Source organism: Corvus kubaryi, unplaced genomic scaffold (genome assembly GCF_017639235.1).
Source record: "Corvus kubaryi isolate FWS band 111438036 unplaced genomic scaffold, C.kubaryi_AGA036_p1.0 68, whole genome shotgun sequence".
In the NCBI taxonomy this organism is placed as follows: domain Eukaryota; kingdom Metazoa; phylum Chordata; class Aves; order Passeriformes; family Corvidae; genus Corvus; species Corvus kubaryi.
Genome location: NW_024582056.1, coordinates 8,286,085 through 8,430,263, shown reverse-complemented (window position 1 = coordinate 8,430,263; position 144,179 = coordinate 8,286,085). Strand labels below are relative to the sequence as shown.

General features: G+C 36.1%; 1 protein-coding gene across 2 annotated transcripts; it reads right to left on the bottom strand.

The window, feature by feature from the left end:
- Window positions 1-23,462: 23,462 nt before the first annotated feature.
- On the bottom strand, window positions 23,463-137,739 carry DNAH5 (dynein axonemal heavy chain 5). 2 transcript variants are annotated; one of them, XM_042048834.1, is made up of 79 exons: window positions 137,620-137,739; window positions 133,155-133,289; window positions 131,219-131,303; window positions 130,608-130,771; window positions 129,952-130,164; window positions 129,276-129,413; window positions 128,516-128,692; window positions 127,620-127,733; window positions 125,580-125,687; window positions 124,753-124,875; window positions 122,656-122,871; window positions 120,332-120,439; window positions 119,551-119,636; window positions 118,451-118,772; window positions 113,160-113,366; window positions 111,326-111,497; window positions 109,837-109,982; window positions 107,597-107,759; window positions 106,870-107,112; window positions 105,763-105,953; window positions 105,583-105,682; window positions 104,163-104,299; window positions 102,605-102,806; window positions 101,464-101,699; window positions 100,023-100,241; window positions 99,275-99,337; window positions 98,157-98,395; window positions 96,755-96,995; window positions 96,085-96,284; window positions 95,174-95,327; window positions 94,337-94,500; window positions 93,533-93,689; window positions 92,301-92,513; window positions 90,627-90,851; window positions 89,163-89,335; window positions 87,880-88,058; window positions 85,282-85,469; window positions 84,506-84,700; window positions 83,705-83,839; window positions 82,854-82,961; window positions 81,968-82,121; window positions 80,185-80,331; window positions 77,619-77,860; window positions 73,936-74,112; window positions 73,326-73,530; window positions 72,693-72,835; window positions 71,834-71,968; window positions 70,186-70,308; window positions 68,978-69,191; window positions 68,129-68,352; window positions 65,950-66,145; window positions 62,893-63,065; window positions 60,203-60,333; window positions 59,183-59,336; window positions 58,245-58,512; window positions 57,419-57,650; window positions 55,772-55,886; window positions 55,386-55,562; window positions 51,452-51,655; window positions 49,974-50,153; window positions 48,967-49,104; window positions 48,236-48,371; window positions 46,489-46,805; window positions 45,090-45,245; window positions 44,480-44,662; window positions 39,580-39,823; window positions 38,457-38,571; window positions 37,810-38,000; window positions 36,843-36,964; window positions 35,859-36,008; window positions 33,983-34,228; window positions 32,482-32,701; window positions 31,651-31,856; window positions 30,668-30,871; window positions 29,856-30,071; window positions 28,839-29,051; window positions 27,254-27,406; window positions 25,296-25,530; window positions 23,463-23,942 (listed from the first exon to the last, which is right to left on the bottom strand). In XM_042048834.1, the coding sequence occupies exons 1-79, from the start codon at window positions 137,695-137,697 to the stop codon at window positions 23,791-23,793; spliced, it is 13,908 nt and encodes a 4,635-aa protein (XP_041904768.1). In that variant the 5' UTR covers window positions 137,698-137,739; the 3' UTR covers window positions 23,463-23,790. The 2 variants fall into 2 exon arrangements, with proteins under 2 accessions (XP_041904768.1, XP_041904767.1); XM_042048833.1 differs by lacking the exons at window positions 28,839-29,051; window positions 137,620-137,739 and having other exon boundaries at window positions 133,155-133,286.
- Window positions 137,740-144,179: the final 6,440 nt, after the last annotated feature.

Below are 144,179 nucleotides of genomic sequence, written 5' to 3'. Positions count from 1 at the left end.
TTACTTTCCTCCTCCAAGCTTGCAGTTGTGAAACCTTTGGCTGGGTGAACTAAACCATTCTGCTATTATCACTCTATAAAGAACTGCTTTTGTTGTGCAACATGCAACCAAAATTAAATCATCACAACACACTCCAATTAAACCCCTTCTAGATATTATCAGCATCACAGTTCTGATTAAAACCTTGTGCTTTGAAACACTGTACTGTTTTTGCCAGTATTTATTTACTAAACCAGAAGGAGAAGCGCTCAAGTGAGATGAATTACTTATTTACAGATAGTCTAAACAATGCACCAGTAGGATCCAAAGTTGTTATTACCTAATCAATCTGAAACTAGTAGGTGATGAATTAATACAGCAACTTCATGTTTTTCAAGGACAAGTGGAAATGATGAAAAAGAATCAGCATCAGCCTGAAATTTATCAGTTTAGAGAACTTTTTGTCAAATTGCTTTCATATTCATCACATTTTAATCTTCTCTACTATTGTTGAAATATATCTCTTTCAAGCACAGTTATGTTTAGCATTTTTTTTTTATAATGGAAATATTTTCTAAATAAAAGGATAATAATTAATTCCCTTCCATAGAAAACATTGCTTGAACGGATTTATGAAGCATCGTATCTCTGTTAACTAAATGATAGGACATTTTTCTCCAGATAAGTAAGCAGTGAAAAAAGTCATATTAAGGAAGTAGTACACAAACTTTTCTAACTTTGAGCTTGACATTCTGGTGTATTCCTCTTGAGGATAATTCCTTCTGAATGACTACTTCTGCATCTTTGAATTTAGTTAAAAAGAAGTCAAAGGTTCTTAAGATAATATTTCTTAAAGTCTTTGCTTTATTTGCTCCTTTACTATGCCCTCTCAACAGTCCTTCACTGCAAGAGGAATCATTTGGGTGAGAAACAGCCCTAAATACTAAAATGTTTTACTTCACAGTCTCTGCAGGTTTTTTATTTGCATAGTACTCCAACTTGCTTTAAAACCTTCTATTTCCTCCACAAACAGTTTTCAATCATAATACAAGATATTTCTGCTAGACCATTTGATAAAACAGGGCTGTTACTGACATCCCAATAATTGGGATAAAACCTGTCATTTCTCACTATTTTCCCATCCAGAGCCTCAAATATATTTGATTTGAAATCCATCAGACTGCCTATGTTTCCCCTTGCCAACTCACAGTGGGCATTTTGTTGGTTAGATCATTCTGATTGATTAGAACTTGGACTTGATTTTTCCTGTAACACAACTATCTCCAGATATGCAGCAAAGAACACTTAGGGTTTGTATCCAAACCTTATCCCCTGTACTTCTATTGCTATAATTAATGTGTCAATGCATGTTAATAGGGTGCCTCTTCTCTACCTTTCATCCTGGCTTGAAAGAGCTCAAACAATGGAGAAAATTTTATATATGTGTAGTATATATACATATACATATATATGTATGTATAAAGACAGACAAGTACAAATATCTTTTTTTTTTTTTTTTTAAATAAGCAGCAGTACAAGACTTTACCTGGTAAAACTGTAGCCACCATGACTTTGCTCAATAGTCTAAGTGTATTGCATGGCAACTCAGATCTTGGGTCATACACCATCCTAATGATGCTTTTACTGCAGAGACATAGGTATGTGATCTTCAGTGTTCCTTTGTTTCTTCCTGTATTTCATATTAGTGCTTGTTGCTGCCTGTTCCGAGCTTCCCCTCCCCCCTCCCAAAGACATGTGCTCTGAGCTCCTTTGTTCCAAGCGCGGGCAAAGCCAAATGTAACTCAGACTCTTCAGCAGTGTCTGATTGGCCGCTCACCCCGGGTCCGCCCCCAGTCCTCCCCTTTCCCCTTCTCCGAATAAAGATGGTCGAGGGGAGGCAAACGCTCTCTCTCAGCTCAGCGACTTTCCTGTGAACATCTCTGGTTGTCTGTCTCATTTGAAAGCTTCTAACTGCAGGGAATTGAGCGAGCAGGGAGCTATATTTCTCCCTCTTTGCTTCTGCTGATGGTATTTGCTCTGCAGCTGATTCAGGTACCGATTCTAGAGCTACTAAAGTGCTAGATCGCCCGTGCTACCTCTCAAGGCTGCTCGAGGCTTTCTAAGGCATTGAAATACAAGCGCTAGCCGGTATAAAGCTGAAAAGATACCTTCCACAAGTGCTTTATTATTTCACATAGGTTTTGGAAGGATAAAGACAGTGACCAAGAAGACATTTGTGGTGCAGAAAGAAGCACCTTTAATGTGTAACATGCTTTTTATATATTCTGGTGCAGACCTAAGGAAGTAGTATCTACTTCCTAAAATACTGGCTCTTTTCCTGTTGCCAAATAATTTATGCATGCACGTGACATAACATTATCACAAACTTACAGGAGAGAGGAACTGTAACATCTAAGAAGGCTGACAGAGTGCTATTTCCAGGCTCTTGTCCTCACACATAATGCCACAACCTGATTATGTCATTTTATATTCTTTTGGCACAGGTTCTGTGCATCTGTCAGCAGAGGATTAGGGCTTGGAAGTCAACAGCACACTGTTTAGGAAGCTGAGAAAATGGGGTGACAGAGCGTTGCATTCTCCTGCTGCAGGCTAGGTTGAACACAAAAGACGTACAACTCCCTTTATCCAGAAAGTTACTCAGAAGATGGTCCCACATGTTTAACATCTGGTTATCAACAAAGGAATTTCCTGAAGCTGTTAAATACATAGTCCACTGAAGGAGAAGTAGAAGCTCTAGAAATTTAAATAGATTGAATAACTAGTGACACAATAAATTTTTATCTTTGCACCACTGTTAGACTTGGCTGCAGGCCATAAACAAAGCTTTTCAGTCTGATAACTAACCAGCATATCCCAATTTAAACTGAATTTGGACATCAGTTAACTTTTTAAGAGTGCAAATTTGCAAATACTACAAGATAACACTGTCAGTAGCCCTCACACAGAAGGACGACTTCACCAGACACTGGGACTTAATCCTCAACCTCCTTCCCCCCTGAAAATGCACAACGCTGCTTCTCTGTTCATGTCAGCCTAGACACTGCCATTTTGAACATTGCACTTTCCCAGACTAAGCATGAAATATCCACATACAAGTTTCTGACAGCCTGGCATATAGAAAGCGAAGGTACTCATCACTATATACATAAAATGAGGGTGCACTTCCCATATAATACTGGAAAACCCAACTCACCATCTAATATTAAAATGTCATAGTCTAAGAAATGTTTCCCTCAGTAAGTCATGAACCATCAAAGTCCAACCATAAAGAAGTGTATCTTCTAGCAAAGACTGTAGCGTGTAGAGAGATTAAATATTGCAGTTGTCCATAAAGCAAATCCCTGTGTACTGATTTTGTCCAAGAAAGCTTGATTTTAGACTTACAACATATCTGTATTTTGCTTTATACAGTCAGAGGCTACCTGAAAAACAACAAAAATTTACCTCATATATACTGATTGCTCTGCATGATTGCCCATGGCCAGATTGTTTATCTTTTAGAAAAAACCTAAAAGAAACCTGCCTAAAGAAATCTCAATCCTACAACACATATTTTAAGATACTTAGGAAAACTGTATTGCTAAGCATTAGTTTCATTATCTGTATAAAAGAAGTCTCTATTATTTTTGAATTGACCAGTAAGTTTACATAAATTTTTAATCCATACCTTCAGTAAAAATTTTGTCTCTCTTGGATTTGTTAGATAAAACACATCCAAGTAGAATAGAAGTTGGCCTTACTGTTTTTCCTTCCTCACCCTGCTTCATCCCATATGTTGTCCATAAATACTCATTGCATTGTTTTCCATCAATACAGAAACATCTAAAGAATGAGTGAATCTCTAAACTGTTGAAAACAAACCTACAGACTGATGAGCAATATGGTTGTTACGGTTTCACAGGATGTAAAGCACAGTTCAGGAAATTCCATAATACTTTCACCAGCCCCTTCACAAAATAAGGAAAAGTATTCTATACCTGTCAAAGCTGTTATCATATGTCATAGTACTGTAATTAGCATTTCTGGCTACCAATGATGAGTTAGGGTAACCGGAGGCAATACCATTTTCATGATAAAATCTGAATGGGGTTCCAAGTAACATAGATCCAGACATACTTGTTCTCTGTTAATGATGCAGGAAATTTCCTAACATTTCAAATCCTGCTACCATATTCAAGACAGTGGGACATCTTCTAAGAGAGGAACATATTTGTCTCCAGAGGTTTCAAATGGCTCCACAAATTGTTAGTAAAATAAAACACAAAAGAACATTACTCCCTCTCTGTAAGGAAATACACAGCAATGATACTCTGAAAGCCTTTGCACAGAACATCAACACTATAAACCTGTAGCCCCTCTGGCTATCATTGCAACCATCACAATTTCTCCATCTTCCAGATGTCTGGGGATGGCAAGAATGCTGGGGCAGGAGGTTTTTCTTAGCTGCAATGTAATATTACAGATAGGATAAGTGGATAGAGAACCAAGAGATGTTTTCTTTCATGTTCATTGTCGAAGTTTCAGAAAGTTAAAAATTCCCATATTATCCCTAGTCCTTGCTAAACAAGTCTACATTGCCTGTGAGGGAAAAGAAATGTTAATATTCCTTAAGTACTTTGAATGGGAAAAAAATTATACTAAAAATCATCTGGTCTGCTTTAAGAAAGAATTCATGCTTTTCTTCCCACTGATACATTTCCAAAAACTAGACACATCCATGGGGAAAAATCCACCAGCTGTATTTTTCAAATATCCCAAAAGAATTGAAGGGAGGTAGGGAGGAATGTTACACACTGACAGTTTCACTGCATAATGTTAAAGTGCAGCATTACAGCATTAGCGTTCCCTACACACTTCATTCCTTGTGACATTTTAAGGCATAAAGAATAAAATGTACTCATGATGTCTTCATCATCTTTATCTCTAAGAGTAACTGCATACCTCTTGCCTTCAAATTGCACAAGGGCTTCATAAAGAAAAGTTTTCAGGAACATCAAACAATGTGCTTCTGATTCCTCAGGCACAGCCTCTGTCTGGTAAGCCTTCCTATATGTAAATAGACAAAAATTTTATGTTACATGAGACTGTGTATTTTCAGAAGCAGATTCACACTATGTACCTTTTGCCTCTTGCTTTTTATTTCAGTGAGACAGGTTACAATAAAGAGAACACCCATAAATTTGCAGGATCAGTTGAAATTAAAACTTCACTTGCTTACAGCCTTACTGTAAGCTTTTGAAATGAAAACTTTACCTGCTTACATTCAGGTGTCTTTTTAGTTGTTAGGAATACATGCATCTTAGTTCCGATAAGAGGATGTACCAGTCACACATCTACCCAAAAGCTGAATTCATTGCACAGCTTCCTCCCTTGCTGTCATTTCTTAGTCATAACCCTACTTCTGTGGTAGCAGTCTTGTCAAAATATACCTTCAACTTGCTTCTGTTACAAAGATCTTCACAAGACAATTTATTTGTCTTGGTCTGACCCTGAACAGAGAGAAAAACTATCTGTTTATTTAAGTATTTTTAGGTTTAAATTTGTGCCAGCCTAATCTTCAGCTATTATAACTTTAACTCTGTAAAACCTAGGTAAGGGCAGACTCAAGTGATATTAATTATGAGAAATATTTGCTACCAAATGTTGTCCCTACCAACAGTCTGGGAGCTCTTTGTGTTTCTTAAGTTTAAAGATGGAGTTATCAAACGTATGACTATACTGAATCTTCAACTCACAGCAGGTCCTTTATTTCTCTGTCTCTCAACTCAAAGGTCAAAACTGCATCAATCCAAATGAACCATCTCATTACATAATTTTAATCTTGCTTTTTCCAGCAGCTTTCTATCATTCATCATCTTACCATGAAACATCACCAGTGATGTCTTTGATCCCTTTCACAACATAAGGATACATCAGCAAGAAGACTGTCTGTGAAACTGAAATTTGATGCTAATTTTCTTTCCCTTAAAAGCTGCATCTAATGATCACTCCATGCAAGTTTCTTTCCCCAATTAGTCCTTTAATGAAGACAAGACTTTTTACTCTGTGTGTTTACTAGGTCTATAAAACTATAGCACATTCTTAAACCTGCTGTTGGCAACACATTTTTTAACATGCATCATAACAGGCTTGTCCATATTACAGTTTCTTCCAATCTTAGAACTCATTTGAGAAAAACTATCAAAATATTGAATACATATATATTTGCTACAATATATATGTAGCAAATTATAGCTCTCAAAATTCTAAAGGTCACATTGTAGATTTTTAATGAGCTTCTAAGCCTAAAGCAAATGGCATCTAATAAACAGTGAATCTGGAGTATTCACAGTTTAATAAGGATCCTCAGATGTCCATGGTCTCAGTACTATGTGGCCACTGTATTGCCAGAAGTTCATTATACATTTGGCACAGGATGGCACACTGGCAAGGCTGGCAGTGAGCATTTGTTTCAACTCCTTTGCTGATACTCCTCAACCCTGTTATTCCTAGCTGATCATGCACAGTCATTTCTATTGTAAAACTTTGTGCAAAGAGTTGAGTTTTGCTCCTGATGTAAAACTAAAACAGTCCAGGCTGCAAGCACTTGGACATGCTTTCAGAGCTTTATTTCCTGCACTGAGGTACTACATTTTTATTTTATGTATTCCCTTCAGAGATGGTGATCTCCAGTAATTCAGAGGCAAATCTGTATATGCAGAAGCCTTCATTAAAATGAATGCTGGAAGTGTGAATTTTTTATGCTGACAGGAAATTCTTGGCATCCGTGAGGTTTCATTGGGCTGAAACTGTGCCTGTGCAGGGGTTAGAATTCAGCCACAGTGGCACTTGATGGTGCAAATCAGCTCCTCTCACCTCTGAGCTGCTTCATCTCTGTACTACATTCTGTCTTGGTTTCATTAGGAATTTTCTGGAGGCATTTTCTCCATCAACATGATATTTGAGATGACAAAATTCAGTTTCATGTTGAAGCACATTCAAAACTGCAAGGTTGTGGGATCTGACTGATTTGGAAATACTGCAGCCTGTGAATAAAAAACCAAGAGGCATGATTTTGTTATTTTCTTAGTTTATAAATTACATTCAACATTTCTCAGAAAAATAAAAGGCAATGCATGTGGCCAAAATTCAGTAGTTAAATATAACACAGAAAGTGGGACAAAAAGATACAACACGCTAGGTTTTGCTGGTGATGCATTCTTCATTTCGCTTTCTCTCACATCTTTGAAAAACAGCCCATTAACTGTTAAAATTTTCATTACTCAAAGCACTTCCCAAAAGCTTGCTGTCAGGCATCTGCATGCCTTTTAGGTGAAAGTGCATCCATCTGAGTGCACCCGTGAGAAAACAGACTGAAAGGAGGTTCTTTTCATCAAGTTTAGTGAGCTATGGCAGGTAGCTACTTAACCTGTCTGACTGTATAATATTGATTAAAATAATTAAAGGTTCACTGCTCCATTGCACTAGAGACTTTAGATTGATATGCATAAGTGCACACTTAGTTGCAGCAAAGTTCAGGATACTACAATATCAAATACCGTTTAGATTTACTTCCTTCCATTTTTTTATTGGCCTTTTTTTGCCTATATAAAGGTTGTTACCTGATCACAATTAACCATGGCTTGTTTAGCTAATTACTCATGATTATGCCATTGCTAGGGAAATTTAAATATTATAGGGATTTTTCTGTCTCAGAAATCTGTTTCTAAAATACCTCCTGTAATCAAGCAGCAATTATGTTACTCCCCACTAAAACCATGAATGTGTTGACCCATCTAGTCATGCTCTGGCAAACACAAAGAGAAAAAATACATAGCAACAGCGGCTGCTCCATAGAAACAACAGGGAAAAAAGGAAATCCACAGAAACATTTTAGATGCCAACATTTGGTCATTTCACTGCCATGGGTTTTATCGCTCAGCAAAAGAGATTCTAGGAAAAAAAAAAGCAGTTCAGTTTTGGCTGAAAGAATAAATACATTATTTGTATAAAAATGTTTAAAGCTACTTATTTTTTGTAGAAAACTTAACATCGTAAAGCTTAACATTGATAACAGATTGGGAAACTGGCCAGGGATAGGTTGTCTGAAAGAAACAAAGAGGCACAGAGCTCATTACTGGCTCCCAATTGAGACTACAGAACAGCAGCAAACACTTCAGGGTAATTAACTGCCCAGAAATCACCTTTAGGGAATTCCGCAGTAATGCCAACATATGGGGGAATACGCTTATAACTGCTAAGTTTCACTTCCTCTCTTCTTCCAATAAATTAGTATCAAGATGCAGGACTCATTGGTGGAAAGACAAGCCTTGCAAAAAACCCCCCTAGCTGTTGCAAAAGGCTCTTCTTGTTTCTAGGCTCCTCTGCTGAGGAGCTCCCCTCTCCCCCTGCTCCTCCTCTCCCCCTGCTTCATCTGTTAGTTATCTTCCTCCCTGTTTTCAAGTCTTAAACTTTTATGTTCCCCAATCAGCTCATATCTCTTCCTTCTTCCCCTACTCCCACCTGCTTTTAACCATATCCTGGGTTCTCCTTATGTTGTCCCCTACCTCTTCCATGTGCCAATCTTGTCTTTATTCCCCAGTCCTTTGTTCTTCTCTTCCTTGACATTCTCAGGCGTTCCCCTCTCAATTGATACCTTTGTCCTCCTGCACATGGCCAGGACAAGGAAGCAGGATGCCAAGGAAATTTTTCTCCACCTCAAGGAGTCACAAGAAACTATTGTGGATAAAGAGTCTCCAGTCAGCATACTGGAACAGAGGAAACCTGAAGACTAAATTATCTGCAAATGCTAATAATAGCCCTGACAACTCTGCACTACATATATAAAACACAGTTATACATCTCAACAGTAGTAATTTGGCCAAGATATCCTCAATTGCAAAAATAGTAAACTGCATGAAGTATCAAATAAATTTCACTGTCAGTTATGACTTACTTTCCAATTATAAGTGGGACCAGCTGGAAAGAAATGTGTTTAATTGCTACATTGCTTTCTCACGCAAGATAGTTCCAAGATCTTCTATCAAGCTAAATACATGCTGTATGGCCTGCATACACTCAAATAACCAGCTTCTACTCAAACATTCCCCATGTCTTGTGTGGTCAGCTGCACTCAATTTCTGTACTCCCTTACAATGTGTTATCATCTTATGCAGTGCTTCTTAAGGAACCCATACATCTTCTTTGAATAAAATACAAATTTCCTGCTGTTAATTGTAGTTTTCAGCACATAATATTCAACACGCTGTGGCTTAAATCATAGAGCTTCCAGCTCGTGTCCATTCCAGATATAATCATTTTAAGTAATGCCCTAACTGCTTTATATTTCTTAATGCTGCTTTTAATTTTCATTAAAAATAGTAAAAGAATAATTCTATCTTTCAGGTTTTCTAAAGTTAAGTTGCCAGTGTCCATAAAATTTCCTTTTAGCCAGTACAGTAGCACTATATGCCTCTCAAAGATAAGCTGAAGCTAAGCTGTAGTAGACTGAGTTAAAAACCATATATTTTTTATTTATTCAAGTACATGTTGCTTGATTGAAGACTATCAAAACAGAGGTTGGATGTGTTTTTATGTATCCCCAGAAAATACAAGATGCATGCTTCCATACAGGCTTACTGGAAAAATTATCCTTTTCAAACATATCAAAATTAACTACATTCATGTTTATAAACACTTCAGTATGTGCCTTTAAGCATGCATTCAAGAGAGGTTATATCAAGGGGGTTGTCCTTTTTCTTCTATTTTACATAGCAGCCTTAAAACATTCAGAATTTCTCTGTTTCTCTTACTATATTTCCTGTCACACTCTTGCATTCTTATCACTAAAGAAAGGAAAATGATAGAAACATGGAACTCTGAAACTTTGATTTAAAATTAAGATTTCATACACAAAGGAATACTAAGTTTGTCAATGATACTAAGCTCAGAGGTGTTACTGACCGCCTCAAAGGCAGAGAGGCCCCATAGAGAGACCTCAACAAATAAGAGCTGGGCAATCACCAACTATATGAAGTTCAACAAGGGAAAGCTGAAAGTGCCGGATTCTGCACCTGAAACAGGGCAACCCTGGATGTCTGTATATACTGGGGAATGAGAGGCTGGAGAGCAGAGCTGTGGAAAGGGCCCTGGGGGTCCTGGTCAACAGAAAGTTGAATCTGAGTCAGCAGTTCCCGGGCAGCCAGGAGGGCCAACCGTGTCCTGGGGGACATCAGGCACAGCATCGCCAGCCAGGTAAGGGAGGGGATTGTCCTGCTCTGCTCTGCACTGGGGCAGCCTCACCTCGAGTGCTGGGGGCAGTTTTGGGTGCCAAAATATAAGACATTAAACTATTAGAGAGAATCCAAAGCAGGGGTACAAAGGTGGTGAAGGGCATTGAGGGGAAGCTGTATGAGGAGCAGTTGAAGTCACTGGGTCTGTTCAGCCTGGAGGAGACTGAGGGGAGACCTCTCTGCAGTTACAACTTCCCCATGAGGGGAACGGGAGGGGCAGGCACTGATCTCTTCTCTGTGGTGACCAGGGACAGGACTCAAGGGAATGGCCTGAAGTGGTGTCAGGGAAGGTTTAGGTTGGATAATAGGAAAAGGTTCTTCACCCAGAAAGTGGTTGGGCACTGGAACAGGCTCCCCAGGGCAGTGGTCACAGCGCCAAGCCTGACAGAGTTCGAGAAGTGTTTGGACAAGTGGGGCTATTGGGGTGTTCCATGTAGGGCCAGGAGTTGGACTTCGATGATCCTTGTGGATCGCTTCCAACTCAGGATACTAAACAAACTATGTGCAAAATAACAATGTACCCAAAGGTTTTAAAAACCAGTAGTTTCAAAATGAAACCTTTTAGGCCAGTATCTTCAGTGCAAGAGAGTTTTGATCCTTTTTTTCTCCAGAACGTTCTGCTGTATTCAAAGGTATGCATGATTTTTCTGACCTCTTATTTTTGGTTTTCATTTTTGGCTCAGAAGAGTGTCTATAAAAATTATGTCAATATAACTTTTATTATGCCAAGGAAGCAATCTGCAACGTTAAGACACTTCTGCCCTAATTATCTAGCTTATTTTTTAAAAACTTTTTCACTTTTTTTTTCTCTGAACTCTTACAAACAATTCCAGAAAATAGAAGCAGAGGCCTGAGCCATGCTCTTAATTCACCTCAATAAATGCTTTTATGAGCAGAGGCATACTTGGAACACAAACCCCAAGATTTTATTCTACTATTGTAGTTCTCCATTATGACTCTTTAGCTATAGTAGCAAAATAAATTTTAAGAGCTCAGGAAGCCAGAACCTGCAGCACTTAAGACATATTTTGCATACAAAATTAAAATTGAAACAAAGAAATCAAGGTTATTTAAAACAAGTCAAAGCTTTATGATTCTTTATTGCAGTCAGTTTACCTTCTGCAAGATTTTTCCTTATTTTTTTAAAGCCTGCCTGCTACAAAGTTATACTCATGAAACCAAAATGGAGTACCTTTGGAAGCACAAAATCCCTGAGAGATGAGGGAAAGCTTCCCACCTCAAAAAAACCCACAACACATTTTGTATGGGATGTCCCTTTATTTGTCATATTCCTGAAACTAAAGATAGACTGCTTCACAGAATGCATGCATCAATGCACTGAACCTGTGGGTCTCCAGAAACTTCCCTAGCTTGGTATGCCTGATCTCAGTGACAGCTGTTCTCTTGCTTGGAACTCCTGCACCTTCTCTATAATAATGATATTAACTCTGACACCACAGTGTTTCTATGCATCAACAGCCAAATAGACATCACATAGCAATCATGTTACACCTGCAATCTGTTGGGGTTTTTTCCATTTGCCAGCAAAATCGATTTCAGACTTCTGCAATAAGCCCTAGAACATTTATTACAATATTAGAAATTTTTTTCATATGGTGTTCCATATGAACATACGGTGTTCCAAAGCTAACTATGGAAAGATAAAGCAATTGCACTGTCACTGCTATTATTCAGGGTACTTGCATCAAAGCCAGATTTAAAATAACTTCTTTGTTGTAAAATAACCAGTGCTAACATGACTTGAAATCCAAATCATACAGCCAAACCCTACTATAGGCCACAAGAAACACTGTGCTACATACAGCACTTGAGAGATTTACAGACGAGACTGTTAATGATCTTTATCCCTAGCACAACTCATTAAAATCTCATGGAGAACAATTTGAAGGATCCTGATAGTAGGTGCACTTGATTGACATGCTGTGCAGGATCCACTCCTCAGAATGCAACATGCTACATGGAGCTACTTGATCTTACTCATTAAGTTTAAAGCAAGGAGTGGCCATACACGAATGCCCAATCTGAGAAAAGAACTTTATGAAAAGCTAACATAACATGAAAACATACCTCTTCTTAGCACAAGCTTCTAAACAAGAAAGCAAGCATGCAGTCAGTTATGATGGCTTTCAGGATATTTAAATACTATTTTTGAAAAATATACGGGTGGACGATTATTATTATTGCTGTTATTATTATTATTAATATTATTACTGCTACTGCTGCTATTATTCCTGTATTGTTATGCACATTTAAAGCCATGAATTTATATGAATTGCTACAGTTCTTTCACATGCACTTATTCACAGTTTAAGACATGGAAGATTCCCTCTCTTGTACTATTGACAGTGATGTTCGCACCATTTTTTACATTCTGAAAATTACATTCACTAACTTTTCATACTATTTTGGTTATTTTTAGCATGGATTTTTTTTTTTAAATAAATAATAAGCTTTTTCCCTCGTATTAAAAAAAAGAGAGATGAAAAAAGTTTAAATCATTATAAACTTGTGTAAATGGAAAACACATACTGCTTCTTTATTGAATTACCATCAAAGTAATTTTTGGGTCTTGGGTTTCTTTTGTCTCTGGACAAATGTTCCAGATATGGCAAAGGCAAAAGATGCTTGTTTTCTTTGTGATCCATAGCTTTTAAATAGGGCAGTTCCCTCTAATGCAGAAGTTGAATGTTGCAGTAGTCTTGTTGAGCATTATCTTTAAAGCCATAAATGCCAGGAAATACATAAAGGTAAAAATGATTATATTCAGTGTTTTTCTTCTTTAGAGGATGCATCCTTGTGAATATTTTCAGTAGCTAAGTATTAACCAGCAGTTTCACACATTTTAATACTGCATAGCCTTAGATTCAGCCTACTCATTTTAATTGATACTCTTCCTTGAGCCTCAGAGGTCATTATTTCTTGCCTTATAGCATCACTCATCTCTAACTCAACAATTTCATCAGACACAAAGGATGAACTTTTCATCTTCCTCAATAAGCCAATACCTGTGCTTTCCTGCTTAGAGGCTGAATCAGTTCCAGGAATAAATACAGAAATAAGCTCCACTTTCCACAGGCAGTTCCCTAAGTCACTTAGCAATTGCTTCTATGTGGATACCAAGCACCCAGTGTGAAAAATAAAGAAAAAAGAGCTATTCAAGGAAGCATCATATATCAAGTATTTTAAAAACTTACAATGCCATACTTTTAATATCCACAGAAATGTGTATTTACTGAAATGTATACAATTATGCACCCTATATATGGATTGCATCAGTTACATTTTTATTGCATATCATGTAGTAGAAGCTGCTTGTTCTCCAGGAGCAAGCTATGGCTCGTGTTACAGAACTTCCAGGTGGAGCTAATTTTTGATTCTAAAAAGACTTTCTGAGCTGTTTGGTTCCACACTGTTTGAGAGGCAAGGCAAGCCTTTGCAAACCACTCTAAGAGTAATTGTTTAAAACACAGTGGGAAAGGAAGGCAAGGTTCTGAGGGAAGCTGATCTATCAGCTAGTGTTTGTCAAAGAATAAAATAAACTCCCACTGTTGAGCCCAGCATTAGCCAGAATGAAGTGTGCCAGGGGAAGATGACATCTGAATGGCTGGCAAGCATAACTCCCTTGAGTGTGAAGGCAGATGCTATCTTCTGTGTCAGACCTAGCTGAAAGCCAGAGAAAATATATAGATTTTTATCAATTAATAGAATGAAGAATAAAAGCAATAATTTTTAAAAGGCAGAATTTCTGCACGTCTTCAGAATAAACGACAGAACACACAGGAAATGCAAGAGAAAGTTATTCATGAGTCTGCATACCTCATGTCTGAGCAGATTGGGTATTTTGAAAAGTTCACCGAGTGATCATTTTTCTAGCTTACAGTCTTTCTCATTTACTGCCTGAAATGCAGCACGTAGTCACTATTCCCTAGACACACAATGAGACTTTGTACATATGAAAAGCAGTTTGACAATGAAATAAAAACAGAGCTGATGGCATGGGAAGCACAATAACACTGGTTTTCTAGGTTAGGTTAACATGAGCTAGAACAACCACCTAATATGCTTTAAAATTTCTGCTACATGCATGAACTTTTAACTGTTACCTGCTATTTCCTTTATTAATTCTCAGGAAAAAAAAAAAGCTTTTTTTCTGGACTACTCTGCTGACACCTAGCGATCCTTGGCTCCAACAGCTTCAGAAAAAGAGAGGTGCTATCAGAGCAGCTGTTCTTTTCATTCCACTCCCAGTAAAATGTTTTATATGGCCATGTCTGTGATTCAGCAGTGCTGAATCATATATCAACTCAGAGAACACTGTAATGCCAGTGAGAGGAAAATGTAGAAAGATGGCAAAGAGGAGAAAGGAAAAAGAAGCATAAAGAAAAGAAGTGATGGTCAAAGTCTTTCCCTCACAGAATAAACACCTTTAAAAAGGATGAATAAAATTTGCCACTAGTTGTGACTTACATCTTTTGCTTTCTGTGCTTCATGTTTAACTGGGATATCTCTGTAACTTCAAGTAAATGACTACTTTTTTGTTTGTTTTTAATGTAAAATATAAACAAGCAACTCATTAGTTTCTTAAAATTAATTGCAGTACAGTCCTACTTTTACAATAGTATATTCATGTCATTTAATCCTTGGATTTGTTTGGGAGAATGGCAATTTCACATGAGATTCTCAGCTTCAATGAAGTTGACTTACTATTTCCTGGGAAACAGGTATCAGTTAGGTGAGATGGCAAGGTTTTCTGATGTCAAGGAATTCTGCGACTTTCAATGGACACAAAAGCAATTTAAAAATAAAAATCAAACTTCCTCTTTTCAATAGAAATTGAACAAATGAACGCAAGTGCTGACCTCTGATAACAAAGATGAATAAGATCACATTTTACTTCCCTAAAAAATGGTTCCAAGAGGTCACAATCATTACTGCTGCATAAAAAATGTGAGAACACATACTGCCCCCAACTGTCATTAAGCTGGTCTCTTGACAGCTGCTGGTCAGGAATTTTTAGATTTCCCGAAGAGAATTTCATATCAGCCTTTCTGAAATGGTTTGTCTGTCTAAAATCTTACAAAATTCACAGGTGTTTGGATGCCTAAAAAAACACCTACACAGAGAGAGCTAGGCTTCTCCAAAATTGCAGTGTAAAAAATTTATGGTAACTGAACTTCAGCAATATAAAAGAAGCCACTAAAACAAACACTATGTAGTTCTTTGCATCATAAACACAACCAAGATACTAAAGATTGCTTAATCTGAAAATGACCACAACACATGAGAGAATACACAATTCTGTTAGTGAAAGAAATTAGCTAGTGCCTACTTGTGTGTGCTTTTCTTACAATGCTCATGACAGTGACTGGGCTTCTCCTCTCAGACACTGCTCAAGCTGTTCACTGTGGTACCAAAAGCCACTGCAACTTTCCTTCCTCTTCAGCCTGTTTTCTTGGCTTTGACACTTCAGTCAGTCAGAACTTAATCCTGCATTTAAATGGGAAGTTCATTCCCTCTTATTTCTTTCTCCATGGCACAATAATCAAAATTAGTATTTCCAGATAGACCAGAGGATATCTCACTTAAGAATGCTCTGGGATTATCATCTTAACTCTCACATTCTGGGTGCTGGATCTCTTGAGACTCAAAAGCTGATTATGTCCAAAATACTCATATGTCTATAATTTTTATTTTATGCATGTAAGATTACCAGTTATCAGGGAAGATAAAATTGTTCAGATGAAACATAAGGGATTTATATATTTTTGCCTTGCAACTATATTAGGAGTAGTGTAATTAAGCATTCAGACACAGACCTTAATCAAAGCCTCAGTGTTTAAGCAGCTTTCTGATAACTGCAATTAACTATCTATAAGTGTAAGAGACATTTTTTTATATAACTACATTGAAGTGTGATTCACTGAACTTTTTGATATATAGGTCAGAGACTGCCACTTGATACATTTTACCTCTATCTATGATAAATTTCAGGCTCAAACTATTACACAACTTAATAAAAAATTACTTTTAAGCTCCTAAGTGGGTTTTTTTCTGCTGCTAAAGTTCAAATAAATTCTCTATCATCAAAAGTAAATTAAAATTTTCATCTTGTAAGAAGAAAATTCTTATTACTAAACGAATGGTTTTGCCCTATACTCATTTAGTATCTTTCATAACTTATCTGTTTTGGCCTGAGATGCTAAATATTATTATTATTAGTTAATTAAAAAAAGTGAATCATTTACTATGTCTTTTACTAGACCTGTATTAATTGTACTTGATATATCCAAAATTATTACTTCTACACTTACCATTTGTAACAATAATTATGGAGTTTAAATAATAATCAAGGAAATATATTCCCACTGTAAAAAAAGAAAAAAGTGAGAAGAGAAACAAATCAGACAAGATCATTTTATCCAACAAGTTCAGGAGCAGAGCTGCTTTTATTTCAAAAGCTTTCACTCCTTAGCCTTAACCTTGTTTAGATGAATGGCAGAAACTTCTTTGTTCCCATTTCAGTTGTCTTGATCCCACCCCAGATCTCTCTTATCTCCACTTAATGCAGGGAACAATTTCTTCTTGAGAGAAAGCAGGAGCATGGTTTTTATTGCCTGTCTCATTGCCATAGCTTGGCTTGTGAACCCATCAAGTATAATATACAGTAGCTGCAACAAAGCCCTAAACTGCTAAAAATAAAGACATTTGTAGTGTTTTGATGCTTTTAAGTGTCAGAGCCTTTTGCAAATACCTACAATATAATCCTTGGAAAATACCTGATTTCCAGATATTCACTGCACCAATACAAGAAAACGGAAAAACCTTGTATGACTTTATTCTCTGACAACATCCAAATTCCAGACAGGTCCAATTCCTCAACACAAACTGTCAAATACTGCTGTTTTCAGTACAGTCACAGGTAATGCGAAACTACCACACAGTCAAGCTGTTAGGACAATTTGGAATGGTAACAGAATTCTCAAAGCTTTGGTACAATAATTGGAACCACAATGTATTCCTGAAATTTTCCTATCTAGTGTGAGAAAAGCACAAGTACATTATGCATGTCTAACTTCCAACACCTGCACAACATACTGGTGGTCTCTGTACCTGTGTTGCAGTTCAATACACAGGTGGCATTACAAACAAAGCAAGGTATTTTAGTTTTATATCAAAGGAAGACATTTTAAAAATTACCAGTTTTCATTACAATGCAGCCAATCAACAGCACATTAACCAGACTGAAGAGGCAGGCACACCACCTCTTTATGGAGAATACATTTTTTGATTCATTTTAATAAATGCTTCTAGTAAAAGTACAACAGTACAAAACGAGGAATAACAAAGGAGTTGCCCTATTGTACCTATAAAATACCTGCTCCTATAACATATGCATTGTTAGGAACCAGACATACGCCAACTCTTGTAAAAGAAATCTGCCATAAAATCTAGAGAGATACAGGAGATACTCCAGCTAAAGGCCACTAGTATAAAAAAGAGACTGGAGCATCTCTCCGGTAAGCCTGAAAGCAGGACCGTTCAGCCTGGAGAAGAGAAGGCTCAAGGGTAATCTTATTAACGTATGTAAATACATGAAGGGAAGGTGTAAAGGGCACAGATCCAAGTTCTTTTCAGTGGCACCCAGTGATAGGACAAGAAGTAAAGAGCACAAACTGAAACACAGGAGGTATTTCATGAAGTTACTGTGAGGGTAACTGAGCACTGGCAGAAGTTGTCCAGAGCAGCTGTGAAGTTTCCACCCTTTGGGGAAATGCGAAATCTACCTGGACATTGACCTAGGCAGCCAGGTCTAGGAGACCCTACTTGAGCAGGGGATTGGACGAGATGATCTCTAGAGCTCCCTGCCAACCTCAACAATTCTGTGATACCACAACATCCCTTACAAGTAATAAACCCAGAGAGTATTTTCCTTAAAACTATTTCAATAAGTAGACCATTCACTAAAATATTGAAGTGATTCTCATTCATCCCAGCTTGCATTCATGGCCCTCCCCTTTCTCTTTTGCCCCAGGTTTTTCCTTCTTTTCAAATGCAAGGACTCAACACAGTGCAAAAGAGTGTCCTATTCATGAAGTAGTATTCTGAGATCTCTGGCTGTATAAGACTTCATTCACCAAACACATGGGTTGGATATTTCCAGTGCCTGGCTTCTCATCTGAAGATTTTAGTAAAGCAAAGACCAGAAACTACTGCTCATCCAGTGAATACAGATAACTCCAGTAACATTATTATTGCCTTTTTGATTTTCAAAATGATAAAACAAGAAAAGACTCACTGAAATCTGCCTAAAAACAAAGCTCAACTCAGTATTAATTTTCTCACTTAGCATGTTAGGCTCAAGCAGAACTTTTATTGTGCTGACAGGACACAGTCTAACACTAATGCCAACTGACCAAACATTTGGAATTCAAAGATCACAGATCAGCACGTATCTTCATAAGGATTTCACTCCCATTGTGTCCTGACATACCTCCTCGTATTGTGAAATTTCTTCTGTTTTGCATAGATCATGCATTTCTTAATTAGCTTCTCATTTTATCCAAGTAACAGACTTATTGTTTGTCAAACATAACTCATCTGAAACAGCTTGCTTTGAAAGAATGTAGAACAGTTTTATTTGCCTTTGAGAAGTAAGGATTACTATGCAGAATTTGGAGACCAAAATGCAGAAAGGAAATCATACTACAAGCATTCTTGAGCTTTTCTACCCCAAAATGCAGTGTCAAGAAGAAATGAAAAACAATTTATTTAATGGGTAAAATGAAGTAAACATTTTATTGGGAAGGCACAGTCATTTGAGCTTTGGTTGCAATGACTATTATTTTGTCTCATCTGCACATTTTATATGAAGTATTTTAATTGAAAAAATACTGATTTATGCAAGTAATAAAATCATAGAATGGCTTGGGTTGGAAGGAACCTTCAAAGGTCATTTACAACTTCCCTGTAATCTTAAACTAGATGAGGCTGCTCAGAGCCCCATCCAACCTGGCCTTGAATGTTTCTGGGATGAGGCACCTACCACCTACCTGAGCAACCTGCTTTAGTATTTCACCACTTTTATTCTAAAAAAAAATCTTCCTATATCTAGTCTCTGTCTACTCTCTCTCCTAGTTTAAAACCATTATCCCTTGTCTTACCACAACAGCCCTACTAACATGTTCTTCTCCATCTTTCTTATAAGCCCATTTTAAGTACTGAAAATTAACACCAAAAAAATTGATTTGTGAAAATGATGGCCCACAGAAGGGGCTTGTGTTGAGCACATCTTACTTCACAAAGCATTTCTAGATATTCTTTTCATACACACTCTTGTCACAATCTTCTAGAGTGCTTATGAGCTTCATCATCGGTTAACATTTCCTTTCTAGGCATACATTAATCAGATTAGAAAAGACACTGAAAGATAAAATGAATCACTTACAATGCTCTTCCCAAACTAAGCTACTATTATTTTGCTGGAATTGCAGTTCACTCAGAGCAAGAGAGAGAACTAATTCAGCTTAAAGAGATGAAAGCATAATGTGACATTTAATATAGTAAATTAAATAGGTCAGTTAACGAGAGATTCCAGGTTAAATTTTTCTGCAAAAATTACACCTTTTGTACTCAAGAAATGGAAGGTGGTGGGGGAGTCACTTTGCAGAAGCTATATATATTGGCTGCTATTCTTGTGACAGTTTAACAGGGAAACTGAGAACTTTGTTATTTGCAGGCAACTCATGTAAAAACAGTGTCTTAACAAGTTACTTTCCCTTCTGTTCAATCATGTTAACCTCTTTTCACAGACGGTTCACAGAGTTTCCTAACTCTTCTTTTTCTGTATGTAGATTTTCTTGTTCTAAGATAACACCTTTGGAAAAAAAAGCATGTTTTTACATCAGCAAACATCTGTTGTTTTTCTTACCAAAATAGGATAGCTCATACCCTCTGACAGCAAAAACTAAAATAACTCCTTCAGCTCTCCAAGAGATTGCAATATAAATAATAACCCTACTAAAAAGTTAAAGGCTAGCATCCATTTTAAATAACAGCTCCAAGTGAAAAATATTTTAACCATGCTCTTCTTCCCTCTTTTTCTTCTGCCAGATTTTCCAGTGTTGGTTCAATAGTTCTTTGTTTTGGATATTTGTTTAAAAGATTGAATGTGCAAGTAAATACCAAGACATCTCTAATTTTGTGTGTAGGCTTCACAGGCAAAGTGACATTGGTAACATATATTTGCTTCTCAATTTTAAAAGCTCAGATTTTAATTACATTTTTCTATATTAATGTACAGACTCATACTTACACTGGATGTTTTAATTTTATTATAAGAACAAAAGTTATAGAGTAGTATAGTCCTTGGAAAAGCTGCATAGTGCAAATTAAAAGCCAGAAGCTCCAGTAAATGGTACATCTTGGGATACACAGACATGTCAAGAACTTTTTATTTCATCTGTTTAATAGACCTTTAGTCCTACACAACTGATTAGCAACTTGGCTCACATGCAACCACCTTGCAGCATTTTTTTTTAAAGTGTTGTATGTGTTCCAAAAGCCTTCAGATATTTGTATACACCTATAATGCTTGTGCAACGTGAATGTGAAAGCTAAAAATTAAAATGTGGTCGTTTGAACATTAGTCAAGCTTTATTTCAAGATTTGTTAGGAAGCCACTTAGTACATCCAGCTCTGGGTAATTAAAATAGGATAACTGTCCAAGCAAGGAATGAAAAAAAGAACCCCACATAATAAAGGAAAAGTGAATTTTCTTCAATATTGATTTAATTATGAAAATAATTTAATGAAGGATATTTCAGAATAAGAAGTAATTTCTTATTAATCAAATTTTTGCACATATACCATAGCAATCTATTTTTGATTAAAAAAAAAACCCTTTTCAATGATGACAACCACACTTACTTCGGAATCGCATTGCCTACTGTGGTATAAACTTGAATTTTTCTTTTTCCTTATAATCTCTAGAGTGCAACAAATCACAGCTGATTTGAATCATTCACAGTGAGAAAAGTGACCTAGGAACTAAGAGGTATGAGTGTAGGCACAGAACTCAAAGGAAAAAGCTTTTCTGAAGAGAAGCTCATATAGTAGTAATATACCCTACACAGCATAGCATATATTTGAAAGATTAGGTTGCTTATTTTAAATGCTCTAAGATTTATGAGGCATTTCAAAGCACTATGATGAAACTCTAATATCTGCACCTTGTTCAGAACATTATTTTGCTATTAACTTCCAAGATAAATTTGTATAACGTTTGTTTTTAAATATTCTCCAAAATACATGTATTTATCATGCCAAATATGAGAAATTCATATAGTGAATACCTTCTGTAATCATGAACTCTTCCAGACCCTCGAATTTATAGTGCTGCATGCTTAAGAGCAGCATAACTGAAGTCTGTGAACGGTGTTTCTTGACTAATCAGTACCAATAGCAGAGCCAAACAGTTCTAGACATACAGTTCTACAATACATCAGGTTTGGTTGTTTTATTGATATTCCTTTCCATTGAAGGATTTTATTACCCATTTCTGCTATGAAGATTAACAAGAAACAGTTCATTTTTCCTCTGTTTTAAGGCATATGTCAGGCAACAGCAAAGCCAGGCTGCTTGGAAAGGACAGTGGAGCTGGAAGCCAAGACCCACAGCAGGGTGGTCAGGGCAAAGCTGTCTCTGACAAGGACACAGTCCCATGGCACCTGAACAAAAAAGCAGAGCAGGTCCATGACAGCAACCAGGACCAGCTAACATATCAATGACTGCCAGATGAGGTTGTAATAACAGGGCAGATCTGAGGTCAAGCCAGAAAGATGGGTCAGCAAGGCAGGGCCTGAAGAGCTGAAGAGGTTAACCAGACACTGCCCCACAGATCAAGGCAAGGCTGTAGTAAATGAGGCAGGTCCAAGTCAAGCTGCACCAACTGTTCTCCCAGCCCAGGCAGCAAAACCTCTGGGAGAGCAGGGTTATGCACTCTGGCCCCTGACATAATACTGCATTTCAAAAGTGCTTTTCATTGAACTTTCCCATGCCTCGTTTTTCCATCCCTGGTGGTGGTTCTGCAGACACCTAAAGAGCAGATGCCAAACCTCTTACAAAAAGAGAGCTAAAACAACAGAAATAGCAGTGATGGCCAGCATCAGTTGTTTCATTGACCTAACATTGTGGCTTTGGAATAACTGGGATCACCTGTGTGGGGAACTATCCTTTTCCCTACTATTCTCATAGAAAATAACACTGAAAAAAATGTGCACAGTCCCCTCACTGAGAATTACTATTGAGTTTGATGTGTTCACTGTATCCACAGCAATGATGGTAAAACAAATACCTTGTTGGAAAGGTGGTATTTGAAGTGCATGTGGCTTGTAAATTCTCAGTATGAATGATTTGCACAAGAATGAAATATGTGCATCTCCTTCAGAGAGGAAGGTCTTGGTGAAAGACACAACAACTTAGAACTCCAGTGAGTATCCGGACATCTCCTCGAAGTTGGAACATGGTGTTTCAAGGTTCAATAAAGAACAGTTCAACCCTTCTAACTTTATTTATTTATTGCCATGTCTAAATTAAAAGTATTTCCTAAAAAAGATTTTCACACACTTAATTTGTTTCACTGTGAGTTATTTAAAATAAAAAAAAATAATAGTTATTCCAAGGTGGAAAGACCTCTATAACCAGAATATGTTTGACAGAATCAATGTTCCACCTAAGTTTTATAACTGGTTTGACTGTAGAAATGAATGCTGAAGTTTCCCTGTGTTGATTTGACATAAAATTGAAAACAGTGTCTCTATTGCAGCATTTTTGAATGACAGATGCACCAGGAATACTGATTATCTTGGCTTCCTCTTCTGAAGTAACCATTTTTGGGAATGACTAGTGGACCACTAAGGTACATGACCTACTGAACTCAGAAACAGAAAAACACTGACTTTTTGATGATTAAATAAGTGTGCTTGATGCGTGAGGCCAAGAGTGTCCAACTAAATAGAGCTGCTAACATTTCTCTTTTAAGATGAATTCCTACATGAAAAGTTTTCTATCTCTCTGAGACACCAAAAAGATACACGCACACAAAAAATCAGCTTTGCATTTGGCTTCTTGAAGGTAAGTCCTGATAAAAGAATATTTACTAACAAAATTAACAACGTTCAAATCAATTAATCTTTATTCAAGGTTAAATTAAACACACAGGAGGAATGCTTATGCACACCTAAGAGATAGGAGCACTTAATATTTGTCATGGGTTTTCAAAGACACCAAACTTAATGCCACTCTAAATTGTAGAATTTATAAGCCTATTGTAGAAGCTTATTGACAACTATTTTATAAAAATATCATAATGGAATCTATGATTTAGAAATAATATTTTTAGGAGTGTTCCACCATGTATCTAGCTACATATTAATGTTTACATTTAAAATCAGAAAAGAACTCCTGGAAAACTTTTTTTTTTTTTTTTTTTTTTTTAAAATTACTTGACATCACACAGAAGTGCTACTCCACGGAGTACCCAGTGCTCTGGAGGCTGACGGGTTTTAAGATCCATAGCAGCAATGTAATTCAGATCTGTTCGACTGCTCTTCTTGTAGACCGGACAGGAATACAGACGTGGATCTTTTGCAGCTGAAAAGACAGAAGAGACATAAAGAGCAATTAAACTAAGTTGAAAAAATGGGGCCCTAAGGGACTGGTCATAAGGCAAAAGGAAAACTGAATCAAAGTTCAGTAGTACACTGCTCTTTATTTGCTACTGCCAGCTGAAGGCCATATACACCTTGAAATATCTGTAGGTTTAAGACTTAATATGAGCACCTAGGAACTGATGCAAAGCAAGATATGTAAATGGACACTCTAGAGGAAATAGTGTTCTTATTTGTTCAATCTGCCCATTGAACATTACTTCTTATCAATGTATTATGTCAAAATAAAATTATCCCACTTTGAATAACCTGGTTTGAAATGCAGTTAGTATTTAAGAGTATCAGTAATCAACTACTTCACTGCAGAATTAGAACAGTAGTCTAGTCATGCTCAATACTTCAGTGTTCATTATCTAGTATCTTGGCTGCTGATCACGCCTTTTATAAAATATTAGCTATGCAAAATAGCATGTTAGCAAGTTTGCTTTTAGAGGTGGAATGCTTGTCAACAGATTTTTCCAATTTTATGTTCTGCAGTGGATTGTTCTATTCTGTTTTACATCCCTATTCAACAGCACGTCCTATTCTGTATGCAAAAAACCAGCACATTAACACAAATTACACATTTTCACAGCACTGTCCTTCAGCCCCATAAGTTTCCTTTCCATTCCTACATTCCCTTTCTGCCTCAAAGACAAAACATCTTCCACCCCCTCACTCCACCTCTTGCTTGCTTCCATAAGCTCAAAACCAGACTTGTCCAGGAAAAAAAATACATTTTTATAAATCTACACATTATATACACATATATATAACATGTTATCTATAAACATGATGTATACAAAATTATGTATATGCATATGTGTGTGTATATATATAATCCATGTATATCTTGTACGTTGTGCATACATATATGTTCTATATATACATATATAAATTACATTCATTTTTTGCATATGTGAAAGAGATTATTTAGGTTTAGGTTACAAAGATCACAGAGTTTATATATAAGAAAGCTGGTGGTTTTAATCCAGGATACTTATTGTCAATATGTACAGCTTATCTGTAAATAGGTTAAAAAGTTCTTAACACCATTAAGACCATGTGTAGAGACCTATCTAAATATTAGGAAAAGTGCCTATTATCAATTATGAAGCAAGTTTGAAAGTACATTTGCAATGGAAGACTGGGAAGTCTCCCCCGTTGAAGGGGATTTGGTATGTATACAATGATTAGCAACAGCCTCATGAAATCCCTACAGCCCAAAAGATTTCCATGCAGTTAAAGTTACATTGAATTCTATGGACATGACATCCTTTACAATACCATTACTTACTGTTGTTGTTCTCTGCATATATCCTTATAACCGGCATCATCTCGAAGAGCACCTTGGGCTTGGATTCCGTCAGTCTCATGTTTCTTCTGTCCCAACCGGCTCCTTCCAAATACAGCCCATACACGTAGACACCTTCTGAAGGAGGGCTTGTGATATCATCTTTCATCCATTTAGTGACTTCATTGCATAGCACTACACTGTCAAGAGCCCATCCTTTGTTAGCTCTAGTTATTTCCTGCCCAAACCAGACAAAAGTTAGGAGGTTACAATTTCACATGAGCACAGAACCCTTTTTCCCAGCAGTTATTAGAAATAAATCTGTATGGTTGTAACATATCCTCTCCAGTACAAAAAAAAACCCCTCTAATTCTCTATGATATCCATATTTACAGCATTTGGCTTCTCTCTAAGGGAGTGATGGCATGGAACTGCAAGAAAGCTTTCAGTACTTTATCCACTATATTCGATGTTCAATCTTTCTATTATATACAATATCTAAAGACCATACCAAGTAACACATCCACTGAATGCCAATGGCAGCCCGCTCTTGTGAACACGAAAATTTCACAGATTTGATGAGATGAGAAAACATTACCTGCATGTGGTAAGTGAAACATATATTTTGGGTTTACCTTCCTTTTTCTGCACCTCTACTCTTCAGTAACTGTATTCTTAATGAGTAAGAACTCACTCAGCTCTAAAGCTATGTAAAGAGACTGCAAAAAAACCTGTTAGTTAATGCATTGGACAACACTCAGTTCTCAGTTGCCCAGTTCCTTACTATCCCATACAACTGATTTATGGCAAACCAAAGTTTTATCCTGGTCTTGCAATGGCTTTCAAAGATCTTTGGTTGAAGTAATTGGAATTAATGCTTGCCCCATACTGCATTTACTGAGATGATCCAACAGAACACAAGGTTTATAGTTCAGTGATCATTCTGGCTCTTCCTCTTTCTTGTTTCTATTTGTTTTACCACATAGCAAGAAAATCACTTTGGTATTTACTTGGGATACTAGGTTGTTATGTATCCACAGCTCCTTTTTACAGAACCAGAAAGTACTGTAGTTTCCAACTGTTTCAGATCCTGCTAGTAAACCTTTTCCACAAGCTTGCATGCAAAATATAGTCCCAATTTAAGACTGTTCACTCAAAAGAAATATTTTGTTACATAATTCCAAGGCTATATGCCTGACATTTTAGATTACATTGCCCAGACCTCAGAGTAAGAGGGGACATTTTTTCTACACCACAAATCTTCATTGTCTTCTCCAAAAGTTCAGGCTTTTTTTCCTGAGGTCCCATTGTATTTTTACCCAACTATTCTTTTCAAATTTTACACATTCCAGACACTTACTGTCTCCAGTATGTCCCTTTAAGCTGACCAACACAGGCATTTATTGCTTCCTTTTAAAGTAAAAATGTTGCTGAGCAACCAACATAATCACCAAGTCAACACACACACACGTTAACAAATACATCAAATATCATACTTATATGCATTAATAAAGGAAAGTCTTTCCCACTTCATGAAGAAAGAGTTAATCAGAAGTGACATATAGGACTAATTCTGGAGAGGTTTTCTGCCCAGTCTCCAGTCAGGTGAATACTGAACACAGAACAAAAGAGAGGGGAAAAAAGACAAATAAATTCACGGACTTAATGACCATTCTTAGAGATATCACAATGGAAAAACGAGACTATATTTTTTCTAGTCTACCTTAGTTGTGAGGCAGCCTCTACTTATTTGGGCCTTGGTCAACACAGGAAATATATTTTAACATATTAGTGGTTGATATGCTGAAAAAGAATATGCGAAGGAAGAGCAGTTCACTCAGGCAATATTAGACAGTCACAGATCTTCCCATGTGTATAAACTCATCCTTCATCAGACAATATATTTTATTTTTAAAAGCTTGTCAAAAAATAAGCAGAATAAGACTTCAAACACAATTTACCTGCCTCACCGCAGTTAAAAATCCTTGAGGATTAAAAAACCCTGTCATCCAGAAACAGTTTGGTCGACTTTCAAAAATCCACTTGTAAAACTGGTGGTTTCTTTCTAGAAGCTCAGTAAACCAGAAACCAAGTGTACTGGAAGGCCAAGATGCCTAAAAACAGTAAACATGTTTTAAAATAGCATACTGCTGTCAAGAAAAGCTAACTCCTCCCATGGTAATAAACAACATAATATTAGCAAAGCATATTTGAAGATTATCTATCATATCTTAACTTTAATTTCATGCTTGAACTTTGCATTCCACTGAAATCTGAAGCCAATTCTTTCTCTGTTCAAATTCACGTCTACTATTCCATTTACACATGCTTAATGCTGTCTGTGGTAATTGTCCATTTTATGACATTTTTGTAAGGTTAGATAACTGTATAAACTAAGAAGAAAAATTGCATACGTGTCTTTCTAATTCTAATTAGAATATATCAAGATAACAAGATATCAATATATCAATACATCAAGATAACGTGATTTCTGTAAAACTGTTATGCATTTTTTTTTTCTTCTGAATAAAAGGTAAGGCAAACTGAACTTGGATTATGTGGAGATATAGTTGTGTTGTGAAGTATCTGTTTAGATCTAGGTTTTGTACCATGAAAACACTTTGTCAGTAGAAACAAAATAAGCAAACAACAAAAAAAAATCCCTATTTTTCGTTCCATCAGTTGCTGTTAACAGCTCTAATTGTCCTTGAAAACAGTTTCTATGGGGAGAGGCTGAGAGCTGGGATTGTTTAGCCTGGAGAAGAGAGGGCTCAAAGAAGATATTATGTTTATACCTTGTGTAGAGAACAGAAGATGGACCCTGATCCTTGTCAGCAATAGGAGAGAAAACAATGGGAACAAGACAAAATACCAGAAATTCAGTTTCAGCTTAAGGGGCTTTTTGTTTTGTTGGCTGGTGGTTGCTGATTAGTTGAGTTTTACTGTGAAGGTGATCAAACAGTGGAATGGGTTGCACCTCTCTGATTCTGGAGCCTCCTGAGAAACCTGCTTTAATGTACCCTGCTTTCAGAAGTGTGATTAAACTAGACTGCCTCCATAGGTTCTTTCCAGCATTTACTGTTCTGTAATTATGTGGCTGTAAGTCAAACTCAAAGAACACCAATTTTGACCAAGGTGGACAGGCCACCTCTACTTAACCCAGAAAAGGAACATATGTCAATTATATATGTTCAATAAATAGCACCACTGTAGTCCACTAATGTGGGTGCTATTTTTTAAAATCCATCATCACATTTTAAATTACTCTCCTGTCTCAAGCTTTTTTATCCTGCCAATATGCAACAGGCTGTTAAAATGGGAAATATCTGCATCCCCCACGTTCATTTCAATTTCAATAAATGAAAGAAGGCTTGATTTGACTATGTTTATTTTAGCATAAAATCTATTCCAGAAGTTGGACAGCTCTGGTTAACACTTCTGAAACAAAGTTTGAAAAACTGTGTTTGCTATAAGTCTAGCAGTTTAATCTAGTCTCTTCAGAAATAGGTTTTTTATTTCTCTCCATAACAAGTTATGTACACCTACTTTTTTCCAGCTAGCAGGAATCCTTCCATCATACATGCAGTCTAAAGCATCCCTCAGATTTTCACTCATAACTATTGTCCCATCAATGGCAAGTTTTAGATCAGTCAGAGTTCTTCTCACTAAAGAAATTACTCTCTGCATTTGTTCAATCTCCTGTCGCAAAAATATATGCATAGGTTCAAAAGGTCCCATGTTTTTTAGTTTTTCATTTACCTGTAGGTAGAAAACCAATGATCCTTCAAGAGAAGTGAAAAAACAAAGTTGCCTTTATGTCAAAGTTAAGCCACAATATGATCTTTAATACATAACATAATTCATTTATTAACTTAAATGGTGAGTTTGGCACCTCCCTTGAAGGGAGACAGAAACACGGGATTTGCTCCATGAGAAATCTATGATGCTAAGAACTGGCTATGTTTTTAGTCTGCCATGATTTAGTCTGTATATCATTCTATGAGCTAATGCCATTTAAAGGGATTTGTAAGCTGGTTACCCTAGATCAAGGAATTCAGCTTTAATTCTAGCAAGCAATTTCATGGTTCTCTTTGCACAAACCAATCAAGAGTAATTGCCCCAGCTACTTTACTTCAACATAGTAGCAATGCCTGGAACTATCACAATACCAGGCAGCCTTGTATTCTAACCAAACTTACAGGTACAATTTTAATCAAAAGTGTAAAATTGACAAGTAAACAACTGCATGAACATAACTAGAAATTTTATAGTATCAACAACCTCAGTTAAAAGTTGATGATCCTACCTCCCCCACAGTGCAAATGACAGCTTAAGCATTAATGGATTTAATATTTTTTTTTAAGTCCTCACAAAAGCCCTTCAGCACACATTTCATGATTTCATTATAAACTTTAATTGTTTGGTCACATTTCTTCAAAATGGGAAGTATTGCCTGTATGAATGAATTCAAATATGGTTTTAGAAAAGTTGTTGGGTTGGTTTTTTTTAATCCATAAAAGGCAAGATGGAGCAAACGTTTTTGCCAGAATTTCGTTAACTCACTTCAAATGGAACATAATCAGCAGGAAGTTTTTCCAGCATATCATCAGCCAGTCTGGCTACAACTGCCTCTCGAGTTTCCCCTCCTCCACCAGAGCTATCTTTAGGCTGAATACTGAGGATGGTGTCCAATACATCTTTGGAAACTTTACTTTGGTAGGTGATATCCGCATTGGGGTGCAAACCAAACACCTCTGGCATATCATAAGCAGGAAGGCTCTACATAGTAAAATATGAAAAGAGTATAACTGGAGATTTAGAAGCAAATCATTAAGAAAAAAACCACCAAAAAATATCCCCAAATAAACATAAAACCCAACACAAAACCAAATAAAAAATAGAAAAAAACCGTCTCAATTACTGTAAAGTAAGAAGCTAGATTTCTTCAAATAGTCTTAGGCCAAATAACTTGCTGTGGCCTATTAGTCATGTCACAGCCCAAATCACACCAAAAAATAGAGTTATAATATCTATGTGCGATTTTAATAGTAAACTTGTACTCTCATATATCTAAACCTTTTATTTCCAAGAGGTTGTACCCAATGTCTGGACTCCATTCTTTGCCCTCTTTAATAACTTTGTGCCTTTAGGTACATCCAGCAAGAAAACCACATGAAAAAGAAAACATACATTGCTGTCATGAAGATGATAACATTGATAACAATAAGTAGTTGTCACTAATAGATATGCAGACTACTAGAAATCAGTAAAAAAATCTGTGATTAAAAGACAAAATACAGGTACTCAGAAAAAAAGAAAAATTATAAGGAATTAGGAACTTATGAGAAACAAGCGATTAGTTCTCATTTACCAACCTGTATGTACTGAAGGTATTGATCCACCATAGTACATTTGGGTATGCTGTAACCTTTGTAGAAGCTGAATTCAGGACTGAATATATTTTCACTGAACCAAACCTTTACAAAGGTGTTCATGAGTCTTTTGTCAAAGTCATCTGTCACACGACCACCATACTGGATCTCACCTATCATGTAACAAACAGTACTCCAGGAGATCCCCTAAAACCAAGCAGAAAGCAGTGACTTTAGCCAATCCTTTTCTCATTTTCTCTAGATCTGCCTTAGAAAAAACAGCTGATGTACCGTGTCTGTCCCATTTGGAAGAAAATTATTTTCCTATTACTGTTTTTTTTATTATAGTCTTGCATTTCCAGAACACCTGCAAGGATTTCTCAAAATATAATTCATTGACAATGAATTCAACAGCATCTTGAAGGCAGCAAGAAAGTTACAGGTATATTTGAATCCTCCTTTCTCTTAAAATGCCAACTGCAAATTCCCCTGCCACAGACTTCTCTGTATGACAATAGACCATACAGAAGTAAGAAACATAGGATAAATTCTCGCAGAGTTATTGAGAACCACTTTCGATTTCTTCATGCTGCAAAGATAGGTTGGAGGGACCAAATCTTATTAGTTGTACTCAAAATAGATTTAAACAAAAGAGTATTTTAAATACAGTCATCCATTTTTAAATAATTGACTTAATTAGAATTGAAAAAAGGGTCTGTACTTCTAAGGTTTATATTTTTGAGATGGCTGGGAAGGCTTTTTTTTTTTTTAATGTACAGGTTAATACAGAAATTAAACATGCACCAGATTAGAAGTCTAAGTCTGCTCCTGTAGAGAGAGGTATACTTGAAATATTGAATGTTTGTGGAAAAAACAATAAGTTAAAATCATTCTTGTAGTTCAGTTATTAGGAAGCCTTTACATACATTCCACTACTAGAAAGATCCACCACCTTAATCCACCTTCCCCACAAAATCATTAATTACCTTCTTGGTATCCATGCGATTCAAGTGATTTTGAATGAACTGCACAGTAGCATTGAAATCAGCTTGATTAAACTCATAGGGTATATTCCAACCCAAAGATCCAAACTTGCGTCTTTCTTGAACAGTGGAGTGTAGAAAGGCTACAGCATACAAGAGTGGTTTCCATTGCACCATTTTACTGGCATCTAATAAATCCTGGCTGACACCTATTGATTGCAAACGGGCTTAATGAGAATCACAGTAATCGTCTTTTTCAAAACTACTTAAAATCAGTGCTAAAATATCACTCTAGAAATATTCACTTGGCTCTTTGCATCTCCCAAGGGCAAATTATTGTCCCACAAAGTGTTCTGTGCTGGAGACATTTTATAGCATGTTATTAAGTTGCTCAAATTAAAAGAGTAAACTTCAGGGGAAAAAACTCACAATTTACTAATAGCTGAATTCACATCAAGTTGCTTCCTGCACAGAATCTTTGTCCTTTATTTTATGTAGTGTAAAGAGCACTTGATCACCAACAAAGATTAACATGTCATTTTTCTCCCAAAAGACAGAAGATTAAAAATTCAAACACTTTGAACTGAGATATTAGAAGCCAGCATGTGAGAAAAGAAAAGGCATTTCCTTTTTTGCTGTCCAATTACTTCTGGCAACAGAACTTCAGCATATCTTCTCTTCCTTTTAATTTTCAAAACAAAAACCAAGATGTGTCCTGGCATCATTGTGATCAGTTCCTCAGACTATCTTACACCTACTACCAGTTTAACATGACCACACAATAGCATCACAGTCCAAGCATTAATTTTAAATTATTACCATTCTAGCACTCACCACTGTATGTTCTCTTTAGTCCAGCTCTGAGGCCTTGTGGTGGTTCATTGGTAAACTTAATTGACATTTGAAGAAGGGTGATGGGGAACTCTTTGTGAATGTCAGTTGTCATCCACAGACGAAAACTTTCATGAACAGTCTCTGTCTCTATTATAGTGTCCATCAACTCATCCAGAAAGTCAAGTCCAAGGTGGCAGTTTTGCAGAAGTGCCCAACCTCCCTAGTTTAAAACAATAGAATATAAAAAGTTACCAACATTGTTCACAAACTGAAGTCACTCCTTGAGGAGAGCTAAGCTGTGTGCTGTTCCTTCTGAAGGTGGTGTTAGCTTATTTGGTTTTTTTCACCTGAACAAGTGGTCCTCACTTGTCTCATCTGGTCTTTATAAGTAGTGTCTACCTTTTCCATTTCAATACATTTAAAACATCCATCGTCATGACTACAGTGCTGATAGAAACGGATAAATTTTGACTTACATAAGGGAGCTCAGGAGTAGCTCCATAGAGCAAGCTGCTAAACCTTGTTCCTTCCAAGGGTTCCAGGCTTGGAAAATAACCAAATAAACATACTCAATTAATCTATTGCTATCAATCAATAGATGTCAAACTTTCCTATATGAATTACCATATTTCATTACAAACATCTCATATACCTCATCACTAAGAGAGCTTGTGAGACAGTGAGGGAAAGTAACTGCATTTCCCTTAACTAAACAAAAGGTGCTCCTCTCCCCTATTTTTGAATGAGTTTCTTCTGATTTGATCTGCTAATTAGTTCCTTATATAAAGTTATCAAACAAGAATCTGAAGCAAAAGTCAGACTGAAACAGCTTATAAAAAGAAGCTCATAACACAGGAGAGTAAGAAGCTCAATCTTTTCACTTCAGCAGGCATAACAATAGTATCACATGATGTGCAAAGCATGCCAAATTGGAACATCTCACCTTTCTCATACAGATAGCTTTGTTCTTTTAATTCGTCTTCCTGTAAAATGCCTGTGCTACCAGATTGTCCCTCCCAAGTCCAAATTCAGACTACAGCAATACAAACTATTTTGCTATACAACCTTGTTTTTCTCAAGTTTATGTAACTATCAATATCATATTTGGAATTCATTTTCTTCATTTAACAAAATACAGCCATATTACTAAAAATAAAAAACTGAAAAAACAATCTGAAATGCTTACAGAAGAATATATACTGGTGATGTAACCAAAAAAAAAAATCAATTCAGCTATGTTCATCAGTCAGCAATCTACTATAAAAACTCCATTTCACATGAAAACCACTCCATTTTCAATTAAAAACATCTGCACAGCATCAAAATGCTTGTTTATGGCAAATTGAAGGACTGTGAAAAGACAGTTCTCTTGCTTAGGACACTTATATAAATAAATAAAGTGGTTTGCATCAGCATTGACTACCCACCAAAAAACATTATCTCATGAGAGGATTTTTATTTCTAAGTGTTTAATTCAAGCGCTCAGATTTTTGTCACTTACATGAGCCATTGTCCGCTGTAGAAGTTTACGAGCGTGGATTCCTTGCCCCTGGCCCATGGAAACACAACACGTTTCTGTCTTCAGTCTTTTTCCCAAAGCAATAATTGAGTCCGTAGGATCAGAACCCATGGAAAGAAAGCATATGAGAGGAGTACGTGGATCTGACTCTTCCCATGTTTTCTCCAAGTCCAAGATGACTCCCTCTGCATATTTCTCCCCCATAGTGTCAGTGATATATTTTCTTGCCTATATTAAAAAGGGTAAATTTAACTCATGACCTAACCATTTAATACTGTTTTCTTCTGAGGGTGAATACAACCAATAAGTCAACTGAAGACCAAAGGCTGCAAAAAATTTGTATCAGAAATATAAATATGCAACAGGTTTATTTTTACATGTCAACACATCATACTGTCTTTGAAGGTATTATTTCTTATAGCCTTATAAGATCAGTTAAAATTTTTAAAATAACTATTATATGTCATATATCTGTATGTATTGCTATATATAATACCTATAATTAGAGTATAATAAAAATAATAACCACTCTAAAACTTTAGAAAAGTTTTCATGATTTAAAGATGGTATCTCCATCAGATAGTGTTACTCCTATCTTTAAGATCTAGAAAAAGAGGAGGAAAGGATTAAAGACAGGCTTCAAAGCTCTTAGGCCTTTCCCACTTTAACAGTTAGACAAGCAATGAATTAACAGTAGTAATTATTAAAATAACTATCACTAAGTAGAAGATCTAGAGGAACAGGTGACAACCATCTCTTTTATCCCTTCTTTATTTATCTTTAAAAATTCTAGATTATTGTTCTTTTTCACAAAGAAATAGAAAATGCTCTTTCAAACAGTCAGAGATGACCTTTCTTGTACTCTTTCCCACCACAAAAAGATAAATCTTCTCCTTCATACCTCTGGGTTACTTCTCAGAGACAAAAGACATTCAGTGTTAAACATTTGATAAACTATCAGTTTTCATAAAACCATTGAAAGATGAAAGTTTACGTTGCCCCATTAACAGTAGATGAACTAATTTTGCATTATGTGTTTCAGACACATAGCACATATCATAGAGATACTCTTTATACAGTACTGCTTAACCTATTGACTGCAGTTTTTCCAATAACTGCTGAGCTTGTCTCTGAATCCAAACACAATGTCTAAAGATGTGTGTCAATAAAATTAATACCCCACTTTTAGTGATGTATTCCAGTTTCAGCAAATTGTCCTTAATTTCTCTGAATTGTCATCAATTTTACAATTTTTTGTTCTTTTGCACTGGAGAAGAACATAAAGATTAAAAATAGGCTCCTAGAAGCTGATTTTTCTTTAAAAAAGGTCTATTTAATAAACTTCAATTTTATACTTTTCCTAATAAATGGCTGTAAATTGAGAGCTTTGAACAGACTTTAATATAGATTTTTCTAAAGTGGGTCTAATTTTTCCATGCAAGAAATAGTTTCTCAATTAAAGTGTTTTCAATTTTCTTTTCTTTCAGCCAACCGAGTTCATTAAAATATTTTACTTCAGCCTAACATGGGGACACTTCTAAAATTCCAGTGAGTAGGTAAGGAGAGCTAAAAGTACCCTTCTGAACTGATAAAGCAGATCTGGATAAACACATATGATTTGAGTAGAAATCACCACAGCGAAATCATTGGAGAATATTTCTTCAATATATTGCAATAATTTTGCTATCACTGTACTTGTAACAAATACATAAATGGTCTGAAAAGAATTTCAGAAAATACAATATAAAGGTCCATTGCAAAAAGGTGTTTAGCATTACATAAAATAGTACTAAACTGCAATCTGGAAACTATTATTCTAGTGATACCTAAGTAGACCATGTAAGATATATAAATATACCTGAGCTATGGTCCTGTCAGGACACCAAGACCTGATAAGAAGAAGATGTCTGAAGCAGTCCAGAGATTGACCATAGCCACCAGGAACCAATTCTTCTTCAGGATTTTTACTATCAAACCACATTTTCCACTGTTTCTCTTCTCTGGAAATCTGCAATTATACCATCAAAGAAGCAAACATCACGAAACAGACAGGTTATATTTTCACTGCCACCAGGTCGCAAAATTTAATAAGAGTCAGAGACATGTAATCCACACTAGCAATATTAGTCCACAGATTTGATAAGGCTATTAAAAATTATAGGATAGATTTTCAGATTTTAAGTATGGAATTGTAGAATGCAACAACAACCTTGAGTGTTCATATTCTGAAAACAGGAGCTACTAATCAGTATTTTCTATTATAGTTATGTCAGAACATGGATAGCTAGGCATGGACATAGCTTTGAGAACAGCAAGTACATAACTGCTCCCCACACGAACATACAGAAAGTTTTCTTCACCTATACCAAATGCTATTTACCATTAGCTACAATACACTTAGTGTCTGATAAGACTATTCATACAAGTATTGAATTTACCGAACACCCTTTCCCTAACTTTTACTCCATGTAACCACAGAAATATTGCAACAAGCATCATAAAACCTAGTGTAAGAAAGCACAACAGGGATGCAAGAAAATCTAACAACCAGAACAAGATTAAAGTTGCAATATGTGAATTGAATAATGGCAAGTGTAATCACAATCTGAAAATATTATAACTATATAAAGTGTGAAAAATCTACGCTCTTCTTATTTTCCTGGGGGGGATTGAGTCTTTATATCAACATAGGTTGCTAAGAAGTCAGGGCCACAACTGTGGCTATATGCTGTCAGTTTTGTTTCTTCTCTATAAAATAAACCAGTTTCCCACCACATGGCTTGATCTCTACCAGACAATCACTTGTTAAACAAGAGATCAATTTTAAAAAGCTCTTACGTACTTGATCAAGAATATCTGAAAACTGCTTAAGCTTACTGAGCTCCACCAAGTTCAACCAAGTCATATCCAGAATCCATTTAGCTGGCTTAGAAGGACAAGCTTTAAGGTCTAGGGAAGCGCCACCTGCAAGAAATTGAAATTAGTTATAATTAGTTGGAGAGACAATGAAAAATAAACAAAATAAAAGGGAAAAAACTAATACAAGAATCCAGGTTTTTAATCATGATGTTCCAGGAGTTTTCTACATTAAAAAAACATGCCATATTTGATTAAGCTGAGTTTGCAATTTTGTTAGTTTAATTTTTTTTTCTATTATGTACCTTAAACAGAAGCCTTAACCAATTTATATTTTGAGGTTTTACTGGTGTTTTTGTGCAATGTGCTTGGAAATAAATCCTTTTTGGGTAAAGATATTCTGAAGATTCAGCATGGAAAAATTCACAGATATAATCCATAAATAAATGTTGCTTGGTAAATCAAGTCTCTCGGAAAAGTAATACAAAATGGATCCAAACTTTCAAGTGAATTCAGTGGTGTGTGCAATTAAGACCAAAGCCTTGAACTTGTCACATTCAGCTAAGACTCTAATATTCTTTTAAACTTAGTATCATTTTCTGTTCCTATTTGCTGCACTTACTAAAGAAACTATAACATGTTTAGTACAATAATAACTTTTCTAAGTTAAACACATACCTGATGGTATTTGAGCAGCAGATATAAAGGACACTTAACAATATTCCTTTTAAATTCTCACGATTCCAAAGGCATATTCATCAATATTCAGTGTGCTGCTATAAATTAGAACTACCATACAGTGCTGTCTGTCACCAGATAAGAATGATAAGCATGTATTCTTACAATTGCCCGGTTTCTCATGTGCAAAAGGAGCATGCTAGTTAGGAGATACAAATACATAAATTTTCTGCAATAATAACATGCTCTCCTTAAAATTTATTCATTGTTCCAACCTTTAATAAGTGTCAGAAATTCTTCGTGCTTCACTCTGTTTCTTTGTATATCAATCTTCAAAGTAAGCAGTAATGTGAAAAGAAATTTGTGCTCCTCATAGAGCCCTCGGGCAGTATATTTGAATACTTCATATGTCATATGTTCAATAATATTAGTAACCCTCTTGCTGGTTATAGGGCTCTTGGTAGACCTGTTGGAAGAAAAGTCTAGCAGTTGAATGTTGATTTGCTTAGGCTTTATAAGAGGGAATACTATGCAAAAGGAAAAAAGCCAAAGTTCAGTATTTTGAAAACATGAAAAACAATGGATCACAAACACAGAATATCAAACAGCAAGCTAGCAACAACTTTCAGATTGAAGGAGCAACAACAACAAAAAAAACCTTTCTAATCAAGCCTTTTTGCCCAGCTGTATAATGTTTTTTAATTACCTAATGGCAAATTTTGAAGGACTGTAAGTACATTAGAGGGATCTTTGCCTTGCCAACTGACAAAATTTTATAGGTATTTAAGCTGACAAGTCCTGGTCAAGACTGTAAGAAGCAACAGCCTTTTTTCTGATATTAGTTTACAATAAATCTTTACTATTCTACAGGCACCTCCAGGACTGGGTAAATAAAAATGATACTTATTGTTCACTAAAATACCTGGCTAGGGAGCAGTCAAAAAGTCCCAGAAACTGCCGAAGGGATGTCTGGTACATGACATTGACCATGCTCATCTCAGTGATAAGGAAGTACAAGATGCTACCTCGAGTTGCAACTGAAGAAGAAACAAAAATATATTCAAAGTAGAAATGCAGAACAGAAAACATTAACTTTTTAAAACATGTACCGTGAGCTTAAAACTAAAGATACATGAAGATCCTTGGGTTTCTCTATTTTTACTGCCAGAAGAAGAATAAGATCATTCATTTAATCCTCATTTATACATCAGAAAAAAAAAGATATTTGCTGTTATTAATGTATACTATGTAAAGCCCAGTTTTCAAATATGAGCATATCTGGAGAGCAGCTCAATAGTATACTGCAATATTGAGATCATCAGCAGAACATGTAAAAATTATGGCTGTTTGAAATACTGTTTAAGAATCCAAACAAATTTCTCTTTACAGATTTTTACAAGAGTCATATAAAAGTCAAATGAACTACATTGATTTAGCTTACCCAATACTGATTAACTTCTTTGCAGTAGTTGTTCAGTTTTAAATACAAAGGTTTTACAATATCTGCAATGCTTTCTGGTACACTAACTGTACCATTTTACACATTTCCTAGAATGTAGGCAATTACAGAGAGCTATTTTTTCCCCTGTTTTTTTCACATTTTTACCTGCCAGTTAAAAGTCAAAAGACTCATGAAATGTGCTGACTATAATAACCCATGGATAAATGGTGAAGCTTTTATCAGAACAGATATAGAGTATTTAATGTTATATAGGCCCTGTAAAAGAATGTCAACATGTTGAACTCGAACACATACTTACCTAAACACCCTAATGACTGATACGCTTGTTTATAGATCAATGGGAAGTCTACAAAGAGAACAGTTCACTCAATTTTATAAATTCCACATGAGGCATAACACTGACTATTTTCTCCATTATAGCTCAATATGACATCTCCTAGACACAGTTTACTTACAGGAAAACACAGATCTCCCCCAACAATTTTGGTCTTCCTGATCTCATCATACTATTTCTCCTACTCTAAGTATTGACAATTTAAATATGTGGTCTAGCCATTTGTCTTCCATCACTACCTTCACTCACCAGGTCTGTACTCTTCGCGGGCTGAATTGATCTGTACTTCAGTTTCAGCAGAAGTTTGCAGTTTCTGTGTTACTTCTTCAGCAGTCTTCTTAGTGTTACTCAATACAATTAGTAGACTCTCATCATCTGCCAGAGAACTCTTAGTGCTTGTAAGTCGAAACAAAAGGTTGTCTTCTAGGTCCTTAATCCTCCTTTTGTTCATAGTCACATCTTCAATAAGCTCAGTTCTTTCTTTCTCTAATTCCTATTGGATTACATGGTAATATTTGGGAAATAGAAGAGCAATCAAAACCAAAAATAATACATTTAGCTTAAAAAATACTGATCCTACTAAAACAGTGTTGGCCAAGACTAGATGCATGAATCTGGGGAAAGAATTTCATTGGTATTTCTGACACAAGATCTATTGCCAGGTTCTGGACCTGCTGTGTAAGTAGGCATTAACAAATCATTTCTACAAATGTTATGGAAGATGCCCATATCATGCCATAAAAGAAGTTCAGAACAGTAATTCTTTTTCTTCTCTTTTTGTTTCAGAAAAGAAATGCAAACACAATTTCAGGCATAGGGTTTTATTTCCCTCCATGTAATCTCATCCTCATTTATGCCTTGTTTTACAATCACCATATTGAAAATCTGGTCTCAATGGCCACCCTTAGTCATCAAATCAAGCACCAAGTATTTCAAAAAGTTCCAATACTCCTCCATCAAACAGGGATAATTTCAGCCTCGCACTAAAATGCTTCATTGATTAAGAAAGTATGTAGAACTTGAGTTACTTCACTATACATATTTATTTTATACTTTTAGTAATACAGTCTGGGTGGTTTATGTACCTAGTTTCTTTTCCAGTGTCCAAATATAGAAGATGGGTAACTCTTAATCAATAGTTTTACATTTAAAAAACAGCTATTTGAAATCTCTGGAAAAATATTTTTCAGAGATAATAGTCCTTTCAGTTAATTCTTAAAATTAACCTTTAAAAACTTTATACATATTCGTGCCTCAGAGATAAAAATCCTCTACTGAAATATCATAAAATGTTTCAATATGTTGAAGTAAAAAGAAAGAAATGGGAGAGGATGGGTTAAGAGTTTTTCGTAAGATAAGGTTAATATGAATCTAATGAATGAACCGTTAGTGAGCCAGTTGATAGGAATATTTGCTGTGTCTAGAGAAGTACTTCACAAAGTTTACAAAGGTTTGGTGAATAATTTTAGCAATGTCTCTCCAAACTTGGAAGTTCCATGTTCACGCCATCATTGCCAAGTCCATTTCCACTTTGCCTACTGGCTGCTAATATTCCAAAGAAACAGGGACAACTCTAAGAAATACACAACCTTTCATATAGCACTAGAGATATAAAGGACCTGAGCCCTTAGCAAGGCTTAAGGAAAGGTTTTACCCTCCCATTTGAGGAGTCTTCATTTCTACAGCTTCGAAAAACTGTTACAGCTTTTGAAATCGCTTTTTTTGTTTTTCCACATTCTAAACTTCTGGTCTTCTCACCCTACATTCTCCTCCTACATTTCCAATTTAAGCATTTATTTCTTTTAAAGAATGCCCTTTTACCTTAGGAAGGAAATTAAGAAAAATCATATTATTATTATAAGATTTAGAGTTTTTTCTTGGTGTATTGAAACATCATCATCATCATCAGGTAGAAAATATTTAGTGGGGTACTCATTATAGAATAATGCAAGTGCAACATAACTTAGAAGATGTGCTTACTTACTCAAAAGATACTGACAAAAACTGATGAAAATAGACACGAAAACTACAGTTATCTGCATTTCAATCAACTGATGCTTCATGGAACTAAAGAAAAGTAGGTAACAGTTTCATGAAGCATTTTTTTCATGCAAGTTTGATGAAATAGAAACATTATTTTAAAAGAATAGTATTAAAATAAAGTAAGCATTCAATTAAATATAATAATTAACATACTGAGCCAAATTAAACTTCATGTTTTGCTGAGTTAATTTTGAAAAGTTAAACATAGAGTTCAATGCATTATAAAAACAGAAAGAGAAACAAGTTGGAAACAGTTACCAAACTAAAGTGAAGTAACCCTAGATAAAAACCTTAGTGAAAAAAGTCCATCTATTAAGCTCTTAAAATGCTTTTTGCAGATCAGAAAATGTACACAGTTGAAAGCTTTCTTCGTATCTTCAAAATTTTCCAGTCATAACACCAAGAATGCAGAAAAAATGAGCCAAGCTACCATGTACATAAATTCAAGGAACTTGCACCGAAGAGGCTATTTCAAATCCAGTTTTATGGAATTCCTTTCACAGGCAGATGACATTTTACATACTGTACCAAAGAATGCTATTTCTTGTTAATATTCATAAAATATGAAAGCTGCTACATAGCTTCTATCATTCTGTCACAAAATGATTCACAAGTACAAGAATTTGCATCAACTGTTCCTTAAAAAACTTGAGCCTTTTTCCAGCAAAAATCTTGATATATGAATGTGAAAATTCAAAAGGCCATAAAGAGTTGTTGCATACTATAACTCCACCAATAATCTGACTTATCTATGACACTAAATAAACAAGTTTTTTGTCAAATTACTTAACAGTCAATGTATCAAAATAATGATATCATTAAAATATCGTAAGTTATACTACATTCAGATATATATCAAATCTCTCAAATCCTATTATTACAAGAAATATAGTAGAATTAAATTTATACAGCTATACCAGCTGCCTGTTGACCACCTTATGCTTCGCTTGTATCTTGCGATTGGTTTAACATTCTGCTGGAAAATAAGAAATCAGTACCAGCATTCTTATCAGGAAACAATTAATTCTGTGAGATGTATGTGACAAAGATTCTACTAATGGGCATACCAGACAACAGAGAGTCAGACTTTGCAGAAACTTTAAATGACATGCTGTAAATGCTCCTTCTGCTTGTGGCAGGTCTAAACCTCATTCATTCTAAGACCGGAACCATATAAGAGATGGTGAAATGGGAAGAAGGATAGAAATGTGAATAAAAATCTTGAAGAACACTGATTTCAAATAAATAATCTCTTCTCTTTTTGGGACAGAAGTTCCGCACGTTCATTGTAACACTGGATATCACCAAGCAGTCATACTGCTCAAATCACTTGACAAACTACCTCACAGTAAAATAATTCCACCACCTTCCTACCAAAGGCTACAAAAGGTAGTAAGAATCCAGACACTTCAGAGGGAAATCCCCAAATTCCCAAAGATGCATAATTAGACATCATAAAAATGTATTTGGATGGTGGGATATGTTCCAATTGACCCCTCAGGAAACCTTGAACCACAAGGTGTATAAACAGAGGCCAAGAAAGCTGTAAAGGGGTAAGTATACTCCGTGGAAGTCCCCCTGCCTGTCAAGTGATCCAGTTGTCATTTATCTAGAGGAAATATCCCCAGGTGGTTTCAAACAAAACAGTAGTGAGTATAACACTCTGAGAAGCTGGTACAGAGTGTACCATATATCCACTTACTAGACATTCCCCCTCAGTGACAAAGAGGCCATTGAATAGTAGAATAATTTTAAGTTGGAAGGCACCTACAGAAATTAACTAGTTCAACCCCTGTTTAGATCAAAATAGCTCAGTTGCTCAGGGCAATGTCCAGGTGAATCTTGAACCCTTCCAAGAACTGAAAATCCACAAAATCCCTGGGTAATCTGTTCCTGGGTTTGACCACCTTCTATGTAATTATTTTTTTCCTAATATCTAATCAGAATTCCCCATGGTCCAACTTGAGTCTGTTACTTCTCCATCTATTTTTTGGCTTCCCTGAGAAAAGTTAGGCTCCTTTTCTGTGTCCTCCAAGCACACAGCAGTGGCATTGACTGCAGGAAATTGATAAACTGACTGTCTCCTGGAGGAAAGTACTGTATTTCAAGGCCCAAGAAATACAGTTAGGAGCAAGGCTTTGTGAATATACACATCACAGTGTGTTTTAGATAGACAGTGATAATTTCATTACATAGTGGGTTGTCAGTGGTTGAAGAGAAGCTGATGGTGCAATGAAGCTGTCTGACAAAAGACAGACTTTAACAGATTGAACGTGATTTCTCTCATGAGATCCATGCACTGTTTGGAAATGAAATGCAACTACTCGACGTGAATAAGATGACTGAGGCTATTAACGAGAAAAATCTTACATTGGCGGGGCAGCGGCAGGTGTTGGAAGGACAGGAGAAACTCAACAGATGCCACAGTAAAGAAATAAAGACATTCCTGTCATTTGTCCCTAGGGAAGGTAAACTGGAACTGTTGCCAAAATCTTAGTAGCTACACACTCATAGCTGCATAGTGTCTCATGACACCAACATTGCCTGACCTTATAGTTACAGGGATTAGCTGTTCTGCAGTTTAAAAGATCAGCCTCCCTCCAGAGCTGCTGGTGGCATGTTGATTGGGACTGGCATCCCGAACCTGGACTTCCTCAACTAATACGTCTGCAATGTCAAAATAAGTAGGTAGCCCATTTTCCCTTGGAGCAAGGAAGAAACTATGTCTGAATTTTTGCACTAGGTTATGTTGCCATGAGCTCCAGAGTGTGTAGACAGAAGAACATCAGTTTTGATTTCAGGCCCTTTTGCTTTTCACAGGCCATTCTCATGAGGTTATAACTCATTGAGGCACGAAAAATAAGGTGAATATGTTAGAGTTGCAACAATAAAGAGACAGAGAAACTTCCACATTAATGAGTCAATTGCTTCTGTGTCAGTTTTTAAACCATTGCAAATAGATTATATTAAGAATAATCATAATAGAGAGAGCCAGAAAGTTACCTTGATATGAGAATAGAGAGTAATAAATTAAAATAAAATAAAATGTTCTACAGGTAAATATAAGAAGTACAGCCAGGAAAATAGATATAATCAATTCTTTTACCTGTTTCTCTGTGAGAATGACTCTGCCTAAGAGTTGATTTTCAAGACCTTTCATGGTTACAGTAAAGTCAATGATGGAGGTTCGAGCACTAATTTCAGGAGAGTAGCATGGATTTGACAGTTTTGTAGTAATGTAAAGCCTGAAGCCATTCATAACATCTATTTCCTTATCACCAACTTTCACCTTAAGAAAAATATTAAAAAGAAGTCTTGAAATATCAAGAACCAATACATGCTTTTTCAGATACTACATATAGGAAAAAGGGTTACATTTTTCTACTTAAAGACATAAAAATCCAGTTTTAAATCATACATCTGATGCAAACAATTTGTTGAGAATAGACAAGGACCACTTTAAATGGCCCATTCACAGATTATTTAAACGTTTAAAAATTGTCATAAGCAAAGGAATAAGGAACTCTGCATTAAATATATTAAGCATTTGTGAACTTAAACCCTACCTTTTTTCTTCTTGTATTAGCATTAATCAAGTTTAAATGAGTTTAATTTTTTATCGTCCTAAATTTATCCGGAGTTATTTTGCTAAGTAGAAGGACATGGGGAGGGAAAGGGAAGAAAGGGGAAATTCCACGTTTGCTCTTTTGTTTTACCTTGTTGGCTGAACCTGTTTTAATGATGTTTCTTTCCAAAACATTATCAAGTGCTGGGTCAAGCTCTTCTCCAACATCTTCTACTAAAAGAGGTCTTCCCAAAGAAAGGCTGTCTTCTAAGTGGTTTCTAAAATACTTGTGATTCAAAGAAGTGATCTAAAAACACAGATGCAGTATCTTATGCCCATTTACCAAGCTTCTTGTTAGTTTTATATTTATAAATTATTTCATTTTCTTTGAATTACTGCCAAAAACAATGATCCTGGGAGTAGACTAGTATTAAGGCAAAGATTGGGACCACAAGAAAAGGTAACATCAGCATACCCTATTGCCAGATCTCAAGGAATGCAAAGTTCTATTTTTTAACTGCAAAAGTAGAAGCAAAGCAGCACTGAGCACTTTCAGTTTTGATGTCCTATGAGTGCAACTACCCAAGAATTTCACAGGAAAATTCACAGGAACCTTTTAGCACCTTCAATTTTATCTAGGATAACATCTCCAAGTAAAACTTCAGCAAGGTCAATGCCAAGATAGTGTTCTTCTGGGGTTTTTTCACCCTTGAAAATTAGAGCTTTACATAGAACAGGACCTCAAATAATCTTTGATTTACAAAGTAGTCCCCAGTATAACTGTGATTTTCAACATTTTCTAAGCACATTCAGCTTAGACTTTAATAAAACTATAAACAAAATAATAGTTTTTAACATAACTAAGCAACCATTAAAGGTTTCCACACCTAGATAACAATCAACGTGAAAGTGGTAGTAATATTCTCAGAGCCACTCAGACTACTTTTTATGGCTTTCAGGGATTTTTCTTTTCAAAGATGGTTTATTGCTGTAATCATACTTGTAGCCAGTAAGGACTTCCTTTCTCTTTATTTTGTTGTTTGCATTGAATTTGTGTATCTTGCCTCTGTACATTCTTGCAATACATCTTCCCTGTATATTTGCAGAGAACTTAGCTCCTGACATCCATACTAAAACAACAGAAATTAACAATAATTTCTGATTAAAAGATGAACAAAATCATGCTGTGAATCTTAATTTATAAACACTTACATGAAATTGTATTAATCAACTAGTTGTTTTTTTCCTACCACTTATATTATTCTGAAAACATGGTTATTACCAGGCATTGCCCATCCAGCCTGTTTTCCAACAGTTTATGTTTCATTAATATAAATTCGTTAAACAAATGAAGTCACCGGTGCTAAAGGATACACCTCCACATCTAGCCAAATCTCAAATCTACTAAAATATATCAGAGATATTCTTTATATTCAAACCAGACTTTTCATACAAATGGCATTTCCTAATCATTATGTGAATCACTGAATTGTCATGCTTTGTAAGCTAAGAGTTTTTAGGGATTATGAAAACACAAGCACTTCTATTACCTGAAGGTCATTTCTGCCTTCCTTATTTTTAATCCAAATTTTACCCTGTGCCTGTGGATCAATTAATAAAGGATAACGAGATGCTTTAGTGACAATGATTCCATTCTGTAAGGATAAGTCGTCATTTGGCAATCCTTGCAGGTTCCATTCACTGATAGTTGGAGCATCAGTCAACATTTCTATGAGGTTCAAGTTGTCACAAAAAGGAATTTTTCGGCTTTTCATTTCCTTTTGCCAGTCATTTAACAGCAGACTGCGGAACTCTTGGTTAAAAGGACCAGAATAGGACAGAAAAGCTGTAGCCAAAAGTACATCACCTCAAAGAGAAAAAGGAGGAAAAAAAAAACCTAAACAAACCAAAGCATTGCAACTTTGCCAATTCTATTAATAAACAAGGTGTTTCCTTCAACAGTTGCTATGCATTTTGGCTGGTAACTGAAGAACACACTTTGACCCATAAAGAAGGCAAACCAGTCTTTTTCCCAAGGCTCATTGCATGGCATGACAATGCTACATATCAGTAGAGACCACATTTACTTTGTCCCTACAGTGTAATTGTAGGAATCAAGAGATCAGCATCTGGCAGCTCACCAAGGTCAACTCAGCACATATGTAATGCTATTCCAAACACCAGATCCTGCACAAGCATGACATGGAGGAATGAACTTACTCATAAACTTTCAATTCCATCATTTCCTTGTGCAATCATGAGAACATGCTTAAACAGTATTTGGGGGATGGGGGAGAAAAACCCCTTATAAGTATTAATTCAATTAAATTTTTGTAAATCAATTAGGAGTACTAGTAATAAAAACTGTCACAGACATCATTATGGAGATATTAACTGTGACAACTTTTAGTCTTCTGTTCAGATTCAAAATTTTCCCTCTAAATTTCATGACACCATAGTTTGAGGGGGTTTCGTACCTCTGAAATAAGAATGCAAAATTTAAACTGGAGAAGATATACGTTTATACTCAGCCCTAAAACTTTTTGGACACTTTCAAGTTATCTATAAAAGAAATAGGATAAATTCTTGGGGAAGGTATCCCACATTTTTAATAAGTTAATACACATATATGTATTTTACCAGCAAATAAAATACAATCTATTTACTATAATACAACCTACACAGCGATACCTGCTTTTTGCAGCCTTTCAAGGTAAAAGTCAGAGAAGAAACTTCAGCCCATAGTAAATGATGAGATAAATTTCATTTATTGATTGGTTCATTTAATGAAGAAATTATTTATTACAAAGTACTTTAGTTTACAAGTGCAAATTTTAAAAATTTTAATGATCTTCTAAGAAGCAAGTTTTTATGAACATTAGTAACTGCAGTTAAAAATATTGATTTCTACATATAAATGTCAGTGCCTGAGTATCAGTCTTCCTCTCTTCTATATATATTCTCAGTTATACACATTTTATTCGCACTTGCTAACATATCCCTCTCTTTGGACTGTTGCTTACAAACATCAGTCAAGTTAAACCATTTGTGTCCCAAATATGTCCCACCACATTCGCAATGTCCATTATCTTTTCTTTTTAAATATGAACTTTAGCCTTACATTTATTTTTCACCTAAAAGTGCTTTAGAAAAGGAATTAAAACAATTACCCTCATTTTTGAGACAGGGATCTAAGATACAAAGGAAAAGTATGACATTTCAAATGTTCTCAGTTTCACTACCCATTACAACTCAAGCAGCTTGCCTCCAAGTTTAAAGATGTGGATAAAAACTTACCAACTAGCCTCTTGGTTTGCATGGCAAATTCTTTACTCTGTTCTGTCCACCTCTCTTTTTCACCTGCTAAACCACTTATAAGACTTGAGGCAGTTTGCATTTTATGTCGGCAACGCTCAGCATCTTCCAGCAAAGTCTAGAGAAAACCATACACAAGGGAAATTGTTTACAGTCATATATCTGATAGGCCAGAAAAATCTCTACAACTCATTAAACCAGTAGATAAACAAGAGCTTAAAAATGTATTCTCAAACATCTCTATCACCATGCAGAGCAGGGACAGTGAGATGAAAAAATTATATCGGGACAAACTATCAACATCTGTCAGAAACTTGATTCAGTATTTCTTTTTAATATTTCTGTTCTTAACTTTCATTTTGGTGTAGTTGTTGAATAGCATGCAAAATTCCTGATACTTATTAATTCTGGGGAATTCTACCCAGAATTTGAAATACATTATACATATAGCATACATGAAACTTGAAGTTACAGTAGTAGGCACTAAATAAAGAATACAAATAAAATAGTTTTTGGTGGGGTGGGAGGGAAGAAGGGAGAGGGTCAGAGGCAAAGGAGAGGTAGAAACCAAAGAGGCAGCATACAAATCCTATCTGTCTCTTATCCACTGTCCATCAACATCTTTTTCAAGGAATAATAGTGAAATTGAAAGAACACGTTAAGTGTTCCTTAAAGTAAGGGTAAAAACTTCTTTTCTGTGAAGAGCCGTTCACCTGTTTTTCTCTCATTGCATTTTCATACTCTGCCTGCACAATTTCTAATTCTTCTTGCTTGGCTCCCAGTTCTTCTTGAGCTTTCTGCAGATCCAGCATAGCACTGGTTAGGCGTTTCTCCTGAATTGCTAAATTAGCCTGCAGAGCATAAAAACATAAAAGTGTATTCATACACAGAGAATTCCAAAGAATTTGCTATAATATATTTCAGAAAGTTTTCCTGTACCACATTTCCAAATCAAATTGTTCAGTAGAGATTTCACCACTCAGTAAAACTTTTATTTGAATTTTACAACAAACTAAATTCTTATTTCAGATAACTGCACTTAAGCAGTTGGTTTAATGTCAATTAGAAAAAAATAATTTAAAACACTTCCAGGAATGCCAGTCATTCTTCATCTGACACAGAAGTTAGTCTTACATGGCTTGCAGAAGAGAATGATGCCTCTAGAAGCCTACTTGATTTGTCCAACCAATATGCTATGTCTAAATACAAAACTTGCTTCCCTCTCAGACATTCCTATTATAAATACAAGCTATTCTCTGTTAAACCTGCTTGACCATCTTCTTCCTGACATTCATTCTAACCACTTAGGCCTGTTTTTTTCTCTACATAACACTGAAAAAGAGTCTCTGTATAATCTTCTTATGAACTGAGATTTGGAATATTAACCAAATCTCGAGGCATTTTTCTACTTAATTCTAAATTAAGGTAGAGCAATTGCAGTAGTGTATTTAACTAGACGACAGATGCTTTAACCCCATTCAGTAGGAGTCTAGAGGCATAAAACTGCACCATCTCTTTCATAATTTTGACAACTTACAAGTGGAAGTACATTTGAAATATATTTTATTGTAGAATTGGAGTGTTCAAGATAACAAATTTTTGGAGAGGGAAGCACCAGTTCAAATAAGGCGGATGAAGTTTCCCATAGATTAAATCCTCATGTACAAACAGGTGAGGATGAGAAGGAGCGAAGGGTGTTTGTGACTTGTAACAGATGTACCTTTAAAGGTAATACTTCTTTGTTGATGGAAAAAAATACAGCCATAGCTTTGGTCCACGAACAAAGGCCAGCAACATTCCCACACACTCTCCTAGCTGTCTCAATGTTGTAGTCCGCCATTTCAAAATAAGGGCTCAAAAGTTCTACCACTTCTTCATTAATTGTGTCCTTCTGAAATTGCTGGGAAAAAAAATTTAAAAGTGCAATATCTATAAGGTATGTAATAAGTGTAAATTATACCAAAATTATTTCTGTCATGCATCTTTGAGACCTTTAAAAAGTTATTCCACTCTTATATGTTCTTACACAACAGAAAAAAGTTTGTCTTCATTTATGATCTTTGCTATCTTACTGTTACACAGCTAATTGTTGATTCAAATTGATCCTGCTTGAAATTTCATTTTGTTTAAGAGAGTATAAGTGTTTAACAATCTTCAAAAAGAAAAGGAACAGCTTAGTTCTGGTTCATACACATACATTTTACAAGACAGTCCTTTGAAAGGGAAAGCCAGCTATCTTATCCTTAGATTACCTTATCTAATTATTGGAATGTATTTCATTTTTAAAGAATTTATTTTTACCCTCTCTTTTCCCCAAAAAGCATATTTTTCATTTTTCCACCCGAGAAGCTCTCAGTTTTCTCCCTCAAATTTATTTACAAAGTATAATGAAAGTCTATCACTGAAGAACTTGAAATGTAGCTATTCCCTGAAGCATGAATAGGTTTAATTATGCACAAGGAAAATGAAATGCTGAAGTCCTTTAGTAAATTAAAAACTCTTACAAGTAGATGCAATATGAATACTACATAAATAACATCCATGCCACTACCAAGCATACAAAGCTGGTCAAGCCTCCTACTAGACCAGTGACAAATTAAGTAAACTCAAAATGCAGAAATCAGGGATGATAAAACTCACTGGAGCAGGACAACATACCATTTATTCCAACTAGATAAATCATAATATTATTAGTTTAAGTTATGAAAAGGAATTTGCTCACCAGTTAGTTACTCTTTCAATTTCCCTAGACAAATGCTATGAACCAAAAATCCCAAATTTTAAAAAGTTCTGATTGTGTTCATCCTAATAATCATCTATGCTTTTGCAAGCCAGTGCACAAGTTGTGATGTTGAAAATTAATGAAAAGTTAAATACCAGAAAAAAATATGTTTGTTATCAGCTTTAATGAAACAGATAAGTAATGGCTATCCAAACCAAATGCTTAAAGCTTTGAGTCATTTGTCACTGAAAACAATTTCATTGCCTTACTTAGGAAAAATTATAATTTATTTATGACATGACTTTGCAAGAAGGAGTCAAGCTTATTTCATTCTGACATACTTATTCTTAAGCCCTTAACATTTCAAATCAGTTGTGTGATTCCACTTGCACATCTGTTCTCCTCTGAACACCAGAGAAAACGTTGTCCCTTATTTTCTTGCGTTACAAAAAAAAAAAAAAAGGTTGCACAAGCACCTGTAGACTCTGCAAGAAGTTCCCTGTTGTCATCAGTTTCAAAGATTCTTGCCATGATGGGATGGTACAGCACCTCTCCTGATCAATTTTCACATGGTTGACTTTACGCTGGAAGAGCAGCAACACACAGTCCATGATACACATGATGAGGTGAGGAGGTCGACCCAGTGTGCGGACAGTGGCAATATCTGCAGGTTTTATTGTCTAGGAATTTAAAACAAAGGGGAAATCAAATACTGTTATTGTCTATTTAATGAAACATGAAGCATAAGCTCACCAACAGTATTAAAGGGAGAAAAAAAAATTATGTTATTTTTACCTCTGAAAAGCATGAAGCTAGAAGGACCCCCCCAAGTCAGATTTTCACTACTAACTCCTATCAACTACTAGGAAACCTCAGCACAGCACCTCCACAGCAGCACCTTAAAACTTAAAACTACCATGAACTGTTTTGACAAAAAAAAGAGCAAACCAGAAATATCTCGGAATTTTACTTGTTTTTTTAAATGCGAATATATTGACCAGCAACTGAGTCTGGAAAGGAAATACTTTCTGTTGACATCTGGCAAATGAAGGTAAATTAAGGAAACCAGTGAGCAAGCTTGTTAAGTGTTTGCACCTTCTAATACATCTTACCAGTTTGCATCTTCTAATACATCTACACCACTTACCTTTCTGATGTAGAAGCAGGCCTATGAGAAAAATAAATTATAGTAATGTATGAAAACCTAGGCCCTATTAAGAATGGCAGAGTAAGCCTAGGGTGCCAAGTCTAACACTGTAACTCATAACTCTACATCATGAATCAGAAAGGACTATCAGAAAAGTCTGCTGAAGATATCTCCTTAGAGAAGAATTGATTTGAGCAGCTGCTGCACCACATACAGAGCAAAACCAGCACTGAACAATGGGAACTGCTGATGGGCAGACCCGCTCCTATAACACACACAACTCTGAGCAGAAGCTTGGCTTATTCAAAGGCAGTTTAATCAGTCTGAGCACATGACAGCCCAAACAGTAAGCAACAGATTACTGTGAGTGTTACGTCACCTTGCTTCTAGCCTAGCACGTGCCTCACTGGGAATTCATGAAGTCAGATTTTAATTATTTGTGTCTGTACTTCAATAAAGGGACTGCAAAGTGCTGCAGACTGTCCAGATCGCCTTCTCTCTGCCAGGCCTTTGTTTCCCTTCAATATTTTGCTGCTATTTGGGTCCAATGTGCACTAAATAATTCACCACAGTTTTTCCACTTATCTGTGTGAAAACTTTAACCAGTGTTTCTTAGTGACTGTTAGGAAATTCAGCTCAGACTTTTTCCCCTAACATACAAATTGTAGCAAAATTGTTACATTTAATTTTTATTTATTTATTTACTCTGTTATAGTTGTGCATTTAATGAGCTACTTTTATTACAGGGCAAAGTGCAACAAAGTTTTACTGAACCTTGACAATTCTTACTCAAACTTTTAAAAACTAATCTCACTATATGTTTAGAAATGCTTATAAGATGTTTTATACCTATATTTCTCTTAATGCGGCATTTATCATTCCTAAAATATGTAAAAAAACTGAGTGAAAGAGCTAATCACTTTTTTTTTTTCATCTGGGTAATGACCTTTCTATTTATTAAATATTTTAATAGGCATTTATCTACTATTCAAGCAAAATTCTACTGTAAGAATCCCAGCTAGAATTTGCAAACCTGTAATGGATTCATTTTTTGAAAGATGCAGACCCATACAGAGAAAATTCTTGCTTAAGGGAGTGAGTGAATGAATGAATGAATTCTGAGAATAAATATACTCATGCTCACAGGCCTGTTTTTATTCTAGTTTGCCTTTCCCCTTTGGCATACACAAAGCAAATTATTATAGAAAATGTGGCAATGCAGTTGGCTCGAAGCACTCTGTCTCCTGAGGAGGACTCGGACAACCGTGGGGGTCAGCAACTCGAGTTTAGCACGCAACTTTCGGTCATGGTGAGAACCCATGAGTCCCTTGTTTTGTCTTTTGCATGTTTTCCCGATCGGTTAATATTTTGTCCGTCCTGTTTTATGTATGAAGTTATGTATATTTATTTCTCTTCTTTAATATGTATTAGTTCTAGAAAGTTCCTTGTTCCTCGACGCCCCATTGGATCCTTCCCTGAGTCCCTCCTATATGTTGTTCCCATTGGTTCCCTTCCTGTCAACCCTGCCTACTTGTCTCTATCCCATTGGCTGAGATCCCTTTCCCCACCTATTCTGTACCCAGTATAAGGTCCTTGGACCCTCTCACCGATTTGCCTCTTGGTCTCTGTCATTTCACGGGAATGAACCTGCGTGGAACACACATGGAGAGTCCCCTCTCTTTGCTTCTTTGCCTTCGCCTGCGTGCCTGCTTAACAGCGACAGAAGGATACAGCCCCTTTTGGGTGAGGGGCTCTACCCCTTTTTGTTGTGTGATGGGCACTGAGTGCCGCCTTCCAGAGGGGTTTCAGCGTTGACCTCCGGGCTTCTTTGTGTCGGCACGCGAGGGGTAAAACCCCCTTCTGCCAGCTCCCAGTGGCTGAAAACCCCTCCAAGAAAATTCAAGAATTTCAAGATTGAGCCAAACTACTTTTTCCCATTGTGAAGTCTTACAATAATGCTAGCATTGCTTTTTCTTGAAATCAGTGTTTCATTTATTATCACCCTACATTTCAAGAAGAGCAGTATTGTTTTGGTTCAGCCATTTTAGTCAAAAGCAGAAAGTAAGCTTTAATAAGAGACAGGTCCAGACACATAGCACTGGTGCTCTCTTTGTACTGGAGATGCTGACCAGTTAACATTGCTTATTTTCTCACTTGTCAGAATGCTTGCCGACTACTGGGTTAGTTGTTGTTGCTAGTTCTTTAACCTTTTTCCTGTGGCTATATATCAGAGTATATCAGGGTATTATAATACAGATCTTCTCCCTTATTCCACTCTCCCCAGCTGTCAGGTCATCAACCTTCATTTAGACTTTTTCACACTGTGCTTTAAGAATCATGGCAGTTGGAGACCGTTAGATGTCTCTCACTCGAAGTGAAGTCTTACATTCAGAAGATCCATGAAAATTTTCCTATGCTAGATTTAAAAGAAAATCATGGCATTCCTTCAAATCAGTCTTTAACCATCACAACTGCTGGCAGCCTCTCAAATGGAAAGGCTAACTTTCCAGTAAATCTACATAAAAACTCTTTGAGTTTGTCTACCCTTCAGGTGTTTTCTTCATAATTTATTGTTTCTTGGGATGTGAGCTCCCTGCTAGCATTTAACAAGTCTATTGCAGATTCCTCTATTACTGCTCACAGCAAAATGTCTTGAGGTACATCCTCCTATAAAGTCAACTGAACAGACATAAAGATAAATATTATGCAAGATCAACTAATATTGATTTTTTTAATCTTAAATATATGGACAAAGGGTTCTATTCTATTCTATTAAAAAAGCTTTACAAGAAAAGTATGGTGAAGGAAATGAAGTCTTGGTAATGCCACAACTCCTAAGAAAAAAAAATTTTTTAAGAAGACACAAAATAGTGGACCAGAAAACTCATTGAAAATGCAATTTCTTTGTGAAAACATAAAATAGGAGGTTTGGATTTGGATGGAATTACAACTGATTTTACATGGGAAGCACTTCACTCATTGCAAAAAACCTGTTTAGTAACAGTATCAGTATTCAGTTACTGGTCTGTCATCAACCTGCAGCACATGATATATCAATTACAGTTTCAAAGAAAGTTAAAACTTGCCCTTTTCTGAAAGCTGACTATTTGAGGTTTGGTACTCACGTGAAAAAAGAAGAACAAAACAGAACCTAAAAAGCCTCAAAATATGTATATTTATTTTCTGCCAAGTGAAGAGGTATGCAGTGCACCTGCAATTTTGTATTTCTTAGTGCTAATGTTATATATGGTCCAAATACTAACCTGTAAGGCTGTTTCTGCCTCTTCCAAAGCAGGCTTGGCAGCTTCCAACTTCTCTTCAGCAATGGCTTTGTCTGCCGTGATACTGTCTACAATAGCTTGGGCTTTGTCTTTCACTTTCTGAACATCACCCTTCACATTCTCAGCAGCCTGTGCTTTTACAGTAACTTCTTTCAATACCTAGAATGGGAGAAAACCCACATGCCATAGTTAAAAGAATTTTGTTGTAAAATCATATGTTTCCAATTCCAGAAAACTCAAATAAGATCATTTTCTCCAAGATCCTTTCTTTCCAACACTTCATTTTAATTGATCAATCTTTTCAAAATAGAAGGAATAAAAAGAAAAAAAAATATCAAACAGCAGTAAACTTTGAAGGCTGTACATACCATGTCAGCTTTTTCATTGGCAATTTGAAGTTCCTTTTCTTTTACCTCCAGTTCTCTGCTTAGAGCAGCCACTGACTCAGAGGCCTCTTTCAATTTTTCCAGACCAGTATTTATTCTGAAGTTAAAAAGCAAAATAAAAAGCATCTCATCCACTTTGTAATTTACACTCTACTTTCCATCTGTAGATTCATCTGTAGAATGAATCACATCAATCAGAATGAACAATTGCAGATGATGTTTTACACCAAAAATAAAACTTGGACAAGAACTTTCACCCAAGTCTGAATCAATAAAGTGGACAATAAAATACGTGAACAAAGTTTGTGGCTTGAAATTTTACCCACTTCTAATCTAACAGTATGTCTGTATCTTTGCATAAAAATCCTATATGTTGGCTCCATATTTGTCACTGTCCCTCTTGAGCCAATACTCAAAGAACTGAGTTCTATACAGCAGAAAGCATTTTTGGATTACTAAAATTCTGAGAATTATAACCAATCAATATTTCTTACTTGAAGTGGACACTGAAAAAAAATCAAGACCAAGCAAAAGAGGGTAACAGAAAACAAATATTGAGGTAAGAATTCTCTGATTTAGCACTAAAATGCCCCTTCAACAGTGCTTTTTTTCTTTCAAAAAGTCTTCACTTGGGACTTTTCATACAAGTTTAAGTGGCGTCTACCAAGGCTGCTGTTGCAAAGGCTACAGAGTACTTGGACGGCTGAACAAATGTAGGAGAACAGACGAAGTGAAACACCCGCCAGAGCAATTCAGACAATTCAACTAAGATACTAGGGTGAAGTAAAACGATTTGGAATGCATGAACTAACCTGCTAAATCTGAAGGTAGATAACAGGACCAGACGCTTCTGTTTTACAAGCCTTCACCCATAATGTAACTACAGATTTCAAACTCAATTTGACTTTGAAGACAAAGAATGTTTCAAAGCGAAATAAACTAGTTTAAGTCTTTCTTAAATGTTTCCAGCTCTTTTTGACAGTTTTTCAAAACTGAGAAGGCAGTTTTTCTTAAGGGTGTTACCAAATGATACACCAACTGCTAATTCTCCATTATATTTGAGTGTTCCTGACATGAAGATATATCTGCAAATAGATCTCATTAATTTAATAAAGCATCTGAAAATAGGAAAAAGTATATCAAAACCATTTTAATAATCTACAAGTAAAAAGCTCAGCACTCTAGGTGAGGCTCTGTGTTCACAAAACCACCAAGCATATTTCTTACATGTTCCTAACAGGAGGATACAAGTGTTCATCAAGAAAACAAAAGTTGCTGCCTGGCAAACTAAATGCTACTATGAATATATTATGAAATTACATGTAGGTGTTTTCTTTCACTCTTTAAAAACACACAGGTATCATTTATATTCACCTTGTATTTCCCTCTAGCTCTATTTTTCATGCATGACTACTCTTTTTTCCCCTCCAAATATATATAGTCTTTAGCTTATATGACAAGAGCAACTACAGTATTTGAATAAGTCACACCTTTACACAATTCCAGGAATTAAAAATAACTTTTTTTGCTGTGCAAGGAGACAATCCATGCACTGAAATGAAGCATATCAGAATATACCTACCTGTGGAAGAAAACTACAGAAAAACAGAAGTTACCTGAGTAGTTTACCTGTTTGATAATGTTTGTACTTCAGCATGCTTTTCTTTGTATGTGGTTTTATATCCCTGAATAAAGGTCAGGTAGGATTTGGGAGTCACATGTGTAGAACGTCTGTATCTTTGAAAGTAATCAGAACACTTTTCTGCCACTCCATCCTGGAATGAGCCCATACACTGCACAATTTCCCTCTTTGTATCAGCAGTGCAGTCCATATCAAATGAGGACAGGAAGTGTTCAGATACTTAGGAAAGAAAGAAAGCCTAAATGTAAGTAAATATTTAAGAAAATATCTTAGCTTATAACTAAGTCACTATAAAACAGGCCAGCATGTATTTGTTATCTTGGCTTTCACCCAGCTTCTGAAACCCCAGACTTCTTTACTCTTCACCATCAGGTTCTGAGCATTATTCTCAGTATTATTATTCTCAGTAAAAAATACAGGCAAGGATCCAGCATTCTTTCATCTTCAAAGTGTGTAACTGCTTTTTCACTCTGAACCTGCTACCTACCAGGGACTGGGTAATCACTGCATTCCTCTGTATGCCCTATCACACACACAGTAACAAATAATCTCTTTCTTTAGTAGCATCTTTGCCTTCTTTACTAATGCTTTAAGACATCTTCACAGGGTATTTTTCTTCAAACTGTGTTCAAAACCTTTCCTCTGTTAGAAATATTTCAACAGCTTAATACAGGCAAGCTTTAAAGAAGAAAATAGCTACATCAAATTTTAGAATCAAGTAAGTTTCTTCTGGCAAAATTCAACACAATTAAAACAGCTACATGATCACTGATCAGAAAATTGTATCTCTGCAAAAATAAAACCTACATGTACCTGCCACCAGAGCATCCTTAGGCCACCGGCTGAACCAATCTATAGTGCATCCAGAAATGAGAGCAGGGAACTTCAGGGCCCTATTTCGGAATTTTGCACCTACTGGTGAAAAGCAAAGAACTATGTGAAGGTTCTGCCGGACTCTGGTCATGAAGTAGTCATACAGAGCCTCACTGGTTGGAGGTCTTCGTGGATGTTCCTTTTTGAAGGAGGGAATGAGGTCACTAATGATCTCATCTACTTCATCACGGGCAAATAAGTTTGACACCTTTGGGAAAAAGGAAGATTTTTCATGCTTTTTGAGGTGATCCAAAATAGAGTATATAGCACAGGGTTCTCTTAATACACAGCATTGCAGGAAGGAACATACATCTTGGACACTGGAGTTATTAGGACCCACCAACTCCTTTAAACAAGAACTTTTACTAAAGTGATTCTATTAAACAGACTGAAATCTAACTTGCTCTAAAAATTTAAACCCCACTCTCCAATGGCTTTGATTCCTTCTCTTTATATTCCAATAACTAGTAGCAATTACTCTGAAACATAACCCTAAAATAATACATAAGTAAATAAAATGAATAAAATCCATCCCATCCATTCTGGACATAAATTTACCATTCAAAAACTAACCATACACTAATAGTTAATTTAGCAGAGAGCTTTTTAAAACATCTGTGATATTTCCCAAGTCTCAATTTTATTTTTTTAAAGCTATTCTCATGTCCCTTGAGATAGTTTGTCTCACTCTAACCTAGGATTTTGTAGATTTTGTAGACTGCCTCCATTTTTAATAATACTCTAATGATAAGGAGCACTTGAATTTTAGTTCTTGAAAGTGTACTCCTTGACTTACAATAGAATATTCAAATAATTTCTGTTATTTTACTTCAGAATTATAAATTTTATTAAGCGTCGATCATGAGGGGGCATCTTACCTCTCCTGATGACAAAACATTGTTCAAGTATTCCAAGAAAGACTCATCTTTGATCTCATTGTCTGTAAAAAGAAAACAGGTGCCTTTGCCTTGCAATCCTGCTGTTCTGTATAAGAGTTTCAGATCTTCCATCAAGTTTAAACTGTTGTATGATCTTAAAAAAAAAAAAAAGGGTTAGTTGAACAAATATTCATTCTGTTTTTAAAAATGTCTTTTTCCCAAAAGAGTAAAAAACCCAAGCAAATTTAAGTTAGAAACAATGTCTTGGAACTTAAGGCAAAAAAGGTGCTTATTCCAGATAGATCCTGTGATGAGACCCTCACCAAGGGACATTCCCACATGTGAATCTACAATTTCTTCTGCAGCCAACACACATCCAAAAGATTTAAAATAATTTTACTTTTCTAAAATTATATCTTTTTTGAGTGCCAAAACTGACCTGTCCTACAGACAGTTTGGGAGGCATTCATTCTAAGGCATTCAGAGAAGGATTTATAATTTTTTTTTTTTATCTTTTGTGAGTCATTTCAAAAGAAACCACGTTGGGCTGAACAATATGAAATAAGGCAAAATATCCTTGGAAAAGATTGTCAAAATACTTGACATACACATAAGACCTACCAAATTAATGGGCAAGGATAAGGATTCAACCTCCTCATATGACAGCATTTCAAATATTACAAGATAAACTCATGAAGGCATTTTGGCTATATAACCACCTAAAAGTATTTTCAGTACAATTTAGTGCACTGTGTAAAGACTCAAAGATAACTTGACACTACCAGTATTCCTTCTCATTCTGTGAAACACACAAAATAATTTACTACTCCAAAGATGGTAAAAATTCACAATTATTGTAGAAAATCAAGAAAATCTAGTAAGTCTCAAAGGATTTTCATGTCTTTCCACTCTATATGATGATGATCAGACTATGTTAAGCGGAGAATGTAAGCCTGTTTTATTTATAGGAAGAGTTAAAACACAAGTTATTTATTTAGTTAAATTTCAGCTTATGCTCACCTTGTCAACATTATCTGGAATGTGTCATAGCCAGCTATGAAGGATGCCAGTCTTGTCAAGCTCTGCTTTCCTGAGCCACCAACTCCAACTAAGAGAGCATTTCCACGAGGAGTGCGAATCACACGAGAAATCTGTGTAATATACCAGTCATTTATTGCTACAATGTGTAAAAGTTACACATCCAAAAATTCTATGCTACTGTAATAATAAAGTTATATTAGAAATGAAGAACAAATGAAAATTTCAAGGTTTAATTAAGGCATTCTATATTACTATTAATATATTCTGTGGACATTTGTACTTTGCAGTATTTTCTGTTAACCTGTCAAATAGTATAGCAACCATTTGATTCCATCACTGTGTATGTTCAGTTATCAGTAAAATTACACCTCTCGCTTCCACAAAGTACAAGTAAATCTCAGCTGTGATTTATTAGTGATGTGCTATCACAGCATGACAGATTATCAAAATTGGGAAGGAAATAATAATTTCCCCAATGCCATGACCTCTGGATAACTTTAGTAAGACACATGTCACCAGGTCCTTTCACTGGAACCAGAGAGACAGGATGTCCCGGGCATGTAAAATTCAGGACAAAGACTCTTCAGTATTCTCTGCAGCAGGTAATAATACTGCCTTTGTAATGAAACTTGTTAAGCTTCTCATTTACTTGACTGTAAAAATGCACAGTATCTGTATGAATATTTGATCACAGTGAAACATCTCCCAATTAGATCTATGTTTCTTTCCCACTTCATTATTTATCTTTTAAATCAAAAGGCAGCAGCTTACTACTGCTCCACATTTCCCTTCAATTCAGGACCGTGCAACAAATAGACCCTTTAGAATTCAGAGAAAAAAAAATTTCAGCATTAACTGTGACCTTCATACTTGTTCCACTGCCCACAGCCAAAAAACAATGCCATGAAACATTGGATGCAGGTAGAAGACATTACCTGATGCTGAGAAAACATGTCTTTAAGTACAGGAGACAAACTTGCTCCGCAGCCTATCCAGTTGCGAGTGGACAGACCCTCACAGTACTCAGAAGAGCCGACATTAATACCCAGAGCAGCACAGAGCCAATTCCCTCTCAAAGACATGATAATACCAGCCAGGTGGCTAGCAGCTGGTCTCCTCTGTATGAGCAATGATGCACGGTATTGGCTTCTGTTCTCTTTATTATCTTGAACATTTCTTTGATGACCCTGGAATTCCATCATGTCAAGAAGCAATCTGGAATACCTGTTTATTTGCCTTTCCTCTAAATTACTTCTTTCCAAGCTATTAAAATAGTCATGCTAATTTCCTCTAATTTTAAACCTCTTTATTTTACACATTGAGTGCAATGTACTTTTTATTTTCCATAGGCTAATGTTTCATGAGAAAGATAAAATCTAGTATTTAACCAGAGAAAAAAATTTAATTTGCACGCCCTCCCTGGAATATCACTGATCACTTCAATAATGGCTATTAGATCTTTTCCAGGCAGAGGCACACAAGCCATTAATTGGAAACTTCGTTCTCTGTTTAACATATCCCTCAGCTTTAACTCGTTCAAGTCATATTATGTCAGCTCAGATTAGGCATTACCTCGACTGTGCCTATCTCACTTTCTCTTACAAGCTGTCTCAGGTCTACAGAGTTGTTGGTGTTTTCAGGAGTTTAGAATCCTAGAAGCGCTACATACCCATTTCATCCAAGCAAAGACTAATAAAATATTTTAGGTATTTACCATCTAGATACCCAAAGAAGATATTCCTGATGACAAGTGGCTGTTCAGTGAAAAAAAATTTTCTTTTACTAGATCCTGAATTTCTATAGTTTTTTTATTAGGAATAAATGAGAAACTTGTTATTAAGTATGATGACGATTTACAATTGTCCTAAAGAAATCCATAGCAGACCATCATCCATTTTGCAGAGAGAACCTTAGAAAGGGACTAATTTTGTGAAATTACAAGAATTCCCCCCAAAATTTTGAAAACTGCAGATGCAATGTGTTCGTCAACTACAATTAAATTTAAATGGTTTTGATATTTAATATATTATTTTGGGAGATAGTGCAATTCTATATTTAGTTCTTAATAACTTACTTTAAGAAAGACTGAAAACCTCAGAATTCAACTGAGACAACAGGGGTTCTAGTGTAAAAAAAAAGGCTCTCCTTTGTATGAGGCCTATTCTGTGTGAACAATCATATCAAGCTGTGCTGTGCTGAAAGTTATGGTCAGTTCCAATCCATATTCAAAAGAACTTTAAAAGTAGTGAGCATAGTGTGGATCTACAAAAGAATTTTGGACTACATTAATTCCTGCTCTGCTGCCCATACTCCTTCAGAAGCAACCAATTATGTCTTAACCGGAATTTCATTTGACTCATTACAAAGACAGGAAGAGCTCCCAGAAGAATTAAGAAGAAGGAAGGTTGAAATACAGTTAGAATAGCTAGCACCATGATCCCACCGAACATAAAAGATAGGTATAAAAGAATAGTTCCATCTGGTGCATTTTCTGAAAATTTTTTAATAGGTTTTAATACCTAGTCACAGAGTGACAGATCAAATATTTGCTAGCAATAAATTAGTTGCCTTCAGTTTTAGAATTAATTTACCTTGATTCATGCATACCTCTCCTCAAAAGAGGTGAGGGCAAGTGAACAGCAACAAATGGCAATCCAGCAAGACTGTACCTTGACTAAATGAACCATAGCATCCTCAAAGAAAACCATGTCCATTCCAGTACCACGAACATTCTCATTGTATGTTTGTAAAAACTTATCTAAACGATTCCGTAGCTGATGAAATGAGGAGATTGGTTCATAGATTTTGGGAATATCTAAATTAACTTCCTCAGGTTTTTCATCTAGAACAAAAAGCAAGTAAGAAAACCTTAGCAGTTTGAGTAATTGACAAAGGTTCAATGAGGGGATAAGTGAAGATAACTAGAAGTTTCATCACCCAGAAACAGGTTTATTATACATAATATTATATATTAGATGTACATATGAGAGTGCTGAGTACACCCTACCTGCAAGAAATGGTAATTTCAGCTACTTAAGTTTTAAAACAAAATGAAAAAAAACCTAAATAGCCGCCTTTCTCTATATCTGAAACTTGAATGATGAAAAGTGATACTTATTTAGGTCCCAGAAAAAAAATAGCACCAGAGAATGAAGGTAAATAAATACTGCAGTTAAAAATTGCAAATAATCTTTTCTGTAACACAGTCTAAATTGATTAAATAATTGCACTAGAAAAAAAAATACTCTTGAAATGAATAACTGCCACAACAAGAAAATATATACACTGTGAATTAGCATACATTTGTTTCATTAGGTGATCTGAAAGCCACAAGTCAACCACCAAAAAAGGAGGTAACAGTGCTGCTGCCTCATCTTTCCATTCATAAGCTTAACCATGCTTAAAGGTGGCATGCCTTCATTCATAAAAATTCTTACAACAAACAAAATCATGGAAAGGTTGACATCAGCAGGGATCTCTGAAGGTCATCTGATCCAACCCTCTGCTCAAGATGGGCGCCCTAGAGCTGGCTCCCCAAGACCATGCTCAGGTGGCTTATGAATGTCTCTGAAGGCACAGACTCCACAATATCTCTGGACAATTGTACGAGCACTGTCACAGTAAAAAAAAGCATTTCCTGATGTTCTTCATTAGATTTTATCCAGTATATCAAGTCTTTCTCATTTTGGGGAGCCCAGACCTGGGCACAGCACTCCAGGTGTGTCCTTACCACGGCTGAAAAAAGGGAAAGGACCACCTATCTTGACCTGCTGGCTACATTTCTTCTAATGTAGCCCAGGATGTCACTCATTTTTTTTTCCTGCAAGGGCACACTGCTGGTTCATGCTCAGGTTGGTGTCAACCAGAACCTTGAGGTCCATTCCTGCAAAGTTGACTTGCAGATGGGTGACCACCAGTATATACTGGTGCATGGTACTTTTCCTCCCCAGGTCCAGTACTTTTCACTTCCTTTTGTTGAACCTTTTGTTCCTGTTAAGGTCCATCTGGGTGGCAGCACAACCTCTGCCATATCAACCACTCCTCCTAGATTTGTGTCATCTGAGAACTGTCTTGAGGGTGCACTCTGCCCCATCACCCAGACCAGTAAAGACAATGTTGAGGATGACTGGACCCTGTATTGACTCCTGGGATACACCACTAGTTAATGGTCTCCAATTAGACTTTGAGCCACTAATCCCCGCTGTCTGGGCTTGACCATTCAGCCGATTTCAATCCATCTCACTTCTCATCCAGCCCATATTTCATCAATAAACAACTGACAAATTTCATTGGAACAGTGCCAGCAGGCAGACATAATAGGGTTTTTGGTTGGTGGTTTGGATTTTCTCAAAAATAATACTAGTACAATACCAGTACAATTTTGCTCTTATTTACATACGTTTAGCTCATTTAGTTACAGGATTTCATGATCTATATATGCTACAGGAGGTATTTTTCCAGTTATCCTAGATCAATCAGTTTTGCTAAACCTCTTCTAACTTACTGAAGAAATATATAATTCAGAACATTATCTCTAATTGGTAGAATTAAAATCAATTAAGTAAGTTATTCCAGTAAAATAAGTATTCCCTAATGCTTAGTAAAGTACTAGAAGCCAGTGTGAAGGGAAGGGACAGAAAGGTGGGGGGAAAACCCCAACCACAGTGTACTGTATTTAGAATAGTGTCTAACATTTTTCTTGTTTCAAATTTTTTCTGCATTTCCTTTCTGTTGCACCATTCCAAAACTCAAGCAGTTTCCAAGGAAAAAAACAACAACAGAAAAACATAACAAAACTAAAACACAAAAATACCTCTGTAAAAGCATAGCTTAAGAAAATCACATTTTACCACAGAATCTAATCTCTCAAAATACAGGGATTATTAATTCTCTTTCAGCTGTCCTTTATATAGCATTTCCTGTATGCCTGAAGTCACTTAATTTCAGAATTTTTAGCTCTGTATTGCTTCTTCGTATGAACACTCCTCTAGATTAAGACCTAATTAAATCAATTGACTTCTTATCTTAACATGTAAAAGCACTAGTTAAACAAAATGAATTTTCCAGGTGGAAATAAATTTCTTGCAATCTGAATAAGACATTTAAACAACTTAGAAGTTGATAAGGAGCTAATAAGAAATACTTCAAGGAGTTAAACTGCAGTGATATTTTTACAGTTTCGAACCATTGAAAAGAATTACATCATCTTAATTCTGTTCCTACAGTTTTATTATTAAAGTCCAAGGATAGTATAATTAAGTACAAAACCTAAGAAAGGGCAGACTTTTCCATTATTTAGAGAGACAGCTAGCAAAATGTATTATTTTAAAGTCTTGTTTAGTCTCAAAATTCACAATCACAAGTACTGAATAGCAATGTCAAAACCAGCTGATTAAAAACACCTTTGAATAGGTTGAGGGTCTTGAGATCACTAGCATCACTAACAATTCCTTTGAAGCTAAGATCTAAAAGTTGATGTTTGAGCTATTTCATCTCAAGTCATCATTTATTTCTCTCAGGGACAAACATATTGTGATTTTGCAACCCAGAGACAAAAAGAGTACATCATACTAGTAAGCATATTACTAATCTGAGCATAGGACTCTTTGAAATAGATGTCATGTTTTATATATTTAAAAACTCAGAAATCCACGTCCTGCTGTTAAAATTCCACCATAATGGGAAACACTAAATGCCTTTATATGGACAAATAAAACAAAATTTACCAGTTCTTGCAGGTGCATCCCTTAAGAAGTCAACAAAGAATGCATCTGTTTCATGATTCAGCAAAACTTTTGTATCTTCAAATTCCTCCTCAATGAGTTTTGCCACAGCTGTGTGAAACCAATTAACATCTTCTGAGGTTGTGAAACGATCAGCAATAACACATTTACATTCATGCTTCCACAGCTTTATCAGCACCTACATACAAAAAAAAAAAAGTGCTTTTCACAGAATCACAGGAGAATGGGTCAGGTTGGAAGGGACCATAGTCACAAGGTTGTCTGGTCCAACCTCCCTGCTTGAGCAGAATCATCCTAGAGCACATTGCACAGAATTGCACCCAGATGGTTCTTGAATATCTCCAGTGAGGGAGACCCCACAACTTCTCTGGACAATCTGTTCCAGTGCTCCATCACCAGCCCAGTAAAGAAGTTCTTCCTCATGTTCAGGTGGAATTTCCTGTGAATCAGTTCCTGCCTCTTGTCCCATTGCTTGCCACCACCAAGCAGACCCTGGCTCTCTCCTTCTGACATTCTCCCTTCAGATACTTACAGACATTGGTGAGGTCTCCTTTCAGTCTTCTCATCTTGAGACTGAACAGGCCCAGCTCCCTCAGCCTCCGCTCTTAAAAGAGGTGCTCCAGACCCTTAGCCACCTTTGTAGCTTTCTGACAGACAGGCTCCAGGAGCTGTGTGTCTTTCTTGTACTGAGAAACTCATTTGGCTTGCGAAGAAACTATACCAACTTAAAAGCTTTGCCTTTGTTTCTTTATTTTGAAATCCCATAAACATTAGAAAAAAAATAATATTTGGGAGTTCTTCAGAAAAGATACTTTGAGCTTCTTATTCTGCCCAATAGCAATTTAAGATTATATTCAATTAACTATGGAAGAAGCCTTAGATTAATCTAGCATTCCAAGCTGAAGTGTACAAAGATTTCATTTCCCCAACCATAAAACCATATCCATACGAGTTAACACGTTTATGCATTGATAAACCAGTTTTCTAACTGGTCATTAAGTAGAAAATGGTGGAAATATAAGCATCATGGCACAAATAATGTCATGTCAAACACAGATGTCACTCCCAATTCTACTGCCAAAGTAGTTAGAATAACAATAAGGAAAAATGTTCAAGTGTTTATATTATTCCTTCTCCAAATTCAATATACCTTTAAAGTCCCTTTAAAGTTTGGTCATAGGATGAAAAAAGAAAACCTGTCAGGCTGTTAATACTAACAGCACTGGTTTTAATCTTATACTACTGCTGTACAGTAATAGAAAAAAATTCCATGTACTCCTTGAGAATCTTTTGTTTCAGCCTACAGCACTTTGTACACATACTATGTCAAGTCTCAGAACTAATATGTAAATTTATATAATAGTATTTTGACCAGTTAGTTTTTACACTTCAAAAGACATTAATTGAGTGTGTGTATACATACATACATAATTATCTAAGTGCTCAATATTTTTAGCTGTGGAAATTAAAATCCTTTCTGAAGTTTAAATTTTAGATGTAGTAGAATTCAGGAGCTTATTCAACAATCAGAGATGAACCTTGTACATGAAGTGAGTATATAACCCAAATAGTTAACAAATTTTCCATATTTACCATAAACATTGCTTTTCCAGCACCACATGTTTCAGAGCTTAAAACTCTAAATTAGTTTCCTTAAAACAATTAGAAGAGAAATTATGTTTACTGGAAGAAAGATGGATTATGGAAAAAAATATTACTAAACTTGTTACTTCTTCTTCCTTTTAAACCATAAGCCAGAAACTTTTTGTTAGAGAGAAATTATGTAGTGACTGAAAGTGTCAAGACAGTAATGGAGAGGAGGAACTATTCAATTTTTTTATCAATATATGAGCATTTTCATTGGGTCAAAGTAAGTTAATTGCTTCTCACTTATTTTCTCACTTCTTTCAAATAAACTAGCATTTTTCAGTAATAGGAAAAGCAGATAGAAGAAAACTGTTGTGACAAAAGAAGTGGGGTTTGTTACTGTTTTGAAACAAAGTTGTCATTTCAGTTGGTACTATAAAAGCTGCACTAAAACACCTTTGCCTCAAAAACCACTAAAGTTGCATTTTTTTAAAGCAAACTCAAATGCCAAGATAGACTCTTCATCCTCTTTCCTGCGCTAATTGTAACAAGGCCACTGATGTGCTGCCCTTACCTGTGGTTCATTGATTACTTCTGATGTACTGTTCAGCATTCCTTGCCAAATCCTTGAGAGGTCTCGAAGGTTGAAGACATAATGAAACTTGGCTGGTGTGGGCAACATTTTTAGCTTGGTAATCTGCCACAGTCTGCGTGTCAATGGAACCAATTTGGCTACTGTTTTCTTCACATCATCTGAAAATCCCCGCTCACTACAGTAGTGCCCTTCTCCAATTACACCTGTGGAAAAGAAGATTGCCAAATCAAAGACACGTCAGCACAACACCAAGAGCAACGATCATCTGAAGTTTCTGTTTCTTTTTTTTTTCAATCGCAAAACCTTTTCCAATTTGTTGAAATGGCTTTCCAGTCTTTATTCAAATGTTGATTCAGCCATTCTTAACACTATTCTGCCACCAGCTCAATGGTTATTTAACTTTTAATTAACTGCCCATTAAAATGTTCTTTTTTCTCCCAAAATAGCTTCCGCTGGCTTTGAATAGCTAACCTCCTGTCTGAAATCAGTATGATCCCATCCTTTGTGAAAGTCTAGTCTTTAGTCATTCCTTTTTAGCAGCAGAGGCACCTGAGCAACTGTCCAGCATTGTCACTAAAATTATACTTTCATGTCATTCTTACTAAATCTGAGCATACCGAGAGTTTCAGACATGTGACTGGACCTGAAAAACTTACAGACTGATGATGTTGCAGGTGGGGAGTGATTACTGAAGGAAAATGTGCTGGTAAACAAGTCAGAGGGGAGTTAAGCCTCAATTTCAACAATAATGTGTGTAAATAGAAGGATAAGGAAAAATCAACCACTATTTTCAAAAATGGGATGGATACAAAGGTAATTTCCCTTTACCAAAAATTTTGTCAATGGAAGAATTAGAAGGCAGAGTACAGTTGAACACCGAAAATTGTCTCTTCAGCCTCTGTGGAATGTCATTGCGACCTCCCCCAGGGTGGATCATGGCAGCCAAAAACTGAATGTCCACAATGTTGGTAAATTCACCAGGTTTTTCCAGGTTATACAGTCCTTTCTGTTCCATCAGTTGCCTAAGTATCTCATTAGTGACCTGTAAAATAACCAGGTTTTATATAACAGAATATTATACATACAACTGAATGAAATAAAAAACATACTTATATATTTGAAAGACCTAACAAAGAGTATAACATTATTTTGTCCCCTAACCCTCTGTTTATTTGCTGCAGGATAAAAATGCACTGATAGAAATAAGCACATTTGGTAATATCTATGGATAAAAATTGTGGGAGCAGAGGCATACTCTAGTTGAGAACTAATCATTCATACTACAATTTATTCTCACTTGTATGCTGCATGATTTCCATTAGTGTTGGAAAAACTTCTCCCTTTTAGCACAAAATTTCCAGTTTGTTCTAATCAAGCTCAAACTAATGCATCTTTGCATGTTTCAAATATTTAAAAAATATTTAAGTTTCCTATGTAACGGACACAAGCATGGTTTTCAAGCTGAAAACATAGAATTACTTCCATATGAAAGAGTGCAAGATCGTTTTCTTTAGCCATAAATGGATATGCTACATTTCTGTTTGACAAGCTGAAAACACTCCACAGAGTGTACATCCTACAGCTATACTTCTATAGAAATTCTAACATGAGTTTCCAAAGCAATATACTTCAGAACAACCTTGCACATAAAGATTACCTCCATTTTATCTAAAGCAGAGAACACACTTCTTACCTCTCAGGTTTCACAGTATTTTAATTATTGCCCATAATGTCAGTTTGCTATCACAGTTTATGTGCCAAAGAGAACTTATTTTTAATTATAAAATGAATGCTGTTAAAACACATTATTAAAATTATACAGACGTGTTTTAAGGAGTACTTAAGCTGCTTCTTGCAGTCAGCATATTTATTCTCAATTAATTCCTGACAAAGTAATGTAGATGGGTTCTTTAAAAAAACTGTTTAAAATTAAAGTACTACATATCAAATTTACCCCCTTCTGAATGATTGAGAAGCCAATTTTACAGTATAGCGAGAAAAGAAAAAAAAACTTTTTTCTGCTTTTACAAACTAACCTGATCTCCCCATTCATTGATTATGGGCATGTTCACATCATCAATGAAGACTGTCATCTTTTTGCCTGCAGGTGGACCGTAAGTTGTGCCCATGCGTTTATCCACATAACTTTCTATTGTACGCTGTTAGAAAGCAATTAGCAGCATAGTTACAAAGAGCACTTCACTTCATACATTATTCAATCACTTAAACATATTGATGGATCTGTTACATAGAATTTTACTAAGTGAGGTTTAGGCAAGGCATCTGCTGGAGATAGTTGCACTAGTTCAACTAGAATGTCTGAAATCCCAAGCTACACAGCACTAGGCTGAGGCTGATGTCTACAGTAGAAAAACATGCCTAACAGTTTCATAAATCTGAATAAGTTTCAAACTTTTCTTTCATTTTATTCATTTATCAGCAAAACTGATGATTGCTAGCAATAAAGATTAAATTGAAGATGAAATTCTGGAAGACCTTTCCAGCAGGTATCAGTGTACTTCATAAAAGCATCCATTGATAATTGAACATACATAAATATACTTGATAATTTTGCCCAATAGTAGACTTACCACTACTGTTCTTCTCATCATCTCTCCATTTCTCTGTTCTTCTTAAGGTCCAGTTTTTATTTACTCTATACCAAGTGAAAGCTGACTTAACCATTCATAGTTTATCTTCAGTGTAAACCTAAATATCTGCATTCTTACAGTATGCCTAGGCTCCTGTCTTCTGACACAAGTGGTATCAGTTAGACCAAGATTTTAAGAAGTTAAAGTAATTTTAAAACATGTGTCGCAACAGAATGTTTTGATCTAGATTGTTAACAGAAATTGACTTAGTCTAGCATATCTATTTCAGATGTCCTGATCATCAGACTGTCATCTATCGTCAATTTAATCTACATATATTTTATAAAAATACGTTGCTTTTTGTTTATAGCCCAATAAATAGAAGGAAAGATCCTAGGAAATTTAGACCAAAATTACATTACAGTATATTATATAACATGTTAGTAGTTTCTGCTAGGCTATAGAGGCAGATGATAGGTGATTCATCAAGCTTATAGACAGCACTTACAGCCCAGTGCTTTGGCCTGGCATACCAGACTGCATTGAAAATATTTCCCAAATATATTGCCAGGAGGTTAAAGACACTTGAAATAATTCCAATTAGTTTGGTAGAAATTTGGACAGACAATACAGTTCAGAAGTTAAGCATTCATAGTTTTTTGTAGAGCAGCTGCACTGCATGTGCTACTTTTTTAATACGTAATTGAAATGACTGAAAGCTAAATTGCGGACAGCACACTTTTAATGACAGATTGTTGTGGGTAGCACTTATTTTACCCATAGTGTTTAGTGAAGTCTAACAGATCTTCCCAGTTAGTGAGAACTGATATATTTGAGACAAAACATAACATATGATGAAGAAAATAATATGCATGGTATTGTAGAAGTTCAAGAATAGCTCAATAACTACTGAAAAAGTTGAAAGGAACAATTTATTTACAGAAGTCTTAAATCATGTGTTAGGACACTTGGATCATTTGAACAGGTGCTTTTTTATTGTTCAGAATCACTTCCAGAAGCATCCTCCTGGCAAATTATCAGAACATTTTCTGAATCCAGCCATCTTGTATGAGAAGATTAATCACTACTATACCTGGAAAATTAATGGGGTCGTTGCAGATGAAAAATTCAAACTCTTAGTCATGTGGCTTTCAGGGTTATATTTTGACATAAAACCTTTGACAATAACAGTCTTTGCAGTTCCTTGCTCACCAATTAGTAGGACAGCCTAGACAAAGACAGCGTTGAAATAAAATGAAACACAAGAGCTGTGTGTCTTGGCAAAGGCTCAGCAATCCCATTTATCTTTTAAACAGAAAAGAAACTAGAAAAGTTATGTAAAGTGAATTCTTAACAAGAGACATGTAGAAGTAAAATAGTTAACGTCTCATAGATTTTTGCTGGCCTGTTAAAAATATTTGCAGTTAATGGTCATGACAATCAGCACAATCAAACTAACAAGAGAAGGAGTTAATTACTTGAAAAAGGGTTTAATCATCTAGAGACTCAGTATCTGTAAAATTTCAATTGTTTGTGTGACACAGTTTTGGTGATGAATAGGGTTGCATAACCTAAAACTACATAAATTCTGTAACTGCCCCATGCAGGCAGAGTTCAATCAACAGAGTCTGATATGAGCCTCCTGACCTATGTGCTTCTCCCTCTCTCATCCATACATGAAAATACCGGTTCTGTTCTGACCTGATCTTAGCTGTAATTACAGTTATTTCCACTACAGAAAGAAGGAGTGAGGGGAAGACAAAAAAGTCTGGAAGCAGTGACTATGCAAGAGTTCAAGTATATTTGCATGAATGTGGCTTCTGGAAACACCATTTCATATCTAAAAAAAATTAAGTTCTTCGTTTTCAATAACATATTATTTCACTGCTAATCTAAAACTTCTATCCTGTGTACTGTTGGCACTGCTTTGATATGAAATACAGAAAAAGTACCTTGCCCTGTTTTGCTATGGTTTCAATAAGGAAATCCATTCTCACATTGTCAACATTAGGCACAAGAATTGAGCCATACTCTGGTGTACCACTACTGGGATATACATACTCTTCAACGTGTGTATTCCAGTGCATCCATGTACCTAATAAGAAAGAAATTAAGTTAATGTTTTAGAAATACAAGGCATCGTTGCTTCCTTTATTGTCAATTGAGTTGACTCATCTGTCTGTGCTTCTGTCTCATGTACAGCAGTCCCTCTCTGTGTATTCAGACTAAAATTTATAGAATCATATAATCATAGTATCCCTCAAGTTGTATCTAAGAGGCTTACTCCTCCTTCCTACGTAAATTATGACAAAGACAAGGATTATCGGGTTTTGTTCACTTGACAATTCATCACCACAAAGTCCATGCAGCTTTTTGTAGCAATATATCCACATTCTGACTTCTCACTGGCAACAGTGAAAAAGTTGAACACATACCACCGGTAAAGTATAGCTGTAAAACAAAGCTTGCTAAGGGACACAAAAGAAGGTAAGCTACAAAATACTTCTGAAGTAATTCTCTAAAAAGAGCACAGTTTAAAAATACATTTTAAATTTTACCCCATATCACCCTGCTGAGTTACTAACCATCAGATGCCACATAATAATCAAACATAGTATCTTCACTGCCTTCTGGGATACAGGGAAGATCAAGCTTTACTGTTGCATGGTTTCGAAGCCAGTATTCCATTTTGCATCTGTCCTCCAGCTCTAGCAATGCTCCTACACTCCACATGAGAGAGAAGATGTACAGCCTTTCCAAGTACTTTGGAGTCAGTTCCCCACCTTGCTCCTGAAGGATTGAGTTAGGTTTTAATTTTCAGCAGCCTGAAAACTCCACTTGATAATCATTAGTTACATCAGGGTAGAAGTCTTCAGTTGTATTTAGAGATGTCTTCAATGATCAGACAGAGTCAATATAAACTGATAACAAATCATCCAAAAATAAAAACAGGAAAACTGCCAATGCATGCTCCATGTGCTTAATGTAAACCAGTACTTAACATCAAGTCCAAATGTGAGATTGTGAGAGAAGTTACGTCCCAGCTATTACTTTCTAAAGAAATAGAATATATTCCTTACTAACCTGCATATCCGTTGACATTTCAAGTCATCAAAGAATCCCTCTCAACAAAACTTTTTACTTAAAATTATCTCCAATACATTAAGTATAGGTAAAAACATTCACGCTACCTACCTTAGGCAGGATAAGGCCCTGAAGCATATTAATGCTCTGCATAATCACAAAGGCTTCCAACATCTCAGTCTTGCAGTGCAGAGACTGAATGCTGAAGTGGTACAAGTCTGGGAATGTTGAAGAATACAGCTGACGTAGAATTTCAGCCTCTTGCAAGGAACATCTTTTCAAAAATCCCTGTTGCAAAGCGCATCAAGAGAACAAATTGAGTTCCAAATGCAAGTCTCAGAAAGTTCAAGTATAGTAATTCAAAAGGTTCAGGAAGCATGCAGTGTTGATTTCTTGGGGGGAGAGTGGGAGTATGGGGATTGGGGTAATTAGCAGAAGGTCAAATTTTACCCAAGTATGCATAATTCCTACTAGATGTTAAAGATTAAGAGAACTGAAGAGAAAAAGCTGTGTTCAACAGTACAAAAATCGTTCTTTTCAAATATTTTTTAATCGCAACAGCTGTGAAAGGTATTCAAAAACTCTGCAAAGAAACTATATAATATGTATTGAACACAAATTTGATTTATTCTGCTCATTATGTCTAATATGGATAGAGGGAAACCCAAAAGATCTGGCAGATGTACAAAACAAGTCAGGCTATCGGGGGGAGGTCTGCTGGTGAGTGTAGCATTTTTATTGTGTATCTCGGTATCTGTAATGGTGGATAAACAAAACCTAAGTAAAACTACCCATTTCTTAAGATCATGGAACAAGATTTATTCTTTGGTGCCTTTAATTCAAAGTAATAACATGATTCTTGGAGTTACCTTGAAGTTTTCTCTCATCTGCATGGAAGAATACTTCTCATTTATGTCCCATAAATTTATTTCCTATATAAAAGACAATCACCAGCAAAAACACTTGCAGATTCTTCCCCAAACCTCAAAATAAAATTTGGAACAAACTGAAATAAAATAAATTTGCTTTAAACAGAGGAAGCTTTTCTTTTGTGAGAGTAGTTAAAAATGGAACTGGAGCTCCTGGAGTCTCTAGCTCAAAACTCAACAGGACACAGACCTCTGCAGCCCCCTCTAGGCTGACTTGACTAAGGTTGTATTCAACAACATTATCTCTAGAGGCCCCTTCCAAGCTCAACTGTATTGTGCTTCTATGATTTTTTCTACTACCGTAATAATATTTTAAAATTCTTCTTTTACTTCCCAAAGTAAATAAACTTTGGGACTGATTACAAATAGGTATATATATGAAGAACCTTTCTAGAAATGCATAGGTAGAAGAGAAAGTGATAAAAATTAAAAGGCAGATGTACTTAAAACAGATATCCAAAATTCACTGATTGTTCAAAAAATATTAGGGGTAAGTAGAAAAGCTGATGAGATGCTTTTGCTTCGGAGAAGGTTGATGAGTAATGGATCAAATACCTCTGATCACTTTGCAAAATCTGCTTAAGAAGCACATTACACAAGAACAGCAACAGGAAAAGTTTGAGAACTATTTCACTGAACTTGTAAGTTGCATATATCATAATAGTGCATCCCAGTAGGCAGCTATATTTAGTTGTTTGAAAATGGTAAGGATTGAAAATATAAATGTATACAACAACTTCCTGAGTTATCCATATTTTTCTTTAATTATTTTTTAAAGTTCTTCTGAAATATCAACAAATACTATGTTTCATTCAGCATCTGAGAATTAACAAGGTTAACATCTACCCTGACCTGTTGGAATATGTAGAATATTGAATTACAAAATAGATTTAAAGGGACGCATGATGACAAGCCGTCAATATATTTTATTTATGAAGTAAGACCAAACAAACAAACAAACAAAAAAAATCCTATTGGATCAAGTTATAAATAGCTATAGGCTGAAATTTTAGAGCCAATTTTTTCAAGGGGGAAAGGAAGGGAAGTCGGAAAGGTTACTTCATTGTGAAATTAACATAATTTGGTTTATGTTATCCAAAATTGAAAAAAAAAAAAGGTTTTTCTTTATACTGCTGCTATCACCAAAATATACTAAAATCATAAGGTTATGGATTAAGAAAAACTAGTTTCATACAACACTTGAACACAAATAAATTTAGCCTGCATCTCACTTTAAAGTGAGAAGGTAAATCATGAGTGATAATGCAAAATAAAATGGTTTTTTTTCTGCTGACTTTGCAGCTGAATCTTTAGCACAATTTAAATATCCAAGAAGTGGTTGTCTGCAAACTAAGCAATGCAAGGAGGCAGAGCTGTGAGAGCCTAACATCAGTAGGCCCTATGCAGTTTTGTAAGCACAGAAAGGAACAACACAAGTGGAATCTCAGGGGTGCCACTGTCCTAGATGAATAATTTACACTTACACTTTCCCAAGTATCCAAATTTGTTTAAAAAAAATTTTAAGAGTAAAACTTCGCAGTAACATACATAAGGCACTTGTGTTGACTGCATGTATTTGCATTGATAAAACTGAAGTTTTACCAGCCAATTTTTTTAGGAAAGTTGTTAAGCACTTTTTTCATAATAAGAATACAAATATTTTGGACTTGGCAAAGGAACTTATCAAATGAATTAGCAATGATTCTCGAGTGTTGCAGAGGCCTGTGACTGAACAGACAGTTCCATGTGATTTAACATCATTCTAAAAAGAAAGAGCTTTAAACACTGCTAGAAAAACATCGTATCAGCCCTCTGCAGCAACCCTTAGTTCTTCACAAGCAGCAAACCTCCAACTTTGCAACAAGTAAACAGGACATGGGTGCTTCCAACACAGGCCTGAAGAAAAAAAATCAGAAACCAACTTTTTTTTTTAACTGCTATTGTCTCTATTGTTTTCTTAAAATGGAAGAACACTGGACTTAAGTGCTGAAAGCTTTGTTGAAATATATTACTGTGGAGCATTAGGTAGATTCTTGGTAACTCTCATACTTCATCTTTACCAAGATTTTTGCTACATGAAAAAAAAGTAGTATGCTCAAGTCTCCGAATTTGTCACTCACTATATTGTTACAAGCATTCTGTCAAGATTAGGATATATTTTTACTGGATCTTGGAAGATGAAAGATGACATAGAAAAAAAAGACTCTATAAATCACTGATATTTCAATATGTTATATGCTGGTTTTTGACTCCAAAACACACCTAAAATATGTTCTGTTTTTCTGAATTATTCATTCCATGCCAGAGAGACAGTAACTACTGCCTGGATCTTCAGATACTTCGCTTCTAGGAGTGTTAACAGACAACCAAGTAACAACATCAATTTAAAAATTATGTGCTTTGATGCTGCATTGACTTTATTTCTGGTTCTAAATCCCAACTGCAATAAATTTTAAGAAATATCAAGAGGATTTATATTTTCTTGAGGTTTCAAATTCCCCAAATCAACTTGTTTACTCTTTTTTCCTCCTTGGTCTGAAGCTGTACTATGGACTGCCAGGTAGTTAGTATTTTAACAACCGACCTTCAATTGCATAAAATACTTTTAATTACAAATTTATCCCAAAGCAAAATAGCTGTGTTTTTAAAAGTGTAGTATGTTACCTATGTTCCTTAAAAAATTATTCACTCTTGTATAAACTACCAGAAACATTGCTATTTTAAGTACTGACCTAGAAGTTATACAGAAAAAAAGGTATTTCATAGTAAAAGGCGCAAAAATAGGTCCTAAAGAAACACCAGTGAAGAGCTGAATAAGTAACCAGTAAAACTTTCAATACAAACACAAACACTTAGCTCTTGTACCTCAAGAATAGGACTCCAGCTGAGAACTGATGAACTCATGAACACCATCCCATTTCTTGAAACTGTTGCTGGAGAAGCATTATCAATATTATGAGGCTCAAAGACTATTTTGCAATTTGGCACCATAGGTATCCGATCACCGTTTGCTAGTGTTAGAGTTCTGTTGTCATCCAGGACAGAATTAAGGTTCTCAATCCAAATAGCATCAACTGGACCATCAAGAACTATCCAGATGTGGTCACCTATAATCCAACATAACAGATAAAAAGGCCTATGGATGAAGTGCTAGCTTTTTTCAAGGACCAGTTTCTTATGTCTGCAAACAAATTTTTACCTAATTCTGAGTTTAGGCACAAAGCTATGATCTCAGCTTTTAATACAATTACCACTTCCATCACTCAGTTTCAATTGGGTACTTCATTTTATCCCCTATTGATAATAATTATCCATTCTTCAGTATATAAATTGCCATCAGCATAAGTCACGTTTTTAATACTCTGAAAGTTTCATGAATCCAGTCTTCAAGACACTAATAAATTAGGTTTATTTCAAGTTACATAAAACAACATAAAGAAGATAACAACTATAGATATATTCAAATTCAAACACCATTTATTTCAAACGAGTTTTATGAATGTAGAGAAGTTAAATGAACGCTTGAAAAATCCCTCTTTCAAATACTATGCATTCTTCTCATTTGTTCTGCTCCCAAACTTGATCCAGTTTCCTTTCAAGTTTTTCCATCACTTTCCATTTGGTAACAGAAATGTATTTTAAAGCCTGCCTCTCTTTCCTAGGAGGGCCTGGCTCTGTTCTGCTTGCCTCACTTTCGTACTGAGCAACAGATCCTGGCTGGAAAGAGATCTCATCTCTGCTTCTGGCTGCCCACCCCTTAGGGAGCAGACAGTCCCCCTGTGCATTGCTAGACAGCTCTTTAGTCAGAGATGGTCCATCTGCCTTCAGAATCAGTCCTTATTGTGAAGGCCTAGGTGGCTTGGAGCATTGCTATCATTGAACCAAAGAGATATGAAACAGATTATAAACTTTTTATATGTAGAGGGTTTTTATAGCTACAGTTCAGGCATCTCAAGCATGAGGTGGTCTGGACTCTGACTCATAAAGAGATATTACAGAACCCTTACAGAGTAAATCTGAGGAAGCCATGTGAATGTGCTAATATATACTTCATCTTGAGGGAAAAGATTAAAAAATCAATAGTTAATGTTATGCTACATTCTCAAGGGTGCTACATTTCTAGATTTGAAACAAGCCTACCAAAACTAAATTGAAAAGTATTTTCTATTTTGAAAGTGTCTGTATTTTTGAAGAGTATGAATTTTAGCATGAAAGTAGTGCAATACGTGTTAGCATTTCACTTTTTCTTTTAAGACATAATGATAAGATCGCATATCAATTTTCAGACAAAAAAGAGAATCCATCTCTCATCAAACTATCAAGGCTATTCTTTTAGTTAATATAGCAGTCTAAGAATATATTTCAGCATAATTTTAGGCAGAATTTGGTTGCCTAAATAGAATTATCTGGTGCCATTTGAGAAGGATTATGCACACTGTATGTGCAAGGCTAGCTGGTATGACAAAACTGATGAGATTTATTTCCTTTTAATAAGGCTACTGGAGGACAGGTAGAAATCCTGACAGTACCAAAATTTTTTATAGGATAGCAGTACTGGGGGAACTGACTTTTACCTTCTACTTTTCTTCCACACCAGGGCCTAATATTCAAAAGAGAGAATTCAGTAAATGCAGTGAAATAGCGTTTGTTACACTACATAGTTTGAACACAAAGCATTTAGAATAGAGACTGTAAAAGGGACAGAAGTTCTTCCAGCAATTTCCCAATGCTTCCATGTAAAAAAAAAAAAAAAAAAAAAAAATTCCTGCTAGTGTGCTTTATAAAGATGTCCTGAAGCTTGGGGTTTTTTCTTGTATTGCTTTGAATGGAAGTCATTTTCATTATACCTGTATTGGGTGTGGCTGATCTGGAGTTCATTTCCCCACAGCAGCTCTTACAGTGCTGTGCTCTGCACTGGTGGCTGGAAAGGTGTTGATAACACACCAGTGCTTTGGCTACTTCTGAGCAGCTCTGGCACAGCATCGGTGCTGTCTCTTAAAACTCCCCACATCAAGGGGCTGGGGGTGAGGAAGATCCTGGGAGGGGACACAACCAGGCCAGCTGATCCAAATTGACCAAAGGGGTATTCCATACCTTATGACATCAACTCAGATATAAAAGCTAAGGAGGAGGCAGGTGCAGCACTTGTTATTTACAGTGTTTGCCTTCTGGAGCAACTGCTATGTGTGCTGAAGCCCTGCTTCCCAGGAAGTGGCTGGACATTGTTTGCTGATCGGAAGTAGAGAACAAACCTTTCTTTTCTCTTTGCTTGTGCTCGCACAAACTTTCGCTTTTACTTTAGTAAACAGCCTTGTCTCAACGTGTGAGTTGTTTTCTGTTTATTTTCTCTCCCCTGTTCAGCTGGGAAAAGAAGTGGTAGTGAAACTTGGTGGGCACCTGGAGTCCAGCCAACTTCAACCCAGCACAATACCTTTCTTGGCTCTTAACGTTTTTCTCCAGAGCGCTGAAAATATTCCATCTGTCCAATCATTTGTTGCCACATCAAGGTGTCCAAACATTTGTGGAGCAGTTATAGCTTTAGGATTCATTCTCATTTCATGATGTGGCTGTCCACAATCTATGAAGGCAGATCACAATTAGTTTTGCATTTCTTTTCAGGTATAAGAGAACTTTGTCAAATTCAAAGTCATTACACCCAAATGTATGCTTTAATATGCATTCACAATTATAAGAACCTGCGTATATACTTGAAAAACTTCTCTTGCTATGCAAAATTCATTAATTGGAGACATCATAAAAAGTAGAATGAAGTTCTGGAACTTTCGAAAGTAAAATTCACATTTCATGGCTTCATTTGGAACAGAAGAGCAGCAAGATGACATTTATTCAAGGTTTAGTTTAATATTTTGAAGACTTATAAAAAATAGAGCTTTAAGATCTTTGATTTGGATGCACATTTTTAAAACCCAATGACTAAATACCAGACAGATGACTGATTGGAGGTTTGGGGTTTTTTGCCCTTCTGTGTGCTTGCATACATCTTAGAATAGGTAAAGTATATGATATTGGCATATTCCTGTGAATTCTCTTAGACAGATAAATTCTATCTAGCCATACCATGATCATATAACCTTTATTTCTATCTCATTAGCAACAGCTTAAAAACTGCTGTGCCAGACATCTTTAGAAAACCCAATATTAAAACTTAACCAGGAGCCAGTAGCAAGATGTTGACAGAAAGAGCTGAAAAAATTATTTTAAAATATATTCATTGTAATCATATTTCACTAACATGTAGTAGAAGCCTGACAAATCGTGTAGTTTAACATTTCATGAGGTTGTGTGAGAAGATCAGCTTTGTAAAAAGTATTGAGGTGGCTTTGTCTTGGTAGTAGTTCACATCTTGGTACTACAAAAAAGGATAGGAAAACACTGCAATGCAACTTTGTTCTTCCTTTTTTTCCTAAAGGGAACATTCATTTCCACTGCAATGTAGAGCTTACAGTGTTTCTTAAGCACAGTATAGTGCTGCATGTATGAGAGGCCTGCTGAACTATTTTTTACAGAAATTACCCATTTCTGGAAAATCATATAAGCAGCCTGTGAAATGGGGTAACACAACCTTACCTCAAATGAGATGTTTTTCTCCCCAGGATATGACCTTTTATTTTAATAAGATCAAACAGATATTCATCAACGAATATTTTTGTTTAGAAATACAGATGACAAAAAAACTACACACAGTCTTCAAGCCTCCAGCCAGGACACAAAATTAACACCCTTGAAGGCTTAATCACTGCCTAAACCAGGAATTTATGGTTATAAAACAAGTTATTTTATATTGCAAAGACCCTGTCTTGTGCATTGTGTTCAAAAATACCAAAGTACTTATGATTCGCAAAAGGTTTCAGCACTACCTCAGCAAAACCCAGGGGATGCTTTAATCACTTGTCTGAGCTGCCTGCCTAGACTGTATTCCTCTTTCTTAATGCTTCCAGAATAAGAACTTCTGATAAAAGTATGATAATATGGAAAAAAGGACATGAAGTATATGGCTTTGAATGTCAGACATTTTTATTTTTAAGCTTTTAAAAGATTCTACTAGAATAATTAGTATCTCAACACAAAAACTCACTCTTCCTGTAATATATTCTCACAGCGAAGCAATTGAGGTTTTCTGAGAAGAAACAATGGGGTTTAAAGTTTACAGTGTAACACTTCAATAACAGTTTACAATATAAGTACTAGCATACCTGTCATTGCTTTCATTAAGGTGTGGATGCAAGTAGTTTTTCCTGCACCACTAGGTCCTAGTGTCATCAATCCATGCCTTACTCTCTGGGTTTCAAAAAGCTGGATAACTTTCAGTTTCCAAGGAGGATGACAAATAAGGCCAGATTCCTCCACCTAAGAGACAGTGACAGAAAACCAAATTACTATTTTTTTAGAGTGCAAAATATATTTTGATGCCCTTAGGTAGATAGATATACATATATACAAATATAGATTGATAGATTGATATAGATATACCTTCAACAGATTGTTACACTCTTTGTAAAGGCTTTTTGTATAAAAAAAAAAACCAACCCTGTTGGAAAAAGAAGATATATTTGGTATTCAAATATGTATTCAGAAAATAAGGTAAACCAGCCTCTATATACATTATAATCTATCTATTAGATAGATCAATAATACATCTATTTTTTTATATATGTACACACAAGATATTCTTAAATTTGCCCTATTGAAATGTTACAAACATCTAATGGGAAATTAAATGGAAGAAATCTCTTTGTAGGTAAATCTTTTCTCAAGTTCATATTCCAGTTGTTAAGACTTTAGACAAATATTAAATCCTGGGTCACATGAGGCAAGTTCGTATACACGCATTTTTTCAAACTGGACCCCGGTAACCAGGACTCGAGAAAACCACAGGACACTATAATCCCAATTCTGTGACCTCCTGAAGAATGAGCTTAATAATAATATGTCAGTGGTAAAGATTTATGGAAAAGCTTACTCTTCCACTAAACAGTAAAATATAGTATTGCCAGCTGGATAGACTCCACAACAATAATTTTCTTAGATGTCACATCATGATAGTTATGCCACAGCACCACGGATCACAAGAAACATCACCTGTTTATCAATGGCTGCTTCAAGTTCAGGATAGCCGGCTTTATCAAGCTGAATATCTGGAAACAGATCTTCAATTAGACTCAGAAATAAGGGTTCATCTTCATCAATCTAGTGAAAATCAGGGGAAACAAAAATCCACACAGATTAAAACCTGTTCTATTTATTTTATCATCTTTAAAAAGAACAATCCCTAGGTCCTGAAGACCTAAAGAAATGCTTGAGAACATAAGGAACCATCTACAGTAATCCTCTAGGTGTTAAACACTAGAAGGACACAGCAGAAAGAGATCACGTGGTGCTTCTATTAGTCAAAATAAACCACTAACATGAAGACTGAATTTCTTATAGTAGATTTTAGCAATAACTTTTAGAAAATTGTCTGGTTTATTTGGTGTAAAAAAAAAAAACTAGTTAAGTATCACAGCAACAGAAGAGGTTTGTTAGCTCTTTAGATAGGTGAGATGGTACTCATTACTATGAATAATAGATTCTTTCAAAAGAGTGATTAAATACTTCAGGACAAAGTTTCTAAAGAAGTTGCTGCATAGCCATGTATTTTGTCACTTATTTCCAAAGGTAGCAGGGAAAATATGGAAGAAAATTCTGAACAATTCAAGGTTCAGCCCGGGTAGGAAGCCAAGCAACAGACAGCCGCTTGCTCACTCCTTCCTCAGGGGGAGGGGAGTCCACAGGGTACTATGAGAAATTTATCTCTATCCCAGCCAAAATGTTCCACTCAGAGAATGAAACATTTCCAAGCTAGCTTCAGTGTAAAGGTCACATACAATCTTCTAGTGATCACGTAGCTCCAAAATGCAGTTTAAATTATTCATCAGGCCCTCAGAACTTACTAGTTTAGACAGGTTCATATCTCTCAGCACACGCATGACAATGGTAGATTCAGTATCTGTGGGATTTGCTCTTTTTGCTGCTCCCAGTGTACGCAGCACAGATAATATATTCCGCAAGCCAAAATCATAATGCACCTAGAAGACAGGTAAAGAAAATATTCCCTAATTTAACAGGGATTAAACAACTCTTGTTTACTATTTAAGATATGGGTGGATATGTGGGAGAAGTGACACATGCTTCAATCCCTCCAAACATCCATCAACTATTCTTTGGCTGTATGACTATGGGTGACTTCACTCTCCCAGTCTGCTACCATCTATTAAAATCTAAGGTGTGACAGAAAAAAAATGTAATCATAAGTCATTGAATCAAGACAGGGCTCCCAAGGACTATTGAGAAATACTTTATCAGTATTATTTTGAATTCTCTGTGGCCGTTGGACACTGAGAAACATCTATACAAGCACAGGCAGCACAAACCAAATGCCTCTCAATACACTCTGTAAGACCAACAAAGGCTATATATAAAGCCTTTATTTGTCTCAGCCATCACCATTCATTAAAGCTAAATCTTAATAATAAGCAGTGTTCTGAATGAAAGCCCATTCTTGCACCGACAGCCTGCAGCAGGAGTTAATCTCCCAGGACAGCAGAGGGGTGCATTACTAAACTACAAGTGTCACTTAGCTTACTTAGTGAATGTGAACACGAACCTCTCCATTTTCCTCACGTGAATATTTTGTGACTTCATATATAGTTTTCCCCTAAAATAATCAGGTTCCATCATATGAATATAATCACCTGCTTTGACAGTTGTTCTTCACACAGCTTATACAGTGTAAAGAATTTCCTTGCCAACACAACATTAGCAATGAAACCACAACTAGCCAATTTAACACGAATTATGATTTGACGATCAGGAACCATCATAGCCACTGAACGGAAATTGATCTTCAAGTTTTCAGGAAGTTCTTGCCGTCCAGCATATCCCGGATTCTGGAGAGGAAAAACAGGTACTGAAGTTGAGTGCACTTTGCACAAACAGAATAATCAGCAAAGGAATATGCCATTTTGGTAGATAAAAATGATTCATTGGCTTTAAATCACATGTCAAAATGAATTGCCATACAGACTTGCCACCATATCTCTACAGAATTTTAGTCTCTTTTACATCCGTGAGATAAGAAAAATGTTCTACCTAAGCATTTCAAATCTGAGTTTGTCTTACAGGTCCTATTTTTACTGGCCACTTCTACCTATATCTCTATGACAATTTTTTTGTAATTGTAGCAAAAAGCATACTTTGGGGGCCAGAAATTGGCATGCAGAAGCAATCTGAAATTGAGATAACTTGTATTTATGGTGCTGCCTGCATTTGTTAATTGCATGTGCTTGATGTTATTGAAACAAGACCCCAAAAACTGTCTTTGCAGCAATGCTCAATGTTCTCAAACTATCAGTGAGTTAGTTCTAAGAACTGACTGACATAAGAGTTAGCAAGTACACTTAATATACCAAGTTAGACTGGATTATTGTACAATCATCACTGGCATATTAGAAACTTACTGAATACTTACCATAGTAAGAAAGATGCCAAATTCTGGGTTCATTTCCACATTGTCTCCATCAGTAAAAATGAACCTTTTTTTACGTTTCTTCTTACATGTTAACACAATGGCTATTTGCTGTGCAGCTACTGATAGCACTGGTAAATCAATACGATTGAATTCATCAAAGCAGCCCCAGGAGCCAGACTGAGCAAGGCCTTCAAAGAAAACAGCAACTAAGCATATGACCATTATGTTTTTAACACCTTTTTGGTACAATTCACAAGACAAAATTAGGTTAATCTACTTCAGGGGGGAAAAAAAAGTTTATTTTTGAGGGGTGGAAAAGGAAGAAAGAGGAGAATTTTAATTTTTTTCAAGTAAGAATATACAAGTTCTCAAAGTCCATAAGATTGTCTAGGTGTCAGACACTGAAATATTATAGTCTGTGAGTTAAACATTTTCTTAAAGGACTTTTAAACTGTATTACAAAAGCTGCAGAGAAGACTACCGCACCCTGGATGGGGCCCTCACTGAGGCCTGACACTGCTCGCTGATGAAGAGAAGATAAAGTAACAACTCAGGGCTGGGGACATTCACTGAGCACAGGCTTAACACCTCCAGGATGAGGACCACAGCCCCAGGGCTATCAGCTGCCAGGCTCGCACAGACCCTCGCACCAAGGCGTGGAGGGAGGAGAGGCTCTGGGTATCTGGGAAAAGCCTGTGCTCAGAGGTGCTGTGACTGCCCATCCTCCACTGTGCAGAGGAGCCCAGCTGAGGGGTCCTCACCAGGGGGGAGGAAGCTTATCCACAGCAGAAGGGGGTGACATGGCCCATCACAGGCGCCCCCCGCCAAGGGGTCCCCAGACCCTGCACCAGAGCACCAGAGATGATGCAACACACACTCAGTGTTGCAAGGGACAGTGTGTCCAGCTAGCCCCTGCAAGAGGGGCACATGGACGTTCCCACCTGGCCCACAGTGTGTATTAATCCATGGAATTCTGCACTCCTTGGTGTGTGGTGTGGTGGCGTGTGGCAGCGTGGCCACGGCAGCGACGGGTGACCCTCACCACCAGCAGACCGGATGGAGGGGAGCAACAAGACGTCGTTGGGACCCTCGGATGGGTGATCTGCTTCCACTTAACCCCTGTCACCTCTCCCTGTTCCCCATCCCCCACTCACACTTCTTTTTTCTGTTTCTTTCTCTGTTTCTTTTCTCTTCCCTTCTCTTTGCCTCTTTTACTATTAAATAAAATACATCCATTTTTTGGCAACAACACCTAACCTTGCTTGGTTTTAATCTCATTTCTGGGGACATTTTGAACCTTCTAAGTTCTTTCCGGTTTATGCTCAGAGACTTAGCTTGCTTTGCTTTCCTGGGTCTAAACCGGATCGTAACACTAGGATACTATGTTCTTTGGTTTCTTTTCCTTTTCTCATATCTTGAATGTTTTTCTGTCCCTCTTTACCCCCCAAGAAAAATTCCTGCAGTAATTCTATGAAAATATGACAGGTTGTCAATAACTTATGGCACATATTAAAATGAACAATACAGTTGCATTCACTGGAAAAGAAGTTGGAGGTCAGTCTGTACCAGAACTGCATTTTTCCTCAGATTTTTTAGGGAAAACAAAACAAAATCATAGATACAGTCACTAGCAAGAGTACAACGGTCAAGAATCTCCATTTGGTCTCTAATTTAACATCTGCCATGATATCAATTTCAGATGCCTAAAAAATGTCATCTACACCTTACTTCAGTGAGTTCTACCGACTGTTTTTAACCTATATAACACCATCCATGCATTTCCTTCTCATTCATTATCCTTCCATTTCTTATTTCCTGATAGGAACTTAAACATTTGAAGGAGACAAAATACTGACACTCATAACAAGATATTAATTACTTGCAGTTATTAAAAGGCTGAAACCATCTGCCAGTTATGCATCAACCTTGTTTTAAAAAGATGTCCTCTTAGCATTTGAAACTTTCATATAATTCATAAAAGCATATAATCTCAGGATATCCTGATTTATGAAGGACTCACAAGGATCAACAAGTACAAGCCCTGACTCCACAAACGCGTATCTAAAATTAAACCATATATATAAGATAGTTGTCTAAGCACTATATGGACACTAATAGGCTTGAGACACCAATGACTTCCTTAGCAAGTTTGTTCCAGTGCTTGACCACACTCTCAGTGAATAGATTGAATTTCACCTGATGCAGCTTCAAGCCATTCCCCCATGCCCTATTACCAGACACCAGAGACATCAGCATCTCCATCTCCACTCCCCCTCATGAGGAAGTTATTAACAGCTCCCTCCCCTCAGTCTCCCTTTCTCAAAGCAAAACAAACATAGTATATTCAGCTGTTCCTCTTAAGTCATGCCCTCTAGCTCTCACCATCTTTTTTGCTCTCATTTGGATACATTAAAGTATTTTTATATGCTGTTACATTGTTGACTCCAGAACTGCAAAGAGTACTTGATCTGAGGCTATTCCAAAGCTGAGTATAGTGGAACAATCACTTTCTCTTCCCAGTTAGTTATACTGTGCTTAGTGCACCCAAGAAAACAGTCGACTGTTTGGCCAGCAGCTTACCTTTGGTCCACATCTTACCTTTGAAGATCCTCCCAAGTCCTCGGAAATCCATCTGGTCTGAACAGTTGAAGACCACTACATATTTTCCAAGGCACCGTCCCATATCTTTCACAGTTTCAGTTTTTCCAGTTCCTGCAGGTCCCACAGGTGCTCCACCCATGTTCATGCCCAGAGCTTGAGCCAAAGTGATGTAACATCTAAAAGGCAGCAATCAATAAGGCTGCAGCAGACACTTTTCTGTATAGTGCCAGGGGAGCTTACACAGGGTCTGATTTAAGGAAAAAAGGGAAGTGCTGAAATTATATTCCACTAATTAAAATTTAGATCAGTAAGGACAAAACCCCTTCACTCAGTCTCTGATGGAGGGAATATTAAGGTTCGTTTCATCATACATAAAGTGAAAGAACAGATAATCCTCAGTTATCAGCAACCTGAAAGATCAAAAGAAGGGAAGAAAGCAGATACAGAGATGCTGCTTAATCTTAGTTTGATTATCTTGGATACTGATCTATTTTATCTGGAGTAGTTTTGAAATATGTTATACTGTGGAGTGCAATAATGAAAGACACCTAACCTTTCCTTTCTCATCCATATTTAAAATTTGATCACACAGTGCATCCCGTTTCATAAATGAAACATCCATGTATAATGCAGCAAAACACCAACTAATAATTATATATAAAGATTAGCCTTAGAAATTTTTTGTATGGAATAGTTAAGGAAAAAATAAAAGCAAAAAAACCCTCAACAATGCAAACAAAAAAAAAGCAAACAAAGCCTTTATTTTGCCAATGATAGGTTATAAAGCATTCTTTGCACTGAGTTAGACAGGTAGATCTCTCTGTTAATAGGACTGCAATTCTTTCAACATCCTTTTAGATCAGAGATCTAAACACTAAACTATTGCAGTTGAATAAAATTGGTTTTTCTGTCTATTCTTCCTTAGCTCTTTCCATTAGCTTGTCTGTAAACACCTACTTTTGTCCTGTATCTCTACATATTTTATCTGTTGGATACATCTGATCCTCAGATATATTGGCTTCAATATGAAAGCCACGTACATCATGTATGTGGAGACCAGTGCAAGTATGTGGCAGAAAATAATTTGGAAATTATTCACATTATAGGACACAGAAACAAAAATACTGAAGCATTCCATATGAATTTACTGACTTTGACAAGACTGTGAAAGATAAACTCTGCAGAGATCAATTTTGCATCCAACAGGAATGACTGAATTGTTCTTGTAAAAGCCAAGGTTTGCCAGCAAAGAATAAAGGTAAAAAATTAGTCTTTTTCACCTGTCTGTAAGAGGTGTTATGACAAGTCTGTCAGTACAGCCCAAGAATTCGTTCTGGTACGTGAAGCTCACATCAGTGATCTTAATCACCATTTTATCAGAGTCTTCATTAAAATAAAATCGACATTGTTTCAGCCACTCAAAGTCCGTAGGGCTCTTGATATGCATGCAGCACTAAGAAGAGAGGGAAGACGAGGCTGCGGCATTCATGGTTAACATTTACTTTCACTTTTACATTATGGCATCTAAGTAGTAGGTGCAAAGGCAGCACTGCAAACATAGTGAAAGGCATAAAATAACAGCTAGTAACAAAAGAATAGTGGAGAACCTATCTGGATTTTTACCACAAAAATTGCTAATGTATTATTGCTCAATCGCATACTTAGGGAGAGGAACTTCTGGCTTTAGATGAGTGCGTCAAAATTCTAAGTACAAATGAACAGTCCCTAACCATTAAGAGTCATTGAGTTCAGTTTACCCTTAAAATTGCCATTCCTTTTAGTCATCTCTACCACTTTAGTTTTACATGAGTAGAAAGTATATAATGTGATATTTGATTTTATAAACTGCTATAATAATTGTATGAAACCACACGGGCATTGGAAAAAAAGATATTTCAAGGCAGTGTCATGGTGCTGATACTATCTAAGAAATTCAACAGAGCTGAGAATAAGTCAAAGTTGCTCTATCAAATATTAAAAGAGGATTTAAAAAAATCTCATTCAGTTTGTATCGAAAAATTACACTTTACATAAAATGATTATAACTAGAACCAAATGATTCTACAATGAAAAGATAAATGCCTGCCTATCAACAATGGGCTAAAACTCAATAGTTCTTTTCTTGAACAGCTTAATTTCAGAATTAGGTCCAGGGATTCCTATAGGTAAAGGGGTATGCTAGCTTTAAGTTTGATTAAGCTAAATGCTTTCATTTTCCTTTTTTTAACATCCTGTGTCAGCATGAGAAGGTGTAAAGTGAATAAAGAAATCCCTAAGTAATAATTAATTATGCTATTGAAACTAGAACAGAGAGGATACCAGCTTCAACCAGCTTCAAACTTTTTCCTGTATTAAAACTCTATATTCATTTTATCTACTTGTGGAAATTCATAATGCAGTCCAGAGAAAGGACAATTACTTGCAACAAAATTTATGAGGAAAAAGAAGTCCCTAACTGATCATGCAACAGAGGCATTTAACTTTAGTGGACCAACAGGAAACAAAATTCTGCTACTGCTTGGGGAGAGGAAAACTCACTGAATTATTTAAAAGGAACTTAAGACATGGTTGGAGCAACATCAGCATTTTTATAATGTTCCAGGACACATAATCATTACAGTCATGAAATTAAATGTTTATCTTATGAGGCAAAAGTTCATAGGTATCATAATATTTTCTTATCATTTCACATTGTTTTGTGCGGAAAACCCCTCATAACCCATTGTTAATTTTTTAATACTTACAAGACCATCAAAAATATCCCTCTGATGCACATGAATAGTGATTAATGTCTCATATTTAACTCGCTCTACTGGACTAAGGTCTTTTGTTGTCATATCTATCAACATGTTCAGAAGATCCAGGAAAAACTGGTTCGTCTTACGCATAACCTTTTTATCGTGCTTGGCAAGAGTCAAAGCTTCTTCTGAGTCTCTTGTCCAAATCATTTGGATCCCCAATAGCCCGACCTTAGGAAACATAGATGTATATGCTTCATAATCTTTTCTCTTTCACCTAAAATACATTCGCAGACACAGAAAAACTAAAGAAATGGTTCTCCTACTGTATGTGACACAGATCCATGCCGTAAATCAAATCTCTCCTGATGGGAGAGAGTTTTAAAACCCTTGCTAGGAGTTAGTTCGAGAGACAAACAGAGACTTTCAGCTTTCACTGCTGCTGCTAGATAGTTGTTTATTAAGTCTTATCAGAGAAACAGAGTCACTAGCATGACCCAGACACAGCACAGAGCAGAGAATGCCGGAGAAAGCCCAATTATCAAGATTTACACAGCCTTTTAAAGATAATTTAACCAATGGTTACTAAAAACGTATATTATTTTCACTTTCCTAACAATTATTCAGTAACACAGCCAGGAACTGCGGAATTTTTTGTCCAATCATCCCAAATTACTGCAGAATATGGAGTAGTAGAAGAAGAAGAAGGAGGTTTGGAGAACAGCAACAGTCCTCCATTTTGATGTCTTTTGCTCTTACCTCTTTACTACAAAGGGAAGCCTAAAACCTCTAAATTTTTCACCCTTTGACAATCTTACATAGTAGTCTATAACCTAATTCACACCATTGTATTTTCTAGTTCTTTTCTGATAGTAGGCAGTTTTTTCCAAGGTTGGAGGTTAAAACAGTGTAGTTCAGGGGGGTAAAAACCCTTCAAAACAGGCAAAGAAATATTCTCAGCACTCTGGGTTCCTACATATACGTATAAAATTACTTTTCATGCATTCATACAGCGGTCATTCAACCCAGGCATTTGTTTTGTGTGTCCCAACTCCATCCAAAAATGCATAGTTAAGTCTGTATTTCAGTCTTGTAGATACTGCCTACAGTGCCCTGCTTATACAACTGCTCAATATAATTTACAGTATATATAAAAAAATACTATGTGTAACAAATATACTTTATATAAATATTAACTAACCAGTGAATAATTAGTACTTCAATTTGGAATTTTTTTCTGGTAATTCACAAACTCTTTATTCCATCTGCAACAGCATTCACTTCACAAGTGAAGCTTCTACAAAGAAAATCATTTTCCCTCAACGCTACCCTCAGTTTCAAATCTTTAGCAATACATAGCATTATCCTGAATATATGAACAAACATACAATTTTACTACTTTTCCTCCACTAGTCAAGTATTAAGCTTGTAAAGAAATAGTGTTAACATCATTACGTTAATTTATTGCATTCAGCATCCTTTTTAAACAAGAGCTTTAGGGGAAGTTATCTTATTTTGGTTTCACCTATGTGAAGCGTAACTTAAAAGACTGAGATGATTCAAATGAAATTAAATGCCATTTTTGCATTTAACACTGGCTGCAACTTTGAATGCAAAGACAAGAAAAAAACCTGATACATATCTGTGAATAATTCTTCATTCATTTAACAATGATATTACCTGGGCTGGGTAAGTAGAAAGAAATTCAGTAATCTGGAAACTCGTTTCCTGGATGTCCATAGCTGCCTGGCGAATAACTCGATGCAGTGATTGCTGCGATTCCTTCAGGAGAGAACTGAGCCAAACTTCCACATTACCTTCAGCCATTACAGGTCTAGTCAGCTCTACAGTCTCACCCTCTCGTGAACTAATTGACAATATACGGTCATATATCTAATGAAAGCAAAAATATCTTGTGTTTATAGATATGTTATTTGTCTTTACAATGATTTGTATTTTTCTGCAATCACTCCATTAAACTGATTTAAGTAACTAATAAATTATATCAACTTGCTCAAGGAAATGTAAAGGCTACTAAATCATTACTTTGCTATGCAGAAAGGCTTTAAACAAAACACTGTCATGACCAAGGAGACAAAACCCATTATATTGACAATCCTTAATTTCACTAAAGTTTCAATGGCAAGCCTGTGCCATGTGCTCAAGGATGACCCTGCTTCATCAGGGAGGTTGGACCAGATGACCTGCTGTGGTCTCTTCCAACCTGACCCATTCTGTGATTCTGTGACAACATCCACTTTCCGGACACAATAAAGGAAACCTTCCCCCATCACTGGTGGGTAAATAGCCTACCAAAATTTACAGCATTAGAATCAAAAATAATGGAAACAGAAAAGTTAAGGAACATGGACAACCAAAGGAATTTCAAAAGCATGGGGAGGTAATTATTTTCTAAGAAAATGTATACGTAAGGAAAAAATTTTGCTATCTGTTCTTGTAAAAGGTATAAGAAAAGTGTTTTTCAAACATTGTGTCTGAAGGCATAGTAAGGACAACTCAGAAACAGGAGAGACAGTAGATATACTTTTTCTTACAATCAAAAAATGAATGGAAAAGTACAAATACAGTCAATGTAAAGACACAAGTTCATAAAGACTCAAAAGCTTATTTGAGCTGATGACAGAAAAAAGTTCAGTACATGGGTTGGGTTTATCTGAAATTTAAGCACTTGCGCAAATTTTTGGTTTGCTATTCTACGTGAAGTTTCACTATGACATAAATGAAGAGATGAAACTAAATCTTAAATGAAGAAAACCTACTCAGCATCAAATAGTTGGTGAACGTGGTAAAACAGTTGAATGCCTTGTGCAACCAAGTAGCACTCTAATTTAGCAAGTATCACACATTGCCAATGTGAGGGAACGTAACACTGAGGTGTGGGCAGCACATACCTGTTCATGGAACCTGACAGTTTTAATGTTGTCAAATATGTTCAGCAGATGTGCCTGTATATTGTGAGAATTTGATGCCTGGCCAAGAATTTCCAAGAGAGCAGGATCTGACACAAAGAAGAATCGTGGAAATAGCAGGCGCTTTTTCTCCAGGTACCTGCATTTTTTTAAAAATTTGTACAGAAGCCGGGAGGGGGTAGATGGTAAGTGATTTAGGTTAATTTATACATCCTTTCCTCTTTCAAAGCAGTATTTCTCACCGTTTATTATTCCAATTTTTATCTGTAGCAATGACAATTTTTATCCATCATACATTCATGTTAAGCATCTGCTTTAAAGCTACTCTCCTAGTATCAGAAATCTTTTCATGGAAAACTTTTATTATCTGCTATAATCTAAACACCAGTAAAAAGAAGAGAAACTAAACTGAAATAAAATGTTTTTACATGAACTCTTTCACTTGCTATTTACATCGCTCAATCTGAATTTCTCCCAGATCTGTGAAAGTGTGAATGGGACACAAATCTAGACTGTCTTCTGGATTGAAACTAGGCTAAAAACAGCTTTGTTTTCAACAGAAATAGACAGTGAGTGACAGCCACAAATTATCAGTGAATTGGTAGAAATTTCTTTGGAGGTGTTGTATTATCCTGCTAACTTGTTTGCCCTGTTCAACTGAATTCATAGTAGAATAAGAACATGATCTTTGCAAAGTTCATGGGACAGTACTTGAGCAATTGCTCTTTGCCTAGTTACAAAGTGCACAACCATCTGGCCGAGAATGTGGTCTCGTAGTAATCTTACCCTGTGAGCGATTTCTGACAGATTTCAAGCTGTTCCAGTAAATGTGGCAATAGCTGTCCCATTATTTCATCTCCAACACAGCACTGAACAACATTAGGTGTTTCATGAGCTCGGGTCATGATCCTTACCCAGGATTTATCAATGTTAGAGAAACGTTTTGCTTCCTGTTGAAACATAACAATGAATGTGGAATGGAAGAAATGGAGGCAGGAAGAGAGAAGAGGGAAAAGGCACCCGCTTGCAGGACCAGCACCTAGTAATCTCAACAGCAGTCTTCTCACTAGTAATCACGTGTCTTCTAGAAATTTTTCAGCTTAGAAAAACACATTTCTTTCTGCTTACACAATAGAGCATATTTTATACTTGGCTGTCAAGCCTGCTACATACTTCCTCTTACAGTAATTTTTGAAGAAAAAGACAGAAAACTCGTTATACTTGAATTGAGTGCTTCAAATATGAAGGGTTTTTTTCTAAAACTAAAGTTTGTTTTCAGTTTTAAAAGCCATGTAGGAAAGTTTAAGATAGGGATTCCTAGCTACTAGTATGCTAGTAGTAGGTACTACTAGGCTCAGTTACTACTAGGCACAATGTTGAAATACATATTTGTTAACAGCTTTGCAATCTAGAAATAAAAAGATCAAATAGATCACACAGTTTTATTATTCTTTGTCACAGCATACTTTCCATTGGCACCGCTTGCCTAATTTCCTAGCAAGACCAGTTTTGTTGAATACCAAAAGAAATTAAGTTTATGTTACTGCATCAATTATGACATCACAGTTAAGTTTTATTCTTAAAATGTTGATAAGCAAACTGAAAAACTGCATGTCTAGAAACCTTTGGAAGCTGCTTTGCTATGTCACCACCAATAAAAACGGCTTCTAAATAAATCCACAAGTTCTGCACAGTCAGCCAGTTCTCAATGATATCTGTTGTGTTGGAAAGATAGTGCAGCCATTTCTGAATCTGTGCCTTGAAGGGGGTATTGTATCTACAGTTTAAAAAAAAAAAAAAAAAAGACATTTCTTTATTTCAAGAAGAAAACAAGACTTTTGAAAAGCAGCTTATAAGTCACAGGATGAAGAATAATTTTTCTGCTTAAAATTTTTCAAGTGACAGTATAAAAACCTAAACTCAACTCAGCTAATTGGCAGCTCTGATCCAACAGAAGAGGAATGGGAACAGGATTTCAATTTCACTCTAAGCTAAAGTGGTTTCAAAAACAGACTTGAAAGCTGTAAACTCACAGAGTTCCTGAGCTCTCCCTAAACTCCTGCTTTTGAGCATCTGCCTGATGATCGGGTTCTGTGTTCCTTATTTTATCTGTGTCTTTTGGCATGTGAAACCAGACAAACTGAAGCTCGCTTTAACTGGGATTTTCAGCACCTTTGGCATGAGGCAATGGCCTATCACAGGGGCAGAGTAGCAGTGGCTGTAATGCCTGAGGCATGCCTGCCACAGCCAGGTAGTGTTCTCCCTTATGTCCCCATTTTAATTAATGAAAACTGTCCAGTTGTTTATTTGGGAAATCTGAGCTGCATCTACATGTTTTCAAAAGAACTTACGGGAGGGAGATACATTAAATACAGTAAGAACTAACCCATAAACAGTCCAAGGACAGGCAAGCTCTTAGGTTTTATCTAGATGTTTATTTACCTTCTCTTCTGTGACAGATTTGTTCACTAAAACAAAGCCTTTTGCTAATATTTTTATCTCTCCCCCCATTCCTTCTCTCCCGTTCCTGTTACCTGTTACTCATGAGAGAACCAAGAATCATCAAGCTGTCCTCCAGGGTAGCAATTGTTTCTGATGTGCTGTCACCTTTTAAAAGAAGTTCCCCACGAGTTTTAAAGTTTGTGAAGATAAACATTTTGTTATCCCATTCAGCTATCACTTGTTTTAACTTCTGCTCAATGTCTCTCTCTTTCACAGCACTTATGCAGATATCCTTTAAAGAAACAGGATGCCAAAACAAGCTATGAATGCTTCAAATCTCTGATATACAAATCTAGATCTTATTTCTTTAACAGTAGGTAACACTAGGCTCATGAGCAACTATTTAGTGAAAAGATCTACAGATATACAAACACCACAGCTAATAATCTGTAAACCACATCACAATTTAATCAACTCTGGGGGGAATAAAATAATAACATAGTGACTACTTTTCATATGTTTAATGTCACAAAGCAAGGCACCCCCACAAATTAACTGTTGGGCCAAATTGTGTGCTTTAAAAAAGAGAAGTTGACGCCACAATATATTTGGGTCATTATTTTATACAAAAACCTCAAGTGATAGTTCATTTCTCTGTCCTTTCTACAGAAATGTTTTGATTTCCTTCTTGCTACTGTTACTCCTATACTATACAAGCAGATTGTTTGATTTCATGTATCTACTTTTCTTCCTTCACAATACCTCTATTTCCTCTTTATATCTTAATAGCGGAGCTTCCATTATATTCCTCAGTTTGAATGTTTCACTCTCCACATCAAATCTGTGTTCAGTGAGATCTGTAATCTGTTTCCAGTGCCGAGGCATCATTGCTTTACTTGACATGTGCTCGAGCAATGGGCAACATTCACTGAAGTCCTCTATGGTCTTCATTAGGTCAAAAAAAGACTGCCATTCCTTTACAGCACGAGGGAGCTTACGGCACCTACGTTGAGATAAAGCAAGCTTTTTTGAAAAGTTCCAAATATTCTTTCTTTAAAGCCACAGTATATGGATTTAACAGCAGAACACATACCTCCCAAATTCAGGTTACCTCTAATTTAGAGCTTCTGTATGTGATTCTCCACATGAGAAAATCTGTTTCCAGTCTATTTCAATGACTGATAGCTGCATAGGCACCTACAGGCTCCCCTTAAGGAGTGTAGCTGCATAATTCTAATACACTCTACACAAGTGGTCTTCAAAACCAGTTGACACGCTTTACATCTTGATTTAATCTTTTGGTGAGGCTGATGCTACGGACTGCTCTGAGCTCTAGAAAAACCCTGTTCCTCAGGGTTTAATTCTTTAAATTGTTTGATTCCTGGTATGATGAATAGTTCAGCTTCTATGCGTGCAATATAACCCATTTTGCAGAAAAACTGTTCAGCAATTCACTAACTTCCCTTTGACATCTAGTGTAAATCTGTCTCTCATGAACAGCAATACTACAACAAAAAGGTGAAACTTCCCTTCACGGACAAAATAAATAACAATTTTAACATATATTCCAAGCTGATTAAAAGATAGCCAAGAATCTGTCTAAGGAATGCTCAACATTTAGAATCTAAATTTTTTTTTGATTTTATGACATTGGTAACTGTGGGTACAAAAATGCAGCTAGCAAGGATTTTCTTGCTATTTTCTAAGCCCGTGAGAGACTTTTCTCTCTCACAGAAGAGGTAGCAGAGTTATGTAAACAACCAAACACCTGCAGCCTTGGAAAGTCTTGTTTATGGTATAGTAGCAAAATATTTTGACAATGGATGTTTTAGGATTCTAGCCAATCACCCCCAAGGGGTGGCTGATCCTTGTCCAATTAGACTATGAAGAAAAAAGTCTATAAAAGAGTTTGTAAAATAAATAAATAAATAAATCTTGCTGCACAATTCCTGCCTGCTGGATCTTCTCCTCCCTATGGCTGCAGGACATAGTGATATACCCTAGGGTTGCAGTAATAGGTAATGGATATATTTTTCAACTTAAATTCACATTTTTCATGCCTCAATAAATAAATACATGCTCCCATATGACTATTGGTGTTAATCAATTATAATCATATTCAAGAAGTACTTTAGGCAGCTTTAACACAGCAGTAGTTTCTCACCTGTTCTGAAACTCCAGAAGTTCACTGTTAATTTTTTCAGTGTCTAATTCCGACCAAAGAATATCATAGTAGCCACTGATTGTATCAATGACACTGTTATATAGATTATAGAGTTTCTGCAACAGATTCAGTTGCTTCTTTATTTCAAGCAGTTGAGGATACTGAGTAACTGGCAAACCAAAAAGATTTTCTCCATCTGTACAAGTAATATATTTCCGAAAGAGATTATCACATCGATTCTAACAGAGAAAAAGAAAAAAATATTAAAAATATTAAATAACTAAATATTAAGTATCTGAAATTATTGTTAGAGTTATATTAAACTAAAATCTAGGAAATAATGGAAAGATATAGAGAGATAATAACAGCTTACCCTGTCAACAGTTTTGTCAACAATTTTCCTGAGAAAAGTAACTTTTATCTAGCTTGGAGGCACATCTTTAGAAGCTGACAGGAAAGTCATTTACTTCATGTGGCACGGTGACAACAATAAATGCTAAGATTACGCTTGAAAGAGGTGAAGCATGACACACAAAGCAAAAATGGTGGATACAGCAAATTCTACCTCTTCAAGTATGCTGTGCAAATTCTGTATTGAATATTGGAGTAAGAATTACTACCAATAAAGCAGCAAAGAAAAGCATAATTTAATTGTCAATTGCAATGTAACTCAGGGAACATAGCAGGAAGTCAAATGAATAGCAGTATGGGAAAAGGAAAAGCATTGAAAGTTGTCATTGCAGGAATAGATGTTAATCATGATACAAAGGCAGATTTCAACCAAAAAATAAACACAATAATGAACACAAGAACAGCCTATGCCAAATACACTAAACTTGTGGGAAGGTTCTCATCAGGGTATTTGTATCTAGTAATCATTACTCATTATCTATGCAGGCTTTCTGTTAACTCCTAAAAAATTTAGATTTAAACAGCATTCCTTGCAAATGCAAAGAAAAATTCCAACTTAGTTTTCACTAAGTTAAAACAGACTTTGCCAAATCAGTAACCCTATCTATCAATGAAAATTCAATCGACTTCTGAGATTCATTCTCAGACCCTTTAGGTGTTAGCTCACTTGTAATAAGTATTGAGTTATGTCTTAGAATTAACAGTACCTGGAATATAGTAAGCCTGTCACTGGCTTCCTGAGGTGTTAAGCCAACCACCATTGGTCCATTCTAAAAGAAAAAAAAAAAAAAAAATCCAACAAAGAGGTTAATTTAGAGAGTGAGAATAACCACAACTTATTTCTAATCAGCATTTTCTAAATGTTAACCTCAAACACTTTTGCAGCTTCCAGATCCCCTCCCCACATCAGATAACAACTGAACCAAGAGATGACAGTTAACCTACTGAACAAGTACTTTTTAAAAAGGACTAAAAGGAAAAAAAATCAAAACAAAACAAAAACCAAAGAAGGCAACTAATTGTCTTTTAATGCAGGAAATTTTCATTAAGCTGTAAAAGCTAGGCAATCATTAGCAATCATATCTCCTTTTTTGAGTAAAAGCATTACTTAAAAGATGATACAAGATTAGTTCAGCTTCATTTATTTATATTCTAATGAAAAAGGTTATAAGAGCCTAAGTCGCTTGTAATTTATCCAGCATCAGATGTGTTTCATAAACCTTAAATATCTCAGTTCTTAATTTTTAAGAACTGAATACCAGCATTACTCACTTCAGTCACATACAAAACATTTATCAAAGCCTGCCCTGCGCTGAAACTCAAACACCATCTTAACAAGAATAGACCTACTCAGCAGTAGAGGGCCATCCCATTAATTAGTCAAATCCAAAAATTTTTCCATGCCCCCACTGCTCCTTAAAAATTTCTCTAAAACAATAAAATAGAAACACCTGCCTGATCATAATCTGAATAGAACTGTGCGCAGTCTTCAGTAAAAGTCTTCACAGCACTAATGAGCTCTCCTCTGAATTTTGGCTGCAAAGCAATAAGCTCATTCTGCACTTCATTTGCACGGATTAGCAGTTTTTCCCAAGTGTAGTGCAAAGTGTCCACCTTCTCTGTCTCTTCCTTGGCAACAGGTAGATCGTATTTGTTCAACATAGCGTAGGATTCCTGCCAGAAAGTTGTACTAAGATTCATAAAGTGGCAACTTCAGTTGACATAAAATGGTAACTTCATATACATATATATGTATGCTAACATTTTAAATTTTTAAGAATGGAGAATGATTTGTTAGAAAAAGAAACTGTTGCCAGATTTTGACAACAGCCATTATCAAAATCTGGCAAACCAATACCAAACTGGAAGAAACATCAGATTTTTTTTTTCTCAGAGCGTTGATTTCCACTTGCAGGACCAACATATGAACAGTCCACATACTGAAAACTCGAAGTGAATTTTCACAAAAACAAAACTGAAATTCACTTTCTGTAAATTAGAGCAGAGTAGGGTAGCAATGAACCTATGGCATAGCAGTTTTATTTGAAAACTCTTGTATGAAGTGGAATTATTTCCATTCATGCTTTCCAGTTTGATCAAATCGCAAAAATGGAAACGTAGCTATCTGTCTACTACACCACTACGTGGAAAATATGTCAACCTCCCTTTAAAAAACCTGAAGCATCACTTCTTGTGCCTAGGGCCTCAAGGCTCCTGCTTGCAGGGTTGGAAGCTTATAATGAAGTTATGGGCAATCAGGAGTCATGAACATGTCTTAGAAAAAAGAATTCTACTGAAAAATCAATGGTGCATTTTGCCAAAATATAGCATTCTTAAATAAATACTCTGGTCAGGAATGCAGAGAAACAGTTACCATCTGTTTTTAATTCTGCCGTTTGTCAGATGTTCAGTAAACGCATTCTATCACATTACCTTCTTTAAGGAAGTCAGTTGCTTTTGTTTATTTTAACCTATGGTATAGATGATTAAAGCAATCAATCTCGTATAGTCTGCTTAACATTAGCTTTTTTACTACAGGCTTAGCTAAAATAAAAAAATTAAGAATCTCGTTCCTTTTCATACAGACTTCTTCCACAAAGTATGAAAAGATTTCTTGCATTAAATATCTGTATTCTTGTCTTTCTCTTACCTACATCATTCAATTTCTCCACTGCTCACTAAACCACCTCTCACCCCAGCAAGTTTACATTTGCTCAAATCAGAAATTCACGCAAAAAGGTTTACAGGAGCCCAATAGGTCTGTCACTCAACATTTAACACTCAACATTTAACACATATTAAATCATACATTTTCAAAGGTCACTATTAAGCTTTAACCCAGAAAATAACGGCTTTCTGAAACAGTACCCATACATGCAACATTGCCACTAGCTACCTCAATGGGCCCAATTTGAGAGTCAATAGAGATCTGCAGTTCTCTGATCTCTTTTAAAGCTGACATGGCTATTCTGATATCATCCAGGTCTGTGATGCTGCGATTTAACTTCTTGCCAGTTTCCTCTATAAAAGTCAAAATCACTTCCATCTGTGTTCTGTACTTCTTATTGCAATGACACCCCAGCAAAGTTATCCAGGCTTTGGTTTCTGATCTCAGTGCTAGCTTCAGATCAGCTAAAAATATGAAACAATTAATAGATATTAGATATTGTAGATATTTTTTAAGATACAATTTAATCTTTTTTATTACATGTGTTCTCTTCAGTGCCAGTTCTGTTTTTTCAGTCTAACCATTCACATACAGAGATGATGAAATCACATGGACACCTTGAAGTGGTTTATAAAATTGCTTGCAATTCACAATTGCTTTCCTCCTCTTCTTCTCAGAATTTATCATCTTTTCTACTGGAAAGATCATCTAAAAAGGTTGAACAATTAATAGATATTAGATATCATAGATATTTTTTAGGATATACCTAAAAAATAGAAAGATGAGGCTGGACTCCACACCTGTCATCTCAATCATTTTACCATTATACAAACTTCTGTCCTATACACCACTAATGTATTGGTTAATATTCTCATCTAATTCTAAAATCTTTTCAAAAATTAATCTTTAAAAAAATACTGTGGGAAGGAAATTAGAAGTCTAATTATGAAAGCTGAAGAAACAAAATTTGATCACAGCATCAGTGGAACAAAGTAACTTAAATAGAAGGGGATTCAGCTGTCTCACTGCATGCAGCCAGGCAAGGAAAAAAGTAACATAAACTTATCATCTTACTCCCGTGAAGCATGTACCCCTGGGAATCAGTGACAGAAGGATAGGCAAACATCTACCATCCACCCTGTAAGTGAGCAGAAGTATCCATGTGGGGTAATAAACTCCAGCTGAGCCTCACAGATATTCTTGTGTTAGTGTTTTGTTTGTATGCATTTACAGCCAAAACAGCAAGTAGTCCTTCTCTCTCCCTTTCTCCTTTCCATTTTAACTGGTTTAGCCATCCAAAACTAAGTCACATCTCTCCTTCCTACTGGAGTCAGAAAGTACATGTCTCTGGAGAGAAGCTGAACTCTACCAGTGTACAGTGCAATAGCTCCCACGCAGATGTATTCAGGCTCAGAATTGATTTTCAGGTCCAGGTCTTGAAAATGCAGAATTTCAGATTCAAATTCAGAGAGTAATGGGTTTCCCACCATCAATTTATCAATTGTTTCCTCCTTGTCCCTCTGCCATATATGGTGGTAACAACTAAAACTCTCCAAAGCTGTAAGAACCTCCTGAAAGACATTTACAAGTTCAAAGATTCTCAACATCACATATATAGGATACATATAACTTCTTAGCAGCTGTTCATTAGAGTACACTAAGAACTCCATAGTGGAGCAGGTTGAATCACCTCACTAGACAAAAGGCTGCTGGTTAATTTATGCTAAAACAAGTTCCATACTGATCACACATTGTGCCAGAATCTCTATATTAATCACATCCAATTTATCAGGTCAGTTTAAACATTTGCCAATTAGGTGAATCTTCAGTCAATAAAATCATTGGAATCAGTGGGAAGTAAAGTTCAAAACTAGGATACAGTACACTTGTCTTTCCCTGCTGTTTATTGGGCTAGAAACTGAAACCTGAGCTGCAGGGCCCAACATAACAAGAAAAATTCACTCTCAAATAATGAAGCTATGAGACAATTTTTTATTTTTAACATTAATTTCTACACTCAATTCAGGTCCCTTTAATTTGAATATCATTTAATGAGTGTGCAAGAGAATTATTTTTCTGGTTCTCAGGAGTTCAGAAAAATGGGAGAAGATTAAAGTTAAATCATCACTGCATCCATCAATTAAACAAGTAAATGAGAGATGACTGCTACGAGAGATAATCCACATCATGACCTCCTGTAAATATAGTATATGCAGACATTTAAAGCTGGCTAAATGATAAAAGTTTAAAATATTACAAAATATCAAGTACCAAAATACTATGATAACTATCCACCACTATTAACTACTCAGCACCAGCCTGGTAGTCATGCCTTAGTACCACTGAAGTTACAAGGCCTTGAGTCAAAGATTTTCATATGATAAGACTCTTAAAAGGTTGGACCAGCCCCAGAAGAAACTGATGCAGAGCTCCCTAAAGAAATAACAGTTCCACACCTACAGTTTACTCAAGAGAGCATAGAATTAAAACAAGGCAAAGAAGTTATGCACATCCTTTAAGCTAAATCCTAACCTACACTAGCAAATCCCAGGCAGCACTTTACAAACACCAATCTGACAGCCAGTTTTCTTCTAAAAACCTTCATAACCTCTTCATAATATGGCAGAAATCATGCTGGCTACATTAGCTACACACAACTCTACTACACCTAGAGTTTCTTACGATGTTTTAATTTATGCAATATTCAAAACCTCAAATTTTGGAACAGAGTACACTTAATCCATGTTACACTTTTAAAGCATATTTGCAAATTTTTAGCCGCATGCTTTCCATCCACCATCCTAAGTTTTTCGTTATTACATTTAATCACAGCTTTAAATGCCTACCCTTATTACCCAAGGATATTAAAAGTAATACATTAATATCCCTCGGATAGTTATATTAAATTAACATCTCAATTGTCTTACCCTTTTTGTAGAATTGATGGCACTACTGAGTAAAGATACTAATTTAATAATTTCTTTGTTCTCTGAAACGTTCTTGAAGTAGTTCTGGCTTTGCACTGGATCAGATGAACTGAGTGATGCTTCATCTGATACACTATCTATAAAAGAAGATTCAAATATAAAAGCAGGTTTAGGACAGACACACTGTTTAGGACAAGTAAATTCCTATAGACAAAAACGAATGACATTTTTTCAATAAGCGTGCATTTTAAAGTTAGGTGTTCTTATTAATTTAAAAGGCAACTAGAAGTCAAGGAGGCCAACATAAATTCATAAACATCTCCATTTTAGTAAAATTGCTCCATCTAAGTACCCTGTGGAATTTGGAACAAGTTCCACTCCAACCTTTCAAACAGAATCTTTCCTTTTCTCTCACCCCTCCACAAGGTTTCTCCTGTATACTTCACCTAAGTGATTTACTTATATATCCTCATTTACTCACTTATATGTCAGCACTGAGCATTTTTATTTTCTGAAATACCCCACAACTGACAATTTGAAATACAAATTAACATTAACTCTGAGAAGATGACCGTAGCCAGTCCCCAAAAAGGAGTAAAAGACAAAAAAAGTCCATCAGTTAGCAGATATCCACAAGTCTGACTTTACTATCATTTTTTATTTCATCTCTTGCAAGCAAAATTCTTAGTTTTGAAAGACTAATTTAACTTCTTAATCAGTTCAAGTATTACTGTCCTCCTTTTTAGGTGCATAAGAGAGAGATAACCTAAAAATGTATTCTTTAAGTATCTCAGGTACAATGTAGAACAATTAACTTGGCTTGATTTAAATCATTTTAGAGAAGAAAAACCCAGCAACCAAAGATACCATCTTAAATTTCCTTGAACTTCGATAAGTTAATATCTGATCACAAAACAGAATAAGGAAAATCCTTTTAGAAATTCTAGTCTATTCAATCTTCTACACAATCCTCTCTTCACCAATACTGTGATTTATATAGACATTTCTATTCAATACCAGATATTGTGTAAGTTCAACTTACCCTTCTTAAAGGGTAAGTGCAAGTTTTAAGATACCATTTGAACACGCCAAATTACAATCAACACCGGCAAATCGTGGAAGATTATTGTGTAGTAAAAGTGACTATAATTGTAACCAATATATGTGCTATAATCCAAAGCAGTGCAACTCTTCAAGAACAAAAAAATCCCCATACTCAAATCCACAGGACAAGTGGCAAACCTGGTTTCTAATGAGAAAGAGATTTCTTCTCTGAGGCAATTTAAAATCTATGAGGCAGTTCAAAATCTATCAAGTCTACTGGTTTTGATGTATTTTGTAATTAATATCTTCCAATACATTCTGTATAAATCACATTTACCTAACATTCAAATTTAGTGATGTCAGAGTTTATCATTACCATGGATGTTTTTCTTTCCAGTCTCTTTCATTTCATCGTCAGAATCACTTTCTCTGCTCCCACACCGCAACAAAACAACTCTTCTCTCGAACACTTTCTTCTGATGAGAGAGTAGCATTTATTTTTTATTTGCAGCAGTTTTGCACCATTAGTTCTAAAGAAGGCTGTTAAGACACCAACCTTGGATATTCTCTCCATACTCCACTGTTGAACTCCTTTCATTACTTTCACAATACTGTCTACAGCTTTATTAAGTGTCTGCTGTACCTCATCCAAAGAGGGTATCATGATGATATTAGGGATAGATAGGTTAATATTAGTCCTAATTACAGGATGAACACCTTTTTTCTGCTTAGAAGTACTGCGATTTTCTACATAAAAGACAAAAACAGAAGACAAAACCAAAAACTTTGTTCATATTTTTTTCAAGACATCAAGCTAGGCATTGTTTTGATATAAACAAATAAATCTATCTCCTAGTGTAGAGTATTGAGTGTAATTTCTGAAGGGAAAAAGAATTCCTGAGTAATTTATAAGACAGGCTGCTAAACTCTACAGCAGCACAAGGGAAAAGTAAATGCAAACCTATTCTTCTCCATGAAGCTCCTCTTCAACTTGTTCTGTGCAGCTAAACTCTGTTTGGCAGACAATTTTGTTACTGGCTGGTACTCCCAGTCAGCATATTAAATTAGGCACAGAACCTCCTTAGAGTCTCATAGTACTGTATGCCTTGTAAACTATAGAGAGCAAGGACAACTGCCCTTATTTTTTTTTCTTAAAGGCATGCAACAATAAAACACTTCAAAAGAGTGTTCCATGTATGCAAATATCTGAAGGCAACTAGTAAGAGAAAAAACACACCTCTATTTTTTTCATACAGTTTTATGTAAAAGCCAAGGTCAAACAGGCCAGGTTATCAAGTTATCAGTCTTAACTTGTCAAGTTAGTAATTGATAATTTATAACTTGAGTCATAACTTATCAAGTTATCAAGGTCTTATCAGAAACTTATCTATCAAGTCAGGCTCCAAATAAAATATTGGCTTCAGAACAGTACAGTGAGAGTCCTAAGAGAAACAGCATTGTAATGACACTTTCCTACTGTCACAAGAAAAAAATACCTTTGGAAATATACAATGTTTTCAACTGTAACTTAACAAGATAGCTTAATCAAAATCCCTTTGTTTTCCCCTCTTTTACACTTGTGACTTATTTATACAGTTATGGATATCACATTTACGTTTTTCTTTATATAGCCTAAGAGAGCAATGTAGTGCAGTGCAGCCACCTGAGAAGTTGATGGTGGAAGATGCATGAATGCGCTTGCGGATGGTCTCCAGGGTGTTTCGAGTGACTTTCAAAAGGGCATCAATGTTACGATTATTGAAGTAAGAAAGCAGTTCATTAGCTTCTTCCTCTAACTTTTCTAAATCCATTCTCTTTCTCTTTGCTGTAGGAGACAGGCCAGCCCACATCTCACTGGAATTTCGTGAGGAAGTCAAGCTTTTTGATCTTCTTTCCTCTTCTGTTGCTAAAACATCATAAATCTAGTTAGTCAAATTGACTTATAGGACTTGAAAATATAATGAAGCAACACCTCCACAGGTGTCTGAAATAACTTTAAAGAAGTGCAGAATTATTCATTTGTAACCTGCACCTCAGTGTAACATGCCTTTTATTCCTATCTGCTGTCTTATTCAGTGTGATTATCATCAAAATTTAGATATTATTGCTTATTCTCTTTCTCTAGGAAGTCCAGCAACTAACCAAGGCTACTATGTAGTTCTATGGCACTAATTTTCAACATGCAAATTGGATAAACAATATTGACCTATTTTGTAGATTATAAATGATTGTTAGATTATTCATTATCCAGGCAAATTCAAAGAAAAGCCTTTAGACATTAGGTATGCTTCTGTACTTCAATCAGCTAAGCTACAATGTCCCCCAACACAAATAATCAGCATGAAAAAGAAACAAACACCAAGCAATACAATGCAATGCAATCTTCTTACCTGTATTTTTGGCCCTTTTTTCACCACTGGGTACAATTGACTTCTCGTCTTCTTTACTGACCTGTTCCTCGGTGTCAAGTAACATGTCAATCAGATCATTAGCAGCAGCTTCCACCAGTGAGCTTTTTAAGTGTAAAGTCCGAGAACCTTTTATACAGAGCTCCTGTGTCAAACCAAAACAAAGGTATGCTCTTATTGTCACAATTCTCATGTCAACTTCACAGTCATAACAGCCTTTATTAACACAAATGTCAAGGCCTAAGATTTGTGAAAAACCAGATCTATATACAACATTAATTTGAAATTCGTTTGTTCCAAACTATTCAGTATTGACAAGACGTCACAAATGCCTTTCAGCGTTGCTTTGCCTTCTTTCTCAAATCACGTGATTCATCCATAGTTAAAGTTACGAATCAATGTTTATAAAGCCTAGTTCCACCAAAAGACTCCCAAAAGCAAGCACTTCTTAATTTTTCTTAACTTTCCAATGTAGATATGGGAGATTCAACACTTCTTTTAATCATTGCCATTTTACATTAATTGGCTATTCCATAATGAGTCTTAGCCAATCATATTTCCCATTTACTGCTAAATAGAAGATAAAACCTATACAAGTTGTATTTATTATTAGAATAAACACAAAAATTATCAACTGGAGAGAGAAGAAATCAAAGAATGAGATTAAATAGAATTCAGAGGTCTACTACAGTATTGTGCATCATTTTTCTCCAATACTTATAAAAAAAATCAATCATGTATGCTTCAGCTAACTATAATTTTTACCTATAATGGCCTTTTAATTTTTTTTCTTATTTGTTGTCTTATATTTCATTCAGCTTTAACAAACATGACTGCCTTTGTTTAATTAAAAATTATTGGAAATATTCAGCCATTTGCAAATTTTAGGACATAATCTTTGGCCTTCTTAATGATTCTGTTGAGTTGAGAGAGAAGGCAGATATGACTTGCAATATCACAGCAACCACTAAAGAAAGTACTCTGGGATTTTTCCACCGGTTAATTATTTTTGTTGCAGCAATTTCTTTAGAAACTTAAAGACACCTGTTAGATGACAGAAGTTATTTATACTCCCCTCTAATTAAGTATTACAATAAGCTTACAAACTGTTACTCTTTTCATTGCACCCATAACCGGGGTTCATATACCACTTACTCTGCTAACTCAAATCAACTGGCTGTTGTAATTGCTATGTGTGTATGTAACTGGTACGTAGCTGTTCAAGTTTTCAAGTTATCTTACAGTGCAGAGAGGTTTTCGTGCTCACTCTCACATATTTTTACCTTAGCAAACATACATTTTACTGCCTGCCCAATCAGGAAGGTTGCAGCAGGATGAACAAAAACAACTATGGATTGTGAAGCTTACAAACTACTATTCATTCCATATAATATTATTTTAAATTTTACTCTGTATTTAACAACAAGGTGAGCTGTTACAATGGCCAAAAGAGAAAAGGGCAAAAAGTAAAATACACTAAGGTAATCAAAACTTTCATTTGTAATATTTATTGCTGCAAGAGAAAAGGAATGGGGATTATCTACTTGATTTTTTACAGTCTTTATCAAACCAAAGTTTATTTAAGGAGAAAACACATTAGACATTATAACCTAAAACGCAAGAATACCTTACTATTACCTCAAAAAATTATTCTGATGTTCAATTTAATTATGACCGTAATCAGCTTTCTAACCAAAAATTTACATGTTTATGGTTAATTACCATCAACATAAAAGTATTTTGGTGGGGTGAAGAAAGGGGCTTTTCCCAGACCACCTTCACCCAAGTACTTCTGCATATATTTTACACATCCCATTACCAACTCAGGAGAGTTTGAGATACTCATTACATGATCCTTTCCATAGTATTTGCTCTCCACAGGCAACTGCTGGAGAATTCCCTTACTTAAACTGGAATAACGACAAAAAAAAAGATACTATCATAGAGGTAAAATTTTTGAGTGATATGAAAGCATAAAAAAAATATCATACGCTACCTGGCTTGACGTTAATAATGAATAGAAAAGAGCATCTCAGCTCAGATCCCTTTGCATTTACTATTTTTGTTCCTTTTTAAGGTCCCAGCCAAGCAAGTGGGGATTTCTGTGCATATCCCATACATGCTTCATAAATTCTGCATTCAGAATTTTTTTCTCATAAAAAAGAAAAATATCTCAACTCAAAGTCATCAATCTCTTTTTCATGAAACTTTTATTTACTAACCTTAGTCTTTTGAAGAAATTCCTCACAGCTCTGTGGTTCATCTTCTGGCAACATACAGAGTGGCACTCTATTCATTTCTTGAAGGACAGCATCAATACGAAATTCAACCAAGTCATTCACTCGGTCAAGCAATAACTCCAGCCCAGCTTTTGAAGAAAACAGAAGACTCAAGACAAGCTTAAAGTCTGAATCAATAGCCTTTTCAGAGTCCCATTTAAATTTTTACTTCAACAAACTATCATATTCAATTCATATGAATTTTACACCTTAACCAATTTACTTCAAACATCTAAACTTTTATGGCAAGCTTCACCACAAGAATCTTAATTACTTTTTGCATAACACATGCTTACCTAGCATATGCTATCTACGTGCTAAAAGATAACTATAATATTATATAACTATAATCTACTGTACAAATATATATCTTGCAGCTTATTATATAAAATATAATACATATTATAAATATATATAAGATTAACTTAAAGGATGCATATTTCAAATATGAAGACATTAATATTTAATTGAGGGCCAGCAATATTTCACCTTCTCCTATAGCTTGAACTAGTAACAACTTGGAGAACCTACTAGCAACATAAACTTTCAGAAAATAAAATCTCTATGCTTCAAACAAATGCTGGAAGCCAAACAATAGTTAACAGAAAGCAATCACTAGAATTTTCAAAGTTTAATAGCAATCTGGTCTCAATGCTGAAGCTGAAATAGCAGCAAGGTGCCTGTTCCAGACTCTTGTATTATTCAAAATTAAATTGAGTATAATGTCAGGCTACCATCCAAAATGCACTTTAATTTGCCATTTCAACCGAAGAAAATTTCCACTCTAACTACTTACACAATTTCAAGAAACAAAATCTGTTTTCTGTATTAATTAAGCTAAAGAAAAAAGAATTTGGTATCTTCAGAAAAAAAAACGCATCGCAGTGCAACCTTGTGATAATCTTTTGAAAAGACTACAAGCTCATCTGTTTTCTAAAGCTGTTGTCCAAGATGTGTGTACATTAGTTTTAAAGAGATTGATGTTTAAAAAAAAAAGCTTAATATGAAATGCTATTGAGCAATGACAGTGCCAACTGAGTCAGTGTATTATTCCCTGAGCAGTTGTTTGTACAATATAGAAACAAAAAAGTAGGACTAGGAAAAGTCTGAAACCTGGGATCTCTTTTAAAAAGTAGCTATCATTTGTTAAATTCAAAATACACTGGACTTTTTTGCACAGTACTTTATGTTTGGTGTAATCCCAACTGCCTAACATATACATTAGTAAAAATTTGGTGAAGATACAAGACAAAAAGAAGGTGGTGTTATAAAACAACTCTTTCATGAAATACAGGACAGGTGAAAATTCTCATATCTATTATGTATAAATCATTTAGGAGCAAATCATGTAAAGAATTGTAATCTCATAGTATAACTTGCATTTTTATAAAACAAATAACCACATGTTAATGGAAGGAAGCAAGTAACCTACCTAGTTTAGAAAAAACTGTATTAATATATTTCTCAATATTCAAGGATGTCCAGTTCAGTATCATTAGACCTGGCTGGATAGCATAATCTACATTTATTAATCGAGGAGCCATCAGTTGTTCAAAAGGGTGTTGAATTTTCAGTTTAATTCTTTTGTATTGTGCCAACATCACCTGAAATAACCAGAGAACAAAAACATTAGTTAATATACACTGATTTTAACCTCTTCATATACACATATTTATGTTCACTTAAACTAAGAAAATTCATCTGTGTGAACATTCCTGAAATTCTTAAGAAGTTACAATCAATTGCTTGGGAAAGGTTTTCATTATTTTTGGCAGAAGTTCACTATTTGTTGCTCTTTATATCTCTATATGTATTTGTTGCTCTTTGTGAAGTACTGCTTCACACAGAAAATAATCTTTCTTTGCACTGGTGCTGTGGTGGAGTTAATTTCTTTCTCAGTGGCTCACATGATGCCGTGTTTTAGATTTGTGACCACAACTGTGTTGCTAACACAATGATATTTTGGGTATTGCTAAACAGTGCTCATACAGCATTGAGTCCTTTTCTGCTTCTCCCACCACCCTGGTGGTGACTGGGGACACACAAGAAGCTGGGAAGGAAGGCAGCCAGGACCCCAACTGATTAATGGGATCTCATACCTATGACATCATGCTTAAAAATGAAAGCTGGAGGAAGAAGGAGGGAGGGGGACACTCAGAGCTATGGTGTTTGTCTTCCCAAGTAGCTGTGATACTGCCTTGTTTTCCCAGATTAATTCCTTATTTTATTTTCCTTGTGCATGCAGTTTTTATCTTCCCTATTAAATTGTCTTTATCTCAACTCACATGTGTTATATTTTAACCTTCAGATTCTCTCCCACATTCCAAGGAGGGGAGTAATGGAGCAACTGTGTGATGCTTGGCTGCCTACTGGGCTTAAACCACATGACAGAAAAATCTTGCAAATTTCAGTCTGTAAGTGAGAGTTAGAGAAGACAAAAAACCCAAGGAAAAAATACATCTAAATGAAATTTCCAGCAGTTCTAATAAGATCAGCCTTACCAGAACTTTAATATACTATTTTCTTTCTAATGCCTTCTTGACCCACTGATCTAGTCTCACACGTTTGGCAATAACATTTTGACTTAAAGTCATAAAGGCTTTATGATATATGATTTCCTTTTGTCATTTCAGAACCAGGCAGTCCTTTGAAGCTGTAGGTTTCTGTACACCTATCTTTGAATCCCCATCTTGAGTCATCAAGAATCTTCTCCATTCATAGGCAGATAAAATGATTCAAAGGATTTAAAAGATGAGAGAAAGGGAAGATTCAGCTTCTCTTTTTTAAACTATTCCACAGATATCTGTGTAAAACACCAGCACTGGAAAAAACAGCTGGTACTTGCTGCATGCTTTACACTTTTTAAAGGCAGACTACCTGTTCCTCCCTCTCAGTTATCCTCTCAAAACAAATGCTGTCCAATGTTGACTTCTTTATTGGATGAGAGATAAATTGCTTATCACTTAGAAAGCAAGCTACAGCACGAGGCGTCTTGTAAGCCTGCTTTCCTCCCCATCCTCATCTCTGTCCCAGACTCTGCAGACCTTCCCCAAACGCATGCATCTGCAAAGTAACTTCACAGAAAACATAAAGCCAAGAATTTTTTTTTTAAGTGCGTGAAGACAGTCATACAAATAAAAAAAATAGATTTGCAAATGTTTTCTTAGTGCATAATCATTGATCTTCATTTTTTTTCTTCTATACATATAGAACCCAGGCATCTTAATGTACAGTACACATACATAAAATGACTAAAGTAAACCCACGTGCAATTTGTTGACAATCTTCTTGTACCAGTCTCTCTGCTGTTGAATAACACTTGCAAATGGTGGAATTTCAAGGCACATGTGAGCCATGCAATGTGTTTCTCTGATTAAAGTTAGTATTTGAGGGTCAAAATTCACAAATAATTCTCCTGTTTCTGGATCTTTTACCAAGAGCGTCGCTCGAAGTCCTCTTTTAGTTAATTCAATCTGCAGGAAACGAAGTAATCATTCCTTATCAGACAAGCCACTGCAACAAAATACGTTGATTTGGATATAAATATCACTTTTGGCAGATACTAAAATAAAGTACTGCTGACAAAGATTGATATGGTATACGAATCCAAAACAAAAATTTAATAACACAATCTGTATGTACCCAAATGCTTAACAATCAAATTGCTATTCATTTGACAGATATTTTTCTATTGGGTCTTGGATGTTATAAGCTGTATTTCACATTCCAAAATCAAATCAGAGCCATAGATGTTCTTGCTTCAACCATCTTATATCTTAACCCTCATCTCCTTAGAACTTATTGCACATTCTGCAATAAGGCCACATACAACCACCTTGATGAATTTAAATATGCTTGGATAACCTCTTCATATATCTTTTGAATAAACTTATCCCTGTTTCTCCTTTCGCGTGTTTTCCAATAATAAAATATATACCACATTCCAATCTTAATGGTACTGCCAGCTATATCCAACCTCCAGGCAAATCTTTTAAAATACTAAAATTAATGTTTATTAGAGATTTTTTTTGTATTATTCTTAAAAGGAAAGCCTGATCACACAACTGATTTAACTGCCTTATTTAAATATTAGAAGACCATTTATTCTGTATGTGATTAGAAAGGAGAGCATTCCATAGACCACCACACATTGAAAATTTGGCTGACACGAAGAAGCAATCCTGCCTTAGGCAAAGTTTTCCTACATTAAAAACTTTGCTGTTATTCCTGTTTTCAAGTTGTCCTTTTGTTGACGTAATTTTATTGTTCTTTATTCACTCCTCAAATTTAATGTATTTCATTACACTGAGATGGAGCTTATTTCTAGGCAGTAGTTTCATAACCCATTGATGTCTTTCAGTGCAGTTTTTTTTAATGGAACACAGAGAAGATTTGCACCACCTTTCAACGTCTGAAATATAGTGGAGTATATTGCTTGCTTCAGCAGTATCATGTACTATCAAGACATTTTACACAGCATTTTTCAAGAAATCATCTAATCAAGTTTTGTCAATGACATTGTCATGCTCTATCCACTATTATCAGTCTTCAAAAAAAAAAGCACAACTGCCTTAAATAGAAGCTGATTTTTTTCTGTAAAGTTCAACAGAAAATCTGCACTAATTGTTGAGCTTCATACTCATTATTCCCACTATCAAGTCTTCCTCTCCCATTTATGTTTTCTTCTCATGCAGTTTTCATTGTTAAGGTAATAGAAACTGGTAATGGAAATGAGGGGTACTTTGAAGGCAAAAATCTTACACTGCCAGATAATTATAGTAGCTTTTACAGTTCCAGGTAATTTATTATTTTAATACGTCCAAGTTAACATCATTTGCTGTAGCAAAAAAAAAAAAAAAAAGGCCATAAATCTCACGTTATCAAAAAAAATAACGAGATTAATAAGACAGTAATCATCCAGTAACAAGTAGGAAAAAAAGGGGAAAAAATGTTCGGAAATCTCAGAAAGTGACAGTAAGTTTAACATATACATTGTACAGAAGAATAAAAAGTAGTAGGAGCTACAGCCCTACTGTGTTCCATTTGTATTCCCCACGGGACACTTGCCCCCCTCTCGTTTTTCTTTTCTTCAGGAGTAGAGCAGGAGCTCCACCTTGTGTCCTTGTGTTCTGTGACACTCATGTCCACACCTGTGTGCACTCTTCTTGCCTCGAGAGAAGAGATTACTAAGCAGAAGTCACATTTTTTTGCCGTACGTGGTAGACGAGTTCATGTATGTTAAAGTGGATATACTTTTCATGTATTTTCAAGGCATGTGTGTATGTTTCAAACTTGAAATTTTGTTCAAATCCACCTCCCTTTGTTCCAACCGAGTAAGTTTGGAGAGGGTTCAGTGAGTTTATACAGCCACCAAGTGTGATTTGACTCTGCTATAGCAGAAACCAGACAGGTTGTTTTAGTACAGATCAGAATCAGATCACAGATCGTTCACACCTCATAAAGGAAGGCACCGGTTCAGGGGAGATGCCTGGGATGTTATAGTTATTTTACAAAAGGTGAAAGGCAAATCTGTTTGGCTGCTCCATCAAGGCAGGGTACACGTCAGAAAATCTGATCACTAGATCATCTAGCCAGAACGGACAGATGTAGCCCCATAAGAATCAAACATTCTCCTTAGTCTTTATAGATGAGACAATGCAGTGAAAACTATCATCAGTATACTTTGAATGATGCAGGTATCCAGCTCAGTACAATTTGTTCCATAAAATATGAGGGATACGCACCAGCTCTCTGTGAAGAGCACATGAAAACAAATATGAACTTCCCATGTTAGCAGAATAAGCATTGAAGTTAAAGATCTTTCTAAGTACAACAGCAGTTTTCATTACTGCCTGGAAGCAGGACCTACTATACACAAGTTAATGGTGCCAAATTTGGATCTGATGTACCTGAAACACAATCTGTAACGAAAAAACAGTTGAGGTACAACAGCTCAGGTTCCTTGATTCCCAACTTGCACTCAACACCGGATTAATCATCAATAATATATATTCAGCACTAAGTCTCAATACAGCATATTTTATGTACTCTAATATTGCAGTTATTTCTCCTGGCTTACTATACCAAATTGACACAAACATTCCCACTTACAGTATCAGACAATCAAATCTGGTGACTCTTTAGACTACATTTCACACTGCGTGTCAAATGCAAGTGTGAAAGAGGAAGTAAGAGTCCAGAAAACTTAATATATTCAGACTGGAGAAAAGGCAGCTGGTACCTCTGGTCCCATATCTGGCCTAAGGCTAGCTTTGAGAAGATTCATGTGAAGATTCATGTTTATCAGTGCCAGAGTTTCCCACGTTGTACAAAATCTGGGCCTGGGTTCGAAAAACAACAGGCAGGTGTATTGATAGGTGTGACACCACCCTCAAAACTGCAATCTGGAGATTCTGATCCTTCTTTTTCAGCTTTGCAAGGCTGAGGCCAATTCTTCTATAAGATGCTCTTTGACAAGGCAACAAAAAAACTGGAGGTAAAAAATATGCCAAAAGGATAGTAGAAACTTGCAGAGATTTCAAGGCTTTAAAGTAGACCCTGCAAAAGCCATCTGATAATATAAAGGTAGTCAGAAGTTCTATTTACAAAATCCAAGAGGGCAAAATGAGTTAAATGAGACTTAGAATTTAAGGTAAACCATGTTCTCTGCAGAATATTCAGGCTACAAAGTGTTCTGCCTGTAAGGCCTCAAACAACTTGTTCAACGAGGCACACAAAATGGGCTTATGGTTATTCATGTAGTCAGAGTTAGACACATGGGAGAGATACTGACCAGATATTCTCAAGAGATCAAAACAACAAAACTGGCAACTTTAGAAAATCAGAGAACTTTGGTAAAAGGTTTATTACAACATTCAATTAACGTAAAACACTTCTCAAAGCATTACCTTGGCCCATTCTACTTCGCAAACTCTAAGCCCACTCGATTTCAAGTTACTCAAAAAATTCCAAGAAGCAGGAATTAGAAGAAGAAAGATAAAGAGAGAAGGACAGAAGAGATATAGAAAAGCACACACACAGATAGCAACTCCTGGGTTCCAGGAGTGTTCAGATAGAAATTCCAAGAGGAAGTGGGGTCAAGACATCTGACAGCTTCATGTTTGGCCCTAAATACCCCTTGGCCTTCCTAGGCCATACCCCCAGGTGGGAGTTCCGGTCATTTGGCCACTCAAGAGCCAGGTTAGGGGCTCCTGAGGTGGGTGTGGATCAGTGCCTCTGATGTGCCAGAGATTGACAGCCCCTGTGGGGCTGGGATACATCTCTAGGGGTGGGGTGTGGGACAATGCACTGCCTCACCAGGGCATGGCCTGACCTGCCCCTTCCCCTACACACATGCTTCCCAAAATGGTCAATAGGAAATGAAATTACTTTGTACTGGTTCTGACTGGGTTAATTTTCTCTGACTGCATTTAATTTTCTTCATAGCAGCTTGTATAGTGTCATCAGATTTGTTATCAAAACAAAGCTGATAACACACTAATGTTTCAGCTGAACAGTGCTCGCACAGCATCAAGGCCTTTTCTTGTTCTCACTCTGTCCACACAGTGAATAGACTGGGGGCTGGCAGTGGGGATGAAGGGTGCAAAAGAGGCTGTGAGGGGACAAAACCAGGCAGATGTCATGAAATAACAAAAGGATGTTACAAAATAAGCAAAGGGATATTCCATGCCATACAGCATCATCCTCACCAATAAAAAGGGAAAGTCAGGGGTTGAAGGGGTTAGCCATCCTCTGCTCTGGAATTGGTTGGACATTGTTTGACCCATGGGAGCTGGTGAGAGATTGCCTCTGCAGCATTTTCTTTTCTTTCTTTCTATTTCTTTCTCCCTTTTTCTTTCTTCCTCCACTTCTCTTTCACTAACTAAACAACTTATCTTGACCCACAAGTTTTCTTGCTTTTGCTTTTCCTTTCCTCTTCGCTGTCTCACTGAGGGTGCATGGGGTGAAGTGAAGGATCATTTGTGTGGTGCTTAGCTGCCTATCAGGGTTAACCTGCGACAGGCTCAAAGCCCACTTGTGCACTGAGTATGCTATTATCTGTTCTGACTGGATGCTTTTCACATGTACATTTACAAAGTGTACCCATGGATTGTCACTCAAAATAAAATTCTTATTGTCCAGAGCAGAGGAAACCTTTGTGTCTGCTTTCACCTTAAACCAACCAGCGGACAAAGGTCCTCTCCCCACACATGGTGATCTTGCACCCGAGTAAGAAGAGTATGGCAGAGACAGAGGGGCAGCTAAGACTACCACTGGGTATTTGTTATACGTTTCCATAAGAAATATTTTTCTTTCTAACTTCTTAGTTATAATGAAGGTCTTTCAGTTGTTCCTAAATTCAACTGCAGGTACTACAGGCCCTGTTTTTTTAACAGGAACACTTTCTTTTAAAGTACCTTTTCTTATTCTATCCTTCACTTGAGCGTCATCAGAAGTCTGTAGTTAAAGCATACCTGACTACTGCTACAAACCAGGGATTCCACAGTTTTTAAATTTTTTCTTTAAGGAATATCTTAATCAAAATCAGCTGGTTTACCTGATGAAGCCATTCCCTGTGGTAGATCACCTCAAATTTCATAAGAACTTTTGCTACTTTGTTGTAGTTGTGGATTATGCGCTTGCCATCTGGTGTTTGCAGAACTGTCGGGTGTCTCTGGAAAGTCTCCATGGGCTCCTTGATCCTATGGAATAGGTGGCGTGCCCACAAGATCTTACCAGCTACTGGAGGCAGATTACGAGCCAGTGGAGGGTCCTTCTTGTGCCTAGTGTAGATCTTAGAGACGGTTTCTATGTCATGTCCATAGTTTTGAAATACTTTCTGATACTTTTCATCAATGCCAAGGTTCGGGATTTGCAATCTGCTTAGAAAAATAATAATCATGAAAAAATTCCTTCAACACTTCTGAAATCCCTCTGTTGCATTGCTGGAAAATCCAGTCATTCCAGATTCCCTTGCATGCTTTAGAAAATAACTACTTTAGCAGTAGAGTTTTCAGCTTGAACAAATGCTGTCACAACCTGATTCCAAGCAACCAAGATTTAGACCAGATGATAAATGTTTCCAAGTAAGCCTACACATTTTCTGTTTTGTCACTGTTTTCAAACACTGGGCTGAAATTATGTGCAGCAAACTGTAACCGATTCACCACTAGCTGTCTATTCTCTTAAACAGATTATAATACGACTACTGACAATAAAGAATGAGGCTGTTTTGGAACAATGTTAATTTATAAAGACAAATTTCACTGTTTCTTAATAAAAGAATTTTACTCTCTTCGAACTGCATTATCGTAAAAAATTAATGTCATTGTTCAAGCACAAAGCTAAGGCAAATATGCTAACAGACAAAGTATTCCTGTACTTATGCTGATTTCAAAAGATGAAGTTCGAAGTCCACTTATTTTGTGCATTTCCTGATACAAAAAAATATGGCTTTCATTCATTCAAGCTACTGAGAAGACAACCCTTAACAGGGCTGAACAGTTGAGTGTGAAGAGGTTGAGTTGGTTTTGCTCGTATTTAAGAAAATGCCTCCTGCTCTCCTCCCCCCTCACTGCCCACTGCCCTTTTCACCAGCCTCAATGTCTTGTTTCCATTGCCTGGCAGAGTTTTAGCAATCTAAATAGGACATACTACCTTTCAAATTTCTGCAACATACTCAGTGCCCTTTCAGTGCTCATAATACTTTCAAAGGTGATGTCCATGAAACTCCTTAATTGATCCTGAAGAAGAGTAAATAATTCTACATCAGAGAAGTCTATAAGGAACACAACTCAAATATGCCAGGTATTATTTGACAGTATTTATCATGCAATATATTAGAAGATAATTTATGTGAAACTTATCTCAATAAGTATTATTTTTCCCTTTCTTCCTTCCCGCAATAATTAAACAAAACACAGCCAACTTTCAAGGCGTTTTCTTTCCAAGAGCCCCCTGTAGCTGTGCAACCAACAAAACCTTCTGTACCCTCCAATATTTCACCATGCTGAGAGGCCTCAAAGAATGCTTGCTTACGTCTTTGGCAGCCAAAGCAAGACAAGCATTTATTATAATTTTTTTTCCTCTGCAGATACCCTTTCCTTTCACCAGCTTTTGATTTCAGAACTATGGGAAAGCTAATTATCTGACTTATTTGTACTACTCTCCCATTCACTCAATGAACTCACTCATTTTTGTGTTTTTCTTGCTAGAATACAGTAATGAAAAATCCTTTTGTTGGAGGCCCTCAATGGCCTATTCCATGAAACGGGTCTGAAAGATAGTAAATGAATGCTTTAAAGTGGAAATATGTTGGAATAATTTTTCAATTTCAGGAACAAATTTTGAGATTTGCATAATTTTTTTGCTGGCAACTCAGAGAGGATAATAAGGATTCATCAGTAAATTAAATTCTTGTTTGTATCATAAAACCTACATGAAGATCATTTATGCCTCTGCAAAACTCTTCATAGTCTTGGTCAAAATCAGTTCTCCGTTGTTCCAAGAAATCATAATCCTTATTCTTCATGTTGTCAACAATGCTCTAAACAGTTTCACAGAAAACGAAAACTATTACCAAAAAATGTCTTATCAAAAAGACCTATCACACCAAATATTTAGCACAACAGGCTGTTCACATTCACATTTTACCTTTGCTATCAGTTCCCAGTACTTGCTGAGCAATATAAGTAAACCACTTAAATGAAATATTTGCAGGAATTAAGTTGGTGTAACGTCCATTCGAATTTCATTTATATTATTTATTTCTGTTTGAAGTCAATTAGAACTGAGAGAAAATTCAGACTCTTGCTTTTCATCAAGGACATTTGTTACTCATTAGACATTCTGTCATGCAGATGTTCATTTCTATTCAAAACTTAAAGTTCAACATAGAAAAATATTTTCACATTATTATTCCCGTGTCCTTTAAACAACTGATTCCATGTGTAAACAGACTATTCAAAAGGCACAGTAAAATGCAGCACATCACCAGCCCACAACTTAGTATTCCTGGCTTCTCTTACACATCTGCTGTCCACACACATGAAAGTATATCTTAATCAGCATCTCCCTTGAGCTGTACACACAGATAAAGGATTTCTAATGATAAACTACTGTTCAACATCCCAGTAGTTTGCCACAGTGTAACTGTGAAACTCAGCATATTTTCAGTTCAGCTGACTTCCATCATTTTATCATAAGTCAACTGAAATTCAGTTTCGTTGCATTGCTGTAAATAAAAATTCCATCTTTTCCTCTAACAACAAGCAAATCCAAGATAGGGACTAAGTGTTAAAGCATAAAGAACAGCAAAATAGTAAATTCCTATTGCAAAAAATTTTCAAGACATATAATCAGTCACATAACTAACTATAGTTATAGTCCATATCAAATACTTCAGTACCTCAGTTTTGTCACTGTTAGAAAGAAGTGAGATCACTTTTCTACCCTTTATACAAAGGGTATCCAGAAACTTCCATGTAGCATTTTTTACCTAAGCATTCCTTATCCCAAATGCAATTGACTTTACAGTAGCTGGGTCTCACACAAAATTCTGTTTAAGGATTTAGGTGCTGCAATGGATAATGAGGTGTATCTGTATAGAGTTTGCATCATAGCCTGAACTAATTGTCACAGGCAGATTTCCCAACACAAATGCCCCGAACACAAATGTCCCTGTGTGCCAGCCTACCAAAATAGTACTGTCATTGCATGATCTGAAAATTCTCAGCAACCTGGTGGCACAGCTTTGGAGACCAGCTCTTGGAAGCAAAATTTAGAGCAGTCCACACCTGTCCTGCCTACATGGAAGAGTCTCAGACCAAGCTATCCTTCCAGCTGTACTAACTGGCTAACTCTCAGAAGACTATCGAATAGAACAAAGCAGAAAACTGGCTACTGTGAAGGATGTATTCAAGGAATCAAAACCCCGGACTGCAGAGGGAGTAAATCGAACCAGGAAGGACCATGGAATGCTCACATTTTACACTATAATTATTTCACTAAAGCAAACTTAGTGACTCCTGACCATAACAAAAAGGCAAAGTGAGGAGTAAAGCAAACCAAAATACCGTATTTGCCTGTACAGCCACTATATCATATGTGATCTCAAAAAGCTGTCTACAAAGTCAACACATTGAATACTTCTGATTTATTTTAATATTTACAAGTGTCGTAGTTATGATACTGCACTAATAAAGTTACACAAAAAGTAAGCTAATTCAGGCTCAGTAAAAGGAGGGAAGACTCCACTTGGTAGAAAAGAAAGCTATCTGAGAAAGAACGAAGGAAAAGAACGTGGTTTAACATATTTATATTCTTAGAACTCTATCTTGTTGTTCAAGCCACACTTCTCTTTAAAAAATCAGGGAAGAAAACTGCGTAGTAATACTAACAAGCAAAGGGACACTCCTAGCTAGCCCAACATTTGTAGAGACAGAAACGTAGCGCTTCTCACTTTTCCTTCTGATCATAGCACAAAACCATGCTCCTATTACTCCTGTTACAGAGCCCCCGCACTTTGTTGCTATTTTCAACCACCTTTGATTTTAGCATACTTCTTTCACATGTCCACTTACACCTTTTCTTTCATCTTGTCTGCTCATTTCCCTAGTAATTACATAATTAGATTGCTATCATCCAGTAATTTTAGCACAATTAAAGAGTTAATTTTTCTCTCAATAAACACTTCTCTGATTGTCACAGTTTTCTTTTTAAGGTTCAAGTTAGACTGACACAATATACAAAATCTAATGGTACCTGATATTTTGTGATCATTCCTTCCAATCCCTCTATCTTAGATTCCTGTAGAATTGAGTAGGTTTTCATAGTATTGAAAACATCTATTATCTTTACCAGACGACGATGAAACGCTTCAAATTTTCCAAATATATACATCTCACTAAAATCAAATTGTCTTTCAGCTGGATTTTGTTTCAAATTCTCTTTTATCTTGTGGAAGCAATTTTGATACTCCTTAAAACAAAGCATTTAAAAGAATGTCAAGCATATAACAGGAAGCACTGTCTTTAGCTAGAACAAAATTTACAGACAGGTATTATCCTAACCTGATAACAAGTAGAAGTTTCATTAATAAACAATCATGAACACTATAAAAGAGTAACAGAATTTGCCTCTGAAAACTAATCCAGCACACCATTACATAAAGGCTTACATACTTTATCAAATGACTGAACTGCACATATATGTATTTGTACATATACTTAGCTAGCGGGAAATTCTATTCCCTCCATTTCATAGCAGGGCTTGATGTGTTTACTGAATAACCAAGATGACAACCCAGATTTCAGTTTCCAGAGACTGAAAATGTTTACATGCTGAGCAGATTTACTGAGTAATCACAGTTCAAAAATCACTTTCAAGAACAAAACCCTTTCTGAAGTTTTAATGCTGCTCCATAGCAGCTTCCACTTTTCATTCTGCATTCATAACTGGGAACAAACCTTACTCCAAACATGCTAAATTCTTCCTAAAGTCAGAATACATAATCAACAGATTTGCTTTAAATGGTTTCTTTCAATAGTAGTTTTCCTTATAATAAAATGTTCATTCTCTTTATCACATTTATGTATGAATAACCCCACTTGGAGATATCAATACAAAGGGTCCAGATTTTCCTAACTCTGCTTGGCATTCAGATTTTCTGAAGTTGTTAGTGATTCAAATTGTGTTAATCTATTGAATTTCTGAATGCTTCTGGAACTAATAAGACTCAAATAAAAACCTAATCTTTCAACATATTTTCATGCAGCAACTGGACAATTTGTTGTATCTTTATAGAAAAATACAAATTTAGTACTCATTGCTGATGGTAAGATGTCACACAAATTTGCACTAATTTGTCCTAGAACTAAGCAAGATTTGTTGCTTCATGGGGTGTTAGGATAAAGCTCTAGTCTTCCATGCACATATTAGGAATGAAAAAAAAAATAATGGACAAAGCCTATATGAAGCTCCCCATATGTACAGAGAGGTTACAAAAGACACAGTCAGGCTCTTCTTTACAGTAACACATGGACAGAAGCCAAGAGGCAAAGGACAAAAATTGAAATGGATGAGGTTCTGACTGAATGTAAGGAGAGAATCTTTCATCCCAAGGACAGTTCAACAGTGAAAGAGGCTGCCCAAAACGGCTGTGCAATGTGTCCATCCATAAAGAACTTCAAGACAGGACTGGAAAAGGATTGGAAAACCAATTTTGATCTCTTAGCTGCCCCTGCTTTGGCTTTGAGCAGAAGGCTGAACAAGATACCTGCTGAGAAGCCTTCTAAGATAAATTATCTATAAGGCTATGCTTTAAGGGGGGGAAAAAAGGGGAAAAATAAAAATGAAATTAAAATCTTTTAATGGAAGTGTATTCACAAAAAAAGGGCTATCTTCCTAACAAGTCTAGGCAAACTGAACAACTGAATTTTTCTGAGTTCACAAAGTTGTCCTTTCTAAATATATAGCTTGGCCACACACCTTTGAAATATATCCAGTTCAGTAACTCTCCTTCTTTTAATTTTTATTGCATATCCCTCCACATCATGTGAGAAAAACTACCTAGAGAAACACAGGCATGAAAATCCAAGCAATTTTCTTATAAGCATAGTTAAGATTGACTAAGCAACAAAATTCTGTTTCCAGAAGATCAACAGACAACAGACTTGTTGTCTGTTGTTAGCTAATTCCTTGTTAGCTCTAATACAAGCATTCCAGTTCCAAAGGATATTTTTCTGTTGCTTCATTTCTCTTCACTATAATATTGCTTTCTCATATAAAATAAAGTTTTCCTGTTCCTGCCCTCCTAAATATCACCTTATAATCTGTTTTCCATACGTTCTCCCCACCTACCTGTTTAAGTCTAATAGCTGCTTGCAGCTTTTCCATAATTCTCTCCTGCGGTTGATTCCAGATGGTGGCTGTGCCATTGCTTGCAATGTAAGATTTACATGCTGTGATCATCTGATTGGTCACCTAAAAGCAGTTTTAACTTTGTGAATAAAACAGCATTTCAAGACGAAGCAGGTCTTGCCATTCCCTCAGTCTCATCCCACTCCTCTGACTCCACTAGCTTAAAGCCTGAAAAATAGCAATACCAAATACCAGCCACATCGACAGCCTGTCCTCCTTGCAACAGCCAGCCTCCAGAACATGACATAACAAAAATGTTGTTGATTAACTATGCTCATCCTAAACCCACACATCTTGTACCAGCCTTGAAATAGCATCTTACGACCAAAGTCATAAGACTTTGTCTCTTCTGAAGGCAAAGATAAACTCTAGAGCCCACAAGAGTACATATATTAAAAAATAGGTTGTCCTTCCAGCTCCATTTCCTTCTTTATACAAACATGGAGGTTTAAGGGCAATATGAATTTAAGGTACAAAAAACCCCATTCATAACAGGCAAAACTCGTAAAGAAAAGTTACTCTATTGACATCAGGGGTGAGATTTAAGTCTGAAAATATTCCTACAACTCCAAATAACAGGCAGTAAAATAAGTCCTAAATTTGAAGTAGTTTATCACTCTTTCCAACTCTCTATACATTCAAAAAGCAGAATTAAAGTGACCGAAGTGCTGCCTCTCCGATTGCTTGGTTCCTTTGTGTTTTCTCTTGTACTCAAGAACAACACAGAAAACAATCTGGGAAGATTTCCTTTCCCACTGAGTACCAACCTTCACAAAGAGTGAGGAGATTTTTTCAGAAGTGTTGTAATACTGAGAGATACTCTGAATCATTTTAATTGCATTTATGAGTCCTGGAATAGCATCCAGCATGGATACCTAGAAATAAACACACAGTCTGAACTCTGCTCTGTACCTCTGTTACCACACATTAGCACAACACCTAAGTAGTGAATGCAGGAGAATTATGAACATGGTCTTCAGAATGGTTTTGTCCCTGTCTACCTGGGCCTCTCCTGCAGAGCTGCCTGTCCTACATCATTCCCCAAGCTCTACAATTTAATTTTGGGGAAAAAATTTCACTAGAGTCTTGGCTGGAAGAATTCAGATCAGCAAGTGACATTTGGTAGAAGCAAAGGCCTCTTCAAAAGAACTATTTTTTTCACAAATAGTATGTTTATATGCTCAGTTGCTAAACCTGATGTAAGCTTGCATGTAAAGAGAACCCCTTCACCACTTGGAGAGAGGAGGAAGAGGAAGTGAGATTGGAGGGGTGAAACTGAGCCTGGTGGTGCAGAGATGTGGTCTTAATTTCTAATTTTGTTTGTCACTACCCAAATGTATTTTCACTATCAATAAAGACATTTTTCCCCAAGTTAAGTCTGTTTTGCCCATGATTAAAATAAGTGGTGTTCCTGTCTTGAAAAGATACATCAGCTTTTTCATACTATATTCTCATCTCATCCTGTTGAGGACGGGGGTTGAGAGAATGCTTGATGCATAGCCAAGGTCACACCATCACACCATTTTAATTCTCTGCACCCCCGTGGTCTTCAGTAAGTTTTGTGTACAAGAGAAATGCCTTTTACTAAATACTTTTAAGAAAAGTATAATTTCAAAAGCATAGTAGTCCTTCAATCCAGATCAGGCAAAGATTTTGCAGACAGCTCTTCGTCACATCCAAATTTCCAAAGCAATAACAGTTTTACTCTGTTGACAAACTCATTCTCAAAACTGTACAGGTAAATATCAATAAGGGAAAGGCTGTACACTCCATGCCTCTATGGCTTTCATCCCAAGTGCTACACCATTGCAAAACTAGACATCCAAAGCGGAGACCACTTTCTTGTTGATGAAAACCCTTATTGGAAGCACAAAGCAGGCCAGTTCAACAGACTCTGCACAGTGCCAGTAGCAAGCATAGTCACTTTTACTTTGTTTTTATGGGTATCATGCCAACCTTTCAATAGAGGAACTCAAATAGCAGACTGGAAACACTGAAAGAACACACTGTTCTAATATCACCCAGTAAACGCAAACAAACATGGTTGCCCAGAGCACTGTTTGGAAGCAATTTGGTTTTAGGAAAAATTTCAGGGGAGAGAGAGGAAGCTAGGATGGGTCAAAGTTTTGAGTTTTTGTGGCTACTAGTCATATTTCTTTGACTAGCAAGACACATACAGTCAGTTGCAAAACCAGTTTTAATAAAAGCAATGATTTGCCACCTATTTTAGCAGATAATGGGAGAAGGAGATTCTTTCATCCAATCCTGTACTTTGGGGTGGCTGGTTTTGTTTATTACTTGTTATGCTTGCATCATCCTATGCATTCTCATACTACGGTATGAGCAGGTGATTTATAATTATGTCTTAATATTTACATAATCCTATTTATCCTTTCCCAACCCAAGAAGCTGAAAATTGCCCTATAAATGTTAGTCTAACCATGACCTGGCCACCAACAAAAAGACAAAAGATCAAATTTTGTCTTTAGCATAACACTATGTTTACTTCTTTTTTCTTCCTTTTTTCCTTTTTTTTTTATTATAAGGAATTTACTTTCTCCCATAGCATAGAATCCAGTTTCTTCATCATATCAAAAGCTTTACAGATACCATGGTATGAAAACAACAAGTACTTTATTCTGTAGCCAGATTCCCATTAAGCCACTTTTACCACAACTGCACAAAATCTCAAACTGGAGTTGCATATGTAAATTTTTCTCTATTTCATTTCCAAACCAATCCTAGAGAATATATTCATGTTGCTTGTCTCAAGACATTTATGTTAAGAATATGAAAGTTTTGCTTACGGGATCATTATTGTATAATAGATCATAATGTTTTTCCAGAGAATATAGATACTTCACATTATCTTTAGCTTCATTTGCTGCGTCTGTGATGCGAATATCCAATGCTCTCCACTTCTAAGAGCAGAAGGTTGAAAAAACAAATAAAACCATGCATTTCAGAAAAAAATATTTTGAAATCATTCTGGTTGGTCATTAGCTTCTAAACACATTTGAAAGCACAGATCTGTTACTTCGGAATTGTATGTGTTCACCCAAGATGAGGTCCTTGTGTTGTTTCAGTAACTTGACTGTGAACGTACAGTTAGTTTAGACCACTCAGCTCAACAGCCAGTGGTAGTGTCCAGTCAAGCTGCTCTAAAATATATGAATGATGGATATATAACTATGTATTTTGTCCACATCTCATTTAGATGAGACAAGATTTTTTGTTTAATTTAATTATTTTTCTGTTGGTGATGGGACTTTAAAATTGTTATGCCAATGTAAGAAGTTATGATCCCACAAACAATTTTGACAGGTGCTGTAACAACATAAAGAGGAGGCCTAAAACATGGGGGGATTGGGGTTTTTTGTCATTAAAAATCCAGTTCATTAATTCAATATTCTGATTTAATAATCAGCTTTTCAAATATTTTTAAGTATTTATTTCTCTTGAGCCGTGTGGATGCAGTACATTGTTAGCCTTTAGACTGAGGGGATTCCCAGTCTTTTTCAATAAATTGAACTAGATTAAAACTTTATCTACTCAAGCTAAGGAATAGAGAAGGAAAAAGAAAACAAAAGCCAAAAGTTTTTCAATGTTTTCCCCACCAGCACTGTTACATACATTATCAAAATGAGCTTGGATATAAAGAGCATTTCTATTCTTTGTATCCGTCATAATTTAAAATAAAAACCTTCAGCAGTTTGGATTTGGCAGCAGTGAGTACTCCCAGCACTGCCTTCACATCTGGGCTCTTCAGCTGCTCCATAAGAGAGTAGAATTTTGACAATTTATTTTTCCAGTAGTCAAGCTCTGCTCGTGGTCCAAGGTCATCTGCTTCTTTTCTCAACTGGTCGTTTTCTGCAAGAACCTTTCATCATACAGTAATATTAGTGAGTGGTGTTAATATCTGCAGAGATAGCATGGATTAATTCTACGTTTAACACCTGGTATTAACCTCTCCTGATAAATTACCTAACTTAGCCTCCACCTCATGTGATTGCTTGGTCCTTTTATTTCAAAGTTAAAGAAGTTAAACTGTTCCTTCTGTTCCGTGAGCACTGTTACAGACAGTTACATTTTCTGCAAATAACCTGCAAAGCATCTTTCAAAGTACAAATGTGTACTGAGAATAGTGTTCACTCACTGTGCTCTTTTTGTTTTCATTAAATCCACTGGGAACCACTAACTGTTTTGTACTTTAACAAGAGATGGTTATCAAAGACAGGGGACTAATCTTCTCAAACTGTGTATCCTATATTTACTAGTAGATAGAAAAAACTCTCAATAATATTCGCATTGAGAAGCAAAAGCACAAAAAACATACCAACAGTACTTTAAAATAAAGAGATTGAACTCATCTAAATTTATAGAAAGGTAGATATAACACCAACAGGATTAAACCCATCTCCCAAGGTCCAGATGTCATATTTCTTATTTGTCCCATGGATCACCTGTTCAATTTGTTTGGTCCATTCTTTAATGCAGACTTCTATTTTTTCAAGAGCATCTATGCTGTTAGCAGCCATCAAGTAATCAGAAGGTCCTCTTAGAGTTTTTAGGTCATATGTTTCACATTTCTTCAGGCTGACCTAAAACACAAGTGAAAAAAAACCAAAGAAATGCTGAATGTTCATGGCAAATAATCTAGGAACTCTATAGACTAACTGTTTGCCCTACGTGGGGTATCTCACTTCCTATCCCCAGCTCAGACTAAATTAAACTGGTTTGAGCCAGAACTGAACTCCAGAATCTGGAGGATTCACCAGCCAGGCAGCTGTGCCCTTTCTTTCACAAAAGCTGAGTAGAAACAAATAGTTAAAGCAACAGTCTATCAGCATTAAAAATTCAGTATTTAAGAGTGACCAAAGCCATTGGAGTGTCAAGAAGTTGATAGGTCTAAAGAACTGCCCCAGAATAAACAAGAACAGAAGCACGTACAGAATTGTTAAAACCACAGAATAAAGTATAACAAGGTACTGATGACAGCAAACAGAAGTGATGGGTTATTCTCCAGTTTAACAAAAGCAATGCTTATGAGTAATCTACAACAGCAGTTAATTCAAAGGCTTCAGAGATAGAGACATTCTACAGCTGGCTCGCTTTCTATTTGCCATGTGAACATACTACCTTTTCCAACAGACTTTGCTGAGTTCCTGATAGGACACTAACAAATGCTTCAAGGGCACGAAGGAAGTCCTGCTTAATATTGGGAACTTGTTGAGGTGCAATCCAGCCATGGTCCATAGTCTGCAAGGCTGGAATGAAGATTTCTGATATCAACTGCTCAACACTTTTTAATAAGCCATCTCGACCTATATCCATCATACTAAAATTTACTTCCTGTAAAATAGACACAATACAAGGGGTCTTTAGCCAGTGAAAACTTAGTTATATACAATTTACATATACAAAAGTATATAATAAATATAAAGTATTTAATAATTTTTGTTTTACTAATGAATTTTCTAGATTTTATTGAAATTTAACACCTTAGTATTTAGGTATTGACTAATTTTGACATATTGTCATTATGGATTGTCTTAAATTTTCTTCCTTAGCATCATTTTTTCATATCAATGATATACTTCAAGTTGCTGCCACAAGATAATGTCTGTTTTTCCATTCCCCTCCCTTTTTTGTCCTGTTTAATTTAATCCATCTGTGTCCTTTTATTCATTCCTCCACGTCAAGAGCTGTCAAATTATATGCTGAGAGCAAATACCCCATGGTAAAAATGAATTTTACACAAGATTTTGTACAGAGATGAGCAGTCACTGACTTACCTGATAGATATTCTCAGTTGTGATGGGTTTAGAAAAATTAGATCTAATGAAGAAAACACACACACCAGTTAAAGCAACTCCTTTTCCCTCCGTCACAAATACTTTAAGTTTCTTCTTCTTGGTCAAATGAGAGTTCATTCCTGTTCCTGGAAGGCCAAAGTACTCTACAGATTCAAACAAAAGAGACAATTAAGACCCGTTGATTATTTTTCAAAGAAAAGTTTTCTGCACAAACAGTTCAATCACTATTTGTGCATCTCTGAGTATCTCATCTCCCAGTATCCTGGAGGCACCTCACAGAACTATCCACAGAAAATATGCAGCATTCAGTCTCTTCATGGCACAGTAAGAAATATTTCATCTAGTTTTGCCATTCTTGCATCAAAAGCCTTTCATTTCTATGCATTTACTTGTTTTTCTATTCCTTCTAAATAATGGTTCAGGCTTAAGGTCCTTTTATATGGCTCTATCATGCAGTTGTAGATACTGCCCTATTACTTGAAAAAGAAAAATTAAAGAAAAACCAGAAAATGTAGTGGACTATTTCTTTTTCCTTGCACATTTGCTTAGCACAACTATAACATGTTGCAGGAGAATTTAAGTTGCTTTACCTGTATCCATTATCTCCACATCCTGATAGTAGAACATCAGATGACGCAGACCTCCAGGGGCCAGGAATCTGTCAATGCGCTCTATCTGTTTGAAACCATGTTAAGATCATTGACACATTAAGATATTTAATCATTAAGATACATCACTGATTTGATTCGTATCATACCAAGAGAGGAAACATTTATTTATTTATTTTTATTTATTTATTTATAAGCATCAGGACAATTTCACAGTTCTCCATCAGTTCAAGGCTGCCATTAAACATCACTGAAGCATGTATTGGTAGTGCAGTCCACAAGTCTCTTGTATAGGCCATCCAGGCTGAGGAAGAAACTGAGTTGCTTTATGCTAGTATGCTGATCCATGTCTCAGTACTTGAAAGTCTGGCCTAACCCATTATTTTTCTAGATGTGAGTCACTCTTTCATGTAGTCTCTAACTGCATAGCTATCTGTAGCAGAAAAGGCTCCTTCAAGTTTATTTTCAGAAACATTAGCTGGTACCATTTGTGCTTCCCAGTGCAGAATAAAAGGCTAAAAGATCACCAGTAGCAGGAAGAAAGCCACAATTATCCCTCTTCCATCAATAACAAGGCTCAGTTACACCAAGATAACAAACTTCTATTCCAGAAAACCTTGGCTGAGCCCTCCAAGATGAGGTCAAAACAACTCTTACACTTTTTTCTTTCCAAGTACAGCCATTGCCAATATTTTCCTCATCTGACAGCTATTCTCAGGCTGTATAGTTTGCCAGGAAACCTATTTAGAGATAGAATGCACAAAGGCTGAAACAAATTCTGCTTTTTAATGTGCGTGGCACTGCTCTGCACAGTGCATTTGCTATCATCCAAAGTCACAGAAATGTTGGAAGGGACCTCTGGGAGGCCTTGAGGCCAGCCTTCTGTATCACCAACAACAGCTCAGATAATCTAGAGCTTTTCCTAGGCTGAGTCTCAAAAAGCCCAAGGACAGAAATTCCACAAGTGACTTGAAGTAACATATTCCCACACTTCATTACCCTTCTGATGAAGAAGGGTGGCCATTGGTGGCAATTCTGCAAGATGTGGCTTTGTCTTTGGAGTTTTCATCTGCAAACGCAGAGTAGTTCAGCTCTGTCACGTTTGCAACCACTCTTCATGCAACTGGAGGCTACTATTTGACTGCCACTCAACCTTCTCCCTCATCTCATACTTCTCGTGCCCTGTGTCCCTCTCTCTCTTACTGGTCTTCCACTGGTCTTTCTTCAGTTTCTCAACAATATTAGCACTGAAATGGGAATGCATAAATTGAAGGCACACAGATGGAAAGAGAATATGAGAGAAAACAAACCAAAAAAACCCAAACACAGCCATGTTTACTTTAGCGTCAGGAAGTAAAAGAAGATCTATTTCTGTCTACCTGGAAAAAAGTGATATTTTTAAAAAGTGATATTTTTCAATATCTCAATATAGAAATTAGCCCTCATGCTGTCAGTCAGATCACATAAGCCATTCTATTTTGTCAAGTAGTTTCTACCTATTTTAATTTGCTAAACTAGGTCTCAATGTAGTCTCACAAACACTGGTGGTAGCCTTACAGAAAAAACATTGTGGGACCTGCTGTGGATTCTTGAACCTCTATGTGCCGTATACTCAAGGACTGGAAGACTTCACACTGTGGTTTCACTATAAAATACAGTCACAGGTTTTACCATATTATCTATAACCACTGTAAAGGAGAAATTTTAATCACTTTAAAAATCAATATTGTTACAATAGGTCCTGGAATTAAGGACACTTTCATTCAACTTAATTAAAACATGCTGAAAAATATTTTTTCGAGGAGAAGACTTGAGTAATCTCAGACATGAAGTCTGACAACTATCTCACCAAGAATTGTAATGGTAATATTAGTTACAAAGTATACTATGAGCTTCACTCTCAAATTCATCAGATTACCTGGTTACCGTCAAGAATAGCATCTTCTACTTCTGTTTTGTCCAGATTCACACAAGAGGCAATGATATCCAGTAAGTAATCATGCCTGCCATCCAGATGAGCACGTTTAGCCTCCCTCTCTTCCTTGAGCTTTTGCTGTTATAAAACACAAAGTGGACAATGAAAAATTCACTATCTAATTTGAAAACAAAAACAAAGAAAGCTTTGAAATTTATTTTAAAAAGTAAAGGCTATTACATTCTTCCACACTTGTGATTTATGCTTTTATGGCACTCAAAAATTTTAGAAGTGGCCTTTGTTATAATTTTACAGTTTGCTTCTGGTGTTCTCTTTTCAGATTTATCACAACATTTCTATCATAAATAATGTTGTACAGAAGGCTAATTTGTTGAAAGGTTTTGTAGAAAAAAAATGTATTTTGCATGTACAGCTTCATTATTCTGCAAGTTATCTTCAACTCCCTAAGTCCTTTGTCTCAGCTTTTCAGTCTAGTCACGTATGACCATCAAGTCAAGTCAGGATTCTGACTGATCTTTGTTATTCATGGAAGATATTGTAAGCATTCTCTAATAAAGACAGATACTGCTGGAGGAAGCTAGGTTTTATACATTATCTCTTTAATATAATGAGAAGTAAAACAAACCACAAGCCTCAAGGTACACAAGTGTTTACAAATGTGCTTAACTATAGCTATTATACCATTCTTCAAGCAGTAAGCCTACTCTTCTAATTAAATTGAATTCCCATATGTAACACACCTCATTACATTATAGACAAAATAGCCTTCTGGAATAGTTACGGGTTTTATTGTGGTTGCAGATTACAAGATTCAATATCATTTCATTTTCAAAAGAAATTTAGAATAATGTTTCATTGGTGGTAAATTCAATCCTTATTTCCCCAGTGATTAGGAGAAAACTAGTAACTTTATAAAGTATGCATAAGTGATTTATCCACAAGCTTTTGCAGAGCCAAAAGGACCTGCATAATATACTTTATACCCTTATGTAAATATCTTTCCTACTTTCTAAAGGAATTTTCAAATATTTGGTAAACTTGTAACTACTACCATGCCTTCATAAACGCTGGATGCATTAGAAATATTTTTCCATATAAAAGACAAACATACAAATCCTATTCTTTACACAGATGTGTCTGAAGAATACAGTAGCAGATTAAGTAGTACACGTACTTTATGCTATTTTACCTCTCTCATACCCTAAACATGGTCTCCAGTTTCCTGATTGAAGTGTCATGACAGGATTGGCTTTTCCTAAATATTTTTAAACATGAGCAGAACTTTTCCTCCTAGTTAGACATGCAAAAAGCAACCATCTTGTCTGAATCAGCTTCATTCACACTAGTTGATAACACTAGAGTCCTCGAAACTACTGTTCCAGTAATTTGAACAGACTGATAGGGCATCTTTAACAAAAAAAAGAAAAAATACAACCAATACTCTACCAATTAGTTTCTATTTATTACAGCAAGAAGCCTTTTGTTTTACCTAAACTACAGAGAGACTACTTTTGTATTCTGCCAGTGTTTCCAACATAGAGCTCCAGATATTTTGCTATACAAGACTACATCTTACACTGGTTGTTAGTCACCAGCTCCACCTATGCAGATGCTCTTGACAAGTTCATAGCCTTCATTTCTTCTACAAGTTGCTGTTTGTGTAGACTGAAATCATGAGCACCTTCTTCTCAAACTGAGCAATCATGCCCTGACATTTGTTTCCAGTTTTTAAATTTTTTTAAGTGCTGTGTCTCAAACCCTATAACAAATATACAAGCTATTGTGCATAGCTGTTCATACAGCATTGGGGAATTATTTGATGTCTAAGTCCAGTAACGAGAGTGTTCATTAAGATATCAAAAAATTAACTTAAATTACTTAATGAACCATACCTAGAGAAACAGGAAACTATTAACTAAATGGTAAAGCTATAGTTTTATCAAGATTAGGACATTGACTTGTATTTATCGCGTCACACTGAAAGGCATTTGCATTGATATGTTGGATATCTCTATAACTAACGCAAGTTCCATACATTTTTTTCCTGATAGTTGCTGCAATCCTAGAACACTCAATGAAATTCAAGCTGTCATGCTTCTATATTTTGATGAGTTACCATTTCTACAAACTTCCTCCCCAAATGAAGTGTTGCTCAATCACAAACTCACACATTAGTTGTTGCAGTCATTAGAAAAGACTTCTACCTCACTTTTAGGATTAGGTTGTACACAGAAAAGTAGAAGAAACCTAACTTCAGTGCTTTTAATAGCAAGTCACTAACTTACATATTTAAAAACACTAAGAAGCTACACTGGAAACTGTCTTCCAGTCTAGGTTCTGAGCTTCCATTTACATGCTACTAGAAGAATAAATTTTTAAGATATTCTTTACTTGGAATTAGGAAACTCAGAGAGTTAATTACAAGAAAATGCTGAGCTTTCTACCTCTCATTCTTCCCTTTCCCCTTTAGCTACCCTCACATCTCACTTCAACCAGCATTGTGGTCACGGCCTAAGAGATTTTGTAATTTTATATCCTGCAGGATTCACTACAGAAGTACATAGGTCTAAATAGCATCTCTACAAAAAAATTACCCAAGAATAGACAGCTCTGTGTAATTCAAAATTAGAGCACTGAAAGGGTAAGGTTTGAATATGGAAGGATGTTGAAACACACATGCTATCATTTATGTAGGTAAGAGACAAATCGCTGTTCCATGCAGTAACACTGACATGCAAATCCTGAAAAGTAGCAGCAGCAACTCTGATCAAGGTCATACATCAAAGCCTCTTCCTAATGGCCCCATGATGTAGGAAGATTCAGAAGGAGCAGTATTTACAAGATATAAACTCTGTGTCACTTAAATACCTGGAATGATTGTCCAAGTTTTTTGTGGTACAGCTTCAGCTCAGTTTTTCATGTGAAGAGCAACACAGGTAAAACAGCCAAGTTTAGTTTTAGTTTCTTTTACCACTCTTGGTTACGATGGTAAGAAAGGTCGTATGACAGAGTCCCACAACAGATGAAGATCCAAAGCTAAACTACTTAACTGAAAAGTCCTTTTCTGATGGTTAGTCCAGTTATAACAAGCAGCTTGTTTTATGTTTACATAAAAGCTTAAAATTCCTAATACCTAAATACTAACAATTTGGCACAGGCAACTGATTTCAATAGACATCATCTCCTGAAGAAAAGGGAGAGATTCCTAAATCTATCTTCACATATACCTAAACCCATAAACATCTCACCATCAGTCTGAAGAAATAAATGGAGATTCGATTAAAATTTAAAAGAAGCTTCCTAGCTGGTACACAGTATATATATTTAAGCAGAAGGTACTAAAAGAGCACAAGTCAGAGATTCCAGGGATTCTTTTTTTGAAACAACAGGCTCAGAAGCCAGCTATTGACTATTGCCAGCTTCTCTGTTACAGACTGTAGCTGCTGGTGCAGACACCCTGAATAGAATTAACAAGAATGTTATTTAGTATGCAAGTCATATGTACACAAGATAAAACTTGTTCTGAACGCTCTTTATCCAGCAAACGACGCATTTTGTTGTCAGAATACTGTGCATCACTGAATTTGGACATGCTGAAATCAAAGTCTTATGGATGAGAAAGGCTTTACTGGAAAGTTCAATAGTGAAAGAGTCAAAAAGTGAGAATGGTTCTATTGTTAATTTACTGTCTTATCCAAAATTTATTTAACCAACATGGAATTCCTTTGTAACTCCTTTAACTTGCTAATAAGTTTTATATTACAAAATCCTTGCTGATGAATTTCCTTGCAAAAGTAAACTGCAAACTATTTTACACATTTTCAAGCACCCTGAGTTTTCAATTTTCAAGTTTCAATGTTTTGATTTCCTCTTTCCAAAAAAATACAAACCCTAAAGAATTAGGGCAGTCCCCTTAGCTAACTCTTAAATCTCGAATATCAGAGCTCAGCATGTGTGTTATCACACTGCATTAACTCACGAACAGTATGCTTAAATAACCAGCTTTTAAAATTAGTCTAAATATCTTAATGACTTCTGTATTCTATTGTTGTTTCTCAATGCTAAGTATTGCCTTCAAAATTCTATTCCCAACTTAGAAGTATGGGAAAAGTGAAGTTACATTTCTATTTTCCTTGGTGGCAGAGTCCACCTTTGTTTTGTTGCCAGATCTAACATCAAACTCTTCAATGTACTAATATAGCATTTGTGAAATTAGACCATTACCAGACCATTGCAACAATCTGGACAAGATACAAGTACCACTAGCCAAATGCATAAACACCTCCAATGCAAATTTGCCTTTCAAAACAAATTGTGCAACCAACATCATCCACTTATACCTATTTTAGAACACACATTTTTCTATGCCCTCCCCCCTCAATACACACCTTTATTCAAATTATATAATTATCAGCCAAAACCAAGTTCAAAATTCAGTTTTCCTTACCTTTATCACTCTGCCAATGCTCCGTTTCCAAAGTTGCTTTCTTCCAGCTCTAAACATTGTACTATTCAATATAAGCATCAAGTACTGTTTTCCAGGAACAAGCCCTAAACCATGGAGAAAGCTCCTACATTCATCATTTTGCACTCTTCCCCCCAACCTTTTGTTTGCACTTGTTTCATTCCTTTTCACTAGGAACGCCAACTCTCGAAAATAGAGTAAGGACCTAAAAAAACAGGCAACTATAAACCTTATTTCCGTATTTAAAATTCAGTTCTAGCATGCATACAAATTGCTTGAAAATTAAATTGCACTACCACAGAAACAAGAGGTCTCTAGCCACCAGAGTTTACTGCTTATAGATTAGGCCTTGAAAGTTACTGCTACCAACCACAGTGTTGTTAGGGTGATACTGTTTACATACAAACACGGCTGGATACAATTCCTCATACTCAGGGGCAACATAACTATTTGCAGAAGTCAATTTTATGACTACTTCTCTGATTTGTGTTTAGCCTTCTGAAGCAATCTTTGTGTCAACAGGCATCTTTGTTTCCTTGCCACAGGTGACTGCTTAAATATACAGCAACTACAGTCAAGCAACTTTCAAATATCTTTTACCTACAGACTTGTAAATTACTGAGTTTTCTATTCATATTTTTTATACAAGTACATTCAGTCACACTTATTTTTCAGTTCTACAATGGCTGCTTAATACAGCAATTTTTCTTCAGCAAGAAATATTAGGTTTTTTTCTTCCTAAAAGAGCCTTAATTTTTTCCACTTCAGTGACTGAATATAATCCAATGTCCTCTTGAAAATGCCAAGAAAAACAATCTAATTATCCAGTATTTGGAACAAGAAAACAGACATTTTTACAGCTATTTCTGGCTGAAAATATCCCTAAATATTTCTGCTTCTGCTCATATCAATGTGAATAATGTCTAAAAGCACTTAAGAAACTTAGCATTGATAAAAATCATGAGTAAAAACCATTTTCCCTCCATTATCTGCATTTTCCCCACCTACTATAGTCAAATCCAGTTGTGCATACATATTTGAAAGAGGAAGACTGAAAAATTGCATTTAGGGTAAAAGCAAACATCCACAGATTTCTCTGAACCTTTTACAGAGTTATGGTTTAAAATTGAACATGTTATTAATTATTACATATCGAGTTAATTCCTATGAATATATTCAAACCACTGAAGAATTAATTATTTACATTCTGTTGGAAGGAGTCCAGAGGAGAGCCACTAAGTTGATCACAGGGCTGGAGCAGCTCTCTTGTGAAGATGGGCTGAGAGGGTTGGAGCTGTTCTGCCTGGACAAGAGCAGGCGCAGGGGAGACCTTCCAGCACCTTTCAGTGCCTAAAGGGGGCCTGAAAGAAGGCTGGAGGGACTTTTCCCAAGGGCATGTAGCGATAGGGCAAGGGGGAATGGCCTTCGGCAGCAGGAGGGCAGCCTCTTCACTGGGAGGTTGGTGAGGCACTGGAACAGTTGCCCAGGAAAGCTATGGATGCCCTAACCCTGGAGGTGTTCAAGGCCAGCTGGATGGGGCTGTGAACAATCTGGTCTAGTGGAAGGTGTCCCTGCCCATGGCAGGGGGGTTGGAACCAGCTGATCTTTAAGGTTCCTTCCAACCAAAACCATTCTATGATTCTGTACTTCTTTGCATGATGTATGTGATTTCTAAAGTAAAAACTCAGCCCAGCATTGCCATGCAGTAATAAAAGTTCTTTTTTTAAAAAAATAAGGGGAAAAAAACCCTTATTTAAATCTCTTGAAAAACCACCTAAAAATCATGGATATTTTTCCTAAAAGGCTATAAAGTCATAGCAAATAACTTACAGAATCACAAAATTATGAGAATTGAAAGAAATCTCCAGAAATCATCTAGACCAGTCTTTTGCTCAGGGCAGGTCCAATTAGAGTGGGTTGCTCCGAGATGTTTGCAGTTTGAGTATCGCTAAGGATGAAGACTCCCCAGCCTGTGTTCCAATGTTGCTACACTTGTAGGTCAAGCAGTTTTCTTCAGTCTTGTTTCTCACTACGGAAGTCCTTCATGGGTTACCACAAAGATGATTCCCTGAAGAAGTCAAAAATCTGATCTTCTAAAATCTAAGGTTCTTTCAGGGTTTTAAGCTCCACTATCTCATGATCCCTGCAGTTAAATCTGCTCTCAACTTCCCCACCTTCAACTAGTTTTCTGGTTTGTAAATGGCAAGCCTAGCAGAGCATCTCTGTCATCTCATTTATCATTTGCAAAAAGAAACAGTCCTCAAACTCCAGAAACCTCAGTCATTTAAGTAACTTGGAATGTGACATTTTTAGACTAATTAGAGACTGGCAAAATTAAAATGACTGTCAATCATGACAAGGAATAATCTAATCCATGGAGGGAATCCATATATGTGGTAATATCAAATCACAAATCACAAATCACACCTTACACAGGAACTCTCCTTGCAGCTGTAACATATCCTCAGAACCTTTTAGGCAGACTGCATTTACCGTACTAGATAATACACTGATATTGGTTAGAGTCATTCAAAGATTGTTGATATTTAAGGAATTCAACTTCTGTGATCTTCCATCTCATTAAGTTACAAAAAGGAAAATGGAAAATGAAGTGGCTGAGACAGTGCTTAACTTCCATCATCAGGTCATTGCTATCCTCGGGTCAAAAGTCAGACTTCCAGCAGAGCCAGTTTAGCACAACATTAATGCAACCAACCCAGAAGGCTTAGAATCAAACTCTTGGTCAACAACTACATGCCAGACTCTTATAATCTGTATCTCTCCTTTGCCTTATAAGCCACAAAACCAAATAATGCTCAGCATTAAAAGTTATAGATGATTTTGTCTTAAACTGCTATAAAAATACTGCTTTAAGAGTTTGCTTTACATCCACAAGAGCATTAGATTGAATAGTGTATAATGGCTACATAAATGGATCAAATAATCCAGGTTGATTTTTTACAGATTTTTAACCAGAACAGTTCATACTGAGGCAGAGCTTAACAAGGACTCCTTGTTCTATCCCAATACCAGATTTGACTTACATAAACATTTTATAATTTGGAAAAAGAAAAAAATCTTTCTTGCAGATTTTAACCAACTTAAATAAAAACCCTGCTCTTTTATCCTTTATTTTATTGGGATCAATTGATCAAATTGATTCCAATCCGTGATTTGTGGAATAAATTTCTTCCCCAGATGCTTCAGGAGTGCAAGATTCATGGTGAAGTCAGATTATTTTTAAGAATTTAATTTATGCATTAATGAGGATATGTAATCTTGTATTATAACTCAGAATTCTAAGAATAATTTTAGTCTGTCATATGTCCCTGGCTAGCCTTGTCTCTGCTCAGCACCCAGCAAAGCCTTAAGTCAGATTTGGGGTAAGTTACCACTGTGCAGATCAGTAAAACTATGCAGCACACAATCAACTGTGTCAGAGAAACACTTTTTAAACTAAAATATTGAGTTGTCATATATTTTAGGAATTATGAAAGTTCATTTCACAATTTCAAAAGACTTTGTTCATTTCATAATACCAGAAGTAGTTAATGGGGTAACATCAGGCTGGAGACCAGTCACTATCCCCACTGCAGTCTAGAATTTCAGCGTGATGGGAAGAGGAGGGGCAGGCACTGATCTCTTCTCTGTGGTGACCAGGGACAGGATCCAAGGGAATGGCCTGAAGCTGAGTAAGAGAAAGACTAGTTTGGATATCAGGAAAAGGCTTGTCACCAGAGGGTGGCTGAACACTGGAACAGGCTCCCCAGGGCAGTGGTCACAGTACCAAGCCTGACAGAGTTCAAGAAGCATTTGGACAATGCTCTCAGGCACATGGTGTGACTCTTGGGGTGTCCTGTGCAGGGCCGGGAGTTGGACTCGATGATCCTGATGGGTCCTTTCCAATTCAGTATACTCTAAGATTCTGATTTTTTTTTTGTTAGTTGCACATTGCGCAGCTTTGGCAACGAGGGTTCTTTCACTATGGGCAATTAGGAGTAGTAGGTAGTGGTTAGCTACCATCTAGTGGTTAAAAGCTGAAAGTGTACATGACTTTCATGTTTTTTCACAAGACCACAAAATAGTCGATGCAAAATTTGGCAGTTGAAATTATCCTTTACAGAGATGATCACTTACAAATCACAGATGAAAATCTACACTGAATATAAGTGAAGGAACTTAAGGAAATGGATATTCTGCTCTACTGCATTCTCTTGATACAACTACAATGCAAATAACCAGAGCTAAAGGTAAACATTGCCTTGAACTGCTTTCAAAGTCAAATAACACCGAGGCTTTAATACCTTGAAAGCAAGGATATTTAACTGCTTTGCTGCCAAAAATTAAAACTTCAACATATTTTGTGATTTTCTGCACTAATAGGCACGTGGATCGCTTGTCATTCCAAAAAATGGTTTTTGTCTTAAAACATCTAACAAGTGGACGATTTGTCAGCTACCTAATGTCTTCAGCTCAAAGATAACAACAACAACAACAAAAGAAAGAAAAGCTATCCTAGCTGAAAATTACACTTCTTACTTGTTTGATGAGGTAACAGATACAACTAGAATTTTAACCTTTAATAATGTTATGTTGCTATTCAACAAGAATTTTATGTGAAAGATAGTACTGCTTAAAGCGGCAACCTACCATGTAGGAAGCCCTAGTGTAATTCCCTGTTCTGCTTTAGGCAAAACATTTGTTGTCCAGGCTGTGCTTGCCTATTTGATCCACTGCTTAGTAAATAAAATTTAAAGGTAAAACACTTAATTGTATAGTTGACAGATACACAATTAGCCTTCTGTTTACCAGGACAAACAGAGTGGGTGGGTCTCACCAAATGAAGAAACATTATTGTGAGGACAGAAAATTGCAGTTCAAGTAACCATGAAAGTAATACATTTTCCATTTTAAGGAACTACCAAATCTCACACCTTCTCTGCCCTTTAGTATTTCAAATTATGTGGACATTGTGCCCAGCAGCTTAGCTGGAGTAAGGATCAAAGGCAAAAATACCTTACCTCAGGATCTTCAAGCATCACTCACCACTCAAACATTCCAATATCCCTAGAAATGCAGACTAAAGAGAATGATAAATTCTCAGCATGCAACTGAAGACCAGGAGAGAAACGAGGTCCATATTCACTGGAGGATGAGAACAATCCTGAAATCAAAGGAATGGTTTTGGAAGAAACAATTTAGGTAAACTTTATGGCTTTTACTCTTAAATACTAGAGAGGAGGTTTTAAACCTAGCCTGAGGAAATATTATCAGGCCCTAAAGATCATTTGTTCTCAAAATACCTATCCACTTGTGTGAAGTACAGGGAGCTAAAGACATGATAAAGCAGAGGGTTCCACATGTCACACTGCAAGCCATAGCAAAAGGCTGGACAGTAAAAGACTGTCCCTTTGAACAAGGTGGAAGAAAACAGAAAAATAAAACAAGCACATAACTGCTTTTACCTAAGCAGGAAAAGTCCTAGGAACATATTTTTTAAAATGCCCTACAGTATATCACCGTGTCCCGCAGCATAGGGAGGAGGAGAGAAGATCCAGCAGGCAGGAATTGTGCAGCAAGATTGATTTATTTAATTATTTTACAAACTCTTTTACATACTTTTTTCTTCATAGTCCAATTGGACAAAGATCAGCCACCCCTTGGGGGTGATTGGCTAAAATCCTAAAACATCCATTGTCAAAATATTTTTCTACTGTACCATAAACAAGACTTTTCAAGACTGCGGGTGTTTGGTTGTTTACATAACTCTGCTACTATCTCTGTGAGAGAGAAAAAGTCTCTCATGGGCTTAGAAAATAGCAAGAAAATCCTTGCTAGCAGCATTTTTGTATCCACAGGAACAAAGTTGGGGGAACTCGGATGCTATCTTCAAACTAAGAAATGGCTGTAACAGTAGCACTAGAAACTACCAGAATAGCATAAGGAAGGTATCCATTGCTACCTGGTGCCATAGATCAAGGTATTTGCTACATAGGAAACATAGGGGGGAAAGTGCACACTGGTTTAAAAGAGTTCAGTGTTCAAACAAGTTAGCGAGCCAACCAGAGCCCAACAGCTTAAGGTTTCAGTCACAAACAAGATAGACACAGCATACGATATCACTGTCTAATTAGCCTGGAAGTATTGACTGTGACATGCTGACAGTCCCCCCCATAGCAGGGAATAGAATTAGCAAGTAACTTCAGCTGTCTTCATATACACTGGGAAATATCATTTCAGATCATGATGCTGATACTAATTTTTTTTTACATCAATAATAGAAAGTTCATAATTCAAAAATACATGAGGCCAAGTAGTTTCTACCTCAGTCCCTAAAAAGGAACAATATCAGATTCAAAATATTAGTGTTCAAATAAAATACAAAATTTAACAACCTCACAGCTGTAGGGGCCCAGAGAAGCTGACTGGTCATGGGAGAGATTCTGGTGGTGCATCCCCAGACTCCACCCAGGCCACACAACGACCTGAGAAGTGCTCATTCGTAGTATTAACATGTCATGAGAAAGAACAAGACTTTGCTG

Bases quoted from the DNA above. Each gene is read 5' to 3' on its own strand.
- DNAH5 (XM_042048834.1), bottom strand. From the start codon at position 137,697: ATGCTTATATTGAATAGTACAATGTTTAGAGCTGGAAGAAAGCAACTT. The intron at 99,338-100,022 runs GCAGGTGTTTCT...TTTTTCTTTTAG, and splicing joins TCTATTCAGATTATGATCAG to AATGGACCAATGGTGGTTGG. The intron at 50,154-51,451 runs GTGCTTGTGCAA...TTTTTTTCCCAG, and splicing joins ACTTCTTGCAGAGTCTACAG to CAATTTCAGAAGGACACAAT.